The sequence below is a fragment of the Thamnophis elegans genome, chromosome 16, assembly GCF_009769535.1.
Source record: "Thamnophis elegans isolate rThaEle1 chromosome 16, rThaEle1.pri, whole genome shotgun sequence".
NCBI classification, from domain to species: Eukaryota; Metazoa; Chordata; class Lepidosauria; order Squamata; family Colubridae; genus Thamnophis; species Thamnophis elegans.
In genome coordinates this window covers 18862611-19006789 of record NC_045556.1, presented here as the reverse complement: position 1 = coordinate 19006789, position 144179 = coordinate 18862611, and the positions used below count along the sequence as shown (strand labels likewise).

Genomic DNA, 144179 nt, shown 5'->3' with positions numbered 1-144179 from the left:
CTTGATTCAGAAAGATGCAACTAAAGGAAGAACACCTGAAAACTACAGACCAATAACATGCTTGCCAACAACCTTCAAATTACTCACAGGCATTATTGCAGATAACATGATGGATTATTTGGAAACAAACAACATCTTGCCAGTAGAGCAAAAAGGCAACAAAAGAAGGAGCAGGGGCACAAAAGATCAGCTTCTAATTGATAAAATGATATTAGAAAATTGTAAGAACAGAAAAACGAACTTGAATGTGATCTGGATTGATTACAAAAAGGCATTTGACTTACTGCCACATAGTTGGATCATAAAATGCTTAGAAACAACTGGCATTAGCAAAAATATTACATCCTTTACTGAAAAGGCAATGAAACAATGGAGAACTGAGTTGGCAGTAGGGAATGAGATCTACGGAATGGTTAATATCAAGCGAGGAATTTTCCAGGGTGATTCACTTTCACCTCTTCTCTTCATCATCGCAATGATCCCACTATCAGTAATCTTAAAAAAAATGAAATTAGGCTACCAAACAGCCAAAGAAGCTGAAAAAAATTGCATTTACTATATATGGATGATTTGAAACTCTATGGAAAGTCAGAAATAGAAATCCAATCATTGAAAAATACAGTCCGAGTATTCAGCACCGATATTTCAATGCAGTTTGGCATGGAAAAATGTGCCACTGTATCCATAAAAAGAGGCAAAATCACTGCATGTGAGGGAATTGCAATGCCCAATGGCCAACTAATTAAATGCAACGAAAATGAAGCCTACAAATACTTAGGCATTCTGCAGTTGGATAACATCAAGCATGGAGAAGTAAAAACTATTGTCAGGTGAGAGTACACCAACAGAGTTAGGAAAATTTTGAAATCTAAATTGAATGGTGGAAATACAATCAAGGCCATAACTACCTGGGCAATACCAGTTATAAGATACACAGCTGGTATAGTTAACTGGACACAAGCCGATTTGGACATTATGGACCGAAAAACCAGGAAACTAATGACAATGCACTACAGTTTACATCCACGTGGTGATACTGATAGACTATATCTGCCCCGAAAATCAGTTGGCAGAGGATTATTACAAGTGAAGCAAACAGTTGAAGAAGAAAAACATGCACTGGCTGATTATTTAAAAGAAAGTCAAGAACATCTATTAATTGAAGTAAAGAACAAAAAACTACTGAAGGCCCAACAGACGAAACAAGAATACAGAAAAGATGTGATAAAATCAAGAATGGAGAGTTGGCAGAACAAAGCACTGCATGGCCAATTTCTGGAAAAAATAAAAGATAAAGTGGACAGTGAACAAACTTGGTTATGGTTAACAACAGGTACATTAAAGAAAGAAACAGAGTCACTAATCCTGGCTGCACAAGAACAAGCTATCCGCACAAATGCCATTAAGGCCAAAATCGAAAAATCCTCTGATGATGCCAAATGCAGACTTTGCAAAGAAGCTGATGAAACTGTTGATCACATACTCAGCTGCTGTAAAAAAATCGCGCAGACCGATTATAAATTGCGGCACAATTCAGTAGCACAAATGATCCATTGGAATTTGTGCAAAAATTATAATATTAAAACAGCAACAAACTGGTGGGAACATCACCCTGAAAAAGTCACCGAAAATCAGATGGTCAAGATCTTGTGGGATTTTCGCATACAAACAGACAAAATACTGGCGCATAATACACCAGACATCACACTGGTTGAGAAAAATAAGATCACAATCATAGACATCTCAATACCAGGTGATAGCAGGGTCGCCGAGAAGGAACATGAAAAAATTGCTAAATACCAGGACTTAAAAATCGAAATTCAACGACTATGGCACAAACCAGCAGTGGTAATTCCAGTGGTAATTGGCACACTGGGTGCTATTCCAAAAGCACTGGAATTACATTTAAAACAGTTAAAAATTGACAAAATCACCATCAGTCAAATGCAAAAAGCTGCACTGCTTGGATCTGCACGCATATTACGAAAATACATTACTGAGTGGGGCCCAACTAGTAATCAATGCCAAATCCGGCAAAACAACTGGCTGCTGTGATACAATTCTGTTGTTGCGAATAATAATAATAATAAGCTAATTGCAAGATAATTCAGAATAAAATATTCCAGATAGTTTTTGCTTGTTAATTCATATTAGTTCCTGAAATTAATATACATGTGTGTCTGTGCATACATATAGATATATACATATATACGTCAGGGGTGGGCTGGGCGCCTACCCACGTTGGTGCTGGTTCGCTTCGTGCATGCTTTGCTACTCATATATATGAGTATTCCTTGATTTACGACACAATGGAGCTCAAAATTATTATTGCTAAGTGAGAAATTTGTTAAGTGACTTTAGCCCCATTTTACGACCTTTCTTGCCACAGTTGTTAAGTGAATCCCTGAAGTTGTTAACATAATTGACACGGTTGTTAAGTGAAGCTGGCTTCCTCATTGTCTTTGCTTGTCAGGAGGTCGTAAAAGTGGAAAATGTGACCCCGGAACACTGCAACCATCATAAATGTGAGTCAGATGTCAAGCATCCAAATGTAAATCACTTCACCATGCGCATAAGTGTGAAAAATTGGGCATAAGTCACTGTTTTCAGTGCCACTGTAACTTTGGACAGTCATTAAATGAACTGTTGTAAGTTGAGGACTACCTGTATTAAAATCATCCTGGGAAAGTTCCTTTAATTCAGATTCCATACCTGGTCTCCATGCAGCTTATATACCAACAATAATTGGTAGTCCTTGACTTACGACCACAACTGAACCCAACTTTTCTATTGCTAAGTGAGACAACTGTTAAGTGAGTTTTGCTCCATTTTACAACCATTTCTTGCCATGATTGTTAAGGGAATCCCTGCAGTTGTTAGGTAACACGGTTGTTAAGTGAATTTGCTTGTCAGAAGGTGCAAAACATGACTCATATTGCAACGAACATAAATAGGAGTCAGTCACCAAGCATCCAGATTTTGATCTGTGGCCATAGGGGTGCTAAAACGGTCATAAGTGTGAATAAGGGTCACAAGTCACTTTTTTTCAGTGCTGGTGTAATTTTGGTCACTAAATTGAACTTTTGTAAGTGGAAGACAAACTGTATGCTTCTAAAAACTGCAAAGAAATTCCTGTTTGCCGGAAAATAATAATAATTTGAGAATTGTTGGACTTTCTTCCCTATGGCTGGAATTGTAAATTGTATTTCATTGAGCAGGGTAGAATGTTTTCTTTCAACTCAGCTGCAATAAACAAGCTTTCTCTGTAATAAACAAACTTTCTCTTTCAGCTGCAGGTTATCACCAAGGTTCTCCTTCCTTCCTTCCCACCCATCTTCCTTCCTTTGCTTGTTTTCTCTGATATTCCTTAGCCAAATAATCTCCGTGCGAATGCAAACATCCCATAAAGTTGACCCTAAACCGGTTTGGTCAGGAACATCTGTCTGTCAATGGATCTCAGTTTTTACAGGGCATAAAAAATCATTACCAGTAATTATCCCCATTCTGACGGAAAACGCTCTGACGTTGTTCATGCTCTGCTAAACAACGAATTCCCACAACAGTGTCTTTGGCCCCTAGCATTTCAAACCACATAGTATGGCTGTATTATTATTATTGTCCTCATCTTTTTTATTACCTGTTCCTTTACCGTTAAAAGTGATTGTAACTGTGTTATTTGCATCTTAGCATTTATGTGGATTGCTTTTATTTAGTATCCTATGACTATCACTGAGTGTTGGATCTTATGATTTATGATGATTGCATTTTATGATTGTGATCGTGATTTATCATTTGTTGTTTGTATGAACACGGAGAGTATATGCACAAGAGACAATTCCTTGTCTGTCCAATCACACTTCTCTTCTGTGTTCTATTCTATATTCTGTTCTGTTCTGTTCTGTTCTATTCTACGTATATTCTGTCCTATTCTTTTCCATTCCATTCTTATTCTATTCCTTTCCTTTCCATCCCATTCCATCCCAATACTATTCCTATTCTAATTCCTATTTCATTTCATTCCAATTCTTATTCCAATTCTATTCCATTCCATTCCATTCCATTCTATTCTATTCTATTCTATTCTATTCTATTCTGGAATCTAATGTTATTTATGGAATGAGCTAGGAACTATAACCCCAGTTGCAACTGTTAATCAACAGATTAAATAAAACGAATACATACACATTCTTAATCCTGGGGATTAGCTCTGCTGAATTTAGCAAGCAGCTTAATTGATCCTGGTAACATAGGGATAAGATTCTTAATTTACAGAGCAGTCAGGAGCGAGCCAGTCTTATAGACTGGATCTGTTTCCCGAAATAGACTGGCCTGTTCAGTGTTGTGACAAAAGAACACAAAGGCATCTCACAGCCAAAATTTGCAAACTGCCCTAAAATTAGGTACAGCGGTGGAGGTGGGCATCTAAGGGGGATCAAAACTGGTGATCTGTTGGAGTTTCTGTCTGTAATTAAAGGGGAAAAAGGTGTCTCTGAAGCCAACATTTCTTAAAGACGTCATTCCTTTATCATCTTCTTCTATACATACATACATACATACATACATACATACATACATACATACATACATACATATATATATATATATATATATATATATATATATATATATATATATAAATAAATGGCTGTGTGTCTCTGTGTGTGTGTGTTCCAGCATAACACACTGGAACGCCTCGAGCAATTTCAACCAAATTTGGTACACAGATGACTTACTCTCTGGAGACAAACACTGTGGGGGTAAGACACCCCTAACACCCCTCGGTGGCACTTGTGAAGATAAAAGAAAATGAACATGCCATTTTTTCACGTGCCCAGGGAAGGGGGGAATCCTGTGAAATTCATGAAGACTGGGCCGAAGGTTACAAGGAGTCCTTGACTTATGACAGTTGATTTAGTCACCATTCAAAGTTATGACGGCACTGAAAATGTGACTGAGGACCGTTTTTCACAGTTATGGCCTTTCCAGCATCCCCATGGTCACGTGATCCAAATTTAGAGCTTGGCTACCGGCTCATACTTATGACAGTTGCAATGTCCCAGGGACACATGACCTTCTGACAAGACAAGTCAATGGGGGAAGCCAGATTCACTTAACAACTGTGCTACTAATTTAAAACCTGCAGCGATTCACTTACCAACTGTGGAAGAAAGTTCGTAAAATGAAGCAAAACTCACTTAACTGTCTCGCTTAGCAGCCAACATTTTGGGCTGAATTGTGGTCGTAAGTCCAGGGCTTCATCGGTAAGTTTTGCTGATCACAGGGAGTAACAAAAAAGCAATAGGGAGATTGCCTTACTCTCAGGTGTTGGCTTGGAGTAGCCAGGAGAGACTCTTTTCAAGCATATCTTAATCATCACCACCAGAATTAGGAACTTGCTTTTTTTTAAAATGAATAAAAAAAACAAAAACAGGAGCAAGCCACTGCAATCTGAAAGGGAGAAATATCTGACCTCTCCGCTTAACAAAACCCTTTGATTGTTGCTTTATTTCCTGTGTTTGCATAAAGTCACACCGTGCTCGCAGGCCTGAGCCTCTATATCCTGGGTTCAGGTTTTCCTGAACGCTTGCCAACCTAATCTTTCCTTGCCCAGGCCAAGCTTGTTCTTGTTAAACTTGTGTTATTGCCAGCGAAAATTACTCACACGCCATTAACTCCCAAAGCAATACCATCGGCAAAAGGTTTTTTCAGTTTTGTGGCATCTACAGTTCCTGACAGTGCAAAGTGTGTGTGTGTGGTGTGTGTGTGTGTGTGTGTGTGTGTATGCGTGCACGCTGCTCAGTCCATTCGCCCACCACCACCAAAAAAGAAAAAAAAAGCCGTTCTTTGTGTCCACAAAGATATAGAACAAACCACGGGACCCAAATACGAGAATCAATTCTGTAGCGGCTGAAAGAGAGCCAGGATCAAATATGCTTCTTGAGGTTTTTCCTGTTATAAAGGATGTTTGCCAAAGGCAGAATGAACAGAATAAACAGAGATGACTGGGACATAGAAGCGTACAAAATACACAACTGGAGAATCCCTTGTCTGAAAGGGTGGAAAGCAGTGATGGGGAAACTTTTGGGCCCAAACCAGAATATGCGTGCATGTGTGCGCGCCGGAAACCCGAAGACCAGTTGGACAGTGTGTATAAGCCTGGTTTGGGGGCATTTTTCGGGCTATTTTCAGGCTCATTTTGGGGGCATTTTCAGGCTGTTTTCCAGACTGTTTTCAGGGTGTTTTTTGGGGAGGTCTTTTTCGGGCCATTTCAGGTCTGAGAACAGCCCTAAAACAGCCTGTTTTTTAAACCAGAAGAGCAGCTGGCAATAGCATGCGTGCCATCGGTTCACCCTCATGGGTATAGAGACTCCTGCTTGATCAGGGGGTTGGACTAGAACAGTGTTTCTCAACCTTGGCAACTTGAAGATGTCTGGACTTCAAGTCCCAGAATTCCCCAGCCAGCTGGGGAATTCTGGGACTTGAAGTCCAGACATCTTCAAGTTGCCAAGGTTGAGAAACACTGGACTAGAAGACCTCCAAGGTGCCTTCCAGCTCTATTCTCAAATAGAGCAGCATTACAGGTAATCCTCAATTTACCACCACAGTTGAGGCCAAAAATTATGTTGCTAAGCGAGACAATTGCTCCGTGAGTTTTGCCCCATTTTATGACTTTTCCTGCTACCGTTGTTAAGTGAATTACCACAGTTGTTAAGTGACCTGTGCTGCAATCCAAACCTGACCGCCGTTGCTTCGACAAGCATTGGGTGGTTGAGATGGACTTCATTGTTACGAACTTTACAGAAAAGTGAGCGCAAACCAAGTGAATCCCTGAACATATATCCTTCTTCTTGTGCCAGAGGTGGGTTCCTACCAGTTCGCACATATTCGGTAGAACCGGTTCGTCAAATCTACCGAACCGGTTAGAAGAGGTTCCACCAGCGGACCCGGAAAGCAGGCCACACCTACAGAAGAGGTTCCAAAAAATTTTTGAAACCCACCACTGGCAAGGATCTTGTAACTTGACAGCTTTAAGACTTGCACGCTTCAATGCCAGAGTTTCTGAATAGCTACTTGGACCGACCTAAGTACTAATCCAATTACAGGCTAGGTGGAAAATAGATCAAAAAATTGGCTTTATTCAAGTTGAGGATAATCTGTTTAAACAAATAAGAGATCAAAGCTTAATGCATATAAAGAGGATATATAATGTACTAATACAGATGGATTCGGAAACAGAATTAGTTAAAGATTGTATGATAAAATGGGCTCAAAATATTGAGGAACCAATAATGTTGGATACATGGGAAAGAATTTGGGTAAGAAATGTGAAATTTACACAAGCTCAAAATCTGAGAGAAAATTTTTACAAGATGTTCTATAGATGGCATTTAGATCCTAAAAAGTTGGCTTCTATGTATCCGAATGTACAGCCTAAATGTTGGAGGTGTGGTTCTCTCGATGCTACATATTATCATATATGGTGGACCTGCCAAAAGGTTAAGGCATTTTGGATAAAAATATGGTGGGTCATGCAAAATGTTTTTAAAAGAAGGATAAAGTTTATTCCTCAGTTATTTTTACTAGGTATATGTACTGATTTTACAGTGGTAGAGACCAATTTGATTCTGCACCTGATAACTGCAGCAAGACTGTTGGTGGCGCAATATTGGAAGAAGGAAGACTTGCCTACAATCCAAGAATGGACATTGAAAGTAACAAACTTAGCTGAAATGGCTAAAATATCGGCATATCTCAAAGATCATTCAAATGAGAGATATAAACGAGACTGGAAAAAATGGATTGACTATATACAAAATAAATACGGGACTAAGAAATTCCAGTTAGCCTATGCTTAAGGTCAGAAATGATTTAAACTGTTAAAAGTTAGTTCAGTAAGAAGAAGCTAAGTTCAATCTAGAATGTCATTAATTTCTTTATTTCTTTTTTCTCAATAGATTTTAGACTGTGTTAGTTAAAAATCCATACCGTGTACGGGTTCTGGGAAGTCGGGGGGGGAAGGAGGAGGGGGGATGGGGGGGTGGAGGGAGGGAGGGGTACACACAACAAAAAAATTTGTACTTCAATGTCTTAATGATTGACAAATGATGACATATTTGTGTTTTTTTTTTTAAAGAAAAATAAAAAAGTTCTCTTAAAAAAAAAAAAAAGTACTAATTCATAATTTCATATCCGGTCGGCAAGCCACTCCCATTTGGTCACATGGGTGGCAAGCCACTCCCACAAAGGAGGCCACACCCACAGAGTAGGTTCCAACAATTTTTGAAACCCACCACAGTCTTGTACCCTATCCATCATCGTCAGCGATTGTGGGTGCACCTCGCTTCACCCACGTAACACCTATCCTCCGCGAGCTGCGCTGGCTACCTGTCGATCTCCGGATACGCTTCAAGGTGCTACTTGCCACCTATAAAGCCCTTCATGGTAGTGGATCTGGGTACTTGAGAGACCGCCTACTGCCGATCATCTCCACACGACCCATTAGATCTCATCATTTAGGCCTCCTCCGAGTTCCATCCGCTGGCCAATGCCGACTGGCCACCACGCGGAGGAGAGCCTTCTCGGTGGTAGCCCCGACCCAATGGAACGATCTCCCCGTGGAGCTTCGTACCCTCACCACCCTCCAGGGCTTCCGCACAGCCCTTAGAATCTGGCTATCCCGTCAGGCCTGGGGCTAAAGATTGTAACCCGCCCGAATGGTATGAATGTTGCGTTTTAATCATGTACTGTCTTATATGTAAAAGTCGGTTTTCCCCCCCTTCCTTTGGATTGTGAGCCGCCCTGAGTCCCCCCAGGGAAAAGGGCGGCATACAAATAAACAATCTAAATCTAAATCATGTTGGCGATCCTATTTTTATCAACAGCCCAGTTTTGTCCAAACCAGACCCTTAGATTTTGAAGCCATGATGTTGTTTTTCTCCCTGCATCTAGTTTTGCCTTCCATCTTTCCCTGGAGGATTAACTGAAGTATGGCGTATTTTTCCAGGCATCGCATCACATGTCCAAAACATGAACATATATAAAACAATAAAAGTATGTGAGGGGTGGGGAGGATTCCTATAGTGCTGGTCCTCGATTTACAACAATTCATTTAGTGACTGTTCGAAGCCATTTTAGCGTCCCCATGATCTGGGGATCAAAATCCAGATGCTTGGCAACTGACTCACATTTAATGACAGTCATAGCGTCCCGGGGTCACTCGATCCCCTATTGTGACCTTCCGACAAGCAGAGTCAAAGAGGAAGCCACTTCACAACTGTGTTACTACTCCCTTAACAGCTGCAATGATCCACTTAACCACGGCGGCAAGAAAAGTCGCCAAACGGGGTAAAACCTACTCAACCAAGAGAGGTGAAGAAGCTTCATTGGAGGAGAAGCGAAACGTCTTCAAAAGAAAGACAAGGAAATCCAGTTGCCTCTTGAAAGAAAATAAAACCAGCTGACTAGGTGGCTCAGTGGCTAAGACACTGAGCTTGTCGATCAGTAAGGTCAGCAGTTCGAATCCCCAGTACAGGTCTCCTATGTGAGCAGGAGGTTGGACTAGATGATCTCCAAGGTCCCTTCCAACTCTGTTACTGCTTCACTGAGCAACATAGCAATAGCAGTTAGACTTATATACCGCTTCATAGGGCTTTCAGCCCTCTCTAAGCGGTTTACAGAGTCGGCATTTTGCCCCCAACAATCTGGGTCCTCATTTTACCCACCTCGGAAGGATGGAAGGCTGAGTCAACCCTGAGCCGGTGAGATTTGAACCGCCGAGCTGCAGAACTAGCAGTCAGCTGAAGTGGCTGCAGTACTGCACCCTAACCACTGCGCCACCTCAGCGTTGGGCTCCCTTGCAGTCATACCTTGAGGACTACCCTGTACAACAAGGGTCGTTCTGAATCCACCAGGGGAAAATAAGTTATCTGTTCTTTTTACGGCTCAGATTTTTTTTTTTCTCCACTGAATCAAAGCTTTCAAATATCATCCTCTTTCTACCCTTTTTAGCCTCCAGTCTGTTGCTGGATCCCAGCCAGGTTGCATAACACATTTTACGGGAAGCAATTATTTTGGCCACGCTGGAAATGAACAGAAGAAGGAAAGAAAGCACGCAGACTCATCCGACACAGGTTTCCTGCAGGAGGCAAAAAAATCAGAAGAATGTTCTTTCCTAAGAGGTAAATCTACTATTGTGGTAAAACAGCGATAAATTATTCTCCCCCTCACATTGTGGAATTTCCAATGAAGCAAAGATTGCTTTCCCCAATCCCCCAGCCCCCCCAAAAAGCATGTGTTATAAATTTAATTTGATCCCATGATGCAAAGTTATGGAATGTATTTTACCATGACTTAGATTTGTTGAATTAATAGTTTGCTTCATGTTTTAAGGGACGTTTCGGGAAACAAGCAAATAAGAGACACTTTCTCGTCTTCCATTAAAGTGTACATGATTTAGCCAGGGGTAATTCCCTTATAAATAAAAGTAGACTTCCACTTATGACCACAATCCACACCCCCACACCCCCAATTTCCATTGTTAAGTGAGACATTCCTGTTTTTCTCAATCAAGTTTTTATTTTTTTATATTCTTTATACATATCACCGTGTGGTTTGGCATCTGGATATCATACATTTCAGTAGACATAAACATAATCTTATTCCTCCTGAGTGAGACATTTCCTAAGTGAGTTTCACCCTGTTTTACGACCTTTTCTGAACCGGTTGTTAAGGGAATCACGGCAGTTAGTAGCTGTTGTGGCTCGCCAGATTCGGACAATGAGGAGGTTGGGGAGGAACATGGGCCAGTCCTGGAGTCTGGGGAAGGCTCTGATGAGGGCTCTGTGTCGGAGGCAGAGAGGGGGGCAGAGCCATCTGACAGTTACCAGCTGCCTCCAGACATCAGTGAGGCAGAAGAACAGCTGAGATGTTCCAGTGTGCGCATGCGCAGAGTTGCCAGACGAAAGGAACAGCTAAGGAACAGGGGTCAACTTGGGAGTAAGGCCAGAGGTGGACGATGAATGGCCCCTCCCAGAGGAAATAAAAGAGGAGCAAAAGGGGAGTGGAGTTGGCAGGAGACAATTAGTTTGCTTAATTGGTTCATGACTCTCCGAGACTCCTTGCCAAGTTTTGCAGATATCGTCCTGGCAGCTCTCCAAGCCAGAGAAGGTCTGTGACTGTAAATCGTCCCTTGAAAGACTTTGCTGGATGTGAATGAGCAGAATTCACAGTCAATTAATAAAAGGGTTTTTTTGCCGGGACAAGGAGTTTGCTTCTTGGTCTTAGGAAACCTCGGTCGGAAGAGTAGCACAGTTGTTAAGTGAATCTGGCTTCCCCCATTGACTTTGCTTGTCAAACGGTCGCAAAAAGAGATTGCGTGACTCAAGGTCACTGCAACCATCATAACTGTGAACCAGTTTGCCAAGCTCTAAATTCAGATCACATGACCATGGCAATGTTGGAAAGGTCATAACTGTGAAATGGTCATGAGTCACATTTTTCAAGGTTGTCGTAAGTTTGAACGATGACTAAGCAAACTGTTGTAAGTTGAGGACTACCTGTACCAATAAAGGAGACTACAGGTAGACCTCGACTTACAACCACAATTGGACCCAAAATTTCAGTTGCTAAGTGAGGCATTTTTAAAGTGTGTTTTGCCACATTTTACAACCTTTCTTTCATAGTTAGTAAGTGAATCAATGTTGTTGTTAGGTTAGTCCTTGACCTATGGCCACAATTGAACCCCAAATTTCTGTTGCTAAGTGAGGCATTATTTAAGAGAGTTTTGCCCCCTTGTGGAGTACTGTGAAGCTGCTACTATGGCAACCCCACTGCGTTGTACAGTAGAAGCCATTTGAAGGCACAACAGGCTGTATCTTAACAGAACACACACCCCGAGGAGTGTTAGGGGTGTCTAAGAGTAAGAGAGTAAGTCATCTGTGTACCAAGTTTGGTTGAAATTGCTTGAGGCGTCCAGAGATATCTGGAACATACACACACACAGCAATTTATATAGATAGATAGATAGATAGATAGATAGATAGATGGATGGATGGATGGATGGATGGATGGATGGATGGATGGATGGATGGATGGATGGATGGATGATAGATAGATAGATAGATAGATAGATAGATGATAGATAGATAGATAGATAGATAGATAGATGATATAGATATAGATATAGATATAGATATAGATATAGATATAGATATAGATATAGATATAGATATAGATATAGATATAGATATAGATATAGATATATATATATAGAGAGAGAGAGAGAGAAGAGGATAAAGAAATGAAGTCTTTATGAAATGTCGGCTTCAGGGACACATTGTTCCTCTTTAATTACAGACAGAAACTCCAACCAGATCGAGAAAGGACACAGTTTTGATCCCCCTTAGATGCCCACCTCCACCGTTGTACCTAATTTTAGGGCAGTTTGCAAAATTTGGCTGTGAGATGCCTTTGTGTTCATTTGTCACAACACTGAACAGGTGAGTCTATTTTGGGGAACAGGTCCCGTCTATAACTCTGTGTAATTCTGAACCATTATTAAATGAACTGTTGTAAGGCAGGGACTACCTATATTGAGGGGATTTTGAAAAAAAATCTCAGATTAAAAGAATGTGGATGTACAGGTTAAAGGAACACCCTTTTCAGTTGGAGAGGAAATGGTTTATTGCAGTAATGATGTAAGTACCTGCAGTTAAATTATAACAGGCCAATAAAATGTGTAAAAGAGATATTGCTAAATGCGCATAAAATGTAGTAAAACACTTTATTGTGCTTGGTTGATGAGGGTTCCTAGTGGAAATTCTGAGAGTTCGGGACCCTGAATAATATCAGTATGATTTTGATTCTGAAGAACTGAAGAAGCTTCTTGGGTGAGAAGCAATACGTCTTCAAGGAAAAATAAAGAAGTCCCCGTTGCCTCTTGAAAAAGCACTTTTGGGACAACCATGATCTGGATGACTAAGGATCTTCACAGACATTTACCTTCTAGCATCATTACAGAGAAATTTTATCCTTCAGAAATGGTTGGAGAACTTCAACTTTCACTAGTGATATTCAGGTCCCTCTTCCACCCAAGTTATAAATTTGGTGGAAAATCACAAAAGTCCAGGAGCACTCCCAACTCTACTTTCAATATTTCTACTGTAGCAAGAAGGATAGATTTTCCGTTAGGGGGGAGAAGAACTCCAGTCTTCCTGTTGTGTCAACACACACCCCCAGCAGAGCTGGCAGCAGAGTCGGACAATGAGGAGGTTGGGGAGGAACCTGGGCCAGTCCTGGAGTCTGGGGAAGGCTCTGATGAGGGCTCTGTATCGGAGGCAGAGATAGAGCCAGGGCCGTATGCCAGTTATCAGCTACCTTCAGACATCAGTGAGGCAGACGAACAGCTGGAGCCTGTTCCCAGTGTCTGCATGCGCAGAGTTGCCAGACAAAGGGAACAGCTAAGGAACAAGGGTCGACTTGGGAGTAAGGCCACAAGTGGATGATGAATGGCTCCTCCCATAGGGAATAAAAGAGGAGCAAAAGGGGAGTGGAGTTTGCAGGAGACAATTAGTTCTCTTCATTGGTTCGTGACTCTCCGAGACTCCTTGCCAAGTTCTGCAGATATTGGCCTGTCAGCTCTCCAAGCCAGATCAGGTCTGAGACTGTAAATCTTCCCTTGAAAGACTTTGCTGGATGTGAATGAGCAGAATTCACTATAAATTCATAAAAGGGTTTTTTGCTGGGCCAAGAAGTTTGCTTCATGCTCTTGGGAAGTCTAGCTCAAAACACTTTCCTTGACTGACAACTTGCTTATGCGTAATCTACTGTAACCTCCATTTTGAGAGATGCCTCAAGTTGTACCCTATCAATTATAGTGTCTAAAGTGGAGGTCAGCCTTGAGGAATGGCTGAAGAGATTGCGCAAAACTGGATGGAGGTCAGCCTTGAACTGATACAACAATCAACCTCACTGCCTGATCCCAATCCTTTCATCCAAGGGATTTATGAAGAATCAAAGTAGAATTGCAAAACAGGCTGGTGATCTTCCTTTATGAGAGAAGGCGGGGGAGAAATGGGGAGCAGGGAATGTCCCAGGGCTTCAACAGTACAAGTTGAGTCATAATGAATCAAGAAAAAACAGAATAACAGAGTTGGATGGGACCTTGGAGGTCTTCTAGCCCAACCCCCTGCCTAGGCAGGCAACCCTACACCACTTCAGACAAATGGTTATCCAACATCTTCTTAAAAACCTCCGTTGTTGGAGCATTCACAACTTCTGGAGGCAAGTTGTTCCACACATTAATTGTTCTCACTGTCAGGAAATTTCTTCTTAATTCTAAGTTGCTTCTCTCCTTGATTAGTTTCCACCCATTGCTTTTTCTCCTGCCTTCAGGTGCTTTGGAGAATAGCTTGACTCCCTCTTCTTTGTGGCAGCCCCTGAGATATGGGAACACTGCTATCATGTCTCTCCTAGTCCTTCTCTTCACTAGTCTAGCCATACCCAGTTCTGCAACTGTTCTTTATATGTTTTAGCCTTCAGTTTCCTAATCATCTTTGTTGCTCTTCTCTGCACTCTTCCCAGAGTCTCCACATCTTTTTTACATCGCGGTGACCAAAACTGGGTGCAGATTCATTTGATCTTGATTCTCTCCCTCAACTATCCAGGATCCCACCAAGTCCAGAAAGAATAAGACTGGAATAGAATGGATGAGCTGGAAAGGACCTTGGAGGTCTTCTAGTCCAGCCCCCTGCTCAAGCAGGAGAACCTATACCATTTCAGGTAAGTGACTTTCTAGACTTTTCTTAAAAACATCCAGTGATGGAGCACCCATGATTTCTGGAGGCAACCTCTCCCACTGGTTAATTGTCCTCACTGCTAGGAAGTTTCTCCTTAATTCCAGGTTGCTACTCTCCTTAATTAGTTTCCATCCATTGTTGCTTGCCCTGCCCTCCAGTGCTTTGGAGAACAAGTTGCCCCCCCTCTTCTTTGTGGTAGCCCTTCAAATGCTGGAACACTGCTATCATGTCACCCCCTAATTCTTCTTTTCTTTAGAGTAGCCAATCCCAAATCCTGCAACCGTTCTTCATATGTTTCAGTCTCCAGGACTTCGATCATCTTAGTCTCTCTTCTCTAAACTTTTTCCAAAATCTCAATGTCTTTTTACAGTGTGTTGACCAGAATTTGTTTCCGTATTCCAGGTGTGGCCTTACTAGGGTTTTATAAAGCAACACTAATACTTCACGTGAGCCAAAGAAAATGATTTTCCAAAAGACAAGTAGAGAAAGGATGTAGATCACGAGTTTTGAATTTCTTACTTTCAGAGATGACTTCAAGAAGAGAGTCCAAGAAACCAACCCCAAGTTGCTAGCTAAGGTGAGATTTTAGTTGCATGTGGTTGTCATCTTGACTTTTTGACCTCTCCTTCAGGACATTCTTATTTTACAACATTCTGTTGGGCTGAAAGAAAAGGAGACCAAGGGGTGCTTCACAGAGTTGGAAGGGACCTTATAGGTCATCTAGTCCAACCCCACACTCCATCAGGAGACCCTACACCATTTCTGACATATGGCAGTCCAGTCTCTTCTTGAAAGTTTCTAGGGATGAAGCTCCCACAACTTTTAAAGGCAACTTCTGTTCCATGGGCTGATTGTTCTAACTGTCAGAAAATTCCTCCTTATTTCCAGGTTGAATCTCTCGTTTCGTTTCCATCCATTGCTCCTAGTCTGGTCTTTGGAAAATAGCTTGACCCCCTCCTCTCTATGGCAGCCCCTCAAATATTGGAATACCGCTGTCATATCTCCCCTTGTCCTTAGAATGAAATGAAGTCTGCCCTGCTAAATTTCAGATGGACTAATGCAGAAGCTGAAGGCAAGTCACAATCTTTTCTGGGAATTATTCAGAAATGAAATTGTTTCTATTTGGGGACCCGAGAGAACAAATTTCTTTAAACAACCAGATGGTTGCCTTTAATTTTGGGGGAAAATTAGAAAAAGGACATTTGGGGGGATTTCTGTGCCTGGGCCTCTTTCATATTGTCTTGGAACAAATGAAATATATTTATTGCACCTTCTTAAATAGTCATGTGAGAGTTACCGGCCAAATGCATTTTGCTTATATTTAGTTATATGATCAGCATCAACTCTGCATTTACACAACAGCCTTAATTGGGTTATCCATTTGCCTCCTTTTGGGGAGGGGTTTTTTGCACACAATGTGTGGTGCCACAATCAACAACAACCTCAAGTAAAATAATAATAATCAGTCTGAGCGTATTGCGCATAGATTTCACCTGTCTTGATTAGCCCAACTATGCAAACAAATCCACGCCATAATCAAATAAACTTTGGCAAAACACATCTAGAACACTTCCCAAGCCCAACCCTTTGCTTAGCAGAGTTCGAAAACATGAGAAAAAAATTGAGAAAGCTATTTCCTGTGAAAGGAACAAGAGTTCCCAGGAATAATGACCAAACAAACTTCTTCTCTCTATCAATATAGGAGGAGAGGGAAAAAGGATAGTTTATTTAGAGCAAAGAGGAGCCCATCAAAGAGAGCATGACAGAGAGACCCATCTGGAGCAGGGAATATCCTACTTAGAGTGAAGCCTGGCCCATCCAGAGTAAGGTATCAAAGGAGCAGGAAAATAAGATCTCATGTTCCCCGGATCATCCTTGGAGAAAGAAACAGTAGAAGAGCTTCAGTAGGGTTCCAGGAACCTGGTGGCATTGAAAACATGTCGTCTCCTCCTCCTCCTCCTCCTCCTCCTCCTCCTCCTCCTCCTCCTCCTCCTCCTCCTCCTCCTCCTCCTCCTCCTCCTCCTCCTCCCCTCCTCCTCCTCCTTCCATATCCATCATCGGACATTGGTGCTCCTATTTTTATCAACATCCGCACAAAAAAGTGTTGCTGAGTTTTGTCCAAACCAGTCCCTTAGATTTTGAAGCCATGACGTTCTTCTTCTGCCTGGACCTCGTTGGCCTTCAATCTTCCCCTGGAAGATTAAGTGAAGGATGCCATATTTTTCCGGGTGTCGCATCAGATGTCCGAAATATTCTAACTTTTGCTTTTACAAAGAACAACTTTGCATCAAAGCTGCAGTTGAAAAAGACCAAGGACAAATTAAACCAACTCAACAGAAGGTCTATGGAGATTCTCAATCCTCCGTGTCACGGTTGTTCCAAAGGTGTTTTTTTCAAAAGGCAACCGGACTTTGTTTTTTTTCCCTTGAAAACATTTCGCTTCTCATCCAAGAAGGTTCTTCAGTTCTGATGGAAGTTCTGACTTCAGTTCTTCTGTCAGAACTGAAGAAACTTCTTGAATGAGAAGAGAAACTTTTTTTTTAAAGGCCAGTTGTCCTTTGGGACAACACAACGGTGGCTCCTATGTAGGATAAGGTTTCCTTGCCAATATGCCTCTACTTCTCTGCCATCTGCTCATTCCAGGGGTGTGTGAAACACACGCAGAGTTTCATTTCTCCTGTCACAGTTGTCATTTTCATGTTCTGACCACATCCTGCAGACACCCACAACTCTTCCCCAAAGTAAATAGCAGCTTTCAGAAGTGAAAGAGCAGTTATCACCTGATACCGGTCCCTGTGATTTACCATAATTGTACAAGCGAACTTCACCAATGATCTTCGGCTTTCCTTATGTCAAAATGAGACTTTTATGACCTCAGCAATATTAAATTTAATAAGGCAGGAGCATCCTGCCTGAAAGCAAAAATTTTAATACCGTGTGGGACTCTTTTCTCGGTAAACAATTGTGCATTGCCGGCTTTGACCTCCAGTGGATTTTTAAGATAATCCTCGGAGCTAAAGACAAAAGATGGAGTTGAATTGAGGACAAGGTCTAGGACAGCTTTCCTTTTTGCTTTCCTTGTTCCATTCCCTGTTTTGTTCTTGATGCTCTCTGAGCTTGGTTGTTTTCTTGTAGGCATTTCATTACCAAACTCGGTAACATCATCAGTGCTCTGCAGATACTAGCACTGATCATGTTACTTAGGTGGATAATGAAACATCTGCAAGAAAACAACTATATTCCTCCTCCTCTCTGCACATCCCACTAATGATGTTACCTAGTTGGGCAATGAAATGGTGGATGTCCCTGAAGATACTTACAACATGGTTCTGAAATTCCAAGAGCTGGGATGGGGGGAACCAGAGCCATATGACCCACATTTAACCAGTGGAACAATTAATCAGTGGAACAGCTTGCCTCCGGAAGTTGTGAATGCTCCAACACTGGAAGTTTTTAAGTAGATGTTGTATAACCATTTGGCCATTGAATTTCTCCTTGGTCAGTTTCCATCCATTATTCCTTGTCTGGCCTTCAGGTGCTTGAGAAAATAGCTTGGCCCCCTCCTCTCTGTAGCAGCCCCTCAAATATTGGAAGACTGCTATCCTGTCTCCCCTGGTCCTTCTCTTCACTAGACTGCCCAGTTCCTGCAACCGTTCTTCATATGTTTTAGCCTCCAGTCCCCTAATCATCCTGCTTTCTCTTCTCTGCACTTTTTCTAGAGTCTCAAGATCTTTTTTATAGTGTGGTGACCAAAACTGGATGCAATACTCTAGGTGTAGTTTTACCCTTTACTTTATCTTTATAGAGTGGTATTAGTACCTCACTTGATCTTGCTTGTATACCTCTGTTAATGCAACTTAGCATTGTGTTGGCTTTTTTGGCTGCTACCACACCCTGTTGTCTCATATTTTGCTGGTTGTCCACTAATTCCAAGATCCCACTCACAGTCACTGCTATTAATTCTGGTTTCACTTAGTCTATATGGAAGAGCCGAGGTGGCGCAGTGGGTAGAGTGCAGTACTGCAGGCCACTTCAGCTGACTGCTATCTGCAGTTCAGTGGTTCAAATCTCACCGGCTCAGGGTTGACTCAGCCTTCCATCCTTCGGAGGTGGGTAAAATGAGGACCCAGATTGTGGGGGCGATATGCTGACTCTGTAAACCATTTGGAGAGGGCTGAAAGCCCTATGAAGCGGTATATAAGTCTAATTGCTAATTGCTATATATGTGTACTTTTGCTTTTTCTTACCTAAGTGTAGGACTTTACTCTTCTCTACATTGAATTCCATTTTGTTAGATAGGGCCCAGTCTTCTTGATCTTGATTCTGTATATCCCATCCCTGCAGAGATAACTTGTGTGAGGGAACACAAACCTACAAACTCTAAACTTAATCCACCCCCTCCCCCGCCTTCTAATCAGGATCTTATGTTTTCACAAGCACTGTCCACATCTCACCACAAGAGGGCAGCATTGCTTCACAAATAAATCAGGTTTACTTTGCAAGTAAAATACTTCTCCCTGGTAAGCACAGTTGAGACTGACAGAGGAAGGGAAATGATCCTTAAGGTGCTTGAAGAATTTCTTCTGCTTCCTGTTGTTGAAAGAAATGTCCTTCTGGGTTCAGCTCCAAGTGGGGAAGACACTGGAGACATGGAGGCTGCTTGGAAAGATGGTTTATTGTTGGACAGGGCCACATGGCTTGAGCCCTGAACAGAAAAGGTGATCACATGCTTCAATGTTGGTGGAGAAGAAGAGAAGGGCTGAGGGAGGAGCTTGCTAGGCTTTTTATACCCTGTTTAGTCCCACCTCTCTGTTTCCTGTTCCTGTGTAAGAAATGTATTCTGACTGGTTGTCAGACTCCCATGGTGCCATGCAGGGGGCTACTCTCTAGGCTGTGATGAGTTCTCAGATGCCTTGTGGTCAGTTGAGTATATTGTCATGCCTTTCTGTAGCTGCTGGTGAAGTCTTTATTATGTAAAGTGGGCTAGCCTGGCCATCTCAATGGCCCATTGACAAAGTGGGGGTGGGCAGGAAGCTACAGGCAACCATTCTGTCTTTTAAAACATGCTTCTTTTCACATCCAGAGAAACATTCTGCCTTTTCAATATTTCCTAGGATGTTTCATTTTTTTCTGGGAGAGGGCTGGATGATAACTTCCCACATTGTCTTATTTTAATTATTTGTATCTCAAAAAAGAAAGGCATGGAATTACCAAAGGCTGCGGTAAAACACAAACCCCTCCGTACTTCTAACATGGAACATAAATGTATAGAAAAAGTACTTGAATTGACCACATGGGATGCATTTTCAGGACAGCATTAGGAAAATGGGTTGCCATTGTCTGACTTCAGGATGTTTTTCTGATTTTCTAATCAAGCCAACAGCTTGTATCCTGTCGCTCCCATCCAGTTATCAACTAGATCTGACCTTGCTTAGCTCTTCAAGAGCAGCCAAGGTCAGCGAGATACTGCCAAGTTTTGTAGATATGTCACATTTCCTTAAGCCCCTGGTGATTTCATGAAGATACCCACGTAGATTTCTGGCTGGTTATGTAGAAATAATTCTTCCAGAATAGTTTCCTGATTCCTGGCAATTTCTTAAGAACTGCCCTCCCCAACCAAGGGTTAGCCATTCTCCATCCTGCTTAGCTTCCAAGATCAGCTGCAAGCCAGAATATCAGAGTTGGAAGGGACCTTAGAGGTCTTCTAGTCCAACCCCCTGCTTAGGCAGGAAATCCTAACCACTTCAGACAAATAGTTGTTCAATCTCTTCTTTAAAACTTCCAGTATTTGAGCCTTCACAACTTCTGGAGGCAAGTTGTCCCATGGATTAATTGTTCTCCCTGTCAGGAAATTTCTCCTTAGTCCTAAATTGCTTCTCTCCTTGATTAGTTTCCACCCATTGCTTCCTGTTCTGCCCTCAGGCGCTTTGACTCCCTCTTCTTTGTGGCAGCCCTGGGATATCGGAATATTGTTATCATGTCTCCCCTAGTCCTTCTTTTCATTAAACTAGACACATCCAGTTCCTGCAACTGTTCTTTATATGTGATATGCTATCACCTCTTTAAAGTTAAAACCAGTGTTTTCTGACCATGGCAACTCTGAGATCTGTGGATCCTTTTTAAAAAATTAAACTGCAAAAGAATATAAACTTCTTCAGTCAGAGCCAAAGAAGCTTCTTGGAGGAGAAGCAGATCGTCTTCCTTGAGTAAAAATATAAGTCAAGTTGCCTTTCGAAAAAGCACCTTTGAGAAAATCTGAAGCAATGTTGGTGGGATTCAAATTTTTTTTACTACCGGTTCTATGGGCATGGCTTGGTAGGCGCAGTGTGGCTTGGTGGGTGTGGCAGGGGAAGGATACTGCAAAATCCCCATTCCCACCCAATCAGCTGGGACTTGGGAGGCAGAGAATAGATTGGGTGGGGCCAGTCAGAGGTGGTATTTACCGGTTCTCCAAACTACTCAAAATTTCTGTTACCGATTCTCCAGAACTGATCCGAACCTACTGAATAACACCTCTAATGTTGATGCACAGGGAGTTGAAGTCTGCCCATCTTCAAAGTTCAGTTCCCTCATCGAGTCATCAGGGGGCAGTGTTTCCTATAGATTCTATTATGTGGTCCTATTCCCTCCCCCCCCCTCCCCCAGCAATACTGTTAGGCCCCAATTTACAACATAGATTACATAGATTAACAGAGTTGGAAGGGACCTTGTAGGTCATCTAGTCCAACCCCCTGCCCAAGCAGGAGACTCTACAAACCAGCCCATTGTTACCCGACCATGGGTGGAAAACTAATCAAGGAGAAAAGCAACTTAGAACTAAAGAGAAATTTCCTGACCGTGAGAACAAATACTCAGTGAAAAAGCTTGCTTCCTGAAGTTGTGGATGTCCCATCACTGAGAGTTTTCAAGAAGAGATTAGACAGCCATTTTTCCAAAATAATAAAAGGTCTCCTGCATGAGCATGGGATTGGACTAGAAGTTCTCCAAGATCCCTTCAAATTTCATTATTCTATGTTCTATGAATCTGGCAAATCTAGACAGCATCCTAAAAAGCAGAGACATCACCCTGCCAATAAAAGTGTGTATAGTCAAGGCTACGGTTTTCCCAGTTGCAATGGATGGCTGTGAAAGTTGGACCATAAGAAAGGCTGAGCACCAAAGAATGGAGGCCTTTGAACTCTGGTGCTGGAGAAGACTCCTGCGACTTCCTTGGACTGCAAGGAGATCAAACCAGTCAGTCCTAGAGGAGATCAACCCTGACTGCTCTTTTGAAGGCCAGTTCCTGAAGTGACACTCAAAATACTTTGGCCACCTAATGAGAAGTAAGGACTCACTGGAGAAGAGCCCAATGCTGGGAAAGACGGAGGGCAAAAGAAGAAGGGGATGGCAGAGAATGAGGTGGCTGGATGGAGTCACTGAAGCAGAAGGTGTGAGCTTGAATGGACTCCAGAGGATGGTAGAGGACAGGAAGACCTGGAGGAACATTGTCCATGGGGTCGCAGTGGGTCGGACACAACTTCGCAACTAACAACAACCACATGAATTTGAGTAGGATTCCCCCCCTTATTTTGCTTATGAAGGAGGGGCAGGTTGAAATTTAAGTTTTGCCCTGGCACTGCCCATTTTCTGACTGGGGTCTCACCTGTTTCTCTAATTTGTGCCCTGCCCCTCAGTGTACAACCAAAGACCAAATATAGTCCTTGGATCAAAAAAGACCTATGCATTCTCTAATTTATAAACTTTGTTTGCAGGAATACTGAGAATATTATTTCATCTCATAAATTTTAGGGTGGTTCAACACTGCAATTAAATAATGATTACAATTAAGGATAATTCAAATAAATTATTATCCAGAAGGGGGTAAAAAAAACCTCAGGATTATTAGGGAAAATCAGTCTCTCTTTAATTTCTTCAGCTGCGATGTGCAATTAAAGGCTTTAATTAAGGCATACAGAATTAAAATAAATCTGGCTTTTGAATTAGAGATAATAAAAAGATATTGCCCCAGAGCAGTGTTGGAAAAATGTATAAAACGCTATTAAAATATTAAAAGAAAATTAGCACTTTAAGGAGAAACAGAGAAAATAGATCCTTGAAACTGTTTTGCAATGCGGCTGATTGCAAAGTTTGGGTGAAAATAATTGGAAAAAACCACCCAGCGCCTGAAATAAAACATAATGTTCTCTCCCTTTGATGTCAGGTTTCATTCCTAATATCCTGTTGAATTACAAGACTCATTATTCCATCCATGGCTTCTTGTCCTGCCTTTCTTGGAGAATGATATAAGGTCTCTTGCTTGAGCAGGGGGACTAGAAGACCTCTAAGGTTCCTTCCACCTTTGTTATTCTCTTATTCTGAATTCACATGTGCATATGTACACACTTGGTTTGCCACGACCTTCAAAAGAGCACTTTTGAAAGAAGTTTACCTGAAGAGCTGTTATGTACAGTATAGGCTTGACATATTGGGAAATTGCAGATTGGGTGCTGACAGTGATGGAGCACCCACAATTACTGGAGGCAAGGTGTTCCACTGTCAGGAAATTTCTCTTTAGTTCCAGGTTGGGTCTCTGGAACCACAGTGGTTAGAATACAGTACTGCAGGCTACTTCTGCTGACTGCTGGTTGATTGCAGTTTGGCAGTTCGAATCTCACCAGGCTCAAGGTTGACTCAGCCTTCCATCCTTCCAAGGTCGGTAAAATGGGGACCCAGATTGTTGGGGAAAAGAGGATGAATCTGTAAACCACTTAGAGAGGGCTGTAAAGCACTGTAAATCAATATATGTCAGAGTTTGTTGCAGCAATCAAACCCAGAAAGCGTACACAGGTAACTGATTCAGCAGGATTCATTAACTTCTCTCTATATACAATATAACACATAAGCCATATATACAATATCACAATTGGTTCTGCCAACGTGGTAGAGAGGAGAGATTGGTTTCCAGATTAATTCAGAGTTGCAGACCAGTACTAGTTTTAGCACAGACTCAGAGCTACAGAGCTAAGCCATGCCCAGGCTCCAAAGTGTTTCAGCTCCCATTGACTGACCTTGTTACTTAGTCCTATTCCAGTTCATGAATATACTCTGACAGTATATACATCTAGGTGCTATTGCTATTGCTGTCCTCAGATGCTTTGGAGAGTAGGTCAACCCCCTCTTCTCTGTAAATGTCAAGGCTGCTTCACTTAATAACCAAGAAAGAAACCACTCAACTCCATTTTGCAGAATTAAGAGTACTTTTACCCTCAAGTACTGGAAACACGGAGCGACCTTCACTGTTTTATTTTCCTTCCTTTGATAGGGATGGGTGGGTGGGTACGGAATGGTACCCTCTGATGAGGCAGCTGTCGCGTATCAAGGAAATCAGGAGATCCAGGCAGTTCCAATGAATATAAAGATTTATTGCAAGCTCTGTACAAGAATCTGAACTACAGTAATAATGGCCCAAGCAAATTGTTGGTAGATAAGAGTCATAGGTGGGCTGGACTGAGAGCTCTTGCAGGGAGCTCCAAGGGATTCTAGACTGATGACATGTTTGACTCAGGAGTGGGATTCAGCCGGTTCGCACCGATTCAGTTCGAACTGGTTCGCCAAACCGGTTGTTGCAAGGATAGGCTGGCCCCGCCTCGCCCTACCCACCTGGCCCTTCACAGGAGTCTCTGTGAGGCCCTTTCATCATGCCAGATAAGTGCAGGGCCCACGCGGAGGCTCCGGGTGGATGAAAAATGGCCCTACTGGAAGTTCTGGAAGTGCAGAAATGGGCCCATTTCCGACTTCCAGAGGGCCTCCAGAGCCCAAGGCAGAAGTGTGTTCCTACCGATTCAGATTGGTTTGGCCGAGTAGGTAGAAAACTCAGCCGCCCACAGACCCGAACCGGTTCTATTGTCGGCGGTGCCATCTTGATTTTTGCTTCTGCGCATGCGCTGAACAATCTCCATTGCAGAAACATAATCCCCCCCCTTTTTCTAAAGTTCTGTGCATACGCAGACCTTTTTATGTGTAAATTCACAGGCGCATGGAGTGTATGTTTGGCATGCACGCAAGCGAAGTGAGCACGTGCGGGCAAAAAATTTTTGCATGCTGAACTGCCAGTAATGCTGGTAGCAACCCACCCCTGGCTCAGGGGAGACCGTTTTCGCCTTCCCGGAGGCTCAAAGAAAACACCTCCCCTCGCCGTGAGGAGGCTGAGGAGGCCACGCCCCCCATGCCCCCCCCCTCCAGAAACCGGGCAGAGAACCAGGTTCTAAAATTTTTCAATCCCACCCCTGGGGCCCAGCCTGATCATAACTCCTACATCAGCTAGAACAGCTCTGATGGGCAGGATCCTCTCCTCAGCGCCAGGCAAGGCAAAGTTCCCTTTGCTCTGAGAAGAGGAGAGGCTGTTTTGTATTCTGTGTGTTTGACGTCCTTTCTCTCTCTTTTTTTTTTTAAAAAAAAAGGAAAACACCCTTTTTGGCTCTCCTCACTGAGCTGTTTGGATGATTAGCTTTCCCAGCGCTTTCAAAGTTTCTTTCTTCGCTTTTGGTCCGTGGCAAAATACACAAATAAATACCAAGAGCCCTTTTGAGCTAATGTGTCTGCTTTTATTTCTCTTTCTTCTTCTTCTTCTTCTTCTTCTTCTTCTTCTTCTTCTTCTTCTTCTTCTTCTTCTTCTTCTTCTTCTTCTTCTTCTTCTTCTTCTTCTTTTCCCTTCCTGCCTTCCAGCCAAATTTTTGTTGTTTTCCTCTCTTTTTTTTTCCTCCAATGGCAGTTTGCAGCCTGCTTTTCTTCTTCTCTGTTTTTTTTTTTAAAAAATCTTTCTTTTTCTCGTGCTCTGTTCCCCTCAACGCTTTCTTTCACTCCGCAGCCGCTGTTGTTACCCAGGAAAATCCTTCTAGCTTTAACGGTCTCTCCAGATCTTTATTTGCTGGAGTGGAAATTGCATCTCAGCTGTGTGCAAAGATTTGGAAACTTTCTTGAAAGAAAGAAAGTTGGGCAGAATTCTTTGCAATTGGTGCCCAAATGGAGAAAGACAACTTCACAAAGGCTTTTTTGAGGTGGAGGGTCCAGGTAGTTCTCAATGACGTATGACGAGTGAGCCCAGCATTTTGCGAAATGAGACATTTGTTCAGTGAGCTTTGCCCCGTTTTATAACTTTTCTTGTCACAAGGGTTAATCACTGCAGGTGTTGAAGTAACCCGGGTTCTTCAGTGAATCTGGTGTCCCCATTGACTTTGCTCATCAGAAGATCGCAAAAGGGGATCACAACAGTCATAAATGTGAGTCAGTGACCAAGCATCTGAATTTTGATCACAGGACCACGGGGATGTTGCACAGGGATGTCGTAAGGGTGAAAAGCAGGAAATCCTATTCCATTTAGAGATCAAAGGTGCTTGTTCAAAAGGCAACTGGATTTTCCAGTTTTTCCTTTTTTCTTTCCTTTCCCTTCCTTCCCTTCCCTTCTCTCCTTTATTCTGCCATTACTCTTTTCCCCCTCCTTTTCCCCTTTCATTCTCCTCCCCTTTCATCTTCCTTTCCTTCCCTTCCCTTCCCTTCTCTCCTTTCCTCTCCTCTCCTCTCCTCCTTTCTTCTATTCTATTCCATTCCATTCCACTCCATTCCATTCCATTCTCCTTTCTTTTCCTTCTCTTCCCTTCCTTTTCCCTTTCCTTTTCTCTTCCTTTCCTTTCCCTCCTTTCTTTTTCCTTTACTCTTTTTCCTTTCCCTTTCCCCTTTCTCCTTTCATTTTCCTCTCCTTTCCTCTTCCTTTCCTCTCCTTTCTTCTATTCTATTCTATTCCATTCCACTCCATTTCATTCCATTCTCCTTTCTTTTCCTTCCCTTCCCTACCCTTCCCCTTCCCTTCCCTTTTCCTTTTCTCTTCCTTTCTTCTATTCTATTCTATTCTATTCCATTCCACTCCATTTCATTCCATTCTCCTTTCTTTTCCTTCCCTTCCCTACCCTTCCCCTTCCCTTCCCTTTTCCTTTTCTCTTCCTTTCTTCTATTCTATTCTGTTCCGTTCCATTCCACTCCACTCCACTCTCAATAAATATTATGTTCTGTTCCATTCCATTGCTTCCCCTTCCCTTTCTCTTTTCTTCCCTCTTTTCCCCTTCCTTGCCCTCCTCTCTTCAGCCAGGGATGAACGGCTTATCCAGGCAGATGGGATCTGCTTTGCTGCTCAGAGGAGGGGTGAGGTGGGGGAAAGCAGCCCTATTGTCCTCCTGGGAATTCAGAGCCCCCTTTTCCCCGTTAGGCAGAGGGAGCTGCTTTGAACAACTGCCCAGGCTCTGGTGGCAGCTCTCCCCAACCCCACCTTGTTTGCTTTCCCACATTCTCTTCCCCTGCTCATGAATATTCAGAGGCGGCTGTCCTGTTGGGAGGCTATTGAGAGCCCTTGTTCACACCCTGCTAATGATGGGTGTCTTCAATGGGGGGGGGGGAAGTCCAGATAAGAGCTTGTTAGCAAAGAGGGGCAATTCTCCACCTAACAAGATATCCATTGACTTGGGCACTTGCAGATGCCCCCTCTAAGAAGTGGCTTTTGGGGGGGGGGATTTCTCCCCTCCCTCTCTCTCCTGCTAATTCTCTCTCCGCATCCCAAACCCCTTCCCCTCAAGTATCAAGGCTCATCCAGAAGACGTCAGGCGTTTCTCTGATCGAATGATATAAATGGGTCAAATTCAGGGGAGGCGCCACCTTATCACCCCATACAAGATTGACTGGAAGATGATCCAGCTTGGAGGATCAGGCAGCTCGGAGGGAGCCCGAAGCTGAATGACACTCACTCATGTTTTCCTTTTAAATAGAGAGTAGAATAGAATAGAATAGAATAGAATAGAATAGAATAGAATAGATGAAATGGAATAGGAATACAAATACAAATAGAACAGGACAGGAGAGGACAGAATAGAATAGATCGAAAATATGGAATTGGAATGGAATAGGAATAGGAATAGAATAGTAGAGTAGAGTAGAGCAGAGCAGAGCAGAGCAGAGTAGAATAGATGAAATGGAATAGGAATACAAATACAAATAGAACAGCCTAGAAGAGGACAGAATAGAATAGATAGAAAATATGGAATACGAATGGGAATAGGGATAGGATAGGATAGGAAAGGATAGGGTAGAATTCTTTATTAGCCAAGTGTAATTGGACACACAAGGGATTTGTCTCCGGTGCATAAGCTCTCAGTGTGCATACAAGCAATAAGTGATAAATCATGATCTTAGTCATCATAAAAATGCATTCATCTTAAATCATAAGGCAGCACTTAGTGACAGGATACAAAATAAGCAATCAACGTAACTCATACCAGGATACTAAACAAAACAATATAAAAGGTAAGATACAAGCAGCAAAGTTACAGTCATAAGAAGAGAAGGAGGTAGATAATAGGAAAGATGAGGAGAAGGATAGTACTGCAGCCTTACTGGATAGTTTGACAGTGTTGTGGGGAATTAGTTGTTTAGCAGAGTGATGGTAAATCTGCAGAATAGAATAGAAGAGCAGTTTGAGTCCTCCCTCTTCTCTCCCCTTTTCCTCCCCTCCTCCCAGACAGGACCATCTGTGGAAAGCAAACTGCCAGACTGCAGGTCTTTGCAGTGCCCAACTGTTTTACAAAGCAAAGAGGAAGAGGAAAAAAGTTGTACATTGGTGAAGGATGGAGAAAGAAAGAGAAGGAATTGAAGTCTGGAAAGGGGGAAAGAGAAACCAAGGTCCTGGGGAGGAAACCAGAGGTCAGAACAATAGTATTTCTCAGCATCACGATGTAGTGTGTGTATGTGTGTGTATGTGTGTGTGTGTATGTGTGACACGCATGTATCATCATGAAATCTCCAGAACTATAAATGTTCCTCTTGGCCTCTAGGTCCTCACTAAGAAAGGATTTTTCAAAATGCCCATCAGATCATTAGTATTTCTTACATTATTATTAACACACTCTGATGCTAAGGAGTTAGACGTTCTACTCCCCCTGCCCACCTGAAAAGAACTCTGTTCCAACTGCCACTTGGGCATGGGTGTGACCAGTGCGTGACTCATCCGAACTGCAGGCTGGGAGTTTATACATTCTACTACCCCTCCCCATCTGAAAAATGCTCTGATGTTAAGGAGTTAGACTGAGGGAGAGAACAGGATAAGATAGGAGAGATTTTCAAGCTGTAAGTATCGATTTATCAAGCCCAATCACATAGTTTCGTAGGGAAGCATGGGTATCCAGCTAGTACAAGATAAAGCTAACCGATGAAGTCGTTTGATCTGGAGACTGTACTTGAATAGATTAACTCTAGGAGAGTTCAGGTAGTCCTTGAGCTATGACCGCAGCTGAGCCCAACTTTTCTGTTGCTAAGCGAAACATTTGCTAAGTCAATTTAAGGCCTCTCCTGCTGCCGTGCTTAAGTAAATCGCTGCAGTGGCTGCAGCGATGTGGTGGCTGCTCCGACCCTCTGGAACGAACTCCCCGTGGAGATCCGGACCCTCACCACCCTCCAGTCCTTCCGTGCCACCTTAAAGATCTGGGTGTCCCGGCTGGCCTGGGGTTAAGATCCTAACCCCACTCGAATTGTGTGACTGTTGTGTTTTTTTTTTTAATATGATGTATTGTCTTTATGTTGGAAATTGTTTGTCCTCCCCCCCCCCCTTTTTGAACTGTGAGCCGCCCTGAGTCCCCCCAGGGAAAAGGGCGGCATACAAATAAAGGGAAAATGAAATGAAATGAAATGCAGTTGTTAAGTTAGTGACACAGCTGTTAAGTGAATCTGGCTTCCCCATTGACTTTGACAAGAAGTCAGAAATGGTCAGAAATTAATCAAGGAGAGAAGCAATCTAGAACCAAGGAGAAATTTCCTGACAATGAGAACAAATAACCAGTGGAATGCCTCCAGAAGTTGTGGGTTCTCCGTCATGGGAGCCTTTTGAGAAGAGACTGGACAACCACTTGTCTGGAATGGTAGTGGGTCTTCTGCTTGAGCAGGGGGTTGGACGTCAAGGTCCCTTCTAACCTTATTGTGGGAAAAAATATCCATCTGGTTCAGTTCCAAGCTGAGAGAAAGACACTGGAAATAGGGAGGCTGATTGGGAAGATGGTTTAATGATGAACAAAACCATCAAGCACATGGTTCTGGGCAGATAACCACATGAAGTGAGAGTGAGGGGGTTATAGTTTCTCTTGGGCTTTGCACTTGAGCTTCCTGTTCCTGTGCAAGAACATGTCTTCTATTGGCTTTTGTCAGACTCCCATGGAGCCATGTAGGGGTTATGTAGGGTTCATAGCTGACTCTATAGGCAAAGTGCAAATTCTAGGTGTTTGTCTGAGCTAAGTTTGGTTGAGATTTCTGACCGTGATGCAGTGAAGGGAAAATTGGGCAACTCCTATTGTGGCTATTGAGGGCTAATCCTACCTTTGTTCAGACCTTGCTGCAAGGAATTTCAAAATATCCTGTCTTGAATGGATTTCTGCCTGCAGTGTTTGCTTTGCCTGTGAATAGAGCTATCTATCTCTTTATCTCTCAAGTGCTGATATCTGCTGTGGGCTGTTAAGGAAAGTGCGGAGGCTGCATTCTGTCTTAAGGAAGGTGTGGAGGCTGCATTCTGTCTCCAAGAGCATATTTTTCCCTTTAGGGAAATGTAATATTCTGCCTTTTTAATATTTCTTAAAATATTTCATTCTTCTAAGAGGGGTGTGAGTGCGCGCTAACTTTCTGCATTATGTTGAATTAGATCTCCAAGGTCCTTTGCGCCTTTGTTATTCTACCATTCTGTTCTTCTGTTTCCTACCCTCTCACGGCTGCATCCAGCAGCCGTAAGTAAGCAGTAAAGTTGTCACTTGTGCCATGAGATGCTGATGATGCCCAGGATAGGACTTGTCCCCATTCCTCTGTCCCACCCTCTGGATGCTTATTCATCAGGGCAGCTGTGTTTTTTTCAGGCTGGTGTTCCACTGGGATAAGAGGGGGAATCAAAACAAAATGAAATTCAAAGGTGAAGAGAGTAAGGTTCTACATTTAGGCAAGAAAAACCAAATGCACAGGTACAGTATAGGTGGTACCTGGCTCAATAGTAGTAACTGTGAGAGGGATCTTGGAGTCCTAGTGGACAACCATTTAAATATGAGCCAGCAGTCTGCATCAGCTGCCAAAAAAGCCAACACAGTTCTAGGCTGCATCAACAGAGGGATAGAATCAAGATCACGTGAAGTGTTAATGCCACTTTATAAGGCCTTGGTAAGGCCACACTTGGAATTCTGCATCCACTTTTGATCACCACGATGTAAAAAAGATGTGGAGACTCTAGAAAGAGTGCAGAGAAGAGCAACAAAGAGGATTAAGGGACTGGAGACTAAAACATATGATGAATGGTTGCAGGAACTGGGTATGTCTACTTTTGATGAAAAGAAGGACTAGGGGAGACATGAGAGCAATCTTCCAATATCTCAGCCACAAAGAAGAGGGAGTCAAACTATTCTCCAAGGCACCTGAGGGTAGAACAAGAAGCAATGAGTGGAAACTAATCAAGGAGAGAAGCAACTTAGAACTGAGGAGAAATTTCCTGACAGTTAGAACAATTAATCAGTGGAACAGCTTGCCTCCAGAGGTTGTGAATGCCCCAACACAGGAAGTCTTTAAGAAGATGTGGATAGCCATTTGTCTGAAACAGTATAGGGTTTTCTGCCTAGGCAGGCGGTTGGACTAAAAGACCTCCAAAGTCCCTTCCAACTCTGCTATTGTATTGTATTGCATTGCATTGCATTGCACTGCATTATAAACCAACAAACAAATAAGCCAGAACAGTCTCGTGGATGAACACACCCATCTCTTGAATTTTTGGAGGGGAGGAAAACAACCCTGATTCCCACAATTAAATGATCAGGGATGCCACCTCATCTTTGCCCCCCCCCCCCCCATGGCCCATTTCTGCTCAGGATGCAACTTTCTCTGGAAATGCAGAGAACAGACAGAAGGCCTTGCAAGGGACGGGCGTGTGGAGGGGGGAAGAGAGCTGTCTTCAGTGTTGAACCTGGGACCAAATTCTTGACAGCAAATGCCTCTCTGGGTGGGTTCAATGACTCTCCAAGGCTGAAATGCGCTTGGCTGGTGTGATGTGTAACTTGAGCCCATGTCCTCCTGGAGGAGTCCCTTGAGTGCACTTGTTGATCTCCCTCATCAACATCAAAGCCAGGGGTGGGGAGGGGAGAGGAGAGGAGAGGCCGGTGCAGCTGTTCTAAGCTGGGATGCCTGATTTCAGCAAGCAAAATTGCCACTGCATTTGGCAGTCTTGGAAACAGAGCTGGCGGGGGGGGGTAGGGGGATTGGGGTAGGCTAGGGAATGTCTCCCCTTTTTCTGGGGTTATTTGCTTTTTCTACTCTTGGCTTGGATGCAGTGGCTCAGTGGCTAAGAAGCTGAGCTTGTCGATCAGAAAGGTTGGCAGTTCAACAGTTCGAATCCCTAGCGCTGCTTAACAAAGTGAGCTCCCGTTACTTGTCCCAGCTTCTGCCAACCTAGCAGTTTGAAAGCACGTAAAAAATGCAAGTAGAAAAATAGGGACCACCTTTGGTGGGAAGGTAACAGCGTTCTGTGCGCCTTCGGTGTTGAGTCATGCCAGCCACATGACTACGGAGACGTCTTTGGACAGCGCTGGCTCTTCGGCTTTGAAATGGAGATGAGCACCGCCCCCTAGAGTCGGGAATGACTAGCACGCATGTGCAAGGGGAACCTTTACCTTTTACCTTATTCTTGGTAGTCAGTTCTGTTTTGATGGAAGGAAAGAGTTTAGAGGAGGGGGCCGGGGGAGAAATGTCCTCCATCTTCAGATCCTCTGCTCTTTCCTTCAGTTGAACCTTACAAGTCCTTGAAGGTAATTTATGTTTTGCAAACAGTCCTATCAGACTGGAAGTTCCACAGTAGCTGAAGAAGTGAGTTTGGGTTTTGTGTGATAACTAAGAATAACAGGGCTTGAATATTAGTATTTTGGATTGAATGTATTGTATCTTGAGTTTCTTTTACCCAAGACACTCAATATCCCACCAGTTGATTATTCTCTATCGGCCAAATGAAAGAATAAAGGTTTGTTTATTATTTACTAAAACCTTAAATTAGTAAAAAAAAAATAGTAAAGCTGATTTTATTCCCTTCTGGACAATGTAAACCGAAGAAATAAATAAATCCCTTTTTGGTTAGTTACACAGAACACAAAAGGAGAATGAAGTTGGGAAAATAACAATGTTCCCAGGCAACGATTCTTGGGGAATTGCTCAGTTCAGTTTTAAAAACATGCTGTGACTGTCGTGATTCCTTTTTGTGACCTTCTGACAAGCAAAGTCAAGGGGGAAGCCAGATTCACTTAACAATCCCGTGACTAACTTAACAATTGCAAGGATTCCCTTAACCACGATGGCAAGAAAGGTCATAAAATGAGGCAAAATTCACAAATGTCTCACTTAGCAACAGAAATGTTGGGCTCAAAATCATGGTCCTAAGTCAAGGATTAACTGAATGGATTGGAAAAACACTATAGGACCAATCACTAGGTGGCAATCATCATCTTCTTTGAACGGCCCCATAATCCCTTGCAGGGTGGAGGTTTAGGTTTAGGTTTTATTGGTTTTGTAAGCCGCCCACTCCCGAAGGACTCCAGGCAATAGAAAAGGGAAAGGGGATAAATAAGACAGTACAGAAAATAAAATACCACAACATTCACAATTAGAGTGGGGCTGGATACTTCAACAGCCCCAGGCCTGCCGGAACAGCCAGAACTTAGTAGCATTACGGAAGGCCGGGAAGGTAGTAAGGGTCTGGATCTCAGCGGGGAGGTCATTCCAGAGGGCTGGAGCTGCAACAGAGAAGGTCCTCCCCCGGGGGGTTGCCAGCCGGCATTGGCTGGCAGATGGAATCCGGAGAAGGCCACGTCTATGTGATCGAATCGGTCTTTGGGAGGTAATTGGCAGGAGGCGGTCTCTCAGGTACCCAGGTCCGATGTCATGCAGGGCTTTAAAAGTAACGACTAGCACCTTGAAGCGTGTCCGGAGACCAATGGGTAGCCAGTGCAGTTCGCAGAGGATAGGTGTAACATGGGTGTACCTAGGTGAACCCACAATCGCTCGCGCGGCTGCATTCTGGACTAACTGAAGTCTTCGAACACTCTTCAAGGGCAGCCCCATGTAGAGCGCGTTACAGTAATCCAGTCTTGAGGTGACGAGGGCGTGAATGACCATCCGAAGAGCCTCCCGGTCCAGGTAGGGCCGCAATTGGTGCACCAGGCGAACCTGGGCAAAGGTCCCCCTAGTCACAGCCGACAAGTGATGGTCTAATGCAGTGTTTTTCAACCTTTTTTGTGCAAAGGTACACTTTTTTCATGAAAAAAATCACGAGGCACACCACCATTAGAAAATGTTAAAAAAATTTAACTCTGTGCCTATATTGACTATATATAAAGTAATTTTCCCACGGCACACCTTACACTATGTCACGGCACACTAGTGTGCCGCGGCACAGTGGTTGAAAAACACTGGTCTAATGTCAGCTGTGGATCCAGGAGGACTCCCAAAAGACAAACCCTCTCTGAGGGGCGAATGCTTTCACCCCCCAGGCTGAGAGATGGAATAGCTGGACCATTTTTGGGAGGGAGCATCAATAGCCACTCAGTCTTGTCGGGATTGAGTGCAAGCTTGTTCGTTCCCATCCAGACCCTAACAGCCTCCAGGCACTGGCACATCACTTCTACTGCTTCACTGAGTTGGCACGGGGCAGACAGATACAGTTGCGTATCGTCTGCATATTGGTGGTATTTAATCCCGTGCCGTCGTATGATCTCACCCAGGGGCTTCATGTAGATATTAAATAGGAGCGGGGAGAGGACCGAACCCTGCGGCACCTCATAATTGAGGGGCCTAGGGGACGACCTCTGTCCTCCGACCAACACTGACTGCGACCTGTCCGAGAGGTAGGAGGAGAACCACCATAGGACGGTGCCTCCCACTCCCACCTCCCGTAACCGTCGCAGAAGGATACCATGGTCGATGGTATTGAAGGCCACTGAGAGGTCAAGGAGCACTAGGATAGAGGAGTGACCCCTATCCCTGGCTCGCCAGAGATCATCGATTAGTGCGACCAAAGCAGTTTCCATGCTGTAACCAGGCCTGAAACCGGACTGAAAGGAATCCAGATAATCAGTTTCATCCAAGGACCGCCGGAGTTGAAAGGCCACCACTTTCTCAACAACCTTCCCTACAAAGGGGAGGTTGGAGACTGGACGATAGTTACTTAAAATGGCTGGGTCCAGAAAAGGCTTCCTCAGGAGGGGTCTCACCACCGCATCCTTTAGGAGGAGCGGGAAGGATCCCTCCCAGAGAGAGGTGTTAACTATCCTCTGGATCCAGCCACGTGTCACCTCCCTGCTGGCCGAGACCAGCCAGGAGGGGCACGGGTCCAATATACATCTGGAGGCACTCACCGCTCCCATGGCCTTGTCCACTTCCTCAGGAGCGACAAGTTGAAACTCGCTCCATAAAATCCGCTCAAGACCTTCCCCCAGTACCTCGGCTGGTACCATGCAATTGGAGTCCAGATCTGTCCGAATCCGAGCAACTTTATCCATTAGAAACTGAACAAATTCCTCAGCTCTACCTTGTAAAGGGTCATCCGCCTCCCTCCCTTTCAGGAGGGCGCGGGTTATTCTAAACAAGGCGGCTGGACGCGATTCAGCGGATGCAATAAGAGCGGCAAAATGCACACATTTCGCCACCCGTATTGCCACGAGATAGGTCCTGATATAGTCTGGGCAACTGAATGGAGCTGAGTGTTTACTGGCCGGATGCCCTTCCTGTCACCAATGCGGAGTTATGTTCAGTAGATATAGTCTCATTGTCAGGCCTGGAAGCCATCTTTTGCATTTGAGGAACTTCAAGCTTCAGAGTTTTCGTTCGTTGGGGTTGTTTACTTGGAACCCCGACACTCATTGTGCCCAGGGAGAGAAATATCTGCCTCTACCTAAGATTGAACTCACAGCCTCTTGATTGCGAGGCAAGAGCGCCACCTCTAGGCAGGCACTAGATGGCAATGAGGACAGAATTTTTCCCTGTCCTTTGCTGCCCTCTGGTGTTAGTTTAGATTTTGGCCACCTGGATATGGTAGCCTATTCTAAGATCCATTTATAATCCCTTTCAGAGGTAAATATATTTTAATATGAAACAAATGAGTATTTTTCTGGACAGTCGAGATCTTAAGTCCTTTTAACTCTTTTGCACTTTATGATGCAAGCTGGGTTTTTTTCCCCCCTGCATAAAAACGTACAGTACAGCCCATAAATAACTCTTATTCATGAAAGTCACTCCTAGCACAGGCTCCATAGCACAATTGCTGAAATTATGCAGAAGACAGTCGTGCCAGACCTTGGAACAAATCGGCAACAGGAGTCAGAAAGCTGAAAGAATGGAAAAGCAGCCATGTGCCATCAGTCTTTCCGAAAGTGCCTGTCAAAGGGAGAGGGAGAAAGTTTGATTAATAGAAAAATGGGAAGATTAAAGCCAGCTGGTCCGAGCCTGGAACATTATCTCTTGCGCTCCGCTCTCTTTCTCCGCAGGGGAGTGGAGAAAGTTTGATATAAAGAGCTTATATCGAAGAAGACAGAAGCGAAGGAGGATGAAGCGTGTAAAGAGGGGATTTCGCCTCTGCGCATCGCCTTCTTTTCCTTCATCCTGATTTCATGACGAAGCCACCGATGGCTGGTTCCTTCAGCCGGGTAAACGGAGGGGCTGGCAATGTGAGGATGACAGGTGGCCGCTAATATCCTGTAGTATTGAAAACGACAAGGAAAGAACGGGCCCAGTCTCCCAAAATAAACCTCTCTGGAGGATCTGGGTTCTCTCAAGACCGCCGCGATATGGGATCATTTAGAATTTTGTTAAAAAAATACCAAAATCAAATAACAACAATATTCTACTTTACGAGTTAGGACAGGGATGGCTAACCTTTTGGTTGTCGTATGCTGAAAGTGCGTCCATGCGCCCGGGAGCCCACACCCATAATGCAATTTGTGTGCGACCCCCCCACATGTGCCCCACCCCCTGCACATGTGATCCCTCATGTTCCCCCTGCCCCTCCATGTGTGTGTGCATGACCTCCCCGCACCCCGTTTTGGTCCTAGTCAGTGTCTCTGCAGCCTCCTGGGAGCAAAAACAGGTGTAAGGGGATGTGCTACACACACACACACACACAAACCCCTACACACACACTGTTATGGGCCTAGTAGGCCTCCCTGCAGTCTCCTGGGGGCAAAAATGGGCTGTGGGGGGCCCACACACCCCTACACTCCTCCCTCCTCTCGCGCATGCACATGCGTCTCCCACATGTGCCCTGCCTTCCATGCATGTTCAGCAGAGACCCGAAAATCAGCTGGCCGGCAAGAGGCGTGCGCGCATGCACAGTGGAGCTGTGTCACCTGTGGCAATAGCAATAGCAATAGCAATTAGACTTATATACCGCTTCATAGGGCTTTCAGCCCTCTCTAAGCGGTTTACAGAGACAACATATCGCCCCCACAATCTGGGTCCTCATTTTACCCACCTCGGAAGGATGGAAGGCTGAGTCAACCTTGAGCCGGTGAGATTAGAACTGCTGAACTGCAGATAACAGTCAGCTGAAGTGGCCTGCAGTACTGCACTCTACCCACTGCGCCACCTCGGCTCTAGTGTGCCATAGGTTTGCCATCCTGGGGTTAGGACTTCCACCTTCAGGATAACAGAGTTGGAGAGTACCTTGGAGGTCTTCTAGTCCAACCCCCTGCTTACGCAGGAAGTGCTATACTATTTCAGACAAATGGTTAACATTGAAATGAATATAGTATTTTAAAAATGTGGGGTTTTTTTTAATTCCTGTAACCTAGCAGGAACTCTCACTGTTAGTGCAGCTCCTTGCAAAGGCTTCTAAAGCCCTTGCTTTAAAATCCGGGATTGCATCTTCCCATCAGGAGCACAATTTATTCTTGCTGCTTAGAGCATCTATCTCATTAAATTATAATGTTTCGGGTTTTTTTAAAAAAAATTCCGAAGATTACACCTAGCGGGAAAATACACGGTTGCATATCAAGAGTTACATTCCGAATTTTTCTGCCTTGCACTACGGGTGTCATTTAGAGAAGTTTATTTTTATAGAAATGGCTTGTGCACATACTGTTACGTAAAAGTAAAAAGTTGCAATGTTGTTATCTTCTATTGCGCTAAAGAGAGTTGGAAGTTGGTGCCTTTTTCTTTCCTTTTCCCTCTTTGCACTGCTTTTTCCCTTCCCCTCCTCCTAGTTCTCTATAGCTTTTTTGAATTTCTCTTCGTATTTTATATTTGGATAAACAATAAAAAGTTTTTTTTTTTAAAGGAGAGAGAAAAAGAAAATGCAAACCTTTTGAATCATTCTAGATTTTCAAGGCAAGATCTCCATGAAGAAGCCAGCTAGGTTTGGGGGTCATTTTCTTGGTTATGAGGTTGATGTAGGAGATGATCAAATACAGATTAGCAGAGTTGGAAAGAACCTTGTAGGTCAACTAGTCCAGTGTTTCTCAACCTTGGTAACTTGAAGATGTCCAGACTTCAACTCCCAGAATTCCCCAGCCAGCGAATGCTGGCTGGGGAATTCTGGGAGTTGAAGTCCGGACATCTTCAAGTTGCCAAGGTTGAGAAACACTGGACTAGTCCAACCCTCCGGCCAAGCAAACCCTTCACCTGTGATGGCAAACCTATGGCATGCATGCCAGAAGGGGCACGCATGCCATTGCCAGCTGCTCTTCCAGGTTCTGTCATGCGCAGGCATGCCGGATAGCTGGTCCAGAGTGCATGTGCACAGCAGCCAACTGCTGTTTTCTGGGTTCTGGCACGCACATGCATGCCAGCCAGCTGGTCTTTGCGCAAAGACCAGCTGGCCGGCACACATGCGCACACTAGAACCCAGAAGTGCAGCTGGCCGCTGACCAGCTGCTCTCTTCCAGTCTCTAGCTCCCATGCACGCTCCAGGTTCGGCACTCAGCGCCAAAAAGGTTAACCATCACTGCCCTACACCATTTCTGAAAGAGGGCAGTCCAGTCTCTTCTTGAAAGCCTCTAGTGATGAAGCTCCCACAACTTCCGAAGGCAACTTCTGCTCCATGGGTTGATTGTTCTCGAGGGCAGAGTCAAACATGTCATCAGTTTGGAGTCATTAAATTCCCACAAGAGACTCAAGTGCAGCTCCCCACCCACTCATCCCATGAATTCTGCTGACCCTTATACAATGCCAATTTGGCTTGGCCATTAATAGATCCGATACTTGAGCACAGGTAGCAGGAAGTAAACTTCCAGTGCTTTCAACTCTATTCCTGCTTTCTCGCGCCCGACGTTCGCTTTCCTTTCCTAGCTAATTTTGATACCCTAATCCTGCTGCTCCAGATGACATCTAAACCAGCACCAGACAATGAAGGCTTATTAATAGCTGCGTCGAGATTCAGAGCCAGGCTCAGAAGGGGGCGGGGGGGGGAGCCCACTTGGTTCATGAAATCAGCAATCTATAAATAGAGACCACACCACCGCCTTGTCACTTTACAAAGCAGTCACACTCACGGAGAACACAGCTCACAATAAGAGGGGGGGAGAGAGAGAGAATGGGTTGCAGGGCAGTTTAATTGATTCCTCTAAGCATACAAAAAAGGAAAACAACCAGGAAAATTGGAAGGAGTTTCTCACTTTGGACTGACCTTTTTTCCTGCTTCCCATTTTCTCAAAGATGAATGTAAAGGTAAAGGTTCCCCTCGCACATATGTGCTAGTCGTTCCCGACTCTAGGGGGCGGTGCTCACCTCTGTTTCAATGCCGAAGAGCCAGCGCTATCCGAAGACGTCTCCTTGGTCATGTGGCCGGCATGACTAAACCCCGAAGGTGCACGGAAGGCTGTTACCTTCCCACCAAAGGTGGTTCCTATTTTTCTACTTGTATGTTTACGTGCTTTCGAACTGCTAGGTTGGCAGAAGCCGGGACAAGTAACGGGAGCTCACTCTATTACGCGGCGCTAGGGATTCAAACTGCCGAACTGGCGTCCTTTCTGATCGACAGGCTCAGCGTCTCAGCCACTGAGTCAGCGCGTCCCTTCTCAAAGATTACAACTGTGCTATTGAAGAGCCACCTGCTTTTTACATGCCTTGTACATGAAAAGTAACACACCAGAGGAAGCAAATTATTTAGACCAGTGGCTCCTAACCCAGGCAAACCTGCAGCGGCCCACCCCTGGGCACCAAGGGCCAGTTCCACAGAGAGAAGTTTTTCCCTGGTCCAGGGGTGCGTGTGATTTTGCATATTTCCTGCATCCCACAGATGGGGCTTCGCTTGCTTGCGCAGCCTGGTTTCTGGCATACCATGGCCCAATGTTGGTCTGTGGCCCAGGGCTTGGGGACCTCCAATTTAGACCATTTCAGTGGGAGTTCAGGCTAGGATTTAGAATGGAGACAGCCTCGGTTGTGCTTGTAGAGGCCCCGTGGCTCAGTTGGGATCAGATGTGGTATTCAGCCAGTTCTGACCAATTCAGGTGAACCAACAGTGGAAATTTTGAGTAGTTTGGAGAACCAGCAAATACCACCTCTGGCTGGCCCCACCCACTTCTATTCACTGCCTCCCGAGTCCCAGCTAATGGGAGTCCCAGCTGATTGGCTGGGGCTTCTTTTGTTGCCCTGCAAAGGAGAACGGAGCCAGAAAGCAGATTAGTGAGGTGGCCAGGGAATGGGGATTTTGCAGTATCCTTTCCCTGCCATGCCCACCAAGCCATGCCCACCAAGCCATGCCCAGCAAGCCACACCCACAGAACCGGTAGTAAAAAAAAATGAATCCCACCACTGGTTGGGATGGCAGTGGTGTCTATATCCTTGTGCGCCTTGCTCTATCAGCTGCTTTTGATATCAATGAACCGTGGTGTACTGAGCTCCAGGAGTTGGGGGTTAGGGGTACCATTTTAAAGGGGTTCTCTTCCTTATCCCACAGACCGATTTCAGTTGGGGTTGAAGGGGGGGAGAGAGAGAACCCCTAAAGCCCCTCCTTTGCAGGACAACAGAACATAGGGGTTGGGACTGTAATATGTCAGAATCTATTTTTGATTTTTTTTTTAAAACAACAACCTGAAGCAGAGAATCATTTCAACTGCCAGATGTTCAAAGAATGGATTGGATCACCTTGGAATGAAACAGCTGGCAAATGGTGGGCCAAACCAACCAACTCTACTGGCTAAAATACGTAGTTAAAAAGCAGCAATTAGGATCGTGTTTATTTCCTAATGTCCTGCTTTGATAAAATGGTGAACTGCAGTGAGACAAAAGGCAGACTTTGGGTGTTCGGGGTTTGAATTTTTTTTTTTAACTTTGCTGGTGTTTTTGAAAGTCCTCTGTTATTTCAATCAGAACATGGTCATTTGAATGCCAAGGTCTTGGCATGCGTTGCAATCTGAAAAGAGCATCTCTGAATTGCAATGGATGGTGTTGTTGGCTTAGAAACTGTATGTTTAAATGAATGGCTTGCCTTCATAAGTTGTGTTGGCTCCATCACTGAAGTTTTAAAGAGATTGGATAACCATTTGGGTCTCCTGCTTTCTGCAAAGGGTTGGGGCAGAAGACCTCTTAGGTCCCTTCATTCCACTGTATTGTGTTGTGTTGTGCTGTGCTGTGTTGCTGTATTGCATCGCATCGCATTGCCTCCTGTCCTAGTCTATTCCATTCCATTTTATTCCATGTTCTATTTTGTTTTATATTTTCTCTTCTCTTTTCTTCTCTACTCTACTCTATTCTACTCTTTCCCATTTTATTCCACTCCATTCCATGTTCTATATTTTATATTATATTCTTCATCTTACTCTACATTCTATAATTCTATTCTATTCTATTCTATTCCACATTCTATTCCATTCCACATTCTATTCTATTCCATTCTATTCCATTCTGTTCCATTCCATATTCTATTATATTCTATTCCATTCCATTCCACATTCTATTCTATTCTATCCTATTCTCTTCTATTGTTTCTTCTCTCCTCTCCTCTCCGCAACATCTTTACCGTAGAAATAACAAGCTTTAATGTGAGCCAAGCATCCAAATTTTGATGACATGACAGTGGGAACGGTGCAACCATTGCAACTGTGAAAAAGAGTCACTTTATCGAGTGCCGTTGTAACTTCGAACAGTCACTAAATGAATGGATTAGCTGTATGATGAGCTGTAACCCAAACAGACTGTTATCAGCTTCAGGATCCACAACTCACCACAGAACCATTTCCCACATCCCCTGGATCCACTTTTTCATCCGTGCCTTCTTCGTTCTTTCCCCACAAACGTCCTGAGGATTATAAGAGAAATCGTAACACGCACACACCCCAGTTCCCTAAGCAGTAGCAAGAAGTTGCCAGTTGGCAATAAATATTTATGAGAATTGACATAATGAAACGAACTTATTATATACAAGCTCCCCAAGGGCAGGAGCATTTAAGCTTCATTCTCTCTCTCTCTTTTTACTAGACAGAATTGTCTCGATCTTTCTCAGTTCTGGAGCAAATTGCTTGTTTTGTAGTCCACTTCCATGAGGGTGGCTATTAATGCAGCCAGCTGCTCCTCCTTGGCAGACCTTAGCCCAGACATGACAAGTTTTCTATGTTTGCTGGTAGCTGTGATCTTACAGTCTGTCTGTTTTTAATCTTTTGCATGGATTGAACTGCAATCCGCAATACAGCAAGCTTTCGGGTTACACTGGCATCTTGACAGATAGATTAACAGAGTTGGAAGGGACCTTACTGGTCATCTAGTCCAACCCCCTGCTCAAGCAGGAGACCCTACACCATTTCTGACAAATGGCAGTCCAGTCTCTTCTTGAAAGCTTCCAGTGTTGAAGCTCCCACAACTTCTGAAGGCAACTTCTGTTCCATGGGTTGATTGTTCTCACTGTCAGAAAATTCTTCCTTATTTCCAGGTTGAATCTCTCCTTGGTCAGTTTCCATCCATTATTCCTTGTTTGGCCTTCAGGTTCTTTGGAGAATAGAACAGAACAGAACAGAGTTGAGGATAGGGTAGGGTAGGGTAGAATAGAATAGAATAGAATAGTTGGAAGGGACCTTGGAGTTTGACCCCCTTCTCTCTGTGGCAGCCCCTCAAATATTGGAAGACTGCTATCATGTCTCCCGTTGTCCTTCTCTTCACTATCCATGCCCAGTTCCTGCAACCATTCATCATACATTTTAGCCTCCAGTCCCCTTATCATCCTGGTTGCTCTTCTCTGCACTCTTTCCAGAGATTCACCATTTTTTTAAATAATGCGGGGACCAAAACTGGATGCAGTATTCTAGGTGTGGTCTTACTAGGGCTTTATAGAGTGGTATTAGTACCTCCCTTGATCTTGATTGGATCCCCATATTGGCTTTTTTGGCTGCCGCTGCACACTGCTGACTCATATTTAGCTGGTTGTCCACTAAGACTCCAAGATCCCCCTCAAAGTCACTTATATCTCACAGTCACTCTATCTTCAGCTTCTGCTTTTGCAAGAAAGAGCGAGTCAAAACAGTGCCTGGCTGGGAGCAATTCGAACACTTCTTTGTAGCTCTTGCAAAGATCTTGCGCTCCCATGTTGGGATAAAGCAGGGATGTCAAACTCAAGGTCCAGGGGCTGGATCCGACCCGTGGGGTGCTTAGATCTGGCCCATGGAGAATCAGTGAAAGACCAGCCCGCAGTGCCTCTGCCAGTGAAAACTCTCGTGCGACCCTCCCGAGCTCTTTTTTCGCTGGCAGAGGGTTGCAGGAGGCTGTCGCAGCTGAAACAGAGCTTGGGAACCCATTTTTGCTGGCAGAGTGTTCGGGCACCACAGGCACCCCTGACACTAGTGATCCTGAGCTGGCCACACCCACCCTGGCTACGCCCATCTCAAGGTTAAACACAACCCTGATGCAGCCCTCAATGAAATGGAGTTTGACACCCTTGGGATAAAGGATCAAATTGAGGCCACCTCACTGGTTGGGGTGAGAAAAGTGACAGTTTTGCAATCCCAATCTGGGCCATGGAGATTTCTCTGGATTGGGGCTGGGTTTAGCCAGGTTATGGGACAGAGCTTGCTCCAGTTAGAAGCCTCTGAGGATGAACAAGGCAAAGGGCTGGATGGGAAAAGTCTACGCAGGTTCTCAGTCAACCAGGTCATGGTTGTCCCAAAGGTGCTTTTTTTTTCCAAGAGGCAACTGGATTTTCTGTTTTTTTCTTTGAAGATGCTTCGCTTCTCGTCCAAGAAGCTTCTTCAGCTGTCTTAGATGAGCAGCGAAATGTCTTCAAAGAAAAACCAGAAAGTCCAGTTGCCTCTTGGGGGGAAAAAGCGCCTTTGGGACTGAATGGGAAAAACAAATCATGCAGGTTCTGTGCCATAACTTAGTGGCTCTAAATAACTTTAGTAGCGCCGTGGTAAAAAGGCAGGAGTTGTAGGCTAACTCTGCCCATTGTCAGGAGTTCAACTCTGACCGGCTCAAGGTTGATTCAGCCTTCCATCCTTCTGAGTTTGGTAAAGGAGGAGCCAGATTGTTGGGGGGCAAGATGCTGATTCTATAAACTGCTTAGAGAGGGCTGTAAAAGGATTGTGAAGTGGTATATAAGTCTAAATGCTATTCCTTCCTTCCTCCCTCCTTCCCAGTGGTTAGAATGCAGGATTGCAGGCTAACTCTGCCCACTGCCAGGAGTGAGCAGAGTTAACCGGCTCAAGGTTGACTCAGCCTTCCCTCCTTCTAAGATGGGTAAAATGAGGACCCAGATTGTTGGGGGCAAGAGGCTGACTCTTTAAACCGCTTAGAGAGGGCTGTGAGGCACCGTGAAGCAGTATATAAGTCTAAGTGCTATTGCTATTGGTTATGGCATTCTTCTAGGGGAAACACAGTTTGGTCCAGTGGTTAAGGCACCAAGCTAGAAACCAGGAGTCTGTGAGTTCTAGCCCCACCTGAGGCATGAAAGCCAGCTGGCATATTTGAGCCAGTCACCGTCTCTCAGCCCTAAAAGAGACAATGGCAAGCCTCTACTGGAAACATGGCCTAGAAAATGACAGGGATGGTTCCCAGGGTGTTGCTAAAGTCAAGTTCCCAGAGTTCCTAACCAGGATGGGGAGGGGCAGCATGTTGGAGAAGATTCAGGGATCTTCAGGGGCACAATTTCCTAGAAGGGAAAGTGTGCTGATCTAGAATATCTTATCTTAGTTAGCACTAAGAGAAGAGATTCTAGATCAGTGATCACCAACCGGTGGTCCGCGGACCACTGGTGGTCCCCAAGAAGATTTTGGTGGTCCCAGAAAAAAATATTTGCATTATTTATATTGCACTAAATACTATTTTTTTAATCATATTAATGGTCCGCAGGATTTAAAATTATGAATTTAGTGGTACCTGAGGTCCCAAACGTTGTGACCCCTGTTCTAGATCACCCATCTTACTTCCGGGAAATTGCTAGGGCTGGTTGGTGTCCTATATTCCTGCCCCAGAGTGGATGTGGTTGACAACAATCCTGGGAAAACAATCTCCAAAACGTGAGAGGCCTCCTATGACAATGAAATCAGAATAGTCATAGAGACCTTTTGACACCCCCCCCTAATTAAGTACGCAGACTTCTTGGCCAATATTTCGGAAATTCTCCTTTTCTGGGGGAGGGGGACAGGGGATGAGTGGTGTAAGGAGATCCCCGAATGCCCCCTCCCCGATTTGCAGCCAGAACCCCCCCTGCCCATTACGGGGCTTGGACCCGCTAGGTAGCTAGTCTGTCTTTCAGCTACAGCTTCTCGCTCCCAAAGCGGAATCCCCCCCCCCGCATTCCGCCTCTCGGGATCCATTCGGCGGGGATCCCTCTCGCCCTTCGGCCCAACCAGGGCTGGCTTTCCATGGCGAAACCGGAGCCTTGCGCGCAAAACTACTTCCACGTTGGAGTTCCAGCCCGTCTAAAGATAGAAAGAGACGGCGGGGGCGGCTCCAGACAGAGGCAATAGAAGTTTTGCCCCGAGAGAGCCAGGGGACCTTAGCAAGAGCAACGGGCCAGTCCGGCTTTGGGCCGAAGTCGGAACTCTTTATTCTCCCCCTCTCCACCCCTCGTGGCTCGTCCCCCCCCCCCACTCGTCTTCACCCCACTTGTTCCGGATGGGTGTCCCACACTGGCTCCGGTCCCCCCTCCCTCTTCTGCCCTCTCATCCCCTTCTAGCTCGATTCCATCCCCTCCCCTCCGTCTTCTCCTCCTCCCCTTCCCCCTGGCTGCGGTTCTTCTCCCTCCACTTCTCCTCTCCTCCCCACACCTTGTGTCTGCCCCCTCCCCCCGACTTCTCTTCCCCATTCGCTCCGAATCTGTCCCACGCCCCGCTCCGGTCCTCCCACAGTCTTCCCCCCCCCTTTGGTTCGATTCCCCCCCACCCCGTCTTCTCCCCCTCCCTTTCCCCCTTGGCTTCGATTTTGCCCCCCCCCCGTCTTCTCCACCTCCTTCACCCCCTCCCCTTTGGCTCTGTCCCTCCCCCCCCCCACTTTCCTCTGGCCCACTTCCCTCCCCAGCCCGGAGGGGACCCATCTGTCCGTCTTCTCCGCGGCGAGAAGGCGGGCGGGGGGCGCGGCTGTGCCGAGCGAGCGAGCGAGCGGAGCAGGACTTGGCGCGCGCCCGCGCGGTGTGTGTGTCTGTGTAAGCAAGGGAGCGAGCGTGCGTGCGGGAGGAGAGGTGGGACGCTGGGTGGGTGTGCAACTGCCGGAGGAGTCCCTCTCGCATTCGCACAAGATGGCGATGGAGGGGCGACCGACCCCGTCTCCGGCTTTCGCCCACCTCTAAGAAAAAAGAAGACCCACCGCAGCCTCAGCCGAGCAGCCCCCTTCCCTCCTTCTCTGCCCGCAGGCTCCCATGGCGTTCCCGGGCTGGGCGCTGCTGCTGCTGACCTTGACCGCGGTGGAAGGTAAGCCCCAGCGAGGAGGGTCCATCTTCTCTCGGTCCCCAAGATCGCCCCTTCCCCGGGAAGGGCTCCCACTGAGGAAGGGGCGCTCGGCCTGGCGCGCGAGACTCCGACTCGGGCGCAAGGAGCCGGGGAAGCGCGCTGGGCGCCCGCCGGCTGCGCGCAAAGAAAAGGGGACGGAAGAACCCCTGGAGGAGGTGGTGGAAGGTAGCGCGGACCCCGGCCCAGAAAAGGTACCGGAGCCGCGGAGGCCAACCAACTCCCGCGGCCCCCGAAAGGAGGAAAGTGCCCACGGCCCGGTTGGCGGCGGCGGCGGCGGCCGCTAACCCTTGCGAGCCTCGCGGCTCTCCTCTCCAGCACGCCTCCTTCTCGGTGATGGCTGCAAACAGGTGTATGCGGGGAGTGAGGCGGCGGCAGCTCCTAGCGAGGACTGGACGCGGGCAGAGTCACCACGCGCGGAACAGAAGTGCCCGGGACCGCCAGGCAGCCAGCAGCTCCAGGTCTCGGTCCCGGTCCGTGCGCCAAGCAAGACGGGTCCTGCGGGGGGGGCGGGTGTTTCAATCGTTGAAGGCGTGCGGTGGCTATAAGTGGCCCCTCGTAGTTCCCGCGGGGGCAAACCGCGCGGAAAGCAGCGCTTAAGTGCAGTTGGAAGTGGGTTAGTTTCTTGTCTATGGAGCTTCTCCATCATCCAGGTCGTGGTTGTGCCGAAGGTGCCTTTTTTTTTCAAGAGCCAACTGAACTTTTGGGTTTTTATTTAGTTAGTTCGTTAGTTTGCCACTCATGTACAAGATAACAGGAATGAGAACAAACATGAATAAGAGCAGAGGAAATGAGTACAAATAAATGGGGACAGTAGGACACCGACGGTTGGTGCGTTTATGCTTGTCCCCTTTACGGAACTCTTAAGAATGGGGTGAGGTCAACAGTAGACAGTTTAAATGTCTTCAAGGATTTCCTTGAAGACGTTTCGCTTCTCATCCAAGAAGCTTCTTCAGCTCTGACTGAAGATAGATCTCCATCCCCACCATCCAGCCAGAGCTGAAGAAGCTTCTTGGATGAGAAGTGAAACCACCTTCAAAGCAAAAGGAAAAGAAAACCAGACAGTCCAGTTGCCTCTTGAAAAAATCACCTTTGGGTTAAGTTGCTTTGCCAGAAAGGGGATCCATAATCCATCCGGCAAGAGAATAATCCTGGGTGAGCAGCGGGGACCGGATGCCGTATAAGAAAAAAAAAATTGTAATTAGAAAGTGGCTTTGGAAAGAAAAAAAAAATCCCCAACGACAAGACAACAAACAAATAAGGAGGAATTCCTAACAATGACACAATTAAGCAGCGGAAGGCTGGTCTCCAGAAGTTGTGGGTTTCTCCATCACTGGAGGTTTTCAAGAAAAGACTGGACAGCCACCTGTCTGAAATGGTAAAGGGTCTCCTGCTTGAGCAGGGGGTTAGACTAGAAGATCTCCAAGGTCCCTTCAACTCTAATAGAAAAGGAATAGAATTCTTTATTGGCCAAGTGTGATTGGACACACAAGGAATTTGTCTTTGGTGCAGATGCTCTCAGTGTCCATACAAAGACAGATACATTCGTCAAGAATCATAAGGTACAACACTTAAGGATAGTCATAGGGTACAAATAAGCCAGTGTTCTCAACCTTGGCAACTTGAAGATGTCTGGACTTCAACTCCCAGAATTCCCCAGCCAGCATTCGCTGGCTGGGGAATTCTGGGAGTTGAAGTCCGGACATCTTCAAGTTGCCAAGGTTGAGAAACACTGAAATAAGCAATCAAGAAACAATTTCAATATAAATCGTAAGGATACAAGCAAACAAAGTTACAGTCCTGCAGTCCTAAGTGGGAGGAGATGGGTGATAGGAACGATGAGAAGACTAATAGTAATAGTAATGCAGCCTTAGTGAGTGGTTTGACATGAGGTGATGGAATAGTTGTTTAGCAGAGTGGTGGCGTTCGGGGAAAAATTGTCCTTGTGTCTAGTTGTTCTGGTGTGCAGTGTGCCCCTATAGCATCGTTTTGAGGGTAGGAGTTGAAACAATTTATGTCCAGATGCAAGGAGTCTAAATATTTTCACTTCTGACTTCACTTCTCTATTCTGATTAATTAATTAAAAAAACTTGCTTTGTTTAGAAGATGGCAAGGCCTCCACTTCAACTCCCCCCTTCCTCAGATTAATTTCCTGGATCAGCTTCTCTTCTCTGGTGAATGCAGTTGGAACAGCTGCTTTCCAGCAGCCTTCAAATGTGCCTTCCAGATGTTGTGGCTTTGACTCACATTATTCCTAGCAAGCAAGATCACCGTGGCAGCCGCAGTGATTAGATGGAACAGCTTCCATGGGGAAAGGCTGTATGCTTTTGGCTGTAAAAGGCTGGCTGCAAAACATGGTTCTTGAGAGGAGTTCCAAAGCCCCCTGAAGCAGATTCAGTGTCTCAGTTGTCTTTACAAATCTGTTGCCTTCTAGTTGTGAATGGACTAGTTCGTGTGTGGACTACACTTCCCATCACCTGCCTGGTGATGATAGGAGTTTTCATCTAAGCACATCTGGAAGACTCCGGGTTGGACAGAGAGAATAGAGTAGAATAGAGTAGAGTAGAATAGAATAGAATAGAGTAGAATAGAGTAGAATAGAGTAGAATAGAATAGTTTATTGGCCAAGTGTGATTGGACACACAAGGAATTTGTCTCTGGTGCACAAGGTCTCACATAAAAAGACAAGGATACATTCATCATGAATCATAAGGCACAACACTTATGATAGTCATAGGGTACACATAAGCAATCATATCATACTAAAATCATATAAATTGTAAGGATACAAGCAACAAAGTTACAGTCATACAGTCATAAGTGGGAGGAGGTGGGTGACGGGAACGATGAGAAGATTAATATAATGCAGACTTAATAAATAGTTTGAGAATGGTGTGGGAAGTATTTGTTTAGCAGAGTGATGGCGTTTGGGAAAAAACTGTCCTTGTTCCTAGTTATTCTGGTGTGCAGTGCCCTATAGAGTCATTTTGAGGGTAGGAGTTGAAACAATTTATGTCCAGGATGCGAGATGCGAGAGGTCTGTAGATATTTCACTGCCCTCCTTTTGACTCATGCAGAATAAAAGTCCCCAATGGAAGGCAGGTTGGTAGCAATTGTTTTTTCTGCAGTTCTAATTATCCCTTGAAATCTCTGTCTGTTTTGTTGGGTTGCAGAACCAAACCAGACAGTTATGGAGGTGCAGATGACAGAGTCTATAATTCCTCAGTAGAATTATTGCTCTGTAGAATTGTTAACCGAGTAATGTTAGTTTGATGGGTATATGAAGCAAGCCAAGAAGGCTATTTTCAAGTTCTTTGTTACAATATCATCTCTGGAGGTTATTGGATTTTTGTCACTCTTGAGGTCACAAAGGGGTGGACCTTGTATCAACAAAACTCATTCATAACTTTCAGAGCCCATATGGCACTCTCAGAAAGTTGTGTTGACAGATGATTTTCAGAACTTCTGAATGTGACCTTAGAGAGACTGGGTGATTGAAACATAAAGCATCGGCTTTTGGTGTGAGTTGGTGAAAGATACATTGTCTTGAAGGATCTCTCTGGCTTGCAGCTGCCTTCATATCTCATATTTAGAGGGCAAAGCTGCCTCTAATGTGTAGATTCTAACACAAAGGAACTCAAGAGAGAGCCTGAAGATGGACTGTATCATTGTAGCCCAGGGGACTCCAAAACTTGACAACTTCAACATTTGTGGACATCAACTCCCAGATGGGTTGACTTGTGGACTTCGACTCCCAGTTCTCACAGCTGGCTGCTGAATTCTGGAGCTGATGTCCACAAGTCTTACCATTGCCAGTTAGGAGACCCCAGACCTAGCCTGTTGCTTAACGGCCTACTGGCCATTGCTGGTATGATGGCCTCTGGCATGGACATGAAACCTCCAAGGCAGCTGGGTCTTCGGAATCTTCAGTATTCATGTTGATGGACCATCTGGTCTGGCCCGGGTTTGCATTTTCATGGATTTCTCTCAAACTATGAAACCAACATGTATGGTTGGGTTTATTCTGGATATAGGTTCTGTAATTAGATTTTTTTAAAGTGATTTATGGGTTTGGGAGACAAGGGTGGTTCAGTGGCTAAGACGCTGAGCTTGTCGATCAGAAAGGTCAGTGGTTCAAATCCCTAGCAATGTTTTGGGCCTAGAGCCCTCCTGAACCAACCTGGAAACCAAAACGGGGGGCAGAGGGGTGCACATGAGCCCCCCCCAAATGCAACATGAGCGGCCCCTGAGTATGGACATCCTGTGTATGCACTTGTGCATCCCTGCATGCGCCCCTCCCCCTGTCCATGCGCTGCAGAGACCCAAAGACTAACTGGCTGGTGGGAGGTATGCACCCATGTGCGGTGGAGCTGGGCTAGTGCACCTGCAGAGAAGGCTCGCCATCACAATGCTAGAGTCTCATGCTTGGGAAGGAAGAAGAAAGGAAGTTATAACAGTCCCTTCTTCTGTGATTCAGATTTCTGATTCCTTGAATAAGGAAGTTGAGGGAATAGATGGCTGGCTTGTCCGGGAATCTCTGTAGGGTCAGATCAGATATGGATAATATTTGAATGGGAGATTGCTAGAGAATGTCAGGGCTGTATGCGAGACTGGAAAAGTTGGAAGGGGAGAACATACAGATTTAGAAAACATGAAGCCAATTTTTTACAGATGGTCCTTGGCTTACCGGCCACAATTTAGGTGGATCAGAGTTTTGTCCCACTTTAACGACTGTTGCCACTTTTGTTAAGTGAACCACTGCAGTTGTTTGCTGTTGTTAAGTGAATCTGGTCTCCCATTAAACTTTGCTTGTCAGAAGGTCGCAAAAGCGGATCTCATGATCCCGGGACACTGAAACCGTCATAAATATGAACCAGTTGTAAACCACTTGAATGTAACTCATGTGACCATGGGGATGCCAAACGGTGAAAAATGGTGATAAGTTACGTTTTTCCCCAAAGTTTTGTAACTTTGAATGGTCACTAGTGAACTGTTGTAAGTGGAGGACGACCTGTACCATTTCCCCCCTTCCCATATAGCCTTGATTCTGAAGTGACTCAGAGAAGAGCTCAATTCGAGGTCTTTACTTTATCTTTTTTTAAGGCTAATTATCAGCCGGTGTCCAGTGTCCCACCATTGAACTAAGGTTTAGTGTGGTTATCGTTCACAGATGACGTGAGTGTAGTTCAATGGTGGGACACTGGACACCGGCTGATTTTTACTTTACTTTATTCTTTCATTAGATTTAAAGCAGCGCTTCCCAAACTTGGATAGTTACCCCAAATTGGTTAAAAGTGTTTTTTTCTTTGGGAATAACAGATAAATCCATTCCCCATCCCAAGGGTGACAAAGAGTGCAGAGAAGAGCAACAAAGATGATTAGGGTACTGGAGAATAAGCATATAAAGAATGGTTGCTGGGAACTGGGTATGTCTACTTTTGTAGAAAAGAAGGACTAGGGGAACATGATAGCAGTTTTCTAATACTCAGGGGCTGCCACAAAGAAGAGAGAGTCAAGCTATTCAGCCAAACATCTGAAAGCAGGACAAGAAGCAATGGATGGGAACAAATCAAGGAAAAAAGCAACTTAGAACTAAGGAGAAATTTCCTGACAGTGAGAACAATTAATCAGTGGAACAACTTGCCTCCAGAAGTTGTGAATGCCCCAACACTGGAAGTTTTTAAGAAGAGATTGGATAACCGTTTGTCTGAAGTGGGGTAGGGTATCCTGCCTAAGCAGGGGGTTGGACTAGAAGACCTTCAAGGTCACTTCCAACTCTATTATTCTATCTATTTCTATTCTATTCTACTACTGTACTCTACTCTACTCTATATTCTAATTCTAAATTCTATTCTATTTAAACGGACTCTAAAGATTGCCATGTATACTAAAATATATTGGAAACGTGATCCCCAAATAGGCCTACAAAGGTGAAAAAAGATGAAATACCAATGGCAATTTGTTGAAATGACAAGAAGGTCCTTCAGTGATAGGGGTTTTATGATAAGGGCATTCCTCAAGTTATGACTATTTATGCAATGACCAAAGTTACAGCGTTGCTGATGGAAGGGACTTACCACCCGTCCTTGAAGTTTGATAAGACTTTCTCAAAAGCAGGCTTGGGTAACCAAGGAAAACATTGGAGAAGCACAGATTGAAAGGCAGTCTGATTGCAAAGTGGAAGGTTTACACTTTAACAGAGTACAAATAATAAAGGACAGACAACACCACGTATGTCTAAGCAAAATATACTTACATATCTTGCAAAAACACACAAATCGGGCTTCCCCATTACTCTCCCCCAAGATGTGGGCAAACAGCCAGGTTTAAAAAAAAAAAACTTATGGTTCAACCATCAAGGTGAGAATCACATGGAAAAAGTTAATACATTTAACCTTATTAACTGTATCCAATCTGTTCAAAGAGAAAGAGTGCAGAGAAGAGCAACAAAGATGATTAGGGGACTGGAGGCTAAAATATATGAAGAACGATTGCTGGAACTGGGTATGTCTAGTTTAATATTTTTACTCCAGGGAGACGATCTGCTTCTCCTCCAAGAAGCTTCTTTGGCTCTGACTGAAGAAGTTTATATTCTTTTGCAGTTTAATTTTTAAGAAAGGTTCCACAGATCTCAGAGTTGCCATGGTCAGAAAACACTGGTTTTAACTTTAAGGAGGTGATAGGATATCACATATAAAGAACAGTTGCAGGAACTGGATGTGTCTAGTTTAATGAAAAGAAGGACTAGGGGAGACATGATAGCAGTCTTCCAATATTTGAGGGGCTGCCACAAAGAAGAGGGAGTCAAGCTATTCTCCAAAGCACCTGAGGGCAGGACAAGAAGCAATGGGTGAAAACTAATCAAGGAGAGAAGCAACCTGAAATTAAGGAGAAATTCCCTGACAGTTAGAACAATTAATCAGTGGAACAACTTGCCTCCAGAAGTTGTGGATGCTCCAACACTGGAAGTTTTTAAGAAGATGTTGGATAGCCATTTGTCTGAAGTGGTGTAGGGTTTCCTGCCTGAGCAGGGGGCTGGACTAGAAGTCCTCCAAGGTCCCTTCCAACTCCGTTATTCCAATCTAATCTATTTTACAAATGAATAAATAAAGATGAGCTCAGCTGGCAGTCTTAAGGATAAGATCTTGTGGACCTCGCGATGCCAACGTTATACAGTTAGTCCTTGACTTATAAGAGTTCTTTGGGGACCGTTCTAAGTTACAACAGCACTGAAAATAGTGACTTAGGACTGTTTTTCACAGTTATGACCATTGCAGCATCCTTGCGTTCCCGTGATCAGAATTCAGATGCTTGACAACGGAATCATATTCATGACGGCTGAAGTGTCCCGGGGTCAACGAAGAAGCCAGATTAGCTTAACAACTGGGTTAGCGACTTATCAAGTGCAGTGATTCACAACTGCAGTGAGGCAAGAAAGGGTCTAAAATGGAGCAACACTCACTTAACAGCTGTCTTGCTTAACAACATAAATGTTGGGTTCAATTGTCATCGTAACTCGAGGACTCCCCGTCGAGTGAGCAATGGGCTTCTTCAAGCATGCTATGCTTGCAATATCCCCATTTCAGCTGCCACTTAAAAGCATCTTAGCTGAGCTTAGCTTACCTTGAAAGTTAAGCAGAGTTGATCCTGGTTAGTTTTTTGGGGGGCGTGGGGGAACGACGAATGAATCCCACGCCAGAAAGCTAAACGTTGGGGAAAATTTCATGAAAGGAGGCCATGGCAAACCCCCAACCCTCTTTGTGCTAAGGAAATTGCATGGATATGTCCACAAGAGTCATGCTCTACTCCTGTGATGGCAAACCTATGGCACACGTGCCACAGATGGAACACACAACCCTCTCATGGGCACATCAGCCATCGCTCCAGCCCAGGTCTACCACACATATGTGCGTGCCTCTTGCCGGCGAGCTGGTCTTCAGGCCTCTGCTGCGCATGCGCAGCAAGGGGGCGGGGTGCATATGGGGGGGGGGCTCGCATTGCATTTTGGGGATTTGCACGCATGCACTCCCCGGCGCCCCATTTTGGTCTTGGAAGGTCTCCTGCACCAACCTGGAAATCAAAAATGGGTGAGGGGTGGGTGGGGCGCACACATGAATGGGGGGGCGCATGCAAGGGGGATGCTTGCATTGCATTTGGGGTTTCGTGCACGCATTGGGCTCTCGGCTCTAAAAAGGTTAGCCATCACGGATCTACTCAAAGGGAATTTTAGTTTTCTCTTTGCCTGAAAAAAACTGTTTCATTGCCTTATTGTCGTGGTCTTGAGAATGGATTTCTCTTGGGTTTTTCTCAAGGACTTTTGGCAAGTGTTTATTTATTTTCTTTAAAGTTGCTGTGTTAGGATATTTTGTTGCAAGGAATGCAAGGTTTTGATTTCACTGCCTTCTGTATATCTTTTTTTGGGTGGGTGGGGGCTGGAAAATGTTTTAAAAATATTTCAGAGGGACCACTAGCAAAGAGCTGATTTCCTGGCAATTAGAACACTTTTTTTTCAAGTTGAGATGCTGGAAAGGATGCAGAGAGGAGCAACAAAGATGATTAGGGGACTGGAGATTAAAACAATGATTGCAGCAATTGGATATGTCTAGTCTAGTGAAAAGAAAGACATGATAGCAGTGTTCCAAAATTTGAGGGGCTGTTACAAAGAAGATTGGCCGGGTGTGTGGGGGTCAACCTATTCTCCAAAGCACCTGAAGGAAGAACAAGAAGCAAAAGATGGAAATTAAGCAAGGAGAAAATCAACCTAGAGCTAACGAGAAACTAACCAGGGGAACAACTTGTCTCCAGAGGTTGTGGGTGCTGCAACACTGGATGTTTTTAAGAAGAGACTGGACAATCATTTGTTTCAAATAGTATAAGGTTTCCTGCTTGAGCAGGGGGTTAGACGAGAATCCTAAGTTACATTTACAGAGGAATACAATCAAGATCATGTGAGGTACTAATAAAGGTAAATGTTCCCCTTGCACATATGTCCTAGTCGTTCCTGACTTCAGGGGGCGGTGCTCATCTCCGTTTGAAAGCTAAAGAGCCAGCACTGTCCGAAGACGTCTCCGTGGTCATGTGGCCAGTATGACTAAACACCGAAGGTGCATGGAATGCTGTTACCTTCCCACCAAAAGTGGTTCCTATTTTTCCACTTGCATTTTTATGTGCTTTTGAACTGCTAGGTTGGCAGAAGCTGGGACAAGTCACGGGAGCTCACTCCGTTATGCAGCTCTAGGGATTCAAACTGCCGAACTGATGACCTTTCTCATGACAAGCTCAGTGTCTTAGCCACTGAGGTACTAATACCACTCTATAAATCCTCCTCCCTTCCTTCTCTCCTCTTCCTCTCCTCTACCTCCTCCTCTGTTTTTACTTCAGGTGTTAAGTGAGATACAAAATTCTAATTCTTGGTCTTCTGGTGGCCTCAATCATTGTTACTTGATGGTGTTGTACTGTGACTTTGATGTTGTCTCTCCATCTTCTTCTGGTCTGCCTCATGTTCTTTGACCCTCTCCTCTTTTTTATATCCCTGGCATGGTATGGAATCCCAAGACAAGTATAGAAATCTAATTGCAGGAAAGTGTTTGTCCACCTCATCCTATGTTTCTTCTCTTTGCTAGGTCAGAGATTAATTTAAGGGAAGCTTAAAATTCATGGTGAAAAAAAAAAAACCAAGCAGAGTGGGCCAATGTGGCTTGGAGTAGCAAGCCACCTTCCTGTAACCTTTTCGATAGTTGTGATCAGTTGCTTCTCCACCTTGGTTACTTCATACCTTCGATAGTTGTGATCAGTTGCTTCTCCACCTTGGTTACTTCCAGATGTGGGGACTTCAAGTCCCAAGTTTCTCAGTAATGCCTAGGTCGACCAGGGAATTGTGGGAAGTGGGCAGCAAGCTTGGGAAAGATTAGTTGGGAAAATATAATCTGTGAACTGATCTGGTAATATCTGAACGATATTACAACTGTACAGCCCCCCCCCCTGATCTTTCTGTAAATCAAAGTGGATCAAATAGAAAAATAGGTTTGCTGACCAAGTCAGTACCTGGGTGTCCCCAATTGTTTTTTCTCCTGCTATTTGGTTTGCAAGCTTTTTACAGTGGCCCACCTTAGCACAACTTTGTAAATTGTTAACTGCTTAGTACTTTGACCCACAAAGGTCAGCTTGGTTAGAGTCCCTTTCTATCAAAAAAACAAAAACAAAACCCACCTCCTCTTCTCATTTTCTCCATTGCATAAAGGCAGAGCTTTAATAATTAGAATTCGATTATTTTAAATTAGATTAGCAGATGATTTTCTACAAGACACTTAATACATTGTTGAAGTCCATCCCTCAACTCATGTTGCTGTTACTTCTGTTATTTTCATTATGTTTTTTGCATGGCTGGTTTATGTAGATTTGTGCAGAGAACTGTGATAAGAAGGGATGTGGCTGTTTGAATGCATGTTAGGAGCAAAGTTAGTTATAAAAAAATGATTTAAACAAAGTTGCCAAGCCTCATGACTGTGGCAAAGCAATCCGTCTGCTCTATATATTCTATCTGTAAGTACCATTCATTTCCTAAGGACTTCGCCATCAAGTAAAAATTCAGAAAATTGCAACAAGTTCTTCGTTAAAAATATGCCCCGCTTTCCACGGCCCTATGATTTATGTTGAGATATTAATCCACAGGAGACTCAACACCTGTTGCAACAAAAATAGAAGTATATACAGTGGCATAGTACTATTAGATCAAGAATGCAGCACTTCAGTTGACCACGAGGGGGCCACAGATACAGTTCTGTAACTCTTTCGTGCCATCTACTGCTCACCTGATTGTTTGCAGCACAGATTATTTGTAGCAAACAGGACCTTTGGGGGTGAATGTTTGTGTTTAAATAAGTGAAACTGTTGAGGTTTTCTCCAAAGTGCTGTGGTTAGCAGCATGAAAAAAAAAATCTCTTTTGGGAGGAGACCAGGCTAAAGCAAAATCAACGAAGACCATATTTTTCTGGTCCACACTTGACTTTGGCTTTATTGAATTGTGTCAAATGTGGCTTGCAATCCATGATGGATGACTTGTGTGTCCCACAAAGGCAGGCAATTACAATGAATTCAATAAAACCAGGCTTAAGCTACCCGGCCAATCACGTGATACATTAAAATCAGTCCTTATGTGCTAAAGCTTTCAAGTGAAGATGAAAAGCCAGTTGGGAGAAGCCATGAAATGTATTTTTTTAAAGGTTAAGTGAATCCCACCAGGAAGACAGAAGACTTAAAGGAGAGGCTTTGAAAAGGCTCGTCTTTCTTTCCCCGCTGTACATTTTACCAGCTTTTTGCTGTTTCTTTGTGTCTTTTAGCACATCAGGGGTAGGCTGCTGGGGGTTCGCAGGGGTTCAGGAGAAGCTCTAACTAAGATTCTGTGCAGTTTGGAGAATCCCCAAATCCCACTCCTGGCTGGCCTCGCCCACCCCTCCCCTCCCAGGAGTCCCCATGTGGCCCATTTAGGATGCAGATAAGTGTAGGGCATGCACAGAGGCTTGGGGAGGGCAAAAAACAGGCCTACTGGAAGTTCGGGAAGGCCAGAAATGGGCATCAGAGCCTACCCTGAGCCTGGGGAGGCCATTTTCGCCCTCCTGGAGGCTCGAAGAAAGCCTCTGGAGCCCATAGAGGGCAACCCCCCACCACCAGCAGCAGGGATGTGCAGTCACTAGAGGCAAGGGAGGCGGGGCCTCACCAGTCTCCTCAGAGAAAGGAAAGGATTTTAAATAATTTTCTTAAAATAATTAAAGCCAGGGTAGTTGCTACCAGATTTCAAATCACAGTGGCTTGGTGTCTGCTCTCAGTATTAACTAGGAGGAGGCCAGAGAACTAGGGGCCTCTTTTGCCTAAGGAATTTTTCGCCTTTTAAGAGTTAAGCAAGGGTTAACAAGCAAAGAATTCCTTATGCAAATGAGGCACGTATTCTCTCGCCTCCTGTAGAGGGCATTTTTAGAGGCTTTTTAGAGTTCTCTGGGAGCAACTAGCTCAGTCTGACAGAGCTCTGGCTTTTCAAGAGGGGAGGGCAGGGCAGGGAGAAGCAGAGTTGAAATTGTCTCTGAAACAGCTGGAAAAGGTGCATGTGGGGAGGGGGGAGGAATTCAAAAAGTTTGATCGAAAGGCAACAGGGGAAGGGGAGGTATGGCAAAGGAGCTGCTTTCAAGCCTTTGGAAAATATATCCAATCCAACTTCTGTGTTTGTGTTTGAGAGTGAGTGAATGAGAGAGGGATCGAAGTTCTCTGTGTGCGTGTGTCTGTTTGAGAGGGGGGAGGGAGGGAGAGAGGGAGGAAGGAGGGAGAGGGAGAAGAAAAAGAATGGGGAAACTTATTTTGCAAGGGGGGGAAATGCTCGCTTTAAATCGGAACTGAGCATGCCTGGCTGTGGAATTCTGGGAGTTGAAGTCCACAAGTCTAAAAAGTGCCTCACCAGGGCTAAAGCTGACCGCATGTCACTGCCCACCAGGGTACAGGAGGCCAACTAGACCATGCCCACCATGACTGTAAGGAGCCCCAGACCACTCCTGAGTGAAGGAGTGGAACATCTGCCAGTTTGAACTGAGGTAATGTAATGTGAGGCAACTAGCAGTTAGAACAGAGTTCTTTTCAGGTGGGGAGGGGGAGTAGATGGACCTTCTAAGTCTAGAGTGTTGTTTTCTCAAACTTTGAGAATTTTAAAGAGGTGTGTTGAAGTCCACCCATCTCAAAGTTGCCAAGTTTGAGAAACGCTGCTAGAATCTTGGATTTTTCTCTTTTTTAAAAATTTTTTGTAAACAAACAAAAACCAAACAAAACAAAAAAACATACAACCTTCAACTGTTTCATATAGTGTGTCGTTTGGTTACAAATTTTTGTGCATCCTTTCCATTATCACCACTTACAATTATATATCACATCACAAATTGTCCATTAGGTAAACATAAAATATTATCGCTGTATATCAATATTCCACTGTAATTGTTCTTCCTTCATTTTAAACAAAATATTCTAGGTATTGGATTCATATATAGCATCATTATACATCAATTGTTCAACTCCAATTGTTATTCCATCATTTTAAACAAAATATTTAGATATTAAAATCATACATACCACATCATTCCATTGCCTCATGTTAGTCTATTTAACAATACTAAACCTTTGTGGTATTACATATATCATTCTATTGTTCTTAAATGTATAAGAAGTTCTCCAACATTTTTCCTTACCATAATTTTTTATCTAACCTTTGATAAAATAAATCCCATACCTTGTAAAATTGTTCATCTTCTTGTTCTCTAATTTCAAATGTCAGTTTACTCATTTCATCACATTCCATTATTTTTCAAATAACTTCCTCCTGCGTTGGTATTTTCTCATTCTTCCAATTTTTTGCAAATACAATTCTAGCTGCTGTTAAAACATTTACAATGAGATATTTCAAATCTCTATTGTATATTTCTGGTATAATTCCCAATTTAAAAAAAATCTCTGGTTTAAAGTCTATGCATTTTTGTGTCATTTTCTCCAGCCACGTGTGGATTTTAGTCCAATATCTTTTAACTTCTGTGCAAGTCCACCACATATGGTAATAAGAACCAGGCGTCTGATGAAATTTCCAACACTTTTCGGATTTGTTCTTGAACATTCTTGCTATTCTCGTTGGGGGGGTAGATGTAGAATCTTGGATTCTTAAAGGAGCTACACAAAGTTACTGACGCTCATTCCAAGTCTAAACCTAAAATTTACCTTTTTAACTTGCTTAGTGCAAGTTCTCCATCTAGCTCGGTGCCTCTTTACAATGAAGAAATAATTGCATAAATGCAAACGTAGGATTTTGCCAAGGGGTGTGAACATGTGGGCTGCTAGTTCTCTAAAGAGGCTCTCTAAAAGGGGGCAGATCTCCTGCCTTTTATGCTTAATTATTCCAATTAAATTGTTTTTGGCTAACACAATTTCTCTCAGCGGTCTGCTTTTGTAGATTTCCTTTCTTGATTTGAGGGATGCTTTTTTTAGGGTGGAATTTTGAGCATCTGTTTCTTTCTTTCTTTACCCCCCACAAAAAGAATTAAAAGCCAGCAGCAACTGTCTAGACCTCCTGCCTCTGTTGGAGAAGGGGATGTTATAATATTTCTCATTATCAGCTCTTCATACAATATGCCTTTAGTGGGGGGGGGGGGTGGCGGCACAGGAAATTCTATTCCAAACACTCTGGATTTAAGATAAAAAAATTTGAACATTTTTGAAAAAAAGTTTGGAGTGATGTGAGAAGAGGATAGTGGGAATCCCTGTGGCTTGGAGCAGATGGTGGATTAAGGAGGAGGAGGAGGGAGAGGAGGAGGAGGAGGAGGAGGATGATTTATTTGTACACGGACTCCCAAGAATGTTTTTTTAAAAAAATGATAGGCCCACCAAGTTACAAAAAAAAAACTGGAAGAGAAGGGGGGGAAACTGAATGAAAATGAATGAAAAATTGCTGGTGACCTTTTACTGCACCACCATAGAGAGTATTTTAACTTACTGCACCTATGCATGGTTTGCTAATATGGTTTGCAGATAGGACAGCACTCCAGAGGGCCAACGTCATTGCCCAGAGGATCATTGGTTGCCCTCTTCCCACTTTGGAAGAGCTTTATTATCTCCCTCTGCCTTAAGAAATTTCAAAATATTCTTAAAGATCCATCTCATCCTGGGCACCCCTTTTTTTGAACTATTACCATCTGGCAGACGGTACAGGACAATAAAAACAAGGATAAATAGGCTGAAAAACAGCTTCTATCCTAGAGCCAATGGTGAGTTTCTAATTTTTTTACTACTGGTTCACTCGTGTGCAGGCAAGTGGGCGGAGTCTCCCACCGCTACTATCGGTTCACCTGATCCGGGCCGAACCGGGAGCAACCCACCTCTGCCCAGAGCAGTAACTGTATTGAATTCTACGATATAGTGCAACATTAATGCAATATCGGGTTTTCAATTTCTATTATATAGCATGTGAAGGATGTGCATTTGTGTCTTTATTTTTATAGTTATAATGGACAGTGAAGATGGCATTTAATTTTCTTGTATGATGTTCAATGATAACTAAACTAAACTAAACAAGGAAGATGCTTCAAACAACGTGTAACTCATGGTTGGAATTTGCAGCCAAGCACTTAGAGATAACTTTGCTTTTGAAAAGGAAGACAAACATGACTCCAAATAACTTCCAGTGTGACAGACGGACTAGGGAGGTAGTGCAGGGAGAATAACCGCATTAGCTATATTAAACCAGATTAAAATGTAAATTCAATTCAAATTTAGGATGTTGACTGGTCCCACCTGCAATTTGGAGAACAGAGACCAGCTTGGCTCTCGGAACCAGCTGTCCTGCTCAGCCTTCCAAAAGTTGTGCTCTTCCATTGTTTTTGAGAAATAAAAGCCATATTGCGGAATGAGAAATTAGTTCGTTTCAAGGGTTTAAATTCGATCCTCGTGGCCAAGAGGTCTGTATCTTAAAATAAGATACAGAATAGTTGTCAAATGGAAACAGGCTTCTATGGTGTTGCTGCAAACACCCTTAGCTTATATAATTAAGAGAGGAGTGAGGCTCTAATTGCAGAGTAATTTGCTGTTGGCCTCCTTCCCAAAGTTTTCTAACTCTATTTACAACACAGAAAGAAAAAGGGAACAATTTAACCAGATTATTGTTGTTTGGGCAGTAAGTTAGTTTTGTGTGTTGGAATCATAGATGGAAAATTTTCTGGGTTCTAGAATTAAATTCATGGAACCCTTGATTGTTAACTTTGTGTAATTATTTTGTCCCTTTTCCCTCCCTCCCTTCCTCAGTGGTGCAGTGGTTAGAATGCAATAGTACAGGCTAACTCTGCCCACAGTCAGGAGTTCAAACCTCACCAGGGTCAAGGTCGACTCAGCCTTCCATCTTTCCGAGGTGGGTAAAAGGAGGACCCAGATTGTTGGGGGCAAGAGGCTGACTCTGTAAACCACTTAGAGAATGCTGTAAAGCACTGTGAAGTGGTATGTAAGTCTAAGTGCCATTGCTATTTTCCTCCTTTCCTCTGTTACTGAGCCTGGAGGGGTCCAGATCACCTTTCTGAATGTTCCTGTGGCAACAGGTGTGCATTTGAGAATTCTGCAGATGTTCATGTTTTTCCTTCTCTGCTGAGAGAGATCACGTAAACTTCGGGGGGGGGGGTGTTTTGCCTTTTCAGTAGGCAATCGATCAGTGCTATTAATTGGTGTAACCAAAGACGCCATTAGCTGGCTTAGTGGATTGTTTACTTGTATTTAGAGATAGTTGTGCACTCTCTGGGGAAGGTGCTTTTGGAAATAATAAATGAATGAATGAATGAATGAATGAAGGAAGGAAGGAAGGAAGGAAGGAAGAAGGAAGGAAGGAAAGAAGGAATAATAAATAAATAATAGTAATAAATAAATAAATAAAACATGCATGCATGCATGCATACTGGGGTGAGTTGTTGCCAGCATTACTGCCGGTTTGGGGTGCGCAAAAATTTTGTGCACGCTCACATCACTTGCATGCATGCCTGCCAGATGCGTGCTCTGTGCACATGAGCATTTGCACATAAATAGGTTTGCGCATGTGAAAAATGTTTTAAAAGGGGGGAAATAAATTTTTGCAACGATACTTATTCTGCGCATGCACAGAACTGAAAATCAAATGGTGCCACCATAGGAGAACCAGTTGGGGGGGGGGGCATGGCAGGCCTGGGTCGCTGCCAGTTCCAGTGACCCAAGCCGCTGAACCACTACCGGTTTGTCTGAACCGGGCCAAACCGGTCAGAACCCACCACTGTCTACATCTCTATGACTATCTCTATGCCTATGTCTACATCTATTGACCTAGCAATCTACCTATCTATCCGGGGTGGGTTCCAGCAGCCGCTACTGCCGGTTTGCTCATGGTCACGCAGCACACACATAGGCTTGATGCGTACCGTGAGTATACACGCAGTACTGTAAAAATGCTTCTATGCATGCATAGAAGCCAAAAACAAGATTGTTGGTGCCTATGGCACCGCTGGGGGAACCAGTTTGGGGGCATGGCAGGCCTGGGTTGCTGCTGGTTCCAGCGACCCAGGCTGCCAAACCAGTACAGTGGTACGAACCCACCACTCACTCTATCTATCTATCTATCTATCTATCTATCTATCTATCTATCTATCTATCTATCTATCATCTATCTATCTGCCTACTTACCTACCTGTCTCAAAGGCTGTGTAGGGGAATTCTGGGAGTTGAAATCCACAAAGTAGCTAAGCTGGAGGAACACAGCTCCAGACACCTAACCTACAATAAATTTAAGAATTTTGACAAAAATGGATTGAAAAACTCTGCAATGAGAAAAAAAAAAACCAATATCTCAACCAACTGGCAGTTCAGGAAATGTCATAGTGATATCTTTTAAGGCGTGACCACAGTTCTACAAATAGGATACATAGGAAGAATGTGTTTTGCTCAAAGAAATTACTGAGGAAGCGGGTGGGAGATTTGGATTATCAGAGCAAGGCTGATAATACCTAGCTTTGGAAAATGGGATTGATTATGGACCAGTGAGTAAGGCAGCTAATAAACTTAAGGTTGATTATCATAATCGCTTTGTACTGTGAAAGTCTAATGAATTCAGAGCACTGTCCAAATCTTGTTTGGGAGAGCAGTGACAAGCATTCCTGGCCTGAAAATTGGAATACGCCATGACATTTTTCATGTTTTGATAAGACCTCATGCTGACTGTGCTTCATGCCTACTGAGCTAGATTATGTTCCGGCCGAGGCTTCCCAAGAGCAGGAAGCAAACTCCTTGTCCCAACAAAAACCCCTTTTATTAATTTCCTGTGACTTCTGCTCATTCACATCCAGCAAAGTCTTTCAATGGAGGATTTACAGTCACAGACCTTATCTGGCTTGGAGAGCTGCCAGGCCGATATCTGCAGAATTTGGCAAGGAGTCTCAGGGAGCCCAGAAACAATTAAGCAAACTAAGCAAACTCCACTCCCCTTTCGCTCCTCTTTTATTCCCTATGGGAGGGGCCATTCACTGTCTGGCCTTACTCCCAAGTCAACCCCTGTTCTTTAGCTGTTCCCTTCATCTGGCAACTCTGCACATGCACACACTGGGAACAGGCTCCAGCCATTCATCTGCCTCACTGATGTCTGACTCTGAAGGCAGCTGATAACTGGCATACGGCCCTGGCCCCCACTCTGCCTCCGACACAGAACCCTCATCAGAGCCTTCCCCAGACTACAGGAGTGGCCCAGGTTCCTCCCCAACCTCCTCACTGGCCAAATCTGCTGCCAGCTCCACTGGCCACTGGCTGGTGACAACAGATTAAAATGCTCCTTCCCCTGATTGGCTGAGCTGCTGTGAGATCATAGAAAGTTATTTGGGAATTAGTTTTTCAGTCCCAGCTCCCAGGAGCTGGAGGGAGCTGTCCAACTACCTTTGCTTGGCTTTCTATGTTTTTCTGATAGGCAAGTTACCAAACAGTGCGGTGGTGGTATTTCAAATTCATATGCTATCTCTGGGGTCTGTAAGTAGTTGCAGAGGGAATGTCTCAGAAGGAAGGAGAGTGGCTATCAAACAAAAGAAACAGGACTTGGGTCCTGGCCAAGAAAGTAACTCAAGAAAGCGTCTTAGGCATCTCCCAAATTTACACGGAGCTAGAGAGAGGGAGGGGGAGGTAAATTCAGATTTGCAAGGTTTTGTTACTGTAGCTTTACCATGAAAGTAAACACTGCATTCCATCGCATTGGTTTTGAAGTCTGATCTACCTTGCCTGGCTGAGATCTGAGATCCCACAGAATTGTTGAAAAGGAATAGGATGTTTGGGCACTTGGATGCAGTGGTGAAATTCAATTTTTTTCACTACCAGTTCTGTGGGTGTGGCTTGGTGGGCGTGGCAGGGGAAAGATACTGCAAAGTCCCCATTCCAGCCCCACTCGGGGGCCAGACAAAGGTGGCAAAATTTCCGCTACCGGTTCTCCAGAACCTGTCAGAATCTGCTGGGTTTCACCCCTGCTTGGATGGCTATAAAAAGGACTCGAGCTTGACTCCTGTAGCTTCCACGGACACTTCTATATTCAGGGATGGGCGTCAAAATTTTTAGCAAGAGGTTCTCTGCCCGGTTGCTGGGTGGGCATGGCCTAATCAGCCTCAGGGGGGATGTTTTTGCCCTCCCCAGGCTCCGGAGGCTTTCCTTGAACCTCCAGGAGGGCGAAAACAGCCTCGCCATGTTTTTTTCAGGCCTCCCCAAACTTTCGGTAGGTCCATTTTTTGCATGCACCCTGCACTTACTGCATCCAAAATGGGCCGTGTGGAGACTCCTGGGAGGGGCGGGGTGGGCAGGGCCAGCCAGGAGTGGGATTTGGAGGTTCTCTGAACTGCACAGAATCTTAGCTAGAGGTTCTCCTGAACTCCTGCAAATCCCCAGCAGCCCACCTCTGTAATATAATTTATTTGGGAATAAACAGGGTTTAGTCCTTTATTTACGGTATTTCTTTTCCACTTCCCAATCCAGCCTATCCTTCATGTTTGGTGGTCCCCAATTCAGATTCTACTGTGGGTCAACCCAACTTTTTGAGACCGGGTACCATGTATATAATATCAGATAGGCTCCAAGAGCTTCTTGGCACATTTAAATGCCAAGTGGGTGGCCTGAGCTCCAGAGAAATATAGGTGGCACCTTGGCCGAGTTTGCAAAACACATTTACCTTGATTAATGAGTCAACCCATTTTCTGGGTTTGTGAAATATTCATGAGGGTTGAGGCAAGCTTCCATAATACCGTATTTTTCGGACTATTAAGACACACCTACATTTACAGGAGGAAAACAAGAAAAAAATAGTTTTGGCTTCCATGCATCGTGTTTTTGTCCTCCCCAGCCCCCAGAAGCACTCTGCAGGCCAAAAATGGGTCTGCTTTGGGCAAAAACGGGCCATGCAGAGCACTGCAGAGTGCTTCTGGGGGCCTGGGAGAGCGAAAACATGTCACATGGAGGGTTTAGAAGGCCAAAACTGCCTATATTCAGTCTAAAAGCCACACCTAAATTTTCACTCACTTTTAGGGGGGAGGAAGGTGGGTCTTGTACTCAGAAAAATACGATATATTGCTGCCTCCCTTGTCTTATTTGGGACTTCAGACCAATAACCTCAGGTCTCTTGAAGCCAGAAAGGTACTGGTTGCTCTGTAGATAGAGAGAGTCATTATTCCACCAATAAGGATGAATTTGGTGTCATGAGCCTTGCTTACTAGCTCAGAGAAGGAAGGAAAGGAAATACATTGGCCCTGTTTTGTAACAGGAGCTGGGGAGGTAGTTATTTTAGAAGACCAACAACCGAGTAAGCTCAGTTGTGTGAGCCAAAGGATTATTTGTCCCAGCAGCTCAGCTGGTTTCTTTCTAAAATCGCAGATTAATCAAGATTTGGCTCATTACTCTCCTTGCTGAGTGGGAAATAAGTGATGACCTGGAATTACTAGACCTTCCAACGTGTCCTTTGGCCTTTCCAGGGAACAAATCGGTGTGAATTCAGTGGGTTGTGTTTTCAATCATGTGGAGTCCTTGGTGCTCTCTGAGCTTGGTTGTTTGCTTGAAGACATTTCACTACCCAAATAGGTAACATCATCATCAGTGCTCCATCATCATCATAACCATCATAATCACCATCAGGACAATTTTGATTTTATAATGGGATGGGTCTATTAAGATGTTCTTCCACTTCTGCTTACTTTGCAAAATACTATAAGGAGGGAAGGAGAAAGCAGGTTGCTTAGATCATGTGTTGCTAGATAACGGAATAACAGGGTTGGAAAGGACTTTGGAGGTCTTCTAGTCCAACTACCTGCTCAAGCAAGAGATCCTCTACCATTTCAGACTAATTATTGTTCAATCTCTTCTTTAAACTTCCAGTATTTGAGCCTTCACAACTTCTGGAGGCAAGTTGTCCCATGGATTAATTGTTCTCCCTGTCAGGAAATTTCTCCTTAGTTCTAGGTTGCTTATCTCCTTGATTAGCTTTCACCCATTGCTTCTTGTCCTGCTTTCAGATGCTTTGGAGAATAGCTTGACTCCCTCTTCTTTGTGGCAACCCCTGAGATATTGGAACCCTCCTATCATGTCACCCCTAGTCCTTCTTTTCATCATACCTAATTCCAGCAACCGTTCTTCATATGTTTTAGCCTCCAGTCCCCTAATCCTCTTTGTTGCTCTTCTCTGCACTCTTTCTAGAGTCTCCACATCTTTTTTATAGTGTGGTGATCAAAACTGATGATTAGAGAAAATGAAGTGCTATTTTTGCACTTCTCTCTTTTGGGGAGGAAAGTTTTTTTCCCCCTTAAACACCACAAACACAAGTAAAACATCTTTGTTAAAGCTTGTTGGCCGAAACAGAAGTGATGCCAAACTAGCACATGGGCAGTTCCAGTTTTCAGAACGAGCCCAGCATTCTAAGGCCAGATGGTCACTGCTGGTGCCAAGCGATGGGGCATTGGCTGTGCCCTTTTTCAAAAGAGTTTTTTTCAGCATCTGACTCCCCCCTCTTGGCTCTAAACTCTTGTTTTATTTTTATTTTATTTTTCTCCTCCTGCTGTTCTGCCCTAGGACATTCATCATGTTAGATTACAAACGGGCGTTTGAAATTCCCCTCGCTTTCCAAAGATTTGTTTCTGCCGTGGTGGGCAGCTGTTCAGGAAACATAGAAACAGCTCCAGACCTTTGTCTCACACGGGACTGCTGCGGGCTTAGATCTCCAGATGAACCCACAACCACACCGTGTGCATGGGATGGCATCATGCAAGCGACACAGAACACAGGGTGCCAATTCCTCTGAACAATAATTTGTTTACCTATTTAAGAAAATTTATATGGCTGCCCAACTCAATCTCTGTGACTTTGTGCAGTTTACGAAGATAAAAACCTGATAAAGGTAAAGGTTCCCCTGCACATGTGTGCTAGTCTTCCCCAACTCTAGGGGGCGTTGTTCCTATCTGTTTCAAAGCCAAAGAGCCAGTGCTGTCCGAAGATGTCTCCGTGGTCATGTGGCTGGCATGACTCAATGCTGAAAGCACGTGGAACACTGTTACCTTCCCACCAAAGGTGGTTCCTATTTTTCTACTTGCATTTTTTTGTGCTTTCAAACTGCTAGGTTGGCAGAAGCTGGGACAAGTCACAGGAGCTCACTCTCTTAGGTGTCACTAGGGTTTCGAACCGCCAAACTGCTGACCTTTCTTATTGACAAGCTCAGTGGCTAAGCACTGAGCCATCGAGCCACCGTGTCCCTAAGAAAATCTGATATAAATATCAGTAAAAAGCAAAAAATCTCCACTAAAATCCTAAATTTTTAAAAGCTCTGGATGCTGACAAATCCAAATCCATTTTTTTAAAAAAGATTTATTTCCCAGGGCTACCACATTGTATATTGACAAAGTGATATAACTCATTTGCTTTATTTTTATAACACCCTTCAGAGGAAAGAGCAAGTTTTTAACATCTTGGCAAGCAGGTTGCCTTTTGTAGGCTGTTAATGAAAAATATCTATTAAAGCCTTAAAGGTTTTGGGCACCAGTTCAAGCTGGATATTCTCGTACACCGCATCAGACTGTCTGCTGGGCAAAGGGGTTACCCCAACCAATGGTGCAAATGGATTAGGAGAAAGAATTCAGCTACCATCTTGAAACAGGATAGGATAGGATAGAAAATACAGTAGATTAGAGCAGTGATGGCAAATCTTGTATAGACTGAGCGCCCAAACTGCAACCCACTTATTTATCGCAAAGTGCCAACACAGCAATTTAAGCTTAATAATGAGGTTTTACTAGCTAAAATAATGATAAACACAGCAGAGTTCAGCTAATTGTTCTAAGAAAAATGTGATAAATGCCCTTTATGCCTCTTCATTTTTTTCTGCTTTTGAATATTATGTCTAGCAACAATAAAAAAGAAACACTTTCATAATATCATTTCTCTTTCTCTCCCTCTCTCTTTCCCCCTCTTTCTTTCTCTCCCTCCCTCTCCCTCTCTCTTTCGCTTCTCTCTTTCCCTCCCTCCCTCCCTCCACTCTCTCTCTCTTCTGCTCTCTTTCTCTATTTCCATCCCTTCCTCTCTGGATAGAGGATGGAATAGAGATAGAGCAGAGAATGGAGAGAGAATGGAGCAGAGAATGGAATGGAATGGAGCATAGGCAGCCACACAAACAGGCTGAAGAACAGTTTTTAACTCTCAGACTCCTGAATGGAAAATAACTCTACAACAACATAGTATGATTGACTTGCAGGGCTGGCACAACATGCAATAAATGCACATGGTGCAATAGGATTGTGTGTTTGCGTAGCAGGATTCACTGGGCTAGGGATTTTTTTGTCTTTCACTGTGAGTTGTATTGTGTTGGGGGCGGGGTGCACAAAGGGAGACTCAGCCAATCTCATTGTACGTACATGTTGTACTCTGACAATAAAGGTTTGAAACTGAAATTTGAAAAGGTAGTCCTTGGCTTACGAGCACAATTGAGTTCAAAATTTCTGTTGCTAAGCGAGACAGCTGCTAAGTGAATTTTGCTCCATTTCAGGACCTTTCTTGCAATGGTTGTTAGGAGAATGACTGCAGTTGTTAAGTTGGTAAGACAGTTCACAAAGTGAACCTGGCTTTCCCCGTTTGACTTCGCTTGTCAGAAGGTCACCAAAAGGGATCACACGATTCTGGGACCCTGCAGATCCTGCCATGGAGACGAGTCTCATGAACGATTCTGCATCCCTGGCCCCCTCATTCCTCTAATAACCTGGATCAAAAATGCAAAATGGTTTGTGCAAAAGTTAACATTGAATCCATGGGCTGTTTGTTGTGATTTATTCTTTTGGAGGTTTGGGACCTCTTGCGTGTTAGCTCAGGAGACACAAATCTCTGGATGGGTTTTATTGTGGTTTTTGTTCTACAGGGGAGTTATCTTTTGTTTGTCTGCTCTACACTCCAAAGACCAAAGTTTTTTACTCTTATCAGCTGTCTCTTTTTGTAAAGGTAAAGTTTCCCCTCACACATATGTGGTAGTCATTCCCGACTCTAGAAGGCGGTGCTCATCTCCGTTTCAAAGCTGAAGAGCCAGCACTGTCCGAAGATGTCTCTGTGGTCATATGGCCGGCATGACTAAACCAGTGGTGGGTTCCTACCGGTTTGGACCAATTCGGCTGAACTGTTAGTAGTTTGGCGGCCTGGGTCGTTGGAACCGGCAGTGACCCAGGACTGCCACGCCCCTGAACCAGTTCTTCTGGTGGCGTTGTAGGTGCTGCTATCTTGTTTTTTGCTTCTGCACGTGCGCAGAGCAATTTTATTGCTCTGTACATGTGCGCACAGCATACTTACAAGGGAACAGGAAGTAGTGACTGCCGGAATCCACCTCTGGACTAAACACCGAAGGCTCATGGAACACTGTTATCTTCCCACCAAAGGGGGTTCCTATTTTTCTACTTGCATTTTTACGTGCTTTCGAACTGCTAGGTTGGCAGAAGCTGGAAAAGTAATGGGAGCTCACTCTGTTGCGCGGCACTAGAGATTCGAACCGCCGAACTGCTGGCCTTTCTGATCAACAAGCTCAGAGTTTTAGCCACTGAGCCACCGCATCCCATTGTCTATTTGGTAAGGCCCCCTTTTTGGACAGCTATATTGTCAGGCCTGCAGTTATATTCCTTTTTAGGATCTTTGGCCTGCCACACTCTCTATTGTTTCATTAGTGTAGTAATTGGGAGGGAATAGAAAGGAGTAGAATTGTGGAATGTGTTGTTGTCATTCCTTTCTAGAACCCCAAGGTCATATTTTGTCTCTGCACCTCTGCACCTGACCGGAACCAGCTGGGTGAAGATGCCAGCGTGGCCGAAGAAGATTGGACCATGTGGTGGATTTATGGGTGTGGGGATAGGATCATGAACTTTCAACTGGGTGGAATCCCAGGAAGCTTTTAGACTTGGGATTCCACAGTTCGTTGCCAACATGTCTGTCTTATTCATTTCATTTTCATTTCATTTTCATTTTATTAGCATTTATAGGCCGCCCTTTTCCCTGAGGGGACTCAGGGCGGCTTACAATGATAGGGGAAGGGAGTGCAGGACAAAACACAAAAAGAAAATGTGAATAAAATAATTAGCAATAAAAACCCAACATTCATTCAACATTCGGGAGGGGCGAGAGTAAAGTCTTATCCCCAGGCCTGACGGGATAGCCAGATCTTGAGGGCTGTGCGGAAGGCCTGGACGGTGGTGAGGGTGCGGATCTCCACGGGGAGATTGTTCCATAGCGTCGGGGCTGCAACTGAGAAGGCTCTCCTCCGCGTAGTCGCCAGTCGGCACTGACTGGCGGATGGAATTCGGAGGAGGCCTACCCTGTGCGATCTGATGGGACGCAGGTAGGTAATTGGCAGAAGGCGGTCTCTCAAATAGCCAGATCCACTACCATGGAGCGCTTTATAGGTGGTAAGAAGGACCTTGAAGTGCACCCGGAGACCAACAGGTAGCCAGCGCAGCTCACGGAGGATCGGTGTTATGTGGGCGAACCGTGGTGCGCCCACAATCACTCGCGCGGCTGTGTTTTGGACTAGCTGAAGTCGCCGGATGCTCTTCAAGGGCAGCCCCATGTAGAGCACATTGCAGTATTCCAGCCTAGAGATCACAAGGGCTCGAGTGACTGTTGTGAGGGCCTCCCGGTTCAGGTAGGGCCGCAACTGGCGCACCAGGCGAACCTGGGCAAATGCCCCCCTGGTCACAGCTGATAAGTGGTGGTCAAAACTCAGCTGTGGGTCCAGGAGGACTCCCAAGTTGCGGACCCTATCTGAGGGGTATAAATTTTGACCCCCCAGCCTGAGCGATGGAACGTCAGCCAAATTGTTGGGAGGAAAACACAACAGCCACTCGGTCTTGTCCGGGTTGAGTACCAGTTTGTTAGCTCTCATCCAGTCTTTAACAGCCTCAAGACCCCGGTTCATCACGTCCACCGCTTCATTGAGTTGGCACGGGGCGGACAGATATAACTGTGTATCGTCCGCGTATTGATGGTATTTTATCCCGTGCCTCCGAATGATCTCGCCCAGCGGTTTCATGTATATGTTAAACAGCAGGGGGGATAAGACTGAACCCTGCGGCACCCCATAAGTTAGGGGCCTCAGGGACGATCTCTGCCCCCCGACACCGACTGCGACCTGTCCGAGAGGTAGGAGGAGAACCACTGCAGAACAGTGCCGCCCACCCCCACCTCCCGCAGTCGTCACAGAAGGATACCATGGTCGATGGTATCGAAAGCCGCTGAGAGGTCAAGGAGAACCAGGATGGACGCGTGGCCTCCATCTCTGGCTCTCCAGAGATCATCGGTCAATGCGACCAAAGCGGTTTCTGTGCTGTAACCGGGCCTGAAGCCTGACTGGAAGGGGTCAAGATAGTTAGCTTCCTCCAAGGTACGCTGAAGCTGGAAGGCCACCACCTTCTCAACAACCTTCCCCACAAAGGGGAGGTTGGAGACTGGACGGTAGTTATTAAGAACAGCTGGATCCAAGGACGGTTTCTTCAGGAGGGGTCTCACCACCGCCGTCTTAAGCGCGGTGGGGAAGTACCCCTCCCGAAGAGAGGCGGTAACAACCGCCTGGATCCAGCCTCGTGTCACCTCACTGCTGTTGGCAACCAGCCAGGAGGGACACGGGTCCAGTATACAGGTGGAGGCACTCACAGCTCGCATAGCCTTGTCCACATCCCCGGAGGCAACATCCTGAAACTCAACCCAGAGATGGTTTGTCAAGTCATTCCACTGTGTCTCGGCTGGATCTGCGGGGGTGGAGTCCAGGTCCGACCGAAACCGAGCAACTTTGTCCGCCAAGAACTGAACATACTCCTCAGCCCTGCCCTGTAAGGGGTCCCCCGCCTCCCTCCTATTTAGGAGGGAGCGGGTTATCCTAAACAGGGCGGCTGGGCGGGACTCGGCGGACGCTACCAAGGTGGCAATGTGTGTTCTCTTAGCTGTTCTTAATGCCCGGATGTACTCCTTGGTGCATGCTGTCAAAAGTGCTCGGTTCGGTTTGGACCTATCGGATCTCCACTGGTGCTCTAGGCGTCTCCTCCGGCGCTTTATCTCCCGGAGCTCCTCAGTGAACCAAGGAGGCCTCCGGGAGCCGCTGGCCCGGAGGGGCCGTAGTGGCGCAATCCGGTCCAGACTCTGACGCTGCCGAGTGCCAGGCAGCAGCAAGAGTCTCCGCCGAACTGTGGGCGAGAGTATCAGGAATAACCCCAAGCTCCGTCTGGAACCTTACAGGGTCCATAAGTTGCCTGGGGCGGAACCACCTGGTCGGTATTAAATTGGAACTTTAAGGATAGCTCTTCCTTGGCTCTGATTTAATTCTGCATGATATTTGGAATGCTGACATATATCTGTGTTGTTTCCTAATAAGGATTGAGATTCAATGTCAGTTGGAATAGAGCTGGAAGGGACCTTGAAGGCCTTCTAGTCCAACCCCCTGCTCCAGCAGGAGACTGGATACCATTTCAGACAAATGACAAATGTCCAGTCTCCAGCAATAAGAGCACCCACCATTTCTGAAGGCAACTTCTGTTCCACCGTTAACTGTCCTCACTGTTAAGAAGTTTCTCCTTAATTCCAGGTTGCTTCTCTCCTTCATTAGTTTCCATCCATTATTTCTTGTCTTCTGATGCTTTGGAATCCATGTCTCCTTTCAATCCTCAAATGGGACCATTTTCCTGTTCATAAACATCAGAGTTGAGAGATTTCACTCCTGAAGCTTTTCATAAAATCTCAGCAAAAGCTAAGGAACGGCGAATTTCTTATCCAAAGGCCATGTAGAGAAATGGTATCATCCTAGGTTCAAGTCCAGCTTCAACCATCCAACCTGATAGGCCAGGAAGCCATCTTTTGCGTTGGGCCTTCAGGCCTGCCACCTTCAATGCTGTGGGAAACTGGGAGGGGGGGTTATATGGAGTAAGGGATAGATATAGTCAAAATAACATGCCTTTCTCAGAGAGTGAAGGACATCTTGCCCTGCAGCTGTGACTGGGAGGCATCTGCAGTTGGGACAGTGCTTGATTGGACTATGTGACGGACATGTGGATGCTGGGCAGGGACTTGGACTTTCAATTGGGTGGGGAAAACTTGGAAACTTCCAGATTTGGGTTTTCCCAGAAGTGCCAATATGACATCTCTAATAAAGTGGAACTTTGAGGACACTCAAGCCTCGGAGTCTTCTTTCATTGGCTACTTGGAACCCTGACAGCTGGGCCTCCTTGGGTTCTCTCTCATACTAACCTTGCAAGGTTGTTGTTGTACAGATGAAGAGCTCCATTTAAATGTCCATTTTGTTCTGGAGAACAAATAACTCTTGCAATAAATAATGACACCGTATTGAGACGGGGAGAAAAACTGGGCAGCAGTGGTTTAAAGGAATTAATTCTGCTAGTTTCTTTATGCTCCAACAACAGTGAGGAATGATCATTTGGAGATTTCAGTAACAAAGTGATGAAAGGCGACTATATTAAATACACATATTTTACAGGTGAGGTGCCATGAGGCTGAGTGAGTGAGAGATTAATGGATTGCAATTAATTTTTTAGTATGCTGTAGCGTAAATGATTCTCAGGAAAATCTTTCTAAAGATTAAAACACAAATTGGACAATACAAAAACAAGCAGTGAGGACACGACTAATAGCGTCAGTTAACTAGAAATGTCGACGAGCAGCTGAGTTGCGTCCCTCCACATTTTAAAAATAAAGTCCCTTTTAGCTCGGACTGATTGTGGCTCTGAGTTTTTCAGCGTCCTATAAGTTGAGCCAATATATGTGGATACATTTGTAGTCTTCTGGATGATTGTTGTGATTTAAACCACTGGGAACTTGTTTCTGAATTTTTGCAAATTAGGAACAGTAGATGCAGATGGTGGTGGCTCAGTGGCTAAGCTGAGCTTGTCAATCAGAAAGGTGGACAGTTCAGAGGTTCGAATCCCTAGCGCTGCATAACGGAGTGAGCTCCCGTTACTTATCCCCGCTTCTGCTGACCTAGCCGTTCGAAAGCACATAAATGCAAGTAGAAAAATAGGAATCACCTTTGGCAGGAAGGTAACAGCATCCCATGTTCCTTCAGTGTTTAATCATACTGGCCACATGACCACAGAGACATCTTTGGACAGCGCTGGCTCTTCAGCCTTGAAACAGAGGTGAGCACTGCCCCCCTAGAGTTTGGAACGACTAGCACTTATGTGCTAGTCTTTACCATTACTAGATGCAGTTTATGGTTGATGTTTTCTGGAAAAATAATTGGATAGCATATTCAAAGTGAAAAAGACAGGCTTAGACTTATTCAGAAGAAAGAAGATGAGATGGAAGAGACCTTTTTGCCAACTAGTAGCTGCACCTGGTGGATCTTTATTAATCTCAGAAAGTTTAACAGAAGAGACCTTATGGGATGTAGGGGGGGGGAATCCCAGGGGATACAAGATGAATGGGAAGCCAAAAAACAAATTCTTGGAAGAAGACGGTGACAAAAAAAGCCCTCTGGCTGGCTTGTTGCCAAGAAAGCTATCCTGGGTGTGTCCATTGATGCCATGAGAAGCCAAACTTGAGTGCTAGAGAGATTTGACTTTATGAGACGGCTGGGATGAGAACACCTGTCCAAAGTACAAGGGTGGATCTGGAGTTGCATCAGCTAAAAGATTCTTGGCAATCAGGCCTGGGAAAGTTTCCTCTCTCCTTGGAGGAACATATTTTGGGGCTGATTAGATGGTTGCTTAACCTACCGGTTGCCTCTTGGGGAAAAAAAGCACCTTTGGGATATCTCTAAAATCAGCTTAAATGGAATCAGCATATAAGGCAAAGAGGGAAGAGACAGAAACTCTTTAGGGAGAGTTATAAATAAAGGCAATAAATAACTCCAGCCTTGTGTTAAACAACTATGCGGGTCACCACAGGAGACCAGGAATTCTAGGAAGTCAAATGCGTAGGATTCCTTGGGTTGGGTTGGTAGAATACAGGCAGGCCGCCTTCTTTCTTTCTTCTTTCTTTCTTCTTCTTTCTTCTTTCTTTCTTTCTTTCTTTCTTTTTCTTCCTTCCTTCCTTCCTTCCTTCCTTCTTTTTTCTTTCTTCTTCTTCCATGCACCTCATCAGCATGACAAAATACCGTGTTTCTCCCAAAATAAGACAGGGTCTTATTTTCTTCCCCCACCCTGAAATAAGTGTTCCCGATCTAGGGGTCAGTGCTCATCTCTGTTTCAAAGCCGAAGAGCCAGCGCTGTCCGAAGATGTCTCCGTGGTCATGTGGCCGGCATGACTAATTGCAGAAAAGGCATGGAACATTGTTACCTTCCCACCAAAGGTGGTCCCTATTTCCTACTTGCATTTCACATGCTTTCGGATTGCTAGGTTGGCAGAAGCTGGGACAAGTAATGGGAGCTCATTCCATTATGCGGCGCTAGGGATTTGAACTGCCGACCTTTCTGATCGACAAGCTCAGCGTCTTTGCCTCTGAGCCACCGCGTACCTTCAGCCTTTAGACTAACTAGACATACCCAATTCCTGGAAGCATTTTTCGTACATTTTAGCCTCCTAATCATTGAAGGAAGGAAGACCTGGAAGGAAAGGTCTTGAATTAAAGAGTTGATGTAGCCCAGTGAAAGAAGCTGTTTGGTTAAACAGCAGGCAATGCTTAGCTTTGAAATATTAACACTTGGATGGATTGTGCAGACAGAAAGAACAAACTACTTTAAATTAATGGAGCAGTTAAGCATTTTATTGCCAATAATGTGAGGGGGGCTTGGTCCCCAGCTGCTTTTGCATTTCTTTGAAGCATTTCAACATCTCTTGTGTTCATTCTGGGCATTGGTGCAGTTAATTACAAGCTCATAAGTGTATTTGCTTCCTCTTGGCTCCTAACTCCCTCTCTGCCTTCTCCCCTGCACCCTCCCCCCCCCCAAAAAAAACATGGCCTGTTTATCAGCAGTCGGTAGCAAAAGGTTTAATAGGCTGCTTGCTTGGATTGCTGTAAAATCTATTCAAGCATGGGCAAAGTGCCACACCGTTTCTCACCCAGGCTGATTTTTTTTTAAAAAGTCACAGAGACAGTAAAACAAAAACCAGCTGGCTGGGGGGACAGGTTGATTGAAAGTGGAGTAGCAGAATACAGCTGGAAGGGACTTTGAAGGTAATAGTTGCAGAGTTGGAAGGGACCTTGGAGGTCATCTAGTCCAAGCCCCTGCTCATGCAGGAGACTTCTACTAGGGATTTGAACTGCCGTACTGAAGACCTTTCTGATCAACAAACTCAGTGTCTTATCCAACCCCCCTGCTCAAGCAGGAGAATTTATACCTGTGATGGTGAATCTATGGCCCGTGTGCCACAGGTGGTACACGGAGCCATTTCTGAGGGCATGTGAGGTGTTGCCCTGCCAGTCCCAGTGCACATGCGCCCACTGGACAGATGATTTTGACCTTGATTTTCAGCCATTTTTCGCTCTCCAGAGGCTTCAGGGAAGCCTTCTGAAGCCTCCGGAGGGAGAAAAACAGCCCATTGTGCACATCGGAAAACGGGACATTTTTGGCCTCCGAAGGGCTTCCAGGGGAGACTGTTTTCACCCTCTCCAGGCTGGGGAGTGCGAAAAATGGACCTACTGGTCCCATCGGAAGTCAGAAAATGGGCCATTTCCGGCCTCCAGGGGGCCTCCAAGGGGGTGGGAGAGGCTGTTTTCTCCCTCCCCAGGCTCCAAGAAAGCCATGTGCCCATGTGGTACTTGTTGAGAAAACTCCATTTTTTTTCCTGATGAACAGAATAACAGAATTGGAAGGGACCTTGGAGGTCTTCTCCTCCAGCCTCCTGCTCAAGCAAATGATTGGACAATGGTTGTCCGTTCTTAAAAAAAAACCTTGATCTTTGCTCACTCAACAAACTGAACTGGTCTGGGCTTGCTGTATTTGGATTTATGCCCTGTGAGAACTTGGCCAATTCGGACTGATTCTGTAGATCGTAATTATACAAACCATGGGATAACAACTTGAGTTGCGGGATCGTCTCATTTTTCTGCAGGAGAACCCCCTCCACTGCAGGCCTTGGAGTTGAGCTGTGGCTCTGGAACTGGACAAGTGACCCTCAACCCCAGTGAGACGTTGGAGCTGAGTTGTGGTCTATTTCCTGAGGTCAACCCTTTGAGGTAGGTCCAATCAAGAAAAAGACACCATCAGGATTCCAGGAATCCTGCTTTATTGTTTTAGGGCAGTGTTCTCAACCTTGGCGACCTGAAGACCTGTGGACTTCAACTCGAAGTCCACAGGTCTTCAGGTCATCAAGGCTATAGAACTTATAGGGGTCTTCTAGTCCAACCCCCTGCTTAGGCAGGAAATCCTATACCATTTCAGACAAATGGCTATCCAGCCTCTTCTTAAAGACTTCCAGTATTGGAGCATTCACAACTTCTGGAGCTAAGTCTTTTCACTGATTAATTGTTCTAAATGTCAGGAAAATTCTCCTAAATTGCTTCTCTCCTTGATTAGTTTCTACTTCTTGCTTGTTGTTCTGCCCTCAGCTGCTTTGGAGAATAGTTTGACTCCCTCTTCTTTGTAGCAACCCCTGAGATATTGGAAGACTGCTATCATGTCCCCCATGTCCTTCTTTTCATTAAACTAGACATACCCAGTTCCTGCAATTGTTCTACATATGTTTTAGCCTCCAGTCCCCTAATCCTCTTTGTTGCTCTTCTCTGCACTCTTTCTAAGAGTCTCTACATCTTTTTTACATCATGGCGACCAAAACTGGATACAGTATTCCAAGTGTGGCCTTACCAAGGCCTTATATGTATTAACACTTCATGTGATCTTGATTCTATCTCTCTGTTGAGAAACATCAATGTATGGTAATAATAACCGAATCTTAAAAGCTTGCTAGGGTTGGTCCATCTTATACCAAACAAAATCAAGGCAGGGTTGAATTGAGCTTCTTTCTTGCACGTTCTTGGTTCCGAGCCCCGCGTAATCTTTTCTCTTCCCTTGTCGCTTCCTTGCTCCCTTTCTTCTTCCTAAGGCTAGGTTTTCATTCCTTTCCATCCGGTGAGCAGTTTTCCAATATTACATGGAAGAAGAATGGGCATCCGGTGAGAGGAGAAGACAACCTTCGTGTCCTCCCCAACGGTTCTTTGTTGATCGCGTCAACTGTGGGAGCTGCGAAACACGACAACCACTCAGAAGGCTCCAGCGTGGAAGGAAATTATTCTTGTACCACTCAGGGCCCATTTGGGTCCGTCACTGGCCAAACTCTGATGCTCCGAGAATCTAGTGAGTATTTGTCCCCTGCAATTCGTTACGAAGAGCCTGTCCACCTCAGGTATCTTTTGAAAAAGAAAATGAAGCATGTTTCTAGTCCTCACTGTGGTGGTGTGTGTGTGCGTGTGTGTGTGTGCATGTGTGTTTTGTATGTATGTATGTATGTATGTATGTAGTAGGTAGGTAGGTAGGTAGGGAGGAGGGAGGGAGGGAGGAGGAGGGATACTATATAAATATAGATGATAGATAGATACAGATATATATATAGAGAGACACAGAGCGCGAGAGAGAGAGAGAGAGAATTGTATCACAGTGAGGACTGATGTGGACTAGAACTACATACATTTGTGTGGTGTGTGGAGCAGAAGAGAGAGAGGGAGATTACTGGCTCTTCAGAGATCACTGTTGTTGTGGCCTATTGGCTACCAGCCCTCCAGCAGTCAAATCAGAGGAGGAGGCGTGGGAGTCCGGGTCAGCATCAAGGCAACCTGGGAGCTCCGAGGGGGAGGAGGGAATGGAGCTGGCAGAGAGAGAGACAGAAGTGGCCTGGGCTGCCTGTCAGCCCTCAGATGGAAAGTTAACAGCCCCCAGGTCTGCAGGTGGCTGATGAGGAAGAGGAGGAACAGTTGAGTCCAGTGCCTGACGCTCGGATGCAGAGAAACGGAGGAGAGGAGAGCAGTGGAAATCTATGGGCCGGTCCTTGGGACCGAAAAGCCACTGCTGCTAGCTAGGCCCCACCCTAGCTCTGGGGATAAAAGGCAGGGAGTGGAGATGAATAGATGTGGCAGACAACTATTCATCTTCCTGCCGAACAGACTTGTTAGCCTGCGTTGAGAGAGAAACGTTTTACTGGGCTGCTGGTTAAAGGAATCTTTGAGTTAACTTCAGAGGGTTTGTTGTGTTTGAGGAGCTGGGTCAAGACAACTGGATCTCTGTCTATTTAGTGATCAATATCTGGGTGTTTGACAACTGATGTGTATTTATGACAGTTTGCAGTTGTCCCAGGGTTGTGTCATCACCATTTGTGATCTTCCCAGCTGGCATCCGACAAGCAAAGTCAATGAGCAAAGCCCGATTTGCTTAATGACCACAGGATTCACTGAACAACTTGCAGCTATTCACTTAACACCCTGGCAAAAGATCATAAAATGGGTGCATGACTCGTTTAACAATGGCCTCACCTAGCAACAGAGCTTCTGGCCTCAATTGTGGTTGTAAGTCAAGGACTACCTGTATAGGAAGTAACACAACCGTTTCAATAAATCCTGATCGCATTTCATTCTAATTGTTCATACATAATTTATCTAAGCAACTTATTCCTAAAGCAAATTGTATTAATCTCTCTCCATTAGCAAACCTTGTTTGACAGGTTAAATAGCCAGGCAAGGAAGCAAAACCGGGTCTGAAATTTGATACTCCCTCTGCTTGTTTTAAAGTACAAAAATAGTTTCCTGTTGTGCAAGGAAATGTGCAGAGTAAAAGCAAATCTCCTGAGTGGAATTTTGTTTTATTTTCATGGTCTTCATAAAAGAAAAACTGTACCCAATTTACAGATTGTGCCATCCAAGCAAGAACCTCATAAGGAATTCATTTTTTTCCTTTCTTCTTAAAGTAGTATTATGATTATGGATTGATCTATTCGTCAATAGACATCAAAATGCAAAACATAAGACAACAGAAAAGCCCTATGCGGCAAGAAGTAAAAGGCAGAACTAAAAGAAGTATTTTCGTATCGCTCCTATCACTTATCCCAAGCAGACCCAGTTCTCAATTGTTCTGTCTTATACAGAGAAAAGGCAATTTTTAATGTAATAGTTGGGTTCTGACCACTTCCAAAACAAGTTGTTTTAATAAGAATCCCACTTCAATTTGAAGTCATCCCCAAGATTAACCCTATTTTTTTAAAATAGTTTTAATATTAATATTTTGATGCTTTTTATTTAATTTTCCTTGAATAAACTAAATATTCTTCAAAAAACCAAACAAACCCAAAGCAATTATCAATAGTAGGTCAACTCTGTCTAAAGCAAGATTGTTCTTCTGTTTGTAACTCATGTCTCCTTCCCTCCCTCCCTCCTCCCTCCCTCCCTCTTTCTTTCTTTTTCTTTCTTTTTTTTTCTTTTTCTTCCATCTTTCTCTGATCTCCTGTCAACGGTTATCCCCCCCCCCACATCTCCTACCACAGCCTTACCTCCATTTTTCCAACATCCAGAACCCCAATCTGTGCCAGAAAATGGCATGGCTCGTTTTGAGTGTCGGATCAAAGGTTTGCCTGCTCCGGTCATTGCTTGGCAGAAGGACACGGAGGCTGTGCCATCAGAACCAAGGTAAATATGCAGCGTGCTCATCCCTTGCATCAAACACAACCGAGTTAGTTGAGTTGGAGCTGCTAAGTCTCACTGGCTGTGGCTTGCAAACTCTGGGGTGTGTCTAAGCTTGATGCCTGTTGTGTCAACTGACAGGTTTATCTCTGGATTGTCAGAATGGCCCAATGTGTCTATCTATGACCAGCTCTAAGAGTCTTACAAGAGTGTAGAACACAGAACAAGGAGTCTTGGTGACACAGTGGTTAGAATGCAGTATCACAGGCTAACTCTGCCCACTGCCAGGAGTCCAATCCTAACTGGCTCAAGGTTGACTAAGACTTCTGAGGTTGGTAAAATGAGGACCCAGATTGTTGGGGGGCAAGATGCTGACTCTGTAAATGGTTTAGGGAGGGCTGTAAAAGCACTATGAAGCGATATATGTCTAAGTGCTATTCCTCCCTCCCTTCTTCCCAGTGGTTAGAATGCAGTATTGCAGGCTAACTCTGCCCACTGCCAGGAGTTCGACCCCAGTCAAATGTCCCAAAGGTGCTTTTTCGAGAGGCAACTGGACTTTTTGGGTTTTATTTGAAGACGTTTCGCTTCTTATCCAAGAAGCTTCTTCAGCTCTGACTGGATGGTGGGAAACGGAAGTTCTAATTTAGCCTAATGATTCTAATTTAGCCTCCGGATCTTTTATCATCTTTGCTGCTGCTCTTCTTTGCACACTTGCTCAGATTTTGATGTGATCCAGGGTAGGAATTGATCTTTCCTCTTCATCCTTGGGTTCATAGGTTCATAGTCCTTCCAAATGGTGTCCTTCAGATCACAGATGTTCAGGAAGGAGATGCTGGAAGCTATCGTTGCATGGCAACCAATACAGCGGGAAAACGCTACAGTCTGCATGCTCCCCTCACTCTCTTGAAAGGTACATTCCACAAATTTGGGCAGGGGTGGGGGATGAATTATGACAGGCTATCTCTAAAGTTTCTCTCTTTCCTGTCTTAGATGCTTCCATCTGTTGCATGGCTATAACGATCCTGGCAAAAGAATTTGCAAGGGTTTTCGAGATAACTCACTGGTCAGATAATTGAAAGCAGGGGTGTCAAACTCGATTTCATTGAGGGCTGCATCAGGCTTGTATTTGACTTCAGGATGGGGGGCATGGTGTTTATGGCCAGGGTGGGCATGACCAGCTTGACATCACTCGTGTCAGGGGCGCCTGTGATGGCCCACGCACTCTGCTAGCGAAAATGAGCTCCCAAGTTCTGTTTTCGGCTGCGGCAGCTTCCTGCAACCCTCTGCCAGTGAAAATGCAGAATCCACTGCACTGCAGGGTGGTCCTTTGCTGTTTCCAGGCTGGTACCTTGGGTCAGATCTAACCACCCCGCGGGCCACATCCAGCCCCTGGGATTTGAGTTTGACACCCCTGTTCTAAAGCAAGAGTGAAGAGCTAGCAGAGCTGGCAGCAGATTCAGACAGTGAGGAGGTTGGGGAGGAACATGGGCCAGTCCTGGAGTCTGGGGAAGGCTCTGTTGGGGGCTCTGTGAGGCAGAGAGAGGGGCCAGAGCTGTATGCCAATTATCAGCTGCCTTTGGAGTCAGGCATCAGTGAGGCAGAAGAACAGCTGGAGCCTGTTCCCAGTGTGCGTATGTGCACAGTTGCCAGACGAAGGGAACAGCTAAAGAACAAAGGTCAGCTTGGGAGCAAGGCCACAGGTGGACAATGAATGGCCTCTCCCAGAGGAAATAAAAGAGGAGCAAAAAGGGAGTGGAGTTTGCAGGAGGCAATTAGTTTGCTTAATTGGTTTGTGGCTCTCCGATCCTTGCCAGTTTTGCAGATATCAGCCTGGCAGCTCTCCAAACCAGAGAAGGTCTGTGACTGTAAATCCTCCCTTGAAAGACTTTGTTGGATGTGAATGAGCAGAATTCACAGTCAATTAATAAAGTGGGTTTTTTGTCGGGACCAGGAATTTGCTTCATGCTCTTGGGAAGCCTCGGTCAGAACAATATGCCAAAACCAAGATTTGGGTATAGGTAACCCTTGACCTACAAATGGTTGTTTAATAACTGTTCAGAGTTATGACAGACTTAAGCTACTTACAACTCATCCTCAAAATTAAGACTTCCTCTGCCCCTTTCCTCGCCGTCATGTTGCCTTTCAAGCTACCATGATTTGCAATTTTACTGGTTTCCGGGGCTGTATGCAGTTTCGGGGGGGGGAGGGGAATCTATTCAGAGAAGAATGGGATTAATTGAACAATCACATGATCCACTTTAAAATTGCAGTGACCTGCTTTACAATCATTGGAAGAACAGTCATAAAATCAAGGCTGGTCACATGACATTTCGGCTGATGACTGCAATGACTTAAAATTTTGGGCACCCCTGTGGTTGTACATGGAGAAATACCTGTGTTTTGGCCATGAGTTTCAACAACAATCTTCCTAGGTGTAAATGAGGTCTTGAAAAGTTGCAGGGGTTCCCCATTTATGCTCTAAAATGCAGTAGAATTATACATGGGATCCTGGTTTAATTTATCCTGTGTAGACGTGACATTTCATCAGAGAAACTAAGTTAGGAAGGGGAAAGACTACAATTCCTGAGCCATGCAGGGTTTCCCCTGAGCTGCATTTTAGGTCATTTGTCCAATTGTGTTCACACGTTCAACCAAGTCATAAATTTGTTCAACCACGGTTTGTGGAATGAGCCCCTGTTGATTGTGTTCGTAATGTCATACTTAGCCATAAACCCTGATTTGCAAACCACAAGAGCAAGATTCTCCCAACATGCCGATGTAAAGTTGAAGAATTCAAATTAGGTCATATTTTGGGGTGAGAACCTGCCATGTATATCATGTCGTCATCTTGGAAATGAAGCAGGTTATTCCATTATCTCGTTTGAATCACGTTCATGATGTTATCTGCCTCCTCCTGCCTTCCCAGAGACACCCACATTGAGGGCGGAGGGGGGGGGGACACATTTTCCTAATTGGAAAACTTAGGTCTGGGAAGAATGCTTAGGCTGAAAATTGGTAGAGAATTTTTTTTAATCCACTGGTAAAAATTTGTGCCAAGATAATGATAAGGGGACCCAGGCTTTTCGGGTTTCCTAAATGTAATTGACAACTGCACTTTTCAACTCTCACCAAGCCCTCCGAGGGAAGTGCGTTTCTCACATTTTGCTCCCCCAGCTTCGGTGCTTCAGTGCAAAAGCAGACAGAAAATGGATGAGGAGGCACATCTGTGCCCATGAATGCTTAGTTTGGCTGCTTTTCTTGTCTGGCTGTCTTTTTAAAGTTTGGGACCACGAAAAACAGTTGACATCTTGACATCTCCAGCAGGTGGCTAAGCTGCTTGCTGGCTTGCCTTCTTTCCAAAGCCATCAGGGGTAGCCAAGGGCAGCTGATTGAATCTCTTTTCTGCACAAACAGCCTTCCTGTACAAACACAGTTTAATGCAAGCACACACACACACAACTGCAAAGATTGGGCAAGGTTTTCTCCAACGTGGATTTGCAGACTGATCTGAACCTTCGTTCAGGCATGATTAGATGATTATTATTAGATTATAATTAGGGGCCTGGTGGCTAAAACCTATGAAGAAGAATGGTTGCAGGAATTGGGTATGTCTAATCTAGTGAAGAAAGGAACGCAGTGGCTGAGTGCCTAAGATGCTGAGCTTGTCGATCGAAAGTTCGGTGGTTTGAATCCCTAGCACCACGTAATGGAGTGAGCTCCTGTTACTTGTCCCAGCTTCTGCCAACCAAGCAGTTTGAAAAAATGCAAGTAGAAAAATGGGGATCACTTTTGGTGGGAAGATAACAGCATTCTGACGTTTAGTCATGCCGGCCACATGACCACAGAGACGTCTTTGGACAGCGCTGGCTCTTCGGCTTTGAAACGGAGATGAGCAATGCCCCCTAGAGTCGGGAACCTTTACCTTTAATCTAGTGAAAAGAAGAGCTAGGGATCACTTGATAGTAGTGTTCCAATATTTGAGGGGCTGCCACAAAGAAGAGTCAAGCTATTCTCCAAAGCACCTGAAAGCAAAATAAGAAGTAATGGGTAGAAACTAATCAAGGAGAGGAGCAACCTAGAACCAAGGAGAAATTTCCTGACAGTGAGAACAATTAGTGGAACCATTTGCCTTCGGAAGTTCAGGGGTGTCAAACTCGCGACCCACAAATCAGATGTGTCACATGACACCAGTGTGATGCTGTACATTTGACACCCCTGTTCCAGATGCTCCATTACTGGAGGTTTTTAAGAAGAGACTGGACAGCTGGAATGATATGCTTGAGCCAGGGGTTGGACTGGAACAGGGGGTCACCAAACCTTTGGACCTCAGGGACCTCTAAATTCATAATTTTAAATCCTGCGGACCACTAATATGACTATTTTAAAAAAAGATAAACAGTATTTAGTGCAATGTAAAAAATGCAAACAATTTTTCTGCAAAGCACCATAATTTTCTCACGGGCCACCAGTGGTCCCTAGACCACCAGTTTGTGACCGCTGGACTAGAAGACCTCTGAGGTCTCTGCCAACTCTGTTCTTCTGTTCATACAGTTCTTGGCCACATATGCAGCTTTCGTCCCACTTCTGGGTCCAACCATGCCTGCCATCCAAGGACTAACAAACCCGGCTGAATATTTTTTCAAGTTCATAAACCTCCCGCTGAAGGATGCCCCTATCTTTTTATTAAGTTGGACATCATTTTGAGCCATCGCAACAGTTGTCATTAATGAATGAATGAAATGATTCATCCAATGGAGTCTTCACCCTTACCTAACCTACACCCTTGCCCTAGCCTTAATTTATTTTGGAAAAACTCCCCATGGCTCCAGAGAGTTATTGCCCGCTGTCTAGAAAAATGTGTATTGGCCTGGAAATCCTGCCCTACAACACGAAGCAGCAGGAGAAACTTCACTAATTGGGAATCAGGATTCCTAACCCAGTTTCAAAGGCTTCCCATCAGTTTTAGGCTGAAATCCTCAGCAGTTGCTCACGTTTTTCCTCCTGCAGCTGAATAACTATGCTTTGCTTGTACGACAATTGCAAAATCAGATTTATTTTGTTAGAGTGTGGTCAGTTTTATAGAAATCATCATTATTTATACATTTTGGAACATCACATATCAGGGTAAACTCCTATGTTTGTTCTCGTTTCCATCTACCCTTCATCTTCTTTGTGGGGGGGGGGGTGTATGCAGGTCTTGGACCTCAGGGACCACTAAATTCATAATTTTAAATCCCGTGGACCACTAATATGAATTAGTGATGGGAGGGGGTCCTTCAGGCACTTAGCTTGGCCGCCTGTTAGCAGAGAGAAGCACCCAGTGTCAACCCTAGGTTTGCTGTCCATTGCAGCTAGGAATCTCAGATACAACAAAGAATGAATGTTTGTCTTGTAGCCAGCCCGGGCGCTAAACTCTGTCTTTTGAGCAGCCCAACTGAAGTTTTGCTCACCACTCACTGAAGTGCTTGGACTCCCAGGGAGGGAGGGAGGGAAAGGCTGGAGCTACTGAACAGGCAGCCAAGCTAAGTGCCTGAAGGACCGCATCCCATTAGCGAGTGGGAGTAATTGCTTCGGCAGGCTGTATCCGGCCAAGAGACGATAGTTTGAGTATCCCTGATTTAGTGCAATATAAAAAAATGCAAAAATGCAAAGATTTTTCTGTGGACCACCAAAATTTTCTCACGGACCACCAGTTGGTAACCGCTGGTCTAGGTAATGTTACCAAGATCTCTGACTTCATCTTCTTCACAAGATCATTGCTGGACCCATCAGTTCAGGACAGATTTCATCCAGTTTCCAACCTTCTCTTTCTAGGGATGGTTGGTGAGAAGCTGGCTGTGCTGCAGCTTCAGAGATCCTTGGCGAAAGCAAAGCATCAGGCCCAGTGATGGGATTCAAATTTGTTTACTACCAGTTCTGTGGGTGTGGTAAGGGAAGGATACTGCAAAATCCCCATTCCCCCCCACTCCTGGGGGAAGGATACTGCAAAATGCCCATTTCCTCCCAAAACCACTAACCTGCTTTCCAGCTCCTTTCTCCTGGGCAGGCAACAGAAGAAGACCCCCGATCAGTTGGGATGCCAATCAGCTGGGACTCGGGAGGGAGCAAATAGATGGGGGCAGAGCCATCCAGAGGTTATTTACTGGTTCTTCAAACTACTCAAAATTTCTACTACCGGTTCTCTAGAACCGGTTAGAACTGGCTGAATACCACCTCTGATCTGGCCTCTTTTCAGTCTGGACAAGGTATGAGGCAAAGTTGATTACACTTGTTGATGACTTTTTGTGAAGGTAGAAGACTGGAGTGATGCTACTGTAATAGCTGTACTTGATCTCTCGGTGGCTTTCAGTGCAATCAGCTATGGTGTCTTTCTGAAACAACTAGAGAAAAATCACTAGATCTTGAGTTGTGACAGCTTGTCCTTCTCCATGGTCCAGGGTTCAGCAACTTTAAACACTCAAAGAGCAACAAAGGTCCTAAACAGAACCCCCCATTCAATTCTGGAGCCAACTGGAAGTCCAGTTCCCCCATCATAGAGTTTCCTCCTAGTGCGTCATCTTTTTTCTCTGCTAACAGGAAGTCCGGTTCCTCCACCATAGAGTCTCCTCCTAGCATGACATCCTTTTTCCTCCACCTGTCCTAACTGAAAGCCCTATCAATTGTGGAGCTGACCGGCAACAGGGAGCCACAGCAGAGGGATGAAAGAGCCACATGCGGCTCCAGAGCCACAGACTGCTGACCCCTACCATGGTCAATTCCTGTTGATATTGATGGAGAATGTGTTCGTACTTGAACAGTGGGGGTTGAATTAGAACACCTCCAAGGTCTCTTCTAGCTGTCATTTGAATTTGAAATTTGAGATTGAGTCCCAAAACTCACAAATCGAGCCCTAACTGTGGTTAGAGTGCAGTATTGCCGGCAAACTCTGCCCATTGCCAGCAGTTCGATCCTGACCAGCTCAAGTTTGACACAGCCTTCTATCCTTCTAAGATCAGTAAAATGGGGACCCAGATTGCTGGGGGGCAAAATGCTGACATTTTGTAGCACTCAGAAGTGCTCTAAAGCACCATGAAGAGGTACCTAAGTCTTAAATGCTGTAGTGCTATAAATTTAATTCAGAAATAAAAACCGTGAGTCAAAACAGATGCTTCCAGACTCCTCCTGATACAGAAGAAGGTATTATCTCTTTAACCCAGTGGTGGGATTCAGCCAGTTCACACCACTTTGGGAGAACTGGTTATTAAGTTTCTGAGCCGTTTGGTGAACTGTTTGTTGGAAAAAATCATTAGGGCAGAGAACCAGTTGTTAAATTATTTGAATCCTATCATTGCTTTAACCTAACCCTATGTGGAAGGACCACATCCAGTTCCCCAGCCCTTGTTTGAGATTCCATGCCCTGCAGTGCATCACAGCCCTGTGTGTGATACATAATACTCACATTGGCTCTCAGCAACCCTAGTCGGGGTCAAAGTTGTTTTAAAAGTGCTGGGTCTCCCTTGGGTTCTCGCTCTCAGCATCTCAAGAGAAGAGAGAAAACAGAGAAAACAACTAAGTAGGCTTGGTGCTTAGCTGTGAACTTTCTCATCCTTTTCCTGAACAGAAGCTTGACATTGTGTTGAAGCCCACCCCCCTCCACTGCAACCCACAACCTCCCTGGGGATGGATGGATTCAGGCTTTGAGCAGCTGTTCAGGAGGAGAAGAGATGGGGGAAAGATCCATCTGCGGTTTTTTTCTTCTTTCCTGGTTGTTCAGAAAGCGAGAAGGCAGTTAGCAGTTGACATGAAATGTTTTGCAAATGCTACTGGTTTGCACAGCCGTTCAAGAGAGGCAGAGTAGACGGGGCTTCGATCACATTTTGACTTTTTTTGACTCCCTATGGACACCCAGAAAGGGTGATGGGCTCGACGACAGCCTACTATGGCGAGATAAATCAAACACAGATTTGTATTTTATATTTTATCCCCTATTTTATCTTGAAAGGATTTTGCAAGCACGAACCTATTTCGTTAGGAACTTAAGCGGTAGAAAATTGGTTGGTGGAGGAGGGATTTTAATTAGTGGGAGGGTGGAATTGAGAATTAAATGTGCAAACAATTGTGGATTTGGAGTGCGAATGGAAGGAATCCAAAAAAGTCTTTGTTTAGTTTTTCCTCTTTTAAGAGCAAGGGACTGTTTTTGTACGCTTCGTAAGACTTGTGCTTTCTTTACCTCAAAAAATAAAAAATAAATGCTAGCCTGAAAGTTATTCATGCACATTTAAATCAAGCGAGTTGGAGGAAAAAAAGGCTTAGTTGGTAAAAAGGGAGAGAAATTAATCCTGTTTTTTTTTTTCTTTTAACAGAGAGCCACAAGTTTTTCTGTGACTTTAATACAGGAGTCCTCAAAGTTTTTAAACAGGGGGCCAATTCAATGGTCCCTCAGGGTGTTGGGAGGGGCAGACCGACTGTGTGGGCGTGGTTAGGTGATCATGTAAATGGGTGGGTGTGGCTAATTTAGCAGTCCATTAATCAATACACAGAAATTAAACTTTAATTTTTATGCTCCTGGGGTGGAAAGCAGGTCAATGATACGACTCCTCTCTCTCTCTCTCTCTCCTCCCCTCTCTCTCTCCTCTCTCTCTCTCCTCTCTCTCTCTCTCTCTCTCTCCCTCCCTCCCTCCTCCCTCCCTCCCCCCTCCCTCCCCTCTCTCCCTCCTCTCTCTCTCCTCTCTCTCTCCTCTCTCTCCTCTCCTCTCCCTCCCTCCCTCCCTCCCATTTTGGCCTCCTGAGGCTTCTGCGGATCCTGTTTTTTGCCTCTGAGGCTTCCAAGACAGGCGGGGGCCGGCGGATAGGTGGGAAAATGTAGGCAGGGCAGCCTCATGGTCCCATGTGGTTGGATTAATGGCTTCAGTGGGCTGTATCTGGCCCATGGGCTGTAGTTTGAGGAGCCCTGCTTTAATAGCTTGTCCTGACCTTGGGAGGTTTAGGCTAAAACTCTCAAGGCAAATGAATTGAGGACAGGAGAGAACAGGAGAAGGAAAGAAATTCTAGCCGAGTGTTAGGAGCTAAAAGTAATCAAAGCTTTTATATATATAATTCAGAAATTGGAGAAAATGTTTTGAGTAAAGAAGACCAAGAATGGAACACACAGCATCTGGGGACAAAATTTTTCATAGCAACCAGAGTCCAAATTGAATTCAGCATGGCTGAACTCCCAGAAGTGTAGCCAACTCTGTGAAATTTCAACTGTGAAAAAATGGGGATGGTGACTCAGAGGCTCAGTGGCTAAGACATTGAGCTTGTCAATCAGAAAGATCGGCAGTTCGTCTGTTCAAATCCCTAGCACTGCATAACGTAGTGAGCTCCCGTTACTTGTCCCAGCTTCTGCCAACCTAGCAGTTTGAAAGCACATTAAAAAATGCAAGTAGAAAAATAGGGACCACTTTGGTGGGAAGGTAACAGTGCTTTGTGCATCTTCAGTGTTTTGTCATGCCAGCCACATGACTACAGAGATATCTTGGGACAGCGTTGGCTCTTCGGCTTTGAAACGGAGATGAGCAATGCCCTCTAGAGTCAGGAACGACTCAGGATATTTGTGCGAGGCGAACCTTTACCTTTTATAATTTCACAACAGTTGAGATCGTCTCGCCTTCTTATTTTCTCCCTCTCTTTTACAACCTCTTTCAACTAACTTCTTTCCTTCCTCCCATCCACTCCCTTCCATTCTTTTCATTTCTCCCTAACCTCTTCTTCCTTCCTCTTTTCTTTCCTTCCCCTTCCTCTCCTCCCTTCGTTCCCAAAGTTGAAAGCCAGAGAACTTCCACAATGGAAGGAAGCATTTGTACATGGTGTAAATACTATAAGAGTGTTAGTCTGTCTAACTATTGTTGGAAGTTAGCACCCAGCCCTCTCCTAGGAAAATGAGATATTTTAGGAAATGTTGAAAAGGGCAGAATATTTTCCCTAAAAGGAGGCAGAAACTCACTCCCCCCACTTTTGTAAATGGACCATTAAGGTCTGAGCCAGTCTATTCTACATAACAAAGATTTACCTCATTCAGGCAGAGCCATAATAGGAATTGCCCAAAGCCCTTTCATTACAGCATCACCCAGCAAGAGTCAACCGAGCTTGGGACTCAGGACAGCCTACAGAGTTGCCCCTGCATGGCCCCACGGGAGTCGGACAACCGATCAGAATACAAGCTCAAATTCAAAAGCCCAGAGAGGGGATAAAACCCAGGGATTCTCAGCATCTCTCTCCTTTTTCTCCCAGGACCTTAAACCAGTGTTTCTCAACCTTGGCGACTTTCAGTCCTGGGACTTCAACTCCAGAATCCCCCAGCCAGCATAGCTGGCTGGGGGATTCTGGAGTTGAAGTCCAAAGGACTGAAAGTCGCCAAGGTTGAGAAACACTGCTTAAACCATGTGATCCTGTCCATCATCAATAAACCTTCTTTCCAAGTAACTTCCATCATCCAGTGTCTTTTTCCCCACTTGGAACTGAACCCAGAAGGACATTTCTTCCAATGCTTATCTAAGACCTTCATTCTCATGCAACCTTGAACCTGGATTCTTTTTTTGTTTTGTTTTCCTTTGGTGAAATCATTCTGATTGAAATATGTGTATGGGGAATGGAGTGGGGGGGGAAAGTAAATCTCTAATTTTGTAGCCCTAGGTCCCCAACAACCAATGATGGATGATGTATCATTGTCACCGCACCGGAGAATGCCACAGTGGTGGTTGGAGACACTGTTGTGATGGAATGTGTGCGTCAGCAAATCCCACCTTTCATCTCTTGGATACGGGAAGGTAAATGAAGTTCATTCCTCTTCTGATGCCAAGAGGCCTTTCCAAGACTTTTTGGTCTTAAATCTGTTGTTGTTGTTGTTGTTGTTTTAAATAGACATTGCATTCTAAATGCAATGTTTATTCTAAAAAAAAGAAAGTCCAGTTGCCTCCTGGGAAAAAACACCTTTCGGACAACCATGACCTGGATGACTAAGAATCCCTACAGACTTAGATGTGTTTTGGGATGAAGACTCTTTAAATGGTGTGGAGGTACGAACAGATTTCCAGAAAAAAAATGCCGACTACAGGAACCATTAGCATTACTCCGTGACCCTGAGGATACAGAGAAACTTCCCAATGCTTCAAGGATCCTCTAAAAGGATGAAAATGACCAGCTGTCTGCATGGAATATAAATCTTTCTATTCCCCTCCATTCAGTCAGAGCTGCAGAAGCTTCTTGGATGAGAAGCAAAACGTCTTCAAAGAAAAAAACAGAAAGTCCAGTTGCCTCTTGAAAAAAGCACCTGTGCAACATTTTAATAAAGGTGATAATCTGCAGTTGAATATGGAATAACTGGAGCGGGGCTACTAAATCGAGCTTGCCAATGAAAGTTAGAAACAGACAAAGCATGAGATTGGTTTGCCGTTTGATCTGTAAAAGATACAGAATTCTAGTTTCTGGATGTCTCTGATCTACATTAGTCAAGGCTGATCTCAATGATTCCCCAGCTTCAAAGGTCAGGGGTGAAGGCTGAATCTTTGCACAGATCTGCTGGGAAATCTGACACATGTGTTAGTACTCTGCAGAAATACCTCCCTTGGTTTGTTTAAGATTAAGAGCGTGATACAGTTCACAGAAACAACTTTAATGTTAAAATTGTTTCTGTGATATTAACGTTAAGGGTTTCAGCATGGAAGCAGAAGCAGAACAGCTCTGGTGGTGCAGTGGTTAGAATGTGGTACTGCATGCTTCTGCTGACTGTGACTGCCTGCAATTGGCAGTTCGAACCTCACCAGGTTCAAGGTTGACTCAGCCTTCCTCCTTCTGAGGTGGGCAAAATGAGGACCCAGATGGTTGGGGGCAACAGGCTGACTCTGTAAAGTGCTTAGAGAGGGCTGTAAAGCTCTATGAAGCAGCATATAAGTCAAGTGCTATTGCAATTGCAGATTAAATGCCCACTGCCAGGAGTTTGATCCTGACTGGCTCCATATTACTCAGCCTTACACCCTTCCGAGGTGGGTAAAATGAGGGCCTAGGTTGCTGGGGGCAATAGGCTGACTTTGTAAACCTCTTAGAGAGGGCTGTAAAGCACTATGGTATATAAGTAAGTGCTATTGCTGTTGTTTTATAAAATCTGGCATTTTTCCGTTATAGTGGCTTATGGCCCAGATCTAACAGCAGGCAGTTCACCAAGCAGAAAACTGATTGTCTGACAATAACTCCAACAATGAAAATTAAAATGTGGTATTTTGCTGAGTAGAACAGCATAGGCAATAAATAAAGATACCTGGCAGATGACAGTAATAATAAGAATAAGAATAACATAATTAATTAACTGGCTAAAAGTCTATGAGTTTTGGCACCCTGATCTGAAATGTTGTGAGATTTTGGCATTAGTGCTTGAAATGCAGCAAAGTTTAGATAGGTAAGTACAGGGAGTCCTGACTTACCACCATAATGGAGCCCAAAATTTATGTTGCTAAGCAAGACAGTGTTAACTGATTTTGCTCATTTTAGGACCTTCCTTGCAAGGGTTGTTATGAGAATCACTGCAGTTGTTAAGTGGGTAACACCACAAAGTGAGTCTGGCTTCCCCATTGACTTTGCTTGTCAGAAGTTCGCAAAAAAGGATCACGTGACCCCAGACAGCAATGGTAAATATGAACCAGGGGGCCAAGCGTCGAATTTTGCTCACAACCATGGGGTCATGGTCATAAGTGTGGAAAAACAGTCATAGGTCATTCTTTTCGGTGCCATTGTAACTTGGGTGGAGAAGATTTATGTAGTGCCGAAATAATTCAAGCATAATACACAAGAATCTTGTCACCTATGTGAGATATTCTAAATTTGAATAAATTTATATTATGGCATTCATTACATCATCCTAAATCCATCCAGTAGTAATACATATTTTTAAAATTGTCTGGTATATTGACTTCCATATTTTTGGTCTAACCATTGATAAGTCCTGTGTTCTTATAAAAGGTTTATCTTGATTACAAACCTTTTGTGCATCCCTCCATAGTCCTCACTTACAAATTATGTAAAATCTCATATTATCAATCTAGTATATGTATACATTATTATCATTGTTAATCATTTATTTGACTATCACTATTATTCCTTCATTTATGCAAAATCTCACATAAAATGAAGTAATAATAGTTAAAGTCAAATAAAAGTTTAACGTGGTAATAATTGTTTGCTTTTACTGAATATCAGATTGATAATACGAGATTCTATATAAATTGTAAGTGAAGACTACGGTGAGGATGCAGAAAAGTTTTGTAACCAATCGACACACTGTACGAAACTGGAAGATGGTTTAGGTTTTATGTTTGTCTGTGCTTGTTTATTTAAAAATAAAAAAAATATTAAAAAAGAATCTTGTCACCCAAATACAACACTAAATTGGCACCAGAAAGGAGTCAATGAAATTCAGGAGGAGTTGGACTTCAAAGGCTTTTGCAAACTCAATGATTCTAAACTGATGACATGCTTAATTCTGCCACCCACCCACCAGCTCTGCATGTTTTTCTCCTATACTTGATACTCCACATAGAGATGTGATGCTCTGCTTTTCTTTAAAGATGGGAATCCGATTTCTACGGATGTGATTGTGTTAGGACGGACCAACCTCGTGATCCTTTCCGTTCAGCTTCATCATGCAGGAGTCTATGTATGCCGGGCCAACAAACCCCAAACCAGGCAGTTTGTAACAGCTGCAGCTGAGCTCCAAGTCCTTGGTGAGAACACAAAAAAACAACATTTCTGTGCAGCCCTAAGTTGGCTTTTTTTTTTTTTTGCGGGTCTTCACAAGGAGGATCAGTTGTTTGCAAACAGTCCTGCAAGAGCAGATTTGTTCTTTCGCTGACTCCAGATCTTTCAAGATTTCCCAAATATGGGAAAGTGGAAGAACTATGTTCCGTCCGTATTTGGGTAGACCAGGTAGAAAAAACACAATCTCCCTGGTATAACTGACAAAGCAAGGAGAACCTGTGGCTTAGAGGTTAATACATTTATCTAATATGCATGCAGCCGGGTTTGAATCCCAGAAGGGTAGGCTAGATGAGAGCTAAATAGCTTGAAATAGATCTATACTAGTCTGCCTTATTTCTTTGTAGGTAAATATAAATTCAATACAAGAGTTTAGTACCTTCCAACAACTCTTTGCCAAACTAATTTTATTAATACTTTGACTGATGAAGTTACTTGGATGAGTAACGAAACATCTCAGATTAACACACTTTGGCCCAGTTGCCCTGAGTTAACCCTACAACAGTATTCTCAAAGCTTCCAGCTTTGATTTTAGTTTCCTTTTTAGGTGGCCAAGCTTGTGTGAACTCGCCTCTTGAGTTGGTTTATGGTTGATGTGGAATAGTAGGTGTCCCTGGCAAAGGAGGGGATTCATTTAATGGAGAGAGTGGGTTGTGTGAATTTAGGCAGTGTGTCGGTCTACGCTTCTCGCCAATTATCTCGCTTTCATCCATCTTCACAAATGGCTTCACACATCCCCTTTTGTTCCCTCCTCAACCGCCGTGCTCAGGGGTGGTATTGACTTACCTTCCCTACCAGTTTGCAAATGTGAGTGCACAAGTACGCACAGCCTTCCACGCATGCATTTTTGGCAAAAAAAAAAAGGGCCTAAGTGGGATGCCATAGAGCTGGGGCAAGTGGGTGGGGCCAACCATGATTTTCTGCTACTGGTTCGAACCCGTAGAATACCACATCTGGCCATGCTCATTTGGTGCATTTTTTTTCAACCCCTTAGCTCCTCCTACAATTGCCCAGGCACCTGAAACCATTTCTCGCACCCGGGCCAGCACCGCCAGGTTTGTGTGCAAAGCAGAAGGAGAGCCGCTGCCCGCCATACACTGGATGAGGAACGGGAAGCTGTTACTATCTAAAGGACGGGTTAAAATACAGGGCAGCGGTACCCTTGTGATCAACCAGATCGGCTTGGACGACGCGGGCTATTACCTGTGTGGCTGAAAATCACCTTGGCATGGCCTGTGCTACGGCCAGGCTAGAGGTCATCGTGCGGGAAGGCCTGCCCAGCGCTCCGAAGAGGGTATCCGCAAGTTCTCTCTCCAGCACCACTGTCTTGGTTTCCTGGGAAAGGCGGAGTTCAACAGTGAGCAGATTATTGGATTCTCTTCATTACCAAAAAGCCTTCGGTGCGTTTCGGTATTCTAAAGATATGCTCTTTGGGCTAATCCTAATTCAAGAAAATAGGGGCACATTATATTTGTATAATCTCACAATCAGGAGGCTGTAGGTAGAGGCAGATATTTCTCTCTCTGGGCACGATGAGAATATATCTGCTGAACACAACTCCGCACTGGTGACAGGAAGGGCATCTAGCCAGTAAAGACTCTGCAGCTCCATTCAGTTGCACAGACTCCACCCACAAGGGATTAAGGGGTCATTAAACCATGATGATGATGGTGATGATGATGATGATTAGATTTGCATAATAACCTTGTCGGACAAGAAGGAACGGATGGAAACAACCTAGGAGAGAGAGCCAACCTAGAACTAAGGAGACATTTCCTGACAGAAACTAATGATCCCTCCACTGGCTTGCTCCTCCAGAGGTTGTGGGTGCTTCATCACTGGAGGCTTCCAATATGAAAACCATTTGTGTAGGGTCTCCTGCTTGAGCAGGGGGTTGGATTAGAAGACCTCCAAAGTCCCTTCCTATTCTTTTCTTCCATATTCTGTGTGATGAAAACTATCATGTAAAAGAGTTGTCAGGCCCCCAGATTGGAGAGAGAATTGGAGAGTGGAGGTTTACAATTTAAAACTCAATACAAACAAATTATTTGAGCAGAGGACCTCCAAGGTCCCTTCCAACTCTATTATTCTGTTAGTATGCTATCAGAATGAGCTTCTCAGATCAGTTGCCCTCCTTGTAGACTTTCTGTATCTGGTTGGCAACTAGGAAAACAGAACATTGGACCATATTTTGGCTTAGGCTGATCCATCCTAGGGCTTATTCTCAAGTTCCCTTATCTCCTCTGTTCTGAATGATAACGTTTAATAAGTATTTATTCAGAAATGCAGTCTTTAAAGTCATTTCTAGGGGTTGGGAACCATAAATGTTTCAACAAAGAAGATCCAGGATTTCAAGCACTTAGCTTATTGTGAATTGAATGGGTTGATTGGGTGCATTGGTGGTGAACAGCATTTAATGCACTTATTCATCCAAAGTAGAGAGTAACTTTAATCAAAGAAGGAGCCAGCTTGAAAGGGACAGAACTGAGAAGTTATGAACCTTTGAAGGATTTGTGGGAGGGTGATAAAACATGGAAAGCAAGGCAGTTGGCTTTGTGGTGGATCCATTTTCATAGGGGGGGGGAATGAACAGTGAGGAAGAGTTGCTAGTGATGCCAACATCTTGCTGGCATTTTATTTATTTATTTATTATTTATTTATTTATTATTTATTATTTATTTATTTATTATTTATTTATTAGTTTGTCAAACATGTACAAGATATCAGGTATAAATATGAACATGGACATGAACGAAGGAAATGAGTACAAATAAATGGGGACAGTAGGAGGGGACACATAGGCACGCTGGTGCGCTTATGCACGCCCCCTTTAGGGACCTCTTAGGAATGGGGTGAGGTCAACAGTAGACAGTTTAAAGTTGAAGTGTGGGGGGTTTGAGGATGTAACAACATTCCAAGCTTGACCACTCTGTTGCTGAATCGTATTTTCTGCAATCGAGTTTGGAGCAGTTTACTTGAGTTTGTATCAATTGTTTGCCTGTGTATTATTGAGGTTGAAGCTGAAGAAGTCATTGAGAGTAGGACGTTCTAGCAGACAATTTTGTAAGCTATGTTTAGGATTTTGGTGTTCTGGAGACTTGGGAGGCAAGTGGATAGTAGCAAACACTGCATGTTCTCTTATCATTCTTTTTTTTAAAAAAAAACCTTTGTAATTATTATTTTATTAGTATCAACCAGGAAATCAGAAGTTCAATATTCTCCTGAGATTATATATAAACAAATGCAAAATTGAAGTAAAAATCTTAAAAGTCAAAACTGTACAACAAAACAATACCCATCAAAAAAAAAGTGGGTAAAATTCTCTATCATTCTTAGTGTCTTGCTAAGGTGTCTACCTTTTGTAGACATAATGCAGGTAGTCCTCAATTTACAGCCACAGTTAAGCCCAAAATCGAAGTGGCTAAGTGAGAGTTTTCCCTATTTTATGACATTTCTTGCCACCTTTGTTAAGTGAATCACTGCAGACGTTCAATTAGGGTTGTTAAGGGAAACTGATTTCCTCATTGACTGCTTGTCAGAAGGTCACAAAAGGGGATCACATGACCCTGAGACAAGTCATAAATGTGAGTCAGGTGTCAAGCATCTGAATGTAAATCACCTGACCATGGGGTTGCTGCAACAATCGTAAGTGTGAAAAATGGTCATAAGTCACTTTTTACGGGGCCGTTGCAATTCGACAGTCACTAAGTGAACTGTCGTAAGTCAAGGACAGCCTGCATTGCCTTTCTACACAGAAACACCATTTATTGATTGACAATGGTGCGCGATGCCTGATTAATTTGCAACACAACAACGCACTCACACAAGGCCCGGATATATTAATTAATCGCTCAGCAGCAGACTTGTTGCAGGTTTCTTACACTGTTGATGCAAATTACTCCGCTTTTAATCAGACCTGCAATTCATACATTGGTTAATTATTACAACCAGTAAAATGAAGGTGGGGATCCAGACCGAATGAGTTGAATTAAGCGCTTAGTGAAAATAATAAAGATATATGCGCTCTTATTAAAATTACTGTTGGAAGTTGGAAGCTCTAGTCCAACCGCAGAAGGTTGATCTTCCTAGTTTTGCTAAATCTATTTCCTTGCATGAGTAAGGAACGATTTTCCATCTTCTGGTTGAGTGAAAATGGTCTATCACCCCTTGAGGTGATCAGAGAGGGGGGGGGTATGAAAGTGTTGCCTTAATTTTCCAATTAGCACCCTGCCTTTTTAATATCTTCAGCTGCGGAGATGAGTTAGTGCTACCTTTTTTTTTTTTGGCTGCTTGCTTCTGCCCACTTCTTCTGAAATCCAAGATGAAAATCTGCTCCATTCCTCTAAGCAAGAGAGTTTAAAAGGTTTTATCAACATAACTCATAGAGACCTATGCAGAAGGAATGGGATTTTTAAAAGGTCAAAAGAGAGTGTTAGATAGTCAAGATTAAAGCCCTACAGCTCTTTTGTTGTTGCTAGTTGCGAAGTCGTATCCGACCCATCGCCACCCCATGGACAACCTTCCTCCAGGCCCTCCTGTCCTCTACCATCCTCTGGAGTCCATGTAAGCTCACGCCGACTGCTTTGGTGACTCCATCCAGCCACTTCATTCTCTGTCGTCCCCTTCTTCTTTTGCCCTCAATTGTTCCCAGCATTAGGCTCTTCTCCAGGAATCCTTCCTTCCAGGGGTGGGTTGCTGCCCGCATTGCTGCCGGTTCGCTTCGCTCACGCATGTGCCAGATACACATTGCACATGCGTGCACAGTTGCCTGTAAATTGTTTTGCACATGCAGAACATGAAAAATGACTGAAAAACAAGCTGGCAATGGCAGCAGTGACCTGGGAACCGGTTTAGGGTATGGCCAGCCTGCCATCCCTACTGGTTTGATGACCCAGTCCCAATTTCCACTAGTTTGCCCAAACCGATGCGAACTAGTAGCAACCCATCTCTTTCCTTCTTATTAGGTGGCCAAAGTATTTGAGTTTCCCCTTCAGGATCTGGCCTTCTAAAGAGCAGTCAGGGTTGATCTCCTCTATGACTGACCGGTTGGATCACCTTGCAGTCCAAGGGACTTGTTGGAGTTTTCTCCAGCACCAGAGTTCAAAGGCCTCCATTCTTTGGTGCTCGGCCTTCCTTGTGGTCCAACTTTCACAGCCATCCATTGCAACTGGGAAAACCATAGCTTTGACTATAGGCACTTTTGTTGGCAGGGTGGATGTTCTGCTTTTTAGGATGCCTAGATTTGCCATCACTTTCCTCCCCAGGAGAAAGCATCTTTTAATTTCTTGGCTGCAGTCCCCACTCGGTTATTGTACAAGATACCCTTCATAAAATGATGAGGTTTCAGTTTCAGAGTTGTGGCTACCATCCTGACATTTTTAACTCCTCCCCCAAAAAAAAAAGAAACCCGAGGGTGAAAATTGTTCAGGGCCTTTTTGTAACATCTCACAAGCAACTAGTTTAAAGAAAGAACAAAACTTTCTTCTTCTTTCTTCTTTTTTCTGTCTGACAGCGTTGTGTACCTTCTCTAGGTGCTGACAACGTGGAATACCAGTTTGCGGTGAATAACGACACCACTGAGTTTTCGGTGAAAGACTTGGAGCCCAACACCAATTATATCTTCTATGTGGTGGCCTACTCCCAGCTTGGAGCTAGCCGGACCTCCTCATCCATAAATGTGCAGACCTTGGAAGATGGTTGGTAGAGTAGAAACTGAGAAGATCTGCCCTGGGGCCACCTGAAATGGGGGTGTAAATAATTGAGGTTTACCTTGTCGGGATGTGACAGGTTTCCTGAGGTGCCCAACTAGGCTGAAATGGGACTAGGCAGGGGTGGGATTGAAAAATGTTAGCAACCGGTTGCTACCGACTGCCGGGGGCATGTTCATGGGGTGTGGCCATGGGGGCGTGGCCTGGTTGGCTTCCTGCACCACAGTAACGGAGGGCGTTTTCGCCCTTCCTGGGCTCCGGAGGCTTTGCTTGAGCCTCCGGGAGGGTGAAAACGGCTTCCCCCGGGCCAGTTTTTGGACTTCAGTAGGCCTGTTTTCCCTCCCAGAGCCTCCACGCAGGTCCTGCACTTACATGGCATGATGAATGGGCGCGTGAGACTCCTGGGAGGGGAGGGGCAGGGTGGGTGTGGCCAGCCAGTCCTTGTAAGTACGGTTCAGTGAACCAGATTATAATTAACATCTGGTTCGCCCAAACTGGTCTGAATCAGCTGAATCTCACCCCTGGTGCTAGGTGGTTTGTGGTTGGAAAAACTGAGTGAATTATTTATTTATTAGACTTATTTGCCACCCATCTCAGCTAGAGGCACCTCTGGGTAGTTTATATACATTAAAAACCAAAGTCCCAAAGGTGCTTTTCAAAAGGCAACTGGACTGCATTTTTCCTTGAAGCTGCTTTGCTTCTCATCCAAGAAGCTTCTTCAGTTCGACTGGATGGTGGAGGATGGAAGGGTTTCTATTAACTGCAAGAATCCTTCCGTCCTCCACCATTGCATCAGGAGCTGAAGAACCTTCTTGGGTGAGAAGAAACCTTTTCAAGCCAAAACAAAGAAAGCCCAGTTACCTTTTGAAAAAGCACCTTTGGACACCTTGGATGACAACCTTTGTGTCATTCTGGAAAGTATCCAGAATTCCTTAAACTCCAGAGAAATTAGTCTAACCAGGAAACATATCCCTGGAGAGACAGTCCTCCAAGTTGAAATATATCTTCTCGAGCAGAACAGCTGCAATTCTGATGGTCCTTTTGAGGTGGCATGATCTCTTTATTGCTTGCTTCCAGTTCCTGGTGGAGCCCCTCAGATTTCCCTGTCCAGTGTAACTCCGACTGATATCAAGCGACATGGCAGCCTCTCCCTTCAGAACTGAGCAATGGAAAGATTGTCAAGTACAAAATTGAGTATGCTTCTCTCAAGGAAGGTGAGAAAGAGGAGGCCTGGGGCCTTATAATGTGAAGGGGTGGTTATTGATACTCTGGAACTGTGATGGCGAACTTTGTGGGCACGTGCACCGTCATCAGCGCTCTTCTGGTTCCTGGCACGCAAACCAGACAGCCAGCTGGTCTTCATGGGCGCCAGAGTGCCAGATAATGGTTGGAAAACAACCTGAAAACAGCCTGGAAAATGCCCAAAAAACAGGCTGTTTTCTGGCCCATATTTGGATCATTTTGGGGGTGTTTTTCGGGCTGTTTTCTGGCTGTTTTTCAGCCCCAAAACAGCCGGAAAACGCCAAAAAAACCTGGCCCAAAACAGGCCTGCACGCGCCATCCAGCTGGTCTTAGATCTGGCTCGCAGGGCCTTTCTGGAAACAGCAAGGAACCAGCCTGCGGTGCCTCTGCCAGTGAAAACGGGGCTCGGGAGGGCCTGTGCGGCCCTCCTGAGCTCCGTTTTCACTGGCTGAGGGTTTAGGAGGCCGTTGCAGCCAAAACGGAGCTCAGGAGTCCTTTTTCGCTGACAGAGCGCTCAGGCACCACAGGCGCCCCGACACAAGTGACGTTGAGTGGCATGCCCTGGCCCCTGAGGTCAAACACAACCCTGATGTGGCCAGTGGCCCTCAATGAAATCGAGTTTGACACCCCGATCGTTTGATTTTTTTGGTTATGGAAATAAACTTTGGGCTCTTTTTCCCTTCGCAGACCTGATTTCTTCAACGGAGCTCAGTGGAAATGAAACCCAGCTGGTGCTTTACGGGTTACAGCCAAACAAAATCTACAAAGTTCGGATTACGGCAAGCACCAGTGCGGGCTATGGAGCTCCATCAGAATGGACTCAGCACCGCACTCCAGATCGGGACAACCAAACCCATGGTGAGAAGCCTCTTGTTTACCTCAGAATCTTCCACGTTTGACCCAGGTCATCTTCAATGTCAAAATGCGGGCGCATCCAGGTCATCAAAGCCCACCTTTTTTAAAAAAAAAATATTTTAATTTTTATTAACAACATGTAAAATACACACACAAAACTTAGACGTACACATTTACACAATACAATACGAACAGGAGCTTCCTGTTCTTTCTAATAGCAATTATCAATCGATACCGCTCACCTTATATTATTCCCCTTCTATTATATTTCATTTGGATTTCACCATTCTTAACCCTCTTATTTTACTCATAACTATTATTTTTGAGTTTTTATATTCCTTCATTGATTTTTTTTAAAATATATTTTATTCATTTTCACATTCCATTTTACAATCACTTATATACAGAGTATTTGCTATAAGAAAAAAATAAAAAAAAATAAATAAAAAAAAATAAAATAAAAAGAAAACACAACTCATCATTCACAACCCCACCTGACACTTCCATCCCCATACACCCCATCTACCCCCTCCAACTTTCCTTTCCTCCCTCTAACGCTCCCCTCCTACTTCCCTTTCCCCTCAAACCTTCCTTCTCCCTTACTCCAACACACCCTCCTTGCATTCCCCTTACTCCTTCCTTACTCCCCCTCCTCTTTCCCTCTACCTCCCTCCTTGGTGTATTCCTTTATTCAAGTGTTGTTATTATAATCTGATAAAAAGTAAAATAAACCAAGGGGAAAAAAAATTTTTTTTAAAGAAAGAAAAGAGTAAAAAAAAAAAGGGAAAAAAAAGAACAACCGTATATAAGTGCATTCTTGTTGTTAACACCCACCCACCCACCCCCCAAAAATCCCCATCCCTACTCCTGACTTCCCAGGGCCCACACCTGGCACTGCCTTCTATCTAAAGTATCTTATATTCATATGGATTAAAAATAAAAATAATATATAAAGGAAAAAAAAACCAAAAAAGAAGAAAGAAAAGAACAAAGAAAAAAAAGAAAAAAAAAAAGAAACTCTTTGTGTTAAGCTCAGCCCCCCATCTTTATCTATGCTTAAATAGTGTAAATCATTCTATATATTTTATTCTCGTCTCTTGCTTCTTTGTTATTTACCCCGACCTCCTGTAGACTCTCCCGTTCCTCTTCCTTAACCTTGTATTCAGATAAACATTTATCCAAATTTATAAAATAATTTCACCAAGCTTTCCCTTCTAATAAAAATTAGATAGCATAGATCATTCCACATATTCAAATAATACTTTCAACAAAAAATCAGTTTACCTTCCGTTTTAAAATTATCTCATCCAGCTTTCCCTTCTAACAGAATTTAAACAACATAAATCATTCTGCATTCATTTTACATATATACATTCAGTATCACCCCACCAATATAGGTAAATCATTCCGCATGCATTTTACCCTCATCCCTTGCTTCTCTAATATTTGCCACTATCAAATTTATGCAAGCATTAGTTTAAAATCTAGCTTAGAATAATTAGTTTCAACAAAAATCAGTTTACCTTCTATTTTAAAATAATCTCTTCAAACTTTCCCTTCTAACAAGATTTAAACAGCATAAATCATTCTGCATGCATTTTACATATACATTCAGTATCACCCCACCAATAAGTTCCCTTTTTCTGCCAGAGAGAGGTCGCAAACCCCCATTCAATCCACAACTTTGGTGAATATTTTAGAATGTCTAAATCCTCAAACTCCGCTTTTCTGCTTCTCCGAGGGAGGGGGAGCTACCCCCTCCATCTTGCAGCCATGTGGTCTGTTGCTTGCCTTCTCCTTCGGCTTGTCTCTTCTTTTCCAAGTGAATCAGGAAGTCCCGCCTTCAAAGTCTTGTAATAGAAATCTGAGCCTCCGAAACAGAATTAAGACGAAGTTTTTGATTCTCAAATGTGACCGTAATGCCAGCTGGGGCCTCCCATCTATATTGAATCTGTTGATTTCTAAGCTCTTTAGTTAAGAAGGTATAGTCCCTTCTTGCCTTTAACATCTGGAAAGGTATTTCTTTGAAGACAATCAAGTTCTGGCCATCAATTCTCAAACTATTATTGTAAAATTTTTGCACGATCGCGTTTCTGGATTCTTTTGTGGAGAAATATATAATTATGTCCCTCGGGAGCTGTCGCTGTTCCACTACCAACGAATTCTGGCGATAGATTTTCCGAATCTGCCAATCAAGGTTAAGTCCCGGGCTTCCCACCGCATGGCTGAGGGCTTCAACAAAGGTCTGTTTCAAATTCTCTCGCTCCTTTTCGCGAAATCCTCTGACTCTTATTGCGAATGCCTTCTTATTAAAGTTTATCATAACGAGCTGTTCCTGAGTGTCTCTAATTTTTGGTTGTAAAATTTGAATATTAGTAGTCAAATTAGAATTAGCCTCCTCCAAACTTTCCAATTTATTCTCTATTTCAGCGGTATAATCTGACAGGGCAGACACGGCTGCAAACGTATTCGCCTTCATTGGTCAATTTTAGACTTTAAATCACCATATAGCTCGAAACAAATTCCTTAATTTCTTGTTTAAAATCATTAAAGATTTGAAAAAAAATTCCTGTGTTAAGAATTCTCCAGTAGAGGGCGTAGGAGACAAGGGCTGCGATTCCAGTATAAATTCTTTAAATTCCTTCACAGATTCTTTAGGCACATTTGTAGAGAGACGCTTCGATTTTGACCTGGGTGCCATTATAATCAACAAATAAACAGTGCTTTCGCTCCCCTCTGTTTCCAAAAAAAACAAAAAAAAAATTATTTTGTTAAGGAGCGGTCTGCAGGAAGGTAAAACCGGCTACGTACATCCCTATCAGTCACCAACGGAGAGAAATCGCCATTTTGAAGTCCATTTAAACAAAGAAGCCTCTAAGACAAATGGTGCTGGTATTTAAGATAGTAATAAAAGCATAAATCTCACAGGAGTGGGACCCGCCCGTATTAATCCTAGCTTCAAACAACTTTGCTTTGTCCTGGGGGGGGGGGGTCGCCTGTCTGGGGCTGCAAAAAAAGGCAGCTGAGAAGAACTGGCTGGAGATAAAAGCTCCGCTCACGCTGGATCTAATCTCTGTCCACAGCCAAAAAAAAGGAGAAAGGCTGTGAATTACGAATAGACCCTAGCACACAGAGCTACTTCCTGCCCCTTTCTTAGCCAAAAAGGGGTGATATCTATGATCTTAATTAGATATACAGACCAGATCTCTGAGAGGAGCTCGTTTGAGCTCTCCTCGGCAACAGCCTCCGCCCCCGGTCTGCCCCTTCATTGATTTTTGTTTTCTTTCCTCCATCCACCTATACCATTTATCCCATATCTGGTAGAATTCTGATTCTTCTTTTCCCTGGATTTCTTTAGTTAGTTTGTCCATTTCAGCAAAATCCATAACCTTCTTATTGTTTCATCTTCGCTTGCAATTAATTTATTTTTCCATTTCTCGGCAAAGGCAACCCTTGCCGCCGTAATTATATGTAGTAAATACTGGATTTCTTGTTTGTATTTCGCAGACATTATTCCTAATAAAAAACTTCAGGTTTCCAAAGCCCACCTTTTAATGTCATCACACGCTGCCCAATCATATCTGCCATTTTGACATCATTGACGGCCCTTATGGAGGCCTCTGGTGCGGTCTACAGGTAGTCCTCAACTTACGACCATCATTGAGCCCAAAATTGTGAAGGGAAACATTTGTTAATTTAGTTTTGCCTCATTTGACGACCTTTCTTGCCACCGTTGTTAAGTGAATCACTGCAGTTGGTCAGTTAGCATCCCGGTTGTTAAGCAAATCCGGCTTCCCCGTTGACTTGCCTTGCCAGACGGTCACCAAAGGGGAATCACGTGACCCAGGACACTGCGACCGTCATAGGTGTGAACCAGCTGCCAAGCGTCTGAATTTTGATCACGGGACCATGGAGAGGCTGCAACTGTGAAAAATGGTTGTAACTCCCTTTTTTTTTAATGCGGTGTTGTAACGTTGAACAGTCACTAAATGAACTGTGGTACTAGGACTACCTGTAACGTAATTCAGATTGATTTATAGCTAGAGGCAATTTGGAGACGGCAAGGATGGGGAAAAGGTAATGGAGATGCAGATGAATTGGTCAGTTGGGCGTGTCTCAGGATTCCCCTGTCCCTTTTTCCTAGTTCTCTTTGCCCCAACTGAGTTGATGGTCCAGGCCAAAATGGACTCGCTGTCGATCAGTTGGCAGCCTCCACCCAACCACGGACAAATTCAGGCTACAAGCTGTACTACCGAGAAATACCTTCTGAGGAGTCCAGCATGGAGACCCCTTCGGAAGGCCCAGGGAAGAGTCTTCGGGACATTGGACCCATAAAACTGAAGAAGAAAGTGAAGCAGCATGAACTGAGACATCTAGGTAAAGCTTTTCGGAAGGATGCTCTACTAGGGTGGATGGAGCTTTCACTGAAAACAGGGATCCAAATGAACCTGGTCATTTTCGGATTGATCTGTTTTGCTCCGTTTATGGGGAGAAGAAATCCATGCTATATACGTCAAGGTTATCCTTGACCTCCGGCCGCAATCGAGCCGAGAATGTATGTTTCTGAGAATGTATGTGTGAGAAATGTGGGAAGGAGGTTTTTGCTCCATTTTATGACTTTCTTGCCAGATCCAGAATAGAATTGGAAGGGACCTTGGAGGTTCTTCTAGTCCACACCTGCTCAAGCAGGAGCCCCTAGACCAGTGATGGCTATCCTTTTTGGCAAGGAGTGCCAAGTGGAGCATGTGTATGCGCCAGAGTGCCAGAACACGGAAGAGAGCGACATGCACGGCGGGCCAGCTGCTCTTCCGGGCTCTGTCACACACATGCACTCTGGGTAGCTGGACTGGTGCACGGTATGCGATGGACCCCCTGTGACAGCACCCACAGAGCGGGCTTTGCTTGCCACCTCTGGCTCGTGTGACATAGGCTTGCTATCACAGCCCTAGACCATTTCAGATAGGTGGTATCCAGTTTTTTCTTTAAAAACCTACATTGATGAAGCACCTACAACTTCTGAAGGAAACTTCTGTTCCATTGGTTAATTGTTTCTCACTGATAGGAAGCTTCTCCTTAATTCCAGATTGCTTCTCTCCTTCATTAGTTTCCATCCATTGCTTTTCTTGTCCTGCCTTCTGGTGCTTTGGAAATAGGTTCCCCCTCCTCTTTGTGGCAGCCCTCAATATTGGAACACTGCTATCAGGTCCTCCCCAGTCCTTCTTTTCTCTAGACCATCAAAACCCAAATACTGCAACCGTTCTTCATGTGTTTTAGTTTCCAGGCCTTTAATCATTCTAGTTGCTTTTCTCTATACTTTGTATAAATAGGTATGATAGATAGATAGATAGATAGATAGATAGATAGATAGATAGATAGATAGACAGACAGACAGACAGACAGACCAGACAGACAGACAGAAAACAAAACTGATAGATGATAGATCGATGGATGGATGGATGGATGGATGGATAGGTAGATGATAGATGAAAGGTAGGTAGGTAGATTCTAGTTGCTCTTCTCCGCACTATGAATGAATGAATGAATGAATAAAAATAAATAAATAAATAAATAATAAATAAATAAATAAATAAATAAATAAGGAAGCAAGCACCTTTAGGGACCCAAAGGGTGGGATTTTCATCATGATGTCAGGCCACATGTTTTATCCCTTGCATGGGGGGAAGAAACTTAGGATTTACCCTTTTAATTAACCCTTTGGCCAGTTCTGGATCTCCCTCCCTGCGCTCCCCCCAAAAGCACCTCCCCTGTTTCTCCCTTTGTCCTTCTGTTTCTGGGGCTGCCAACCTTATTTTAGAGCCCACAAAAACCCCTCAGGGATCCGCAGAGCTAACAGAGAAGGGCTGTTTAAATGCGATTCCTCTTCCAGATGCAAATGCGGCTGGGCCTTTTGATCCTTCTCCTCCATCTTGTGCTTTTTTTTCCCCTGGTGCGGAAGGCGAGCTGGAAGCCAGCCGCCTGCCCTCACCCCCCTCGCCCCCGTCACTCCCGCCGCAATATAGTCCAAGCAAGAGGGATAACATTGGCAGTGCTCAAAGAGGGCATTTGCAGGCTGCTTTGTGGAACTGAACAAGAGCTGGCTCCCTCGAACCACAGGCAGTGAATAGACCCATCCTTAATTAACGAGGCTCCATTGGGAAGCTAATGAGGAGGCAGTAGAGGGGATGGATCATTTGGGAACAAGTGGCCAGGTGCTCCAAGAGAGAATTGTGTCATTTTCTTCTATTTGGAAACTCTCAGCCATTCCAGCAATTCCAAATAAGTAGATCCGTAAAGAGAGAGAAGGGGAGAGAATGAGAGAATGAGAGAGAAGAGAGAGAGGGAGGGAGGAAGAGAGATAAGAGAGAGAGCGAGGGAGAATGAGAGAGAAGAGAGGGAGAGGGAGAGGGAGAGAGAATGAGAGAGAAAGAGAGAGGGGGAGGGAGGGAGAGAGAATGAGAGAGAGGGAGGGAGGGAGGGAGAATGAGAGAGAAAGAGAGAAAGAATGAGAGAGGGAGAGAGAAAGAGAGAGAAAAAGAGAGAGGAAATAAAGGGGGAATCGGGTTATGGGACAGTGTTTAAAAAATATCTTTCAACAAGGCAGTGAAAAAGAGAGAAGGAAAGAGCCAGCCAAAGGCAGAAACAGCCTGTCTTTTGGCTGTCCATTGCAGAATTGGCCAGAGTTGGCAGTTGCCGGATTCTCCCACCCTTGCCAAGCTCCTTTTGAACTGGCCTGGGGGATGGGGGGGTTGCTTTGGGCAGCCTGCAGCGGTGCACCGGCCTCGTGCAATATTTAATTGGATTAAGAAAGTAAAAAAGGAAAAGAAAGAAAGTTTGCCCCATTTCTACATTGGCAGCAGGCAATTCAGCCGTTTCAATGACCTACTTCGGGTCTGCTTTCGGAGGGGAGTTGGCATGGCCTTTTGCACCATTGACCCACAATTAGGGAACACCAAATGTTGAACCATTGAGGTTCAAACAAGAGCAACGAAAGTTCCACCAGCATCTGCCTTTTCCTGGTTAGTCTGGTGGATTTCTAATAAAATGAAATTCAATGGTGAAAAGAGTAAGGTTCTACATTTAGGCAAGAAAAAGGTGGTACCTTCCTCAACAGTAGTAACTGTGAGGGATCTTGGAGTCCTAGTGGACAACCATTTAAATATGAGCCAGCCGTGTGCGGCAGCTGCCAAAAAACCAACACAGTTCTAGGCTACATAAACAAAGGGATAGAATCAAAATCATGTGAAGTGTTAATACCACTTTATAATGCCTTGGCAAGGCCACACTTGGAATCCTGCATTCAGTTTTGGTCGTCACTATGTAAAAAGGATGAGGAGACTCTAGAAAGAGTGCAGAGAAGAGCAACAAACATGATTAGGGGACTGGAGACTAAAACATATGAAGAACACTTGCAGGAAATGGGTATGTCTAGTTTAATAAAAGAAGGACTAGGGAGACATGTTAGCAGTCTTCCAATATCTCAGGAGTTGCCAGAAAGAAGAGGGAGTCAAACTATTCTCCAAAGCCCCTGAGGGTAGGACAAGAAGCAATGGGTGGAAACTAATCAAGGAGAGCAGAAACCTAGAACTAAAGAGAAATTTCCTGACAGTTAGAACAATTAATCAGTGGAACAGAAGTTGCCTCCAGAAATTGTGAATGCTTCAACATTGAAAGTCTGTTAGAAGATGTTGGATAGCCATTTATCTGAAACAGTATTGGGTTTCCTGCCTAGGCAGGGGGTTGGACTAGAAGACCTCCAAGGTCCCTTCCAACTCTGCTACTGTATTGTATTTTAGGCGCCTGTTCAGTTCTGGTCATTGCTTTGATAATAGTGTTCTCAGCCTTGGGGACTTTAAGTTAAATTTCAACTCCAGAATTCCCCAGCCAGAATGTCCCAACATTCCAAAAGTATGCTCCAAATTCAAGGGCTAGTCATCACTTATAAAGCCCTTCATGGTATTGGACCTGGGTACTTGAGAGACCGCCTGCTGCCAATTACCTCCAATAGACCGATCAGATCCCACAGATTGGGCCTCCTCCGAATTCCATCCGCCGGCCAATGCCGACTGGCGACTACCCGGAGGAGAGCCTTCTCTGTGGCTGCTCCGACCCTCTGGAACGAGCTCCCGTGGAGATTCGAACCCTCACCACCCTCCAGGCCTTCCGCAAAGCCCTTAAACCTGGCTGTTCTGACAGGCCTGGGGCTAAAGAGTTTCGCCCCCTTCTCAAATGGTATGGTTGTTGTGTGTTTTTAAATTTTGTATTGTTATGTCTCATCTTTTTATCCCCCTGTCTGTACCCCCTTCCCTGACTGAACTGTGAGCCGCCCTGAGTCCCTTCGGGGAAAAGCGGCGGCATATAAATGAAATAAATCCAATAAATCCAAATTGCTCCAAATACAACATGACTGGCTGGAGAAGCCTGGGAACTGAAGTCCACCCATCTTAAAGTTCACAGGGTTGAGAAATGTTGCTCTAAAGCCATGATGGCGAACCTCTCTGTGTGCCACCTGTCGGCCTGCCCCAGTTCCACCATGCATGCCCACATACGTACCTCCCACCAGCCAGCTGGCCTTCGGGTCTCAGCCATGTATGCGAGGGAAGGGGGCCTTCCCCAATCTCCGCAGGTTCCCTACCTGACGATATAATAACAAATATGTGGATTATGACTGTTTAAATAATTGTACCCAGATCATGCTCTTTGATGGAAATGGAAAGAAAGCAATATAATAAAATAAATAAAGCATGGGAAAAAAATAATTTCTAACTAGAAGAATGCCAGAGTTCAGCTAAACTATTTTTTTTGCTGGCTTTTGCCTCTTTTGGCATTTTGTTCAGTGAATCGCTTATCTCTGTTTTACTCCGTCCAGTTCCTGGACAGCTTTATGAAATCAGGCTGATGGCTTTCAACAAGCATGAAGAGGGATACGCAGCCGTGTGGAAGGGCAAGACGGAGCGAGCGCCTGTCACCGCAGCTGGTAGGTGTCTTTCTTCAAGGTTGAATTGAAAAACTTTTTGCAACTGCTTCAAAGATAAGGGTAACCTACTCAAAAAGTGATGTTATTAGAAATAATCCTCAACTTACGACCACAAATGAGCCCCATGTTGCTAGATGAGAGAAATTTGTTAAGTGAGTTTTGCCCCTTTTCGACTTTTTCTCTTCATTAAATGAATCGCTGCAGTTCTTCAATGAGTCCCATGGGTCGTTAAGTGAATCTGGACTTCCCCATTGACTTTGCTCGTCAGAAAGTGCAAAAAGGGGGACACATGAGCCCGGGGATGCTGCAGCGGTCATTAAGTGTGAAAGGTGGTCATCAGTCACATTTTTTCAATGCGTTGTAACTTTGAATGGTCATTAAGTGAGCAGTTGTAAGTCGAGGATGACCTGTAGTTAGGTCTTTGGATTAGCTCGTTTAGCACACTTGAGCGTTCTGAAAATAGGTACTTTATGATTGCCTGAGACCACATGGCCACTATTTTGTAGGTGGAAATGCTTGTTCTCTTGACGCTTCTGTTGGGTGAGAATTCTCACCATGTGTTTGTCTGAACTCCAAAGAATCAATGGAGCATTTGATGTGTAAGAGCCCCAGGACAGGAAACCTAGCCATGGAAGCAATGGCTGTAAACTGATATGAGTCCTTCCACCTGTATTCATAACTCCAGATTAATTTCATTCTTTTTTCTTTCTTTCTTCTCTTTCTTTTCTTTCTTTCCTTCATTCTTTTCTTTCTTCTTTTCTCTTCCTCTCCTCCTCCTGCTGCTGCTCCTCCTCCTACTTTCTCTTCCTTTTCTCTTCTTCTCTTCTTCCTCCTCCTCTTCTTCTTCTTTCCCCTTCCCCTTCTTCCTCCTCTTCTTCTTCTTCTTCTTCTTCTTTTCTTCTTCTTTTCTTCTTTCTTCTTCTTCTACTTCTTCTCTCGTCTTCTTTCCCTTCGTCTCTTATCTTCTTCTTCCTCCTCCTCCTCCTCTTCTTCTCCTCCTCCTGCTCTTCCTCCTTCTTCTTTCCCCTTCCCTTCTTCTTTCCTCCTCTTCTTCTTTCCTCTCTTCTTCTTCTTCTTCTTCCTCTTCTTCTTCTTCTTCCTCCTCACCTCCTCTCTTCTTCTCTCCTCTCCTGCTCCTCCTCCTCTTCTTCTTTCCCCTTCCCTTCTTCTTCTTCCTCCTTCTTCTTCTTCTTCTCTTCTCCTCCTCTTCTCTTTCCCTTCTTCTCTGCATCTTATTCCTCCTCCTCCTGCTCTTCCTCCTCTTTTCTTTCCCTTCTTCCCCTTCCCCTCCTCCCCCTCTTCCTCCTTCCTCTTTGCTTTCCCCTTCTTTTCCCCTTCTCCTCATCCTTCTCCTTCCCTTCCTCTTCCCTCTCCTCCTTTTCCGTGGCGATCTTCTCAGATCTTCCAGTTCATAAAGGTCCCCACCACCTCCTGGGCATCTCCACGTCGCCAATAGTTCCACGGCGATTTGGCTGCGTTGGAAGAAGCCCAACTTCACCACCGTGAAGATCGTCAACTACACGGTGCGATTCAGCCTTGGGGGTTAAAGAATGCCTCGCTTGTGATGTATTACACAAGGTAGGAGAGTCCGTGTTGTCGCAAGGCTCATGATGCATTGCGCAAATGAAGCCATGGAGCATGTGTGTGGAGAAGAATTAATGTGGGGGCTTTCTTACCAAAGAATTAAAACCAGAGGTTTTTTTTTCTTATTGGAACCATTCAGATCATCTAGTGAGGAGCATTTATGTTTTCTCCTTCCTATTACAGGTCTGTGAGATTCTCAGTCATTCATATCATGGTTGCCACAAAGGTGCTTTTTCCAAAAGGTAGTTGGGCTTCGTTTTTCCTTGAAAACATTTCGCTTCTCATCAAGAAGCTCTGAAGAAACCAAAGTCCAATTGCCTTTATATTACAGTATTGAATTTTCTGAGCTGTTTTGAGATTTGTGTAGGTGTCTCCTGCATGGGCAAGGGGGTTGGACTAGAAGACCTCCCAAGGTCCCTTCCAGCCCTGTGATTCCATGTTCCTTCCAGCCCTACATTTCTATCATTCTATGATTCTACCATTCAAAGGCTGCCAAAATCATGCCTGTCTTGAAGGAGGCTGTTTGTGTGATCTGGGTTCATCTCTTGTGGGAATTTTCTTCTTATTCTTCTCCATAGCTCTAAAGAGGATGTTCTTATCAGCGGACTGAAACCATTCACAAGATACGAGTTTGCGGTGCAGTCCAATGGAGTCGGAATGGACAGTCCCTTTGGAAATGTGGTGGAGTGTTTCACTCTCCCAGACAGTAAGCATAGAAGCATGAAGTGTTACCTGACAATGGGATGGGAATGCAAAGGAGGATCTTAATCTTAGTACAGCAGAAAAGGAGTTCTTTTTTAAAAAAACCCAGAAGTTTCTAGATTTATTTATTTTATTTTATGTATTATTTTATTTCATTTTTATTATTTATTCATTTTATTATTTATTTTATTCATTTTATTATTTATTTCATTTATTATTTATTTCATTTCATTATTTAATTTCATCATTAATTTCATTATTTCATTTATTTATTATTTCATTTATTTAATTTATTATTTCATTTATTTTAATTAATTATTTCATTATTATTCATTATTTCATTTATTATTTCATTTTATATTTCATTTATATTTTTATTATTTATTTTATTATTTGTTACATTTATTTATTTATTTATTTTCATTTTATTATGTTTTTAATTGTATTATTGTATTATTTTATTTACTTCAATTTTTATTTTATTATTTCTATAGTTACCCATTGCAACAAGTTTATATGAAAGTTTCTATATCCAAATACCACAGTAGTTGCTAGTACAGATAAAACCTGTTACAATTGGAGCAATAAAAAAAGAGAGCTTGAGCAGATTTTTAAATATTCTCTCCAAATGAAGGAAAAGAAGCTCTCAATTTTTTTAACTTAGCATCAAAAGCTGCAACTGTGCAATCAGAGCCCTACTCTTTTCATGTTCCATCTTGTGGTGTGTGTGTCTCTCTCTCTCTCTCTCTCTCTCTCTCTCTCACACCACACACACACACACACCACGCGCACACACCACACTCTCTCTCTCTCTCTCCATAGATGCCCCTGAATAGAAGATTACTAATATATAGATGTTGGGTGAAAAATACATTTCCCCAAGTTTTAAACTTCTTCATTTGCATTTTTTTTGACAATTTTTGTTTCAGTTGCATTTTTTTCTTTGCTATCAGGGAGCCACTACCAAAAAGTCCCCATTCCTAGCCTTCATCTCCAAGAATTGTCAACTCCAAAAAGGAGATTGCAAGCAAATCTATGGGGATGGTAGTTTTTATTTATTTAGACAGCTGATAGGTAAATGATAGACAGACGAATGGATGGATGGATAGATAAATTGATGGATGAATGGTTGAGTGGTGGGTGGATGGATGGATGGATGGATGGATGGATATGTGGGTGGGTGGGTGTATGGATGGATGATAGCTATAGATGACATGATAGATAGATAGATAGATAGATAGAGGGATGGATGGATGGATGGATGGATGGATGGATGGATGGATGGATAGATAGATAGATACCGTATATACTCGAGTATAGGCCGACCCGAATATAAGCCGAGGCACCTAATTTTACCACCAAAAACTGGAAAAGTTATTGACTCGAGTATAAGCCTAGGGTGGGAAATGCAGCAGCTACCGAAAATTTCAAAAATAAAATAGATACCAATAATGCCATTGCCCATTGAATAACATATACAGCCTGCCTGTGCCCATTAAATATACAGTAGCCATTGTAAAAATTTGCTCTGCATAACAAATTATTATCACACAATACCGGTGTATTCAATGAAATACTTCACTCACCTCATGATGCTGATGTCCCGCTGTGATGATGATGCCTGCCTCCTATGACACACGGCACAGTGATTCCTATCATTGGATAACTGTACCAGAGGAGGTGGGACATCGCTATGTGGCTGCTTGCCATAACAAGGAGGAGGTGGGACATCGTTGCAGAGCGGCAGGAGGGGGAGGAAGGGGAATCGTAAGATAGCCCTGCATACATTAGAATGTGAGGAGGGGGGATGGTGCGGTGCATGCTGCGCGGCAAACTGACACAGAGGGAGGGGAAACTCAGGGGCGCTGGGCCATTCACGCGTCACCCAGCGGCATGGCCCCGCCCCTTTTTCTCCTCCATTTTGGGCAAATTTTTCACTGACTCGAGTATAAGCGAGGCGGCTTTTTTCAGCTCAAAAAGTGGGCTGAAAAACTAGGCTTATACTTGAGTATACAGTAGATAGATAGATAGATAGATAGATAGATAGATAGATAGAGAGATAGATAGATAGATAGATAGATAGATAGATAGATAGATAGATATGGATGGATGGATGGATGGATGGATGGATGGATGATAGATAGATAGATAGATAGATAGATAGATAGATAGATAGATAGATAGATAGATAGATAGATAGATAGATAGATATGGATGGATGGATGGATGGATGGATGGATGGATGGATGGATGGATGGATGGATGGATGTGTGGGTGGGTGGATGGACGGACGGATGGATGGATATGTGGGCGGGGGGTGGACAGATGGATGGATGGATGGAGGATAGCTATAGATGACATGATGATGATGAAGATAGATAGATAGATAGATAGATAGATAGATAGATAGATAGTAGATAGATGATAGATAGATAGATATGGATGGACAGACGGATGGATATGTGGGTAGGTGGGTGGTACATGGAGGTGGGTGGGTGGGTGGATGAATAGATAGACAAGAAGATATAGGTGTAGGTAGGTAGGTAGGTAGGTAGGTAGGTATGGATAAAGTACTTTTATTTTATCTTTGTTTATATCTGGGCTTGGGACTGGATTTGATTTGACTTGACTAATCAGGGAACCTGGGTGCGGGAGAAGAATTTCAGAGGCTCTTCCAGATCACCTTATGCTTGCTTTCTGTCTCCTGCTGCCTCTGCTGTTTTCCTGCAGGACCCTCCACTCCCCCTTCTGACCTGCAATTGCATCCCATCAACCCATACGCGGTCCAGATTCACTGGTGTCCCCCTTGGAACCGAATGGCATCATTGTGGAATATGTCATCCTCTACAATGCCAACTGCACCCAGCCGGGAGATGTGGACACGTTGACCAAAGAGGGTGAGCCCTAGGTCTGCAAATGCATAGAAACAGCCAGAGTTGTCTGCAAAGGGAAGGGGTGTCCAAAATTCAAGATGTTGGCCATCATCCTGCAATCAAAGTTCACTTTTTTTTAAGTTCAATGAAAAGTAGGAGTAGGGGTGAGATGATGGTAGCATGACATGTAGACTTTAACTCCAAGAATTCCCCAGCCAACCCTAGCAACAAGGATGATTAGGAGGCTGAAGGCTAAAACATATGAAGAACGGTTGCAGGGACTGGGTATGTCTAGTTTAATGAAAAGAAGGAGGAGGGGAGTCATGATAGCAGTGTTCCAATATCTCAGGGGCTGCCACAAACAAGAAGGGGTCAACCTATTTTCTAAACCGCTTGAGGGAAGGACAAGAAGTAATGGATGGAAATCAATGAAGGAGAGAAGCAACCTAGAACTAAGGAGAAATTTTCTGATAGTGAGAACAATTAATCAGTGGAACAACTTGCCTTCAGAAGTTGTCGGTGCTCCAACACTGGAGACTTACAAGAAGAGATTGGACAACCGTTTGTCTGGAATGGCATAGGGTCTCCTGCTTGAGCAGGAGGTTGGACTAGAAGACCTCCAAAGTCCCTTCCAACTCTGTTATTTTGTTTTTTTATGGGCATCACTTTTTGAGCTCCTCCATGTGTACATCATTGGGGAGCATGGATCATCTGGGCAAGAAGAAAGCAGCTTCAACTTGCTGCAACCTTTGGGGCTGGAATATTGGAATCTGATACCACATCCAGAATTCTCTCTTTCAGGCAGTACCTTCAGCGCTGAAGTTGACGGGTTGGAGAGCGACACCAGATATTTCTTCAAGGTGGGAGCCAAGACGGTTGTAGGATCGGGACCATATTCTAGTGTGAAGGATGTGCAGACCTTACCAGAGGGATTCACAGGTAACTGCTGTTGGTTCCTTTTGCCACCTTAAAAAGGAGGATGGGCAGGGATGGGTGGGGTGGAATAGGAATAGGAAGGGAATGGGAAGAGGAGAAGAAAATTACAAAATAACAGTAGAGTAGAATAGAAGTACAAATAACAGTAGAAAAGAGGAGACGAGACAAGACAAGACTAGAACAAAATTACAAAATAACAATAGAATAGAAGAAAAGAAAATTACAAAATAACTAAAAGAGAAGAAAATTAAAAAATAACAGTAGAATAGAAGAGAAGAAAATTACAAATAACAAGAGAAGAGAAGTTTAACACTTTAGAGAATCTTTGTGGTATATCTTGACATGGAATTGACATCATGGGGATTCAGGATCAGGTCCTTCCTCAGCAACAGAAGTTCATGGGGAAGGTTTGGACCAGTCCTCCCCCCCCCCTCTCTCTTCCCAGCCTACCTTCCGGGATGGTTGTTAGAAGGAAAGTAGGAAGTCTTCCTCTCTGCTTCGATGTTCTTCTTTGTCCTTCACCTGCAGATATCTTAGTTCATTCTATCCCGGCGTCACAGTTGGCCATCTGCCTCCTCTGCATCGTCTTCTGTGCTTGTGTCAGCTTTCGCAACAATTACCTAAGTAAGTCTTGTGTCGATGTCATTCCAATGTGTTGAGCCCATTTGTCTGTCTTCTCTGCCCCGTTTGACTTCTGCCTGTGTTCAATGGGTGAATGTTGTCAAAGAGTTGGGAAGTGTGGAATTGATGCATGTTGGGCCCCTGTGAAAACAAGGCAACCAAGCAGAAACTGGACTCTGTCGTGTCCCAAAGGTGCTTTTCAAAAGGCGGTTGGGGTTGTTTGTTTTTTCCTTGAAGACAAGGAAATGATTTGCCTTGATTTACCAACTTAGTTCCAACCTAGAACTAAGGAGAAATTTCCCGACAGTGAGAACAATCAGTGGAACGCTTGCCTCCAGAAGTTGTGGGTTTTCCATCACTGGAGGCTTTCAAGAGAGACTGGGCAGCCAGGGGGTTGGACTATAGACATCCAAGGCCCCTTCCAACTCTGTTATTCTGTATGAAGGTAGCTATTATGCAAGGAGGTATAAGGCAGATGTGGTATTCAGCAGGTTCTGACCATTCTGGAGAAAGCAATAGTGGAAATTTCGAGTAGTTCGGAGAACAGTAATACCATCTCTGGCTGGCCCCAACCCCCATCTATTCTCTGCCTCTCGAGTCCCAGCTGATCGGGAGGGAATGGGGAGTTTGCAATATCCTTCCCCCCAGGAGTGGGAGGGAATGGGAGTTTGCGGTATCCTTCCCCTGGAGTGGGGAAGGAGTTGGAGATTTTACAGTATCCTTCCCCTGCCACACCCACCAAGCCATGCCCACAGAACCAGCATAAAAAATGTTTGAATCCCACCACTGTTTAAGGCCACCAGATTGGAGAGAGGATTAGAGGTTACAATGAAAACTCAATACAAGCAAACCATCAAATATGAATAAACAAAACTGCACAAAAACTACATAACAAATCTCCACCATTCTTGAGCAAAAAAATATAACGTCAATTCGGAGCAGCATTTGCTACTAAGATCATGAAGCTTGTGATCAGCCTGGGACCAGGGTCTATGGGAGCTGTCCTTGGTGAACAATAATTGTCTCATTCTTTTCTGTAGGAAATCGATGCCTGGTTTGGATTCCCAAGCTTCAGGAAGCCACATGTACCACCACCGGAGCCGACAAGCAGCACCCCTCTCAGTAATCCCTTCCACTTCCCAGCGAAATGGAGTCCCTCATGGCTCCCATTTCTGACGGGGTTCCTCACCTCGAGCGATGTGCAGAACTGACTGAAGCCCGTGGTCATCCATTGGAGGACAGTGTGGGCCACATCCCAATAAAGGTATGGACGAGGTCCTTTCATGGTGTTCTATGGGAACCCATTCTTCTTATGGCGCAGTGAATTAGCATCCAATACTTCATTCTAAACCAGAGGTGGATTCAGCCAGTTCTGACTGGTTCTGGCAAACTAGTTGGAGAAATTTTGAGTAGTTTGGAGAACCGGCAAATACCACCTCTGGCTGGCTCTGCTCCCATCTATTTGCTGCTTCCCGATCACCAGCTGATTGGTTGGGTCTTCTTTTGTTGTCCTGCACAGGAGAACGGAGCTAGAAAGCAGGTTAGTGGGGTGGGGAGGGAATGTAGATTTTACAGTATCCTTCCCCTGGAGTAGGGTGAAATGGAAATTTTATAGCATCCTTCCCCTGGAGTGGGTAGAAATGGAGATTTTACAGTATCCTTGCCCTGGAGTGGGGTGGACATGGATATTTTAAGGTATCCTTGCCCTGGAGTGGGGAGCGAATGGAGATTTTGCAGTATCCTTGCTCTAGAGTGGGGTGGAAATGGAGATTTATAGTATCCTTGCCCTGGAGTGGGATAGAAATGGAGATTTTAGAGTAGTCCTTGTCCTGGAGTGGGGTGGAAATGGAGAATCTTTCCCTGGGAATGGGGATTTTGCAGTATCCTTCCCCTGTCACCCCCACCAAGCCACACCATGCCCACAGAACCGGTAGTAAAAAAAATTGAATCCCACCACTGATTCTAACCACGGCGCCGCCACCACACTTCCCAGGATGCTGCGATTGTTGTAAATACATGCCAATTGTCAAGTGCCCAAATTCCTAATTATCTGACTGTGGAGATGTGCAACAGTTGAAAATGCGAAGACCAGTTCTAATCCACTTATTTTTTTCAGTGCTATTGTAACAGCCCGGGTTCAGTACCCATACACCATGCAACAATTGAGTTCCCGTTCCTTGCTCCAGCTCCTGCCCACCTAGCGGTTTAAAAAGCATGGAAATGTGAGCAGATCAATAGGTACCACTTCAGTAGGGAAAGTAACAGTGTTCTGTGCACCTTTAGCATATAGGCATGCTGGCCACATAACCATGAAAATCTCCTCTGCTTAAGAAACAGAGATGAGCATTGCCCCCTAGTGTCAGACACGACTGGGAAAAGGGAAATCTTTACTTTCGCCTGTTACAACTTCAGATGGTTGCTAAACCGAATGGTTATCATTCAAGGAGTACTTATATTGCCCTTCAATTGTCCACGCCCCCTTTTTAACACCCTCCCATCCTTTGCCCATTTAAAAGGTCCACTAATAACTTCAAGTCCAGCATTACAAATGTATTGTAAGCACAAATGCACACACCGACTAATCTAAAGCGCAGCAAATCCTGCCTGCATTTGTGTAGCCGCTAGAGGGAAGCAAATACACTGCTGAAAGTTGACCTACTAAGACATCACTCTGTGTTGTGTGGTGTGTGTGTGTGTGTTTATGTTTGTCCTGCTTGTTGCACTTTGTTTTTCTCTTTCTTTATTTTTACTTTTTATCTTCTTAGTCCTGTATCTTGTAAGCCGCCCAGAGTCCTTCGGGATTGGGCGCATATAAATTCATTAAATTTACAAGCATGCAAGCATGCACATGCGTGCATACACACACACACACACACACACACAACACTGCTCAGTGGCTGCTTTCTTTTTTAAAAATCGCTTTATTTTTGGACCTTAACAGTAAGAGGGGAAAGAAACAGAAAGTAAAACCAGACAAAATAGTGTATATATGAAGACTTTTCATACACGTATATAAGGTAAAGGTTACCCCCGGCACATATGTGCTAGTCTTTCCTGACTCTAGGGGGCAGGGCTCATCTCCGTTTCAAAGCCAAAGAGGCAGCGCTGTCCGAAGACGTCTCCGTTGTCATGTGGCCGGCAGGACTAAACGCTAAAGGCGCTCGGAACGCTGTTACCTTCCCAACCAAGGTGGTTCCTAGTTTCTACTTGCCTTTTTACGTGCTTTTGAACTGCTAGGTTGGCAGAAGCTGGGACAGTAACGGGAGCTCACTCCATATGCAGCACTAGGGGATTCGAACCGCCAAACTGGCGACCTTTCTGATCGACAAGCTCAGCATCTGAGCCATTGAGACACCGTGTCCTTGTACATGTATATATGCTTCTATGATTTTTGAACAGGACAATTTAGTCCCAGTACCCCTCTGCCTCGAACCTTCCAGTTGTATTACTATCCATTATCCTTGAAGAAGTTTGTGAATTTCAAAGGAGGCAGAAAATAGCCAGCACACTTTCTGCTGGTCCAGGAGCCACAATACCTCAATTTATATACCACTTTCCAAAGTATTTAACCTCTTCTCCACCAATTCAAGATACAGATGCTTAACGTTGAAACTCTAAATTCTTTGAACCCTGAATTCTTGAATCTTCCTATTTCAGTCTTTCCTTTCTAATGAAGTTGTGTATTTAAAGTCTTCTGCTGAACATGTTCCTTGGTATCTTCCAGAAATACAATTGTTGTTAACTAGAGAAAATATAAAAAATATATAATGCTATTTTGAGAGGTTCTCTCCAGATGCCGTGTTGTAGGTTTTTCTAGCCAAAGCCTTTTTTGTGTTCATCCAGGTCTTTGTCTTTAAAATGAAGTTGTGATCGTGTTGTTTTATATTATGCTGAGAATTCCTGTAAAGCACTGTGAAATTAAAATCAGAAGGAAGAGCAAATAAAACAGCTTTAAGCAGATAAATGCCAGTGTGAGATTAGAGATAATGTGCCTTTTCTTTTGATTCTGCAGCCTCCATGGGAGAAATCACTGAACAGCTGGACAAACAGCATCGCTGGCTACGGAGTCTCCATTCCAAAAGAACCCACCATGGCTTTGAATGGATCACTGAAGATGGCTTCCAATGGAGGACAGAAGCTCTTGTTGCAAGCGCTGGTTTATGAGGTTGTCACGGTGTGTATCAAAAGGATGTGATGGCTCAGACGCTGAGCTTGTCGATCAGAAGGTCGGCAGTTCGCAGTTTGAATCCCTAGCGCTAGTTAACTAAGTGAGCTCCCGTGACTTGTCCCAGCTTCTGCCAACCTAGCAGTTCAAAAGCACATAAAGTAGAAAATAGGGACCACCTTGGTGGGAAAGTAACAGCGTTCCGTGTGCCTTTGGCATTTAGTAATGCCGGCCACATCACCACAGAGATGTCTTTAGACAAGCGCAGGCTCTTGGCTTTGAAACAGAGATGAGCATCGCCCCCTAGAGTCAGGAATGACTAGCACATATGTGCGAGGGAAACCTTTACCTTTACACAGTGTGTATTCCCAGCGGGGATACATTTTCTGTCTATAATTGGGAAGGTGACCCACCACTTCGTTAAAAGACTATCTATGGAGATGGTGAAGTTCTCTTAAGGTGCTGAGCTTCACTTATCACACTGATTTGGGGATTTATCACACTTTGGCTGTTTCTGCTCTGGATTTTGGTGGGATGACCCACCAAATAAAGTAGCAAAATAAGTGCCTAGCCTGTCCTGGTGGTAAGTTTGAATAGCAGGATTCTGAAGGTAGACTGGCCACAGCTCACCTGGCTAAGAATTATGGATGGTCTAATCCAGGTGTGTCAAACCCGGGGGCCAAATCCGGACTTCAGTGTGCTTAGATCTGGCTCTGAAACAGCACATGACATGACGTCGAGCTGGCCACGCCAAGCCTGGCCATGCCCATCCTGGCCCCCAAGGTCAAACACAACCCTGACGCTGGCCCTCAATGACTTTGAGTTTGACAGCTGGTCCAATCCAAGCAACTGTAAAGAACAGCAGGTTGGGTGACCTAGCATCTTTCCCCTGTGTCTCCTGTGTCTGCCTGGAGCTTCCTGGGTACGTTCTTGAAATATATTCTTGTCAGAGTTTGTTGCAGCAATCAAATTCAGAAAGCACACAGAGGTAACTGATTCAGCAGGATTCATTACTTCTCTTGATATATAATATAACACGTAATATACAACACCAAAGGCTGGTTTTTTCCAACATGGTAGATACAAGCAAACACACAAGCAGAGGAGAGAACAGTTTCCAATTTCAGTTCCAGCAGACTAGACTGCTGCTTTTGCACAGAAGTTAACCTAAGCCACACCCAGGCTCCTAGCTGTCTCCAGCAAATACTGTTTCAGTTTCCAAACAGTCCCCATTGGCTGACCTTGTTACTAAAGCCCTATTCCAGTTCATGAACATACTCTGACAGTTCTTACGTATATTTTAAACTGCCATTACACTGCAAATTACAGTTCTACAGGTCTCAAAAGAGATTCTACATAATGCCTTAATTTTTCTTATCAGAGTTATAAAGTTGAAAGTTACAAGGTCACTGCATAATGAATTAATCCCAAAAAAATCTAAGTTAGATCACTGGTTTCTTGAATTTTGCCATATAATTGAAGAAGATACTTTGACAGTTCTTACTCACTTAAATTTGGATTCTTGCACTAACAGGGGGTTGGGTTTTGCTGATCTCAGGGGCCAAGTCCATTTCTAGAGTTCTAAGAATCCTTTTTTATTATTATTCCTAAGAATGAGCGAAAAAGGAGCACCCACCCAGTAGCCTCAATCAACTGGAAGCTGAGGTCATTGTCCATTCGGATTTCTTAGCCTCCAACCGAGATTGTGGTTCCCAACTCCATATGCTGGACCTGGAAAGGACTCCCTATGAGGATTGTGAGCCAGAAACATTCCCCATGGAAGACCTACCTGAACAGGTTTCTTACAGCTGCTCTCAGCAAGATCTCAGTGTTATGTCCCAAGACCGAGATGGCAAAGGTGAGCCTGAAGCACCTGATACATTGCTGAAGATCAAGAAAGAGGCTCACCAGAGAGCTATCAAATTACTGGAGCAGACGGAGGGCTTCCCCAGACTGGAGGAAGCTTGGACGCAATGGGAAGCGGGGGCATTGACTCATCTCACAAAGGAGGAGTGGACACACGGCCCACCTTGCGCGATGCTCTTCCCACAGTCCAACCGCAAGGCCTTCTGCATGGCAGCCTCTCTAATGTAATTGATTCGCCTTCTGGGTTTGAAAACGCAGCATGTGTCCACCATCTTTGATGAGAGCTTTGATTACATTCTTGGCCATGGCAGAGCTCAGAGAAGCAGAATAGCTATAAGGATTAGGCCTTTGTGGCACTAATAGTCTCATAAAGCGTGGTTGAGAAGGGAATGATATTAGTGCCATAAGATTTTATAAGGAGAATCTCCCCCCCCCCCCACAAAGTATTGTGTCTGCTCTCTCTCTTCCTCAGCTGCTCTGCAAAGGCTACTGAGAATTGGTGAACTTCATACCAATTATGAGTTAATGTTGTGCCTCACAAAGACTCAGGAGTAGGCAGCATAAGGCCCATAGGCCTCTTTCCAGCGCACCAACTGCATATACCATTTTACTACCAGATGCAGCTGTCACACAAGTTGCATTGGGAGGAAGATTGTTTCATGAGACGTCATGAAGAGGTTGGTCCTGGAGTTTATCTGCTCTTCTGAACGGTGTCACAGACTTTAGGTACCCTTCTACATCTCCAAAGGATGAAATGCAGCAGAGATGGAAAGCAATACATCAGATGTTCTGCTGCTCTAGGTCCTAGAACAGTGATGCCTAAACTTTTTGTGGAGGCGTGGGGAGCATGTTCCCCAAACATGGGGAGCGTTAGGGTTGCACATGAGTGTGCCCACATTCATAATGCAATGCCCTCCCCCCCCCACGCACATGCGTGCAGGCCTCACTGAAACCTCCAGACTTCCCATTTGTGCATTGGGCCGCTTTTTGCTCTCCGCAGGCTTCAGGAAAGCCGCCTGAGGCCTCCAGAGGGAGAAGAATAGTCAAGGGGCAACCCAGAAGTTCATTCCCAAATTTCTGGCAGGCCCTATTGGGCTGTTTTTCACCATACCCAGGCTTTAGGGAAGCCTCCTGAAGCCTCCGGAGGGAGAAAACAGCCCAACATGGAAACCAAAAGTTCAGAAATGGATTTCCAAGTTGCCCATCGGGCTGTTTTTCTCCCTCCAGAGGCCTCAGGAGGCTTCCCTGAAGCCTCCAAAGGGCAAAAAACACCCCAACACGCAAACCGTGGGAAGTTTTTTGCCCTCCGGAAGCTTCAGGGAAGCCTCTGGAAGTCAAAAAAATGGCTGAAAATCAAGGCAGAAAATCAGCTGGCGCACTGGAGTTAACAGGGTAACGTCTCACATGCCCTCAGAAATGGCTCAGTGTGCCACAGGTTCGCCACCACGGTGCTAGGACTAAAACCAAATTCAATTTTTTTTGCCAACACTGTTTTTACAAGAAGACACATCTATCTCCAAGCGTCCATCACGAACAGTGAAAAAAATAAATTTGCATCAGAATAATATACATTTGTATTTTGGCAAGGATCTTTCGATTAAGATAATTGTGACAATATTCTCTCCCAGCTCTCCAAAACCTATCAAATCTGTTTGGAGCATTAGGCCACTTTCAGCTCCCTTTAAAATGTCAGTCCTCTAGATGTAGAGAGAAAGCACCAAGGCAGAAATACGGTTTGTTCCTTTGTAGCTTAAGCATGTTGTGTGACCCACCCATCCTTGTGGTGTATAAATCATAGGTTACAGTTGACTGTGGCTTGTCAACCCAGGTAGTTAGCAGACTTCGGATAAAGCATAACTTGGCTTAGCATGTTGTGTGAATTCAGGCATTGAATCAGAGGAATATTCTCAATTGCCTGGATGTGATTTCCTTTCCTATTAGCATCAGGATAGTTAGAGGGTTAACCAACACTCAATAAAATACATTAACCTTGTCCGCTACCTGCTAGCATGTTCTGGCATTGTAGGTTTGATGCAAGGTGTGGCTAGTGTAAATCACACTAGGACAAGCCGCAGATACGTTTTGCATTAGATGTGCATTAGTCTCCTGAAGAATCTGTCTGAGAGATGGATTGTGACTAGGTAATGTGTGTTTGTACCTTAGCTCTGTCAAGAAAAGAATGGAAGGTTTTTTTCACGACATAGTTCCCTTTTTGGCCAGTGTTCCTCCTTAACCAGAGATGATATGTTATGAAAAGTACTTTTGGTGCTGCAGTGAAAACCTTCAGCCCAATAGCATTCTCTTGAAGTGGGCATGCTAGAGGTGGAACGTAATTTGCATTCCCTCATTCTGAGATGGACCATCTTCTATGGACCATCTATCAGTGATGAAGTTCTGAAAATCACACATGAATTAGTTTCAGGAACAGTGCCATGGACTGTCTCTACTTGTCTTGGATTCGAAGACCCACACTAGTGATACTTTTCTTGCTGCAATAATATAGGGCCCATTGGATGAAGCCCTCCCCCAGAGATTAGCAGAAAGTCTTCACCTGGGGAGATAACCAAGGATGAAGAGCAATCTTGGAGTGGCTACAGGAAATTGAGTGAAGAAACTGAAGAACAAATGTGGACATTTGGAATCTTCAAGAGTAGTTGTCAACCTACCCATTGATTCTATTATTCACAGTTGAAGAAACATGGCTAAGTGTGATGCAAGGGCCACAGGGTTTCCTCCATCACCTGGATAACATTTGACCTTCATTGGAGTTCCTTGTTATTGTGGCTTCAGTCTGCAGGACACTGAAACAATTGATTAACCTGCTTAATACTTTGAGATGGGTCACACCATACATGAAGCCAAAATCAAATGAATTTATGTCAGGCCAACCTACTTGGTTTGTAAATCATTGTTTTCAACCAGAATATTTTTTCAAAGCCAACCACTTGTGGATTCTTCAACTATGGTGAAGCAAGCTTTGGTAGGTCTTAGTCTTACCAACCTAGTCTTATCATTTTGTCTGAAATAGGATGGTCTGAAGTGGACTGGACCCCTTATGGCTGAGAGCTGATAACGATTGGCATACGGAGACATTCTCTCTGTAGAACCTTTTGAAAAACTAGACAGATGATTCAACCATGGTTTTTCATCTCTGATGCAATCCTTTTTTCAGCTCTGGAGGTTGCTTCATTGGCATGCAGAATTTTTTTTCAAAAACAGAATGGGCTGTTCCCCTCATTTCTATGGGTTTTAAGCTGAAAGCCATCTCTCACACACAGCTCTCACTTCTGTTACATAACGTGATTCTTTCAAAAGGTAGGCGGGGAAGTTTCTTACTACACACTCTCTTGAGTGCTTCTAACAGCTTGTACCGAAAACTTGAGAACTTTCTTCAGCCTCCTGGGTTGGAGCCATGACAATTCGCTTCAGCCAACTCACTACGGGGAGGGGGGGACTCACCCCTGGGACAAGCGTTAACACTAATATCAAAGAAATAGTGGAATAGACTCATTTAAAGAAAGGATGCCAAAGGAGGGACAAAATGAAATGCGAGGGACAAAAATCAAAATAATGTTTACATCATTTTAAATAATTAAACTGGATTGTTGAATTGTCCCACAGCGAGGTGGCGAGTGGTGAGTTGGCCATAGCAGTTGTCCCATAGCGACTTGGCCGTATTGAGTTGTCCGCAGCAAATTGGCCATGGCCAAGTTAACCATGACAAGTTGGCCGTGGTGAATTGGTTACAGTGAGTTGCCCCCACCCCACCCTGGCTTGCCTCACCAATCTCTGCATTTAGGTTAGATGGCTACTGGGGATTTTCCCCACATCAGCCCCATGGAAGTGACTGGAGTCTATACAGGATTCCCTTTCTTTGCATTAGATTTGCAACAGACATTTTTGTCAATTTAGGCCTCTGAATTCATATACCTAATATTTTAGGTATTGGATCTATCTCTTTTCTCCTTTTTTAACGTATGACAATGTATTTTTTATTTCTTCAGAGCGTCTTTATATTATTTAATTTTATATAAAGAGAGGAAAAAAATAATAGTGTGTGTTCTAGTGTAGCCTTTTACACCTCTTCTCTATTGTGTCCCCCTTTTCCCCTTAACACAACTACCTCATGCTTGTTTTTTTTTTTAATGAAAATAAAATAGTAGATTTTGCTCTTTGGTCCCGCTTTCTTCTTTCTTTCTCTCTTCCACTTTAAATGTTTGTAGAATTCACTGATACATTATGATCAATGTTGCTAAATGATATCAGAATGGCTTGTATTTTTTAAAAAAATAATAATTGAAAGGCAATTAGTTAATAGGAAGACATTTAGATTACAGAGAAGATGGTTTTGTGACGTTGGGATAATTGCCTACTCTGTTTCAGTAGGTTATTCCTGGCTATGAATCATGGTTTGTTCATTCTTCATCTGTCATGTTTAGGTCTAATGCAGAAAGGATATGGAATGGATATTTGAAAGCCATATACTTTGGCAAGAGAATGCTGTTTTGTAGCTATCTGGAATCCCTCCAAGTGTCTAGACTGCAAGGACAGAAGATTTGATACAGTGGTGGGTTTCAAAAATAGTTCGAACCTACTCTGTGGGTGTGGCCTCCTTTGTGGGAGTGACTTGCCGCCCATGTGACCGGATGGGAGTGGCTTGCCGCCCATGTGACCGGATATGAAGATGCTGACGACACTTGTCAGAACCACCTTAAACTACCTCACACACAGCACTGGCATGCATAAGAATATGATGTAAACTTGTTTTTTAAAAGGCATCTTTGGTTTGCGTTAAAACAACTTCAACACACGCAATGTTCTGATTGCACCACAAACGCAGTAGTCATCCTTACCTTTCACAGAGGCACTGAGTTTTATAAATATGAGCATGATAGTGTAGAATAATCATATCCAAGGACCAGTGGTGGGTTTCAAAAATTTTTGGAACCTCTTCTGTAGGTGTGGCCTGCTTTCCGGGTCCACTGGTGGAACCTCTTCTAACTGGTTCGATAGATTTGACGAACCGGTTCTACCGAATAGGTGCGAACTGGTAGGAACCCACCTCTGATTTAATAGTAATTCCCTTTCATATCTAAACTGTATCAAATAAGAGGGGTATATATTCATCCCTGGATTCCAGGTTACCAATACTTGGTACTCTATGAAATCTTCTCAGGCCACTTAACATACATGCTCTTGTTGTTTAGGTGGACTTAAATACAAGTTTACTGTAGGAAGAGAACTGTGTTTCATCATAAACAGAAATCTGAAGTCTGCTATCACTTTTTCAGAGTAACACACTGTGTATAGCTAATAGAACCTAAGGGACACTGTGGCTCAATGGCTAAGACACTGAGCTTGTCAATCAGAAAGGTCCACAGTTCGGCGGTTCAAATCCCTAGTGCCACGTAATGGAGTGAGCTCCAGTTACTTGTCCCAGCTTCTGCCAACCTAGCAGTTTGAAAGCATGTAAAAAAAGCAAATAGAAAAATAGGAACCACTTTTGGTGGGAAGGTAACAGCATTCCATGCGCCTTCGGCATTTAGTCATGCTGGCCACAGGACCATGGAGATGTCTTCAGACAGTTCTGGCTCTTCGGCTTTGCAACGGATATGAGCACCGCCCCCTAGAGTCAGGAATGATTAGCACATGTGCAAGGGGAACCTTACCTTTACCTTTACCTTTAATAGAATCTAAAGCCTTTTAATAAATTCAGAGCATATCAAAAGATGTTACCAAACTCCTTAATTATGAATATTCTATTTCAGTTTTTCCTCCATCTCCCAAAAAATTAAAGTCATCTGAAGAGACTGCCACTTTAACTCATTTCTGTTATGGGTTTTGTTTTGGTTTTTGATTAAGGAAACTGAACATTGGACAAATGTTTTAAAAAAATATAGAGAACAAGAAGTCATGTACCCAGAACAAAAACAAATTTCTAAAAAGTTTAAAATGTGTGGAATTTCCATTTACACACACACACACACACACACACACACACAAATGGATACATCTATAATGTTAGGGAGAAATACAGCTCCTTTAATATCCATATTCAATATTTCTACACACCATGGCTTTTGCATAGCAAAAATAAATTTCTTGGTGAAAAAATGCCAATTGGATTTGAATAAATCATGAATCTTTAAAGATTTTATACTTTAATACATCCTGTACTCTTAGTTGTAGGGGTTATCAATGTTTCTAAATTTGACCAATCCCATTATATGCACTTTTTTCGATTTCCAGTCTTCTACAATGACAAAGTTTTCAGGCAGCACAGAAACAAATCAGTTTCTCCCATCGTACACATAAAAATGCATTTGAAAATAGGAACAATAAACCAATAGAATTAACTGTGAAATACAATTTTCCAATTTCTTGAAATCCTCTGAACCGAAAGGAATGACTTGGGCTTTGACACACCCAAGTGTTTGCTTACAACTCTGACAATGACAGTTAGAGAGGCTGCAATTTATACAGGGTATTTCATAGTTTGATGCCCCTGTGTGATCTTTATGGCCAGATCATGAAACCCACTGAAGCAGATTTTAAAAGCGTGCTATGCTATAATTCGTTCCAATGAGATTCGTTGAGTTCAAATCTCAGTTCATTCTCTAAAAGTTTTATAGGGCTTCATCGTAACATCATACTGTTTGCCATCCAGAGTTCATTTAGTGGATGGGTGGTGATATAAGCAACAGAAAGAGAGAGAAAATTGATAATAGCAAGAGATTATATATGATAGAGATGCGAGATAGATGATAGACAGACAGACAGACAGACAATAGATAATTGATAGCGGAAGAGATGATAAATGACAGATGATAAACAGATGATAGAAAATAAGATTATAAAATTGATGATAGAAATGATAGAAATAGTGTAGTTAGATAGGCAGATGGGGATGGATGGATGGATGGATGGATGGATGGATGGATGGATGGATGGATGGATAGATAGATAGATAGATAGATAGATAGATAGATAGATAGATAGGATAGATAGATAGATAGAAGGTAGGTATTCATCAGGTTCTGACCAGTTCTGGAGAACTGGTAGTGCAACGTTTGAGTAGTTCAGTGAACCGGTAATACTCTACCTCTAACTGGCGTCACTCCCAGCTATTCCCTGCCTCTCGATTGGGAGGAAATGAGGATTTTGCAGTATCCTTCCCCTGCCATGCCCACCAAAATCATGCCATGCCCACCAAACCACGCCCACAGAACCGGTAGTAAAAAAAAAATTGAATTCCACCACTGGATGATGGATGGATGGATGGATGGATGGATGGATGGATGGATGGATGGATGGATGGATGGATGGATAGATAGATAGATAGATAGATAGATAGATAGATAGATAGATAGATGGATGATAGATAGACAGATGATAGATAATTGATAGCGGAAGAGATGATAAATGACAGATGATAAACATGATAGAAAGTCAGATGATAAATAATTGATGATAGAAATTGGGTGGGTAGGTAGGCAAATAGATAGTTAGAATTGATGATTGATTGATAACATTTAAAGGAATTCCATTGAATTTAATTAGATATATCCCTGCCTTCAAACTCTGTACTGATCAAATAAACAAGATCTAATTAACATACAAAGAAATTATTTATCAAATTGTTTGAAAACAAGTTAAATAAAGTTACAGATCATTTTGCAACATGGATTCAGCTGTGACCTATTTCTAGCAATAATCATGTCTTAATTGTATAACATCCTTTATCTTCCGGTTGCTTGTATTAACCACATAAATACCCACATTTACAAAGATGATGTCAAGAAACAGAAAAATCAAGAGTCAAAAATCATTTCACTTGAGATAATTGGTTGGGTTTGCATTGTTATTATCTATTCAGCCACAATTTAAGGTCTAATTCACGCTAGACTACCATGCCTAGCATTATACCATACCACAAATGCCCATAAACCACAAACAAATTGGACCCCAGCTAATGCCTCCATTATTAGTTACTCCTTTAAAAAGAAATTGATGAAATGTAGAACTCATGCTAAGCACTGCCTCTCGGGCTTTTCACATCTTCTCTAAGCCATTGGATTGGATTGGATTGGATTGTTTATTTATATGCCGCCCTTTTCCCTGGGGGGACTCAGGGCGGCTCACAATCAAAAGGGAAGGGGGGACAGACTTTTACATATAAGACAGTACATGATTAAAACGCAACATTCATACCATTCGGGCGAGTTACAATCTTTAGCCCCAGGTCTGACAGGATAGCCAGATTCTAAGGGCTGTGCGGAAGGTCTGGAGGGTGGTGAGGGTACGAAGCTCCACGGGGAGATCGTTCCATTGGGTCGGGGCTACCACCGAGAAGGCTCTCCTCCGTGTGGTGGCCAGTCGGCATTGGCCAGCGGATGGAACTCGGAGGAGGCCTAAACGATGAGATCTAATGGGTCATGTGGAGGTGATCGGCAGTAGGCGGTCTCTCAAGTACCCAGATCCACTACCATGAAGGGCTTTATAGGTGGCAAGTAGCACCTTGAAGCGAATCCGGAGATCGACAGGTAGCCAGCGCAGCTCGCGGAGGATAGGTGTTACGTGGTGAAGCGAGGTGCACCCACAATCGCTCGCGCGGCTGCATTCTGGACTAGCTGAAGTCGCCGAATACTCCTCAAGGGCAGCCCCATATAGAGCACATTCCTCCAAGATTATACAAAGCATGACTTATCCCCACGTATGAAGCCTTAGGTGTAGTTCACACAAGTCAAAAAGCCAATAGGGGGTGACGTGGTTTGGATATGTGTGTTGTGCTTACACAGTTGTTAAGGTTTCAGATTAGGGTTCCCAGACTTGTAATGTTAAGATGTGTGGACCTCAATTCCCAGAATTGCTGACTGGGGAATTCTGGGAGTTGAAGTCCTAAAGTTGGCAAGTTTGGGAAGTCCTGCTTTAGGACATGCTTTGTGGTCCAGATGCTAAAACTGTAGCCTGCTGATATCCTGGTGGCTCAGTGGCTAAGACGCTGAGCTTGTCAATCAAAAAGGTCAGCAGTTCAGTGGTTTGAATCCCTAGCGCCCTAGAGCTCCCGTTACTTGTCCAGCTTCTGCCAACCTAGCAGTCCGAAAGCACTTAAAAATGCAAGTAGAAAAATAGGGACCACCTTTGGTGGGAAGGTAGCAGCGTTCCATGCGCCTTCGGCATTTATTCATGCCGGCCACATGACCACAGAGATGTCTTTGTACACCTCTGGCTCTTTGGCTTTGAAAACGGAGATGAACACCGGCCCCTAGAGTCAGGAACGACTAGCACATATGTGTGAGGGGAACTTTTACCTTACCTTAATATTTCTTGTATTTTAGTTGAGTAGATCTAAAAAGCTCTTTTTGGAGATCCACCAGGATCAGTTGCTTAAGGTCCCCTCTTCACTTTCTCATCCCACATACATTAAAAACCTTGATCTCTTCCAATAAGCTCTCAGAATCTATTTCATTTCAACATCTACTGTCTTGTCAGTCAAAGTTGTACTGTCAAAGCATCCTTGTAGGAACAAGGACCATAAATCTACTTATTTCCATCAGGTTTTCTACACAAATCGAGTTTGGAATTAAAAAAAAAAAATCCAGTTAGAGTCCATTTAGGCTTGGCTATCATTTACTTGTGCAGATTTATTTGTTTGTTTGTCAAACACATAAAAGATAACAAGTATACGTATGTGTTAGGAAAGCTCCCCGTTGGGAGAGCAAGTACATTCAGAGAAGCGTTGTGAGAGTGTTGTTGGAGAACACACAAACCAGCATACAGAGACACTGCAGTTTAAATAGACTTTTACTTTTGTGGAAATAGAGGTATCAGAGTCCATCAAACAGTCCAAGTCATACACGGATAAGACAGTCAGTCATCAATGTCTTTCAGTTAAGGGATAATCCAAATAACATAGTCCAGTATCATATAATCAGTTCAGTACTCAAAGTTTGCTAGCAGTTGCAAAACTTAAAATTGCTTACGGCACTTTCTAACAGCCAGCTTCCAAAACACTCAGATCAGATCAGCCCAGCATCTAACAAACAGAGAGCTAACAGTCATTCTGGCTCTCTCTTATGGCCGAGGAAAACAGCAACCAATCACATTTTACAGTATGATTTAAAGAAACAGGTATAGCATTGCTATATGATTTATATATTGCCAACCCAACCGTTAGACTATATTCCTAACAGTATGAACATAAACATGAAGAAACGAAGTACATACAGATAAATGGAGACAGTAAGAAAGGGACGATAGGCATGCTTGTGCGTTTACGCACGCCCCCCTTACGGACCTCTTAAGAATGCGGTGAGATAACATAGTTCCCAGCTAATCTTTTTGTAAATTGTAAATAAGTGCCATTTTGGTCTGGGATTATAAAAGCAGAAACTTTACACATCTGGAGTCCCCAGCTGTTTTATGAAGTAGTGTGTACAGCTGGCAAATAGTTTCCTACATTACGGTGAGCCATGTGTTTTATTCAGTTTGGGTTTGCATGTGATGGAAACCTATCTATTGTGATTTGTAAATCATGATTATAGCTTACAATTTAACTAGTTATGATTTATTTAACTAGCCACTATTGGCAAAACAATGGCTTACTGTGATGCAAGAACTCACAACTGGGGGTTCCTCTCCATCTGTCAGGCGCAAAGAATCAGGGACCATCCATTAAGTTGCAGTTCAAAATGTTTATTGCTCAAGCCTACATCATCATTGTTGTCTTCTAATGACCCCATAATCCCTGGCGGGGTGGAGTTTGGGCAACTGAATGGAGCTGAGTGTTTACTGGCCAGATGCCCTTCCTGTCGTCAATGCGGAGTTATATTCAGCATTGATCTCAAGGTGCCCAGAGAGAGAAATATTGCTCAAGCTTACATATAGGAACCTATTCAACTAAAGTTCAACACTAAATGGGTACCAGATAAAGGTCAACGGATTTCAAGAGGGACCGTTTGTGGGAATGTAATGATTCTAGGCTTATGGCTTGTTTAAACTCCCCCCCCATCCTCAGCTCTCTCTGCTCTTCTCCTACACCATCTCCATTAAAAAGGTTGTTAATATTGGCACTGTACCCAAAAGTAGCCTATCATATTTTGGTGGAATGTATTTGTAGCCTCATGCAAGATTAGTACTTCCAACCCGCACACATCCAAAAGCAGCAACTGTTGCATTTTCTGCATTTTATTCCCTTTTCATTTGTTTTTGGGCTAATTATCCATCAAAGTACCTCTAATGCAGTTGGAATGGTTATTACCAGCTTGGGTCTAATCTGTTAGTGACGGGGGAGTGGAATTCAGTAGCCGTTCTGTGAAGCGAATTGTTTTCCTTGGCTATCTCCATCAAGGGAAGGAATCTGGTTTCAATGTTTGGTAATCTCCCCTCCCGCTAGGAAGGAATGGTATTGTATGTCCTCTCCTTAAGACGTTGGCACCTTTATAACGAGAACTGAGGCTGAAGCTAGATGACCAAAGAAAATAACCCACAAATGTGTCATTTTCCGTATGAATACTTAAAATATTCTGATTGAAAGAAATTGGGCTATATCTGGAAACTCTCTTATATAGATCATGCAAATAGGCTCAACCACCAAATGACATTAAGTGGAAGCTTGTGCAAGAGAAAATCCGAGGTGGCGCAGTGGTTAAATGCAGCACTGCAGACTACTTCAGCTGACTGCAGTTCTGCAGTTCGGCTGTTCAAATCTCACCGGCTCAGGGTTGACTCAGCCTTCCATCCTTCCGAGGTGGGTAAAATGAGGACCCGGATTGTTGTTGGGGGCAATATGCTGACTCTGTAAACCGCTTAGAGAGGGCTGAAAGCCCTATGAAGCGGTATATAAGTCTAACTGCTAACTGCTATTGCTTTGCAGATTTCCTGTTCATAGAATTACAGGGTTTGGAAGGGACCCTAGAGGACTTCTAGTCCAGCCTTCTGATCCCTATCCCTATCGTCAAATCTCGATTTCATTGAAGGCCAAATCAGGGTTGTGTTTGTCCTTGGGTGGGGTGTGGCCAGGTTAGGGTGTGGGAGTAAATGACATTCAAATGTGGCTGATTCCTAGACTGTTTAGACAAACCACAGATTAAAACTGCCCTCTGATGCTGGTTTAGCTGGGAAGAAATCCCACTGAAGAAAATGAAATTGACAGTATTTTGGAAGCAAAATGCCCAGGATTGGTTCAAAGCAATGCCTTATTGATTGGAAGATCTTCAAAGTAACCCCTGGGCTCAGAAAGTGTATTTGGTTGTTTGGAACATTCTCAGAAGTGGCAATAAAAAAAAGTCAATTTATGTATAGGGAAGAAAATGTTCCTCCCTTAACTGCCAATTTCCAACTCTTAGGATTCTGCATGAATTAACTCTCAGCAAATGCTGGTCTCCACAGATCTCAGGAGTTTGAAAGGAGTGGGGGGGAAGGGATCCTGAAAGGAAATTTGCATGCCAAGGAGGTAGCAATGCCTAAGAAAATGCCAACATGCAATCTGAGCAGGGAGAAGGAAAAGCAGGCTACAGGTATGCCTCAATTTGCAACAGTTCTTTCAGTGACCGTTCAAAGCAGGGTTGGGTTCCGGCCGGCTTTACTGCCGGTTCACTCATGCGCGTGCATGCGTACTTCAATTAAATTGTTCTGTGCATGTGCAAAACTTAAAAACAAGATGGTGCTGCCGATGGGAGAACTGGTTCAGGTGCGTGGCAGGCCTGGGTCGCTGCCGAACTGGGCCGAACCGGTAGGAACCGTTCCTGATTGGACTGAGACTAATTCTTGAAAGTTGTTAAGTGGCTGCCTCTGTTGCTAGACACCCAGCTTTCGGCGAAGTTGTATTGCTTAGACTCGATGTGTCATAAGCCGCCGATTGGTGTGATGTCTGCTGTCTTGTTCTGTGTTAAAGTCTAAGAAAGAGTGCAGAGAAGAGCAACAAAGAGGATTAGGGGACTGGAGACTAAAACATATGAAGAACCGTTGCAGGTATGTTTAGTTTAATGAAAGAAGGACTAGGGGAGACATGATAGCAGTCTTCCAATATCTCAGGGGTTGCCACAAAGAAAAAGGAGTCCAGCTATTCTCTGACGCATCTGAAAGCAGGACAAGAAGCAATGGGTGGAAACTAATCAAGGAGAGAAGCAACTTAGAACTGAGAAGAAATTCCCTGACAGAGGACAATTCATCCGTGGAACAACTTGCCTCCAGAAGTTGTGAATGCCCCAATACTGGAAGTCTTTAAGAAGATGTTGGAAAACACTTTTAACAGAGTACAAATAATAAAGGACAAACAAGACCACGTATGTCTAAGCAAAATATGCTTACATATCTTGCAAAAACACACACAAATCGGGCTTCCCCATTACTCTCCCCCAAGGTCTGCGCAAACAGCCAGGTTTAAAAAACAACTCGTGATTCAACCATCAAGGTGAAAATCACGTGGAAAAAGTTAATACATTTAACCTTATTAACTGTATCCAATCTGTTCAAAGAGAAAGAGTGCAGAGAAGAGCAACAAAGATGATTAGGGGACTGGAGGCTAAAATATATGAAGAACGTTGCTGGAACTGGGTAGGTCTAGTTGAATGAAAAGAAGGACTAGGGGAGACATGATAGCAGTGTTCCAGGGGCTGCCGCAAAGAAGAGGGAGTCAAACTATTTTCCAAAGCCCCTGAGGGCAGGACAAGAAGCAATGGGTGGAAACTAATCAAGGAGAGAAGCAATCTAGAACTAAAGAGAATTCCCTGACAGTTAGAACAATTCATCCGTGGAACAACTTGTCTCCAGAGGTTGTGAATGCCCCAACACTGGAAGTCTTGCAAGAAGATGTTGGATAGCCATTTGTCTGAAATGGTATAGGGTTTCCTGCCTAGGCAGGGGTTGGACTAGAAGACCTCCAAGGTCCCTTCCAACTCTGTTATTATATTGTATTATGTGTAATAAGTCTGTAAATCACTTGCCCTCATGAATTCGGGGACCAGCCTCTGACAGGGTGGGGATGGATGCTATCTCTACCTCCTGAGAAAAGGTGTAACAGGTGATACAAATCCTCTTCTCCAATGAGGTGGACATAGCATTCCAGGCATGGGAAGTACCAAAGCCTTCGTGTCCTTAAGGGTAGGAACTGGTAGGAACCCACCTCTGGTTCCTGGTTCCAAGGTGGCGCAGTGGTTAAATGCAGCACTGCAGGCTACTGCTAGATCAGCAGGTCAGCGGTTCAAATCTCACCGGCTCAGGGTTGACTCAGCCTTCCATCCTTCCGAGGTGGGTAAAATGAGGACCCAGATTGTTGGGGGCAATATGCTGACTCTCTGTAAACCGCTTAGAGAGGCCTGAAAGGCCTATGAAGCGGTATATAAGTCTACTGCTATTGGTTCAAAGTTACAGGGACACTGAAAAATGCGACTTTTGGCTGCTTTGTACAGTTATGACCTTTGCAGCATTTCCATGGATCATGTGATCAAAATCCAGAGGCCTGGCAACTGTTTCCTCTTTATGACCATTGCTGCTTCCCAAGATCACGCTTGGGAAAGTCACAGAAAGTCATCTTTTGCTACTTTCTGACCAGCAAAGTCAATTGGGGAGCCAGATTCACTTAACAACTGAGTTACTTACTTATCCACTGCAATGATTCACTTAAACAGCTGTGGCAAGAAAGGTCACAAAATGAGGCAAAACCCGCTTAAGAAAAAAAAATATCCCACTTAATAACCTCCCTGGGCAGCTTACAAATATTAAAGACCCAAAGGTGCTTTTTTCAGAAGGCAACCGGACTTTGTTTTTCCTTGAAGACCTTTCGCCTCTCATCCAAGAAGCTTCTTCAGTTCTGACTGAATGGTGGAGGATGGAAGGATTTCTCTTCCTTGCAGTCTCCAAAGACCTCCCTGGGAAGGCAGGGACCTCCCTTTAAGTTTGGGGGAGGGGGCTCACCTGGGCCACAATCTGGCCAAACCAAGTGCAGGCTTGCAACTCCCATAATCCCTACCCAGCACAGGCACATGGGAACAGGAGTCCCGGCCAACAGCCACTCCAGCTCTTTCAGTTCCCCCCCCCCCCTCAGGTGCTTGCTGGGTTTTTTGGCCTCTTCGGAGCAGGGGAGATGGCTTTGCAACCTTGCGCAGCATCGCCCACCTCCCCAAATCGGCGAACAGAGTGGTCAATGCCTGGAATTGCACTACCCGACTCTGTGGTTTCTTCCCCAAACCCCCAAAACTTTAACCTTAAGATTGTCTACCTCACTCCATTCCTAAGAGGGGGGGGGCGTGCATAAGCGCACCAGCGTGCCCACCGTCCCTCTCCTAATGTTCCCCTTTTATTCGTATCGCTTTCATGTGTACAAAATCATGTTTATACATACCGGTACATATATATATATAAGTTGTCTAACACATGCTTGCCGAAATAAATCAATAACTAAAATAAAATATAAAATAAGTAAAATGAAATATAAAATAACTAAAATAACTAAATAAAATAAATAAAATAAATAAAATAAATAAAATAAATAAAATAAATAATAAAATAAATAAAATAAATAAAATAAATAAAATAAATAAAATAAATAAAATAAATAAAATAAATAAAATAAATAATAAAATAAATAATCCAGGTATTTCAACTCCCCAGTTTCCAAGGACCGCCCCCCCCCACCGCAAGAAGGAGGAGGGCGAGGGAGTCCAGGGAGTATCCCATGCCCGGCTGCTGCACGTGCGCGCGGAAGGGTTGTGGGGAGGGGGGTCTCCGTTTTCGTTTGCGCCGCCTTTCGCCCCCCCCAACCTCCCCCCCTCACTCGGAGTCCAGGAACGCGGGCGCGCCGTTCGGCTTGTCCAGGAGCCCCTATAGCGCGGTGGGGGGAGAGGAAAGAAGGGGGGTCACTTGCCCCTCCGGCCGTTGCTCGCCTTTGTTCTGCCCCTTCGCGGGCCTCCCGAGGGAGGGGCTTGGGCCGGGGGGCAGCGCGGGCGGGAGCGAGAGGCCAGGCTGGGCGAAGCAGCAGCAGCAGCCCGGAGCGCACCACGCGAGGATGCTGCTGCCGCCCGGCAAGATGGCGCAAGGCGACCCCGGCCCTTCTTTGAAGAGGGGGCTCTAGCTCGGCCTTCGGGAGCCAAGCCCCGGACCCCCCTCCCCTTCCCGGCCGGCTTCTCTCCCCCTCCCCATCCCTGCGCTCGAAGCCTCGGACGGGCGCTTTGTCCGCAGCCTCGCCGGAGCCAGGCGCGCCCCACCCAGCCCCGCCGCCGCTCCTTCGGCCTCCGGGAGGTGCTGGGGTGGGGTGGGGGTGAACGGACCGCCGCCCTCCCGCCCGGAGCCAATGGCTTCTCCGCGGCCGCCGGCTTGCTCGCTCGCCTTCCTGCTGCTGCTGCTGGCGCTGGGAGCAGGTAAGCGAGCGCCCCGGGGCGGAGGGTGGGAAGGGCGAGGCGCCCGGGGGAGCGGAGTGGTGGGGAGGTCAGGGGGCCGGTGGGAGTAAGGGCCCTCTTTCATCCGCCCGAGGCTTTCTTTGAAGTTGGGAGCTTGGATCAGGGGAGGGTTTCTTTCTTTCCTTCCTTTCTTTCTTTCTTTCTTCTTTTCTTTCTTTCTTTCTCGCTCTTTTCCTTCCTTCCTCTCTTACTCTCCCCTTTCACACCTTCCCTTGCTCCCTTCACTTCTTTCCTCTGTTCCCGTCCCTTCCCTCTTCCCTTCCTTCCTTCCCTCCCTCCGTTCGTTCGTTCATTCATTCATTCCTCTCTTGTTCTCCCCTTTCACAACTCTTTCCTTGCTTCCTTCGCCCGTCTCTTTCCTCTTTCCTTCCTTCTTTCCCGCCATCTCACCCTCCTTCCCTCTCTTGCTCTCCTCTTCTGCACCTCCTTCCTTCCTTCCTCTCTTACTCTCCCCTTTCACACCTTTCCTTGCTTCCTTCACTTCCCATCCCTCCCCCTTCCTTCCCTCTCTCTCTCTTGCTCTCCTCTTCTACCCTTCCATCCCCCTCCTTTCCTAGCTCTTGCCTTTCTTCCCTTCCTTCCCTCCCTCTCACCCTCCCTCCCTCTCTTGCTCTCCCCTTCTACCCTTCTCCCCTTCCTTCCTTCCTTTCCTAGCTCTTTCTCGCCTTCCTTCCCTCCCTCTCACACCCCCTTTTTCCTTTTCTTGCTCTCCTCTTCTACACATCCTTCCTTCTTCCCTCCCTCCCTTCCTTTCCTAGCTTTTTCTCGCCTTCCTTCCCTCCCTCTCACCCTCCCTTCTTCCTTCTCTTGCTCTCCTCTTCTACACCTCATTCCTTCCTTCCCTAGCTCTTTCTCTCCTTTCTTCCCTTCCTTCCAGATCGGGGGTGGGGGGGGCACCCACTCAGACACCCGCTCCGCAGCCTGCCCGGCTGGTGCCCTGCTTCTCTCTCCCCCCCCCCCCCGCTCCTTTCCCGCTCCTCGTTGGTGGCTGCCGGGTTTGGGATCCCCCTCCCCTCCCCTTGCTAGAAAAGCACATGGTTCTGTCAACAAGGCCTCTTTCCAAGGAGGGAAAAGTGCCAAGGAGCCGTAAATAATCCGCCTTCTGCGCTCCGCTTGGGCGCTGCCGGCAGGCTGGGCGCGCGTTGCCGACGCGCCTTTGGCGGCTCCGCTCTTGCCCTCGCCGGCCGCTCCTGCTTCTTCCCTCCACGGACGAGTTCACACAATCCGCTTAACCCAGTTCCCGGAATAGCCTGTGTTGCCTCGCTTGGCATAACGCGGGAAAGGCGTGAAATTAAGGGGCGGCGTGGCTCTGCGACTCAGGCTAAGCTGCAAAACCAGCCACGCTTAACGTGGAGGAAAAGTTCGCCTGTCGCTGTGGTTAAAAGCTGCCAGGTTTGCAGTGCGGAGTCCGGAATGCCTTCCCTGCTGGGCAAGTCAGCATTTGGGCAGTGCCCAGCCAGATCCAGATGTTTCCTTAGAGGCAGCTGGCAAACAGATGCGCCAGGAGCACCTCAACCCTGGCAATGTAGCTGAAGAGATATATCCTCCCTTTGGACAAAGAAGATGGGATGAGCAGCTACTCGATGGCTCCGTGCTGCTGTTTCTCCTTGGATTATAAACGGGGCCTGTAGTAGTGGCACAGCCTTTGTTTTTTTGCCAATCCCCCCCATCCTTTGATCCCAATGGGCTTTTCCCCAAAGCCAGCTGGGTTTTCTTCTTTTTTTTTTCTTTGAAAAAGTTTCCCTTCTCACCCAAGAAGCTTGTTCAGAACTGAAGAAGCTTCTTGGATGGGAAGCGAAACATTTTCAAAGAAGAGGGGCAAAACACAAGAAAATTCAGTTGCCTTTTTTTGTGGGGGGACTTACTTTGGGACAAGCTGGACTTGGATGATTTTAGAATCTCCATAGACATTCTCCCATCTCTTCTCTTCTTGGGACCTTCAGTAGCCCTGAGCATGTTAAGAGTTCCTCTCCCCTCCCGTCCCCTTCCCTTCCTTTTCCTTCTCTTCTCTCCTCTCTTCTTCCCTCCCCTCCTCTCCTCTTCCTTTCTCCTCTTCTGTCTTCTTCCCTCCCCTCCTCTCCCCTCCTCTTCTTTCCTCTCCTCTCTTCTTCCCTCTCCTCCCTCCTCTCTCTCTCTCTCTCTCTCTCTCTCTCTCTCTCTC

The 144179-nt window shown here is 44.4% G+C and overlaps 1 protein-coding gene across 1 annotated transcript; it reads left to right on the top strand.

The window, feature by feature from the left end:
- Positions 1-46315: 46315 nt before the first annotated feature.
- Positions 46316-126474, top strand: IGDCC4 (immunoglobulin superfamily DCC subclass member 4). Its single transcript, XM_032233739.1, is given in 28 exon segments — positions 46316-46696; positions 78782-78905; positions 79772-80022; positions 82196-82337; positions 83108-83266; positions 92979-93118; positions 95909-96064; positions 97090-97297; positions 97299-97495; positions 101627-101791; positions 102881-102934; positions 102937-103017; positions 103733-103903; positions 108045-108128; positions 108131-108277; positions 112767-112874; positions 114274-114297; positions 114300-114404; positions 114407-114452; positions 115037-115164; positions 117891-117965; positions 117968-118057; positions 118835-118972; positions 119498-119597; positions 120631-120727; positions 120729-120854; positions 123603-123768; positions 125374-126474. Coding segments are annotated over 28 exon segments (3810 nt in total). The 5' UTR covers positions 46316-46644; the 3' UTR covers positions 125850-126474.
- Positions 126475-144179: the final 17705 nt, after the last annotated feature.